This window comes from Anolis carolinensis, chromosome 4 (assembly GCF_035594765.1).
Source record: "Anolis carolinensis isolate JA03-04 chromosome 4, rAnoCar3.1.pri, whole genome shotgun sequence".
NCBI lineage: Eukaryota > Metazoa > Chordata > Lepidosauria > Squamata > Dactyloidae > Anolis > Anolis carolinensis.
In genome coordinates, this window is record NC_085844.1 from 100,914,173 (window position 1) to 101,058,351 (window position 144,179).

General features: G+C 43.6%; 3 protein-coding genes and 1 long non-coding RNA gene across 4 annotated transcripts in view; 2 read left to right on the forward strand and 2 right to left on the reverse strand.

Annotated features, from left to right (window-relative positions):
- Positions 1 to 26,107: 26,107 nt before the first annotated feature.
- Positions 26,108 to 114,020, reverse strand: LOC134298625 (uncharacterized). The gene is made up of 2 exons (XM_062979397.1): positions 113,280 to 114,020; positions 26,108 to 30,004 (listed from the first exon to the last, which is right to left on the reverse strand). Exon 2 carries the CDS (start codon positions 29,770 to 29,772, stop codon positions 28,756 to 28,758), a length of 1,017 nt encoding a protein of 338 aa, XP_062835467.1. The 5' UTR covers positions 29,773 to 30,004; positions 113,280 to 114,020; the 3' UTR covers positions 26,108 to 28,755.
- Positions 58,837 to 74,192, reverse strand: LOC134298624 (uncharacterized). Its single transcript, XM_062979396.1, has 2 exons — positions 72,215 to 74,192; positions 58,837 to 65,689 (listed from the first exon to the last, which is right to left on the reverse strand). The coding sequence occupies exon 2, from the start codon at positions 60,706 to 60,708 to the stop codon at positions 59,338 to 59,340; it is 1,371 nt and encodes a 456-aa protein (XP_062835466.1). The 5' UTR covers positions 60,709 to 65,689; positions 72,215 to 74,192; the 3' UTR covers positions 58,837 to 59,337.
- An 18,468-nt stretch (positions 114,021 to 132,488) lies between the features above and the next one.
- Positions 132,489 to 133,682, forward strand: LOC134298190 (uncharacterized). Its single transcript, XR_010005135.1, has 2 exons — positions 132,489 to 132,911; positions 133,072 to 133,682. It is a non-coding gene; the product is annotated as an uncharacterized LOC134298190 (long non-coding RNA).
- Positions 133,683 to 139,351: 5,669 nt separating this feature from the next.
- Positions 139,352 to 144,179, forward strand: part of LOC134298700 (uncharacterized) — a 13,544-nt gene continuing 8,716 nt past the window's right edge. Inside the window, exon 1 of the mRNA XM_062979759.1 lies at positions 139,352 to 139,897. Coding sequence (XP_062835829.1) covers positions 139,562 to 139,897 — 336 coding nt within the window. The 5' untranslated portion in view covers positions 139,352 to 139,561. The remainder of the gene's footprint in view (positions 139,898 to 144,179) is intronic.

Genomic DNA, 144,179 nt, shown 5'->3' on the forward strand with positions numbered 1-144,179 from the left:
CCAGGCCCCATTGCTTATCAAGAAAAATACTCCCTTCAGATTCCTGAATTCCTCCCCCGTGCTGAGGCATCCGAGAGAGAGCGTCAGCGAGTATATTATGTTTCCCCTGGAAGAATCTGAGTCTGAAATCAAAACGGCTGAAATATTGGGCCCATCTAATTTGCTTCGCTGATAGTTTACGAGGGGATCTTAGATACTGTAAATTTCTATGGTCAGTCCACACCTCAAACGGTGTTCCACTTCCTTCCAGAAAGTGTCTCCAGCACTCTAGTGCTTTTAGAATCGCTAAGGCTTCTCTCTCCCAAATCGGCCAGTTTTTTTCTGTATCGCTAAACTTTTTTGACAGATAGCCACATGGCTTCAGGTTCCCCCCCTCGTCTTTCTGTAGCAGAACTGCCCCATATGCCCGGTCTGACGCATCGCAATGTAATACAAAGGCTTTAGACATATCAGGGTGCTGTAGGACAGGCTCCTCAGTAAAACGCTTTTTAAGAGCTTCGAAAGCTTCCTGGCATTCTATTGTCCAGGTCAGTTTGGCCCCTGGGGCCTTCACTTTGGCTGTTTCTCCCCTACCTTTAGTCTTTAACAAATCCGTTAATGGCAAAGTGAGGCGCGCAAAGTCCTTGATAAATGTTCTATAGAAGTTTGCGAACCCTAGGAAGGATTGCAGCTGCTTCCGTGTTTTGGGGGCTTCCCACCCCCTCACGTCTTCTACCTTCGCAGGGTCCATCGCCACTCCCTGGGAGGAAATCCTATACCCCAGAAAGTCTATCTGGTCTTTATTGAACTCGCACTTGGCAAGCTTCGCATACAGTTTTGCTTCTCTCAACTTTTGCAGGACTTCCCTGACTAGTTCTATGTGTTGCTCCTTAGTCCGAGATACTAACAATATGTCATCTAAAAAAACAAAGACTCCCTTGTACAACAATGGATGCAACACTTCGTTGATTAATTGCATGAACGCGGCGCCTCCGCCGCACAAACCGAAAGGGAGCACACGATAATTGAATAATCCGAATGCACAGGAGAAGGCCGTCTTCCACCTGTCCTCTGGTTTAATCTGCAATTTATGGTACGCTTCAATTAAGTCCAATTTAGTGAATATCTGTCCCTCCGATAACTGGGCGATCAAGTCCTTCACTAAAGGTAGGGGGTATTTATTTCCAGAACTGATTGCATTCAGGCCCCTGTAGTCAATGCAGAGCCTCAGCGTTTGGTCCTTTTTGCGCCTGAACAACACAGGCGCCCCTAGAGGGGAATTTGAAGGCTCTATGAAACCCCTCGCTAGGTTTTTATCAATGTATTTTCTCAGTTCCTCCTTTTCCCTAGCCGACATTGGGTATATTTTGCCTTAGGAAGCTCTGCTCCTGGGACTAGCTCTATCTTCACTTCAACTCTCCGCTTCGGTGGGAAACTGTCTGCTTCCTTCTCATCAAATACGTCCACAAAATCCCGATACTCTGGGGGTAATTTATCTGCCAGTTCTGCTATCCTGATAGAGTCTTCCTCCCCCCTTTTCCCCGGCTCCCTTTCCACTTCCTGGCTCCCTCCTTCCAACTTCATCCTGAAGATCATGCTCTTATCCTCCCAGTTGATTTGCGGGTTGGCCTGCCCCAGCCATGGCATGCCTAGTATAACATTATAGCTGGCTATTTGTGATATCACAAATGACACCTTTCCTTCCCAACTCCCTATCTTACACTTTACATCTTCGGCACTGTACTTAGCTAATGATCCCGATGCTGTGGATCCGTCCAACTGCGAAAAAGCTATTGGGGATTCTAGGTTCGTTCTTTCGCATCCCAATCCCTCGGCTAATTCAGGGGAGATGATGTTCCTGGAACATCCACAATCCACAAATGCTTTGCAGGTTGCTTGTTTGCTGCCACTTTCCAGCTGAATGGGGACCACTATCATGGCTTTGTCCTGACTTACCAACCCCCCCGAGTGGTGCCTCATCGGTGGTTCTTCCTCGGCGCGTTTCCCTGCCACGGCTCTTGGTTTGGGCGGGCCTCCGCCTTCCCCTTTTCTCTGCCAGCACTCGGCAGCCCTGTGGCCCAAACGGCCGCACACGAAGCAGCCCCTCCTGCTGGTGCTCACGTTCCCTGTCGGCTCCGTTCTCCTCCCGGCTGGGGTTGATCCCTCCTTCCGGCTCCCCTCTTTCATCTGCGGCCGCTGCTGTAGCCCTCCTCGGTGCCTCCTCGCCTGGGCCAGCGATGTCTCGATGCGCCCCGCCAGCTGAATCCATCCGCGCAGTGTGTCAGGCTCATCACGATGCACCGCCCAGGAGAGGATCTCCCGCCTGAGCCCCTCTTTGAAGAGTTCTATCTTTGTCACTGCAGACCATTCCGGCACCTTTTCAGCGAGGCATTGGAACTCCTCCGCATACTCAGATACCGACCTCTGCCCCTGGGAGACGGTCTTCAACTCCTCCCTCGCCCGGATCTGCTCCAGTGGATCTCGGAAACGGGTCTCCAGGGCCCCCATAAAGCGTCGGAGTGACCCCAGACATGGGTCGCGCCGCGCGTGTAGTTGAACGTACCAGCTGGCCGCTCCCCTCTTCAACACTGCACCAATGGCCCGTACCCGGCTGGATTCCGTTCTAAAAGTGTGGGCATTGTCCTCCATATAGCCCCTCACCGTGGTCAGGAAAAAATCCAGTTCAGAGGACTCTCCCCCAAACTCGACCCTTAGTTCCTCTCGTCTCGGTAGGGGTCCCTGTGGTGGCAATCCCCAATTCTCCGCCCGTCGCAAGCCCCCTTGCGGGCCAGTGGGCCCCGCTGCTGCTTCCCTTTGTCCTGTGCCACGCCCGGCATTCGCCAGGGGCACCAGGGTCTCAGCTGGGAGCGTAGCCGGGATTCTCGGAGGCTTTTCCCCTTCGTCGTCACTCTCCTCCACCCGCGTCAGGCTCGTTTGGATCTTGGGCCGGGCACCGGGCTCCTTTCGCATTTCCCTTCCCTTCGGTGCTGGGAGGTCTGCAAATCCCTGGCTGCTTCCCATGCTCACGTCCCACATTGAGCTAGCCCGGAGTTCCCTTCCTCGCTCCGGCTCCGCCAAAACCGCCAGGCGCTCCATCGCCCTCGACATCACTGCCAGGGTGGTCTCCATCGCCGACATCCTCTCCTCCAGAAACACCATCTTTTGCGGGCCTGGGGAAGGTGAACCTTCCTCTCCTCCGGTGCTATCTCCCCGCACCACTCCGCGCCTCTGGGTTACCCCATTTGGCTGGGCATAAGCGGTGGATGACGCCAGGGCCGCCAGCTGGTGGAACTCAGCGTCCGTCTCGGGAGTGGCCCTTTCCGACCTTCCTCCTCCGGCGCCCAAGAGCTCTTCATCCTCCACTTGCATGTTACACCTCACCGCTACAGCGGGATGGTGTCCGTATTCTTGGCTTAGTGTCAGCTCACCACAGCCGCTCCTGAATGAACACACGAGACTCTCTGTGGTATCACCAGGAACTTTTACTGTAGGAAACATGAACATCAGAAAAGCCAAGAATGGGAGGCTCCGGCCAACCCTCCTTTATATACCCTCCCCCTCATTTGAACAGTCTCTTCCCGCTCAGTAAAACCCCGCGCAAATTCCCCGCCAAGTCCATCAGCCGTTTCTCCTCCGAGTCCTGGGACGCAGGTGTCTTATCAATGTCAGTGACCCTGAAACTCAGAGCCACATCCAGGCTCTAGTAGCAGGGTTCTGACAATATGTAGTATCCTTAGAGAAAAATACAGACATATCAATGCCTGGATGCTAAGCTTTGACATGTTATATTGCATTGCATGTAAGGCATCACATATTCATTACATCACATCATATGACCTTAAAAATGTCATATCTTCATAAATTTTATCTCTGTGTATTTCTTTAACAGACCTTGCAATAATTAATGCATACATGAATATTATCTTAAATAGTATAATTCGACCATATATCCATCATCATCATTGTCATTCTCATCCTTATCTTCATCATCATATTCTTTCATGCTTTCTGTAGTGTATAAGACATTGTACTGATATTTCATAAAGATTTCAACTTGTACATGAATTTAGTTCCTTGTATCATATCTATAACAAGAAATACTATCTTATTTATTGGGACATTCCACATTTAATCAGGCATCTATGAACACACGGTCATTCAGTGGTCAATTTCCTTGAGCATTGTTCAACCTTGGCAGCATTCTTATAACCATAAGTGTCTATTACAAGCGCGCACACACACATCTTTCAACATGTTTGGACAGGTCAGCATTCTATCAGGACCGGCATAACATGAAAGCTACAACATGGTTTGATGTTTTGAGTCTGTTTCTGATTCCACCCCTGAAAAGAGGAGCAGCCCCCAGGAATGTAGCTGGCAAACATGCAAATGAGTCCCTGATCAGTTTAACAATTTAAGTTGCGTGTAAGGAAAACATTTTGAGAAATTGTGAGAGACAAACAGTGCAAAAAATAAAATTATGTGTTGACCTTTATCGGTAGATCTTAATAGGAAATTGGAAAGTCCCAGGCAACAATAAGAAACTCAACGAGAAAGGGTGTTTTGTTAATGGACTTAGTATGATTTTAACTATGATGTCTAGAGTACTCTCCCCCCCACTTCTACCTCTGGTCTCACTGTGATTAGTGTGCCTGTCATTTACCCTTTAGCTGTCTCTGCTTAGGGCAATGTGTTTAGTTAAGAAGATTGTGAAAATTTACTTTGTGCATGGCTGGTCTGCATTCTAAGATGAGTCAAATAAACAGAGGCAGGGTGAGGCTGAGTAAGCAGTCTCCTTGTCCTGTTTTATCTTTCAAGAACAGCCTTAAGACACTGTGGTGAGTAAATGAAAACTGCAGCAAAACATAAAGTACAGTACACTCAGTGAAATAATGCAAAAGAAAGCCAGGAAGTCTTACTTCAGACAAAGAAACAGGCATAAATCCAGATGCAGATTTGGAGCAGGTACACTCCATTTGGAGCAGTGAAGGCATTAGAATCAGTTTGTTACCAGCAAGAGCTGGCTGCGCCTGCTTTGGCTTTTATAGCCCTGGGTCCCCACACATCTGCTAGGGCAGTTCCTAATTACTCAACTGCATTTCTGGCAGCTAATCTAGCTGAACAACGTCTCTGCTCTGTTTCCTTTCACCTCTCCTGGAATGAGGGTACTAGAAAAGTCTCCTCCTCAGACTCCAACTCGCCCTCAGATTCATGAACACTTTCCTGCTCCCCTTCCTCTTCTGAAGAAGAGCAATTCCTGACATAACTCCCTCTCCTAGAACACCCCTCCTGACCCGGAAGAGGACCAGGTTTCCCCGGGTAGTGCTGGTGAAACTGGAACGCTAACTCTGGGGCATGAACATTGGAAGCATCCTCCCAAGAACGCCCCTTTGGCCCATACCCTTCCGAGTCCACTAAGTATTGCAGGCGATGCCGATGAATGCGCGAGTCCAAAATCTGAGCCACAACAAATTCCTCCTCACCATCCACGATGACCGATGGAGGTGGACGTACCACCCCTGTGTCTGGCCGGACATGATGAGCTGGTACCAGGAGGGACCAATGAAACACTGGGTGCACTGGCAGGCTACTGGGTAAGTCCAACCGGTATGCCACAGGGTTGATACATGCCAAAATAGTGTAGGGGGCCAATGAATCTAGGTGCCAGCTTCCGGCAGAGTTGTATTTGAGCTAAGTGTCATGTGGAAATCCACACCCAATCTCCCACCTTCAAATCTGGCCCTCGTTGTCTCTTGGCATCCACTGCAGTCTTATAATCCTGCTTTGCCTTATCCAACTGCTGTCGAAGGAGATCCTGCACAGCTTTCAACTCCTGTGCCCACTGGTCCACAGCAGGCACTGCTGAGGAAGATCCCACCGCTGAGAACGCCCGGGGATGGTAACCCAGGGTGGTGAAGAAGGGCGTCTGCTGAATGGAGGCGTGGAGCGAGTTATTGTAAGCAAACTCTGCCAACGAAATAAGGGCTACCAGTTATTTATTTATTTATTTATTTATTAGACTTGTATACCGCTACTCCCAGTTTGGCTCGGAGCGGTTTACAGAAATACATTAAAACAATACACTTAGCTTTAAAATAACAATAAAAACAATAAAACAACAATAAAAACAACAATAAAAACAGAAATAGCCCCGAGTTTTTCACCCATCGAAAGCTTGTCGGAAGAGAAAGGTTTTGCAGGCTTTTTGAAAGGCAAGTAGGTCTCGGATAGTTCGAGTTTCAACTGGCAAGGCATTCCATAAATGAGGGGCTACAATCGAGAAGGCTCTCTGCCTAGTAGAAGACAAATGATAAGTCCGTATGTTAGGGACTTCAAGCAAATTTTGGTCTTCGTACTGAAGTAATCTCTGGGGTTGATAGGGGGATAAGCGGGCCCTTAGATATGCCGGCCCCAAACCATGTAAGACCTTGAAGGTTAGTACCAGTATCTTGAAAGTAATCTGGTACAAAATTGGTAGCCAGTGCAGCTGTTGTAGAATTGGGGTGATACGCCACCTCGCCGGCACCCTGGCGAGAAGACGAGCCACCGCATTTTGCACCAGCTTCAGTTTCTGGATCACTGACAAACAGAGCCGGCCCTAGATAATTTTCAAGTGTAGGCGAACAGAATTTTGCCCCCCCCCCAAACCAATCACTGAAAAATAAAAGTGTTGGATAAGCGAAAATGTTGAATAATAAGGAGGGTTTAAGGAAAAGCCTATTAAACATCAAATTACATTAAGATTTTACAAATTAAACACCAAAACATCATGTTTTACAACAAATCAACAGAAAAAGAAGTTTAATACATGGTAATGTTATGTAGGAATTACTATATTTGCGAATTTAGCACCAAACATTGAACAGGGATATAGGGCAGTGAGGACTTAGATAACCCAGATAGCCCCCAGGAAAAACTCTAAAATCAGGACAATAAATAAAGAACAACACTCTGAAAACAGAAAAAATCCAGACAGTAAACAATCAGGGACAGCTAACACCTCCCAAAAAAGATTCTCCCAGGCAAGAAGAAGCCAGGCCTTGAAGCCACAGGGCCATTAAATGCTAATCAAGGTGATTAATTACAACATTCACACTTGTTTCAAAGAAGAGTTCTTTCTCCACCCTGGACCTTCTACAGATATATAAACCCCACTTACCTAGCTTCCAAGTTCCCACAGACCTCACAATCTCTGAAGGCCCCAAAGGTGGGCCCGCACTGCACGAAGGCGGGAGGCCCAGGACGGGCACCGGGAGGCCCAGCACAGCCGCCAGATGGCCCGAAGGAGAAGGAGGTTGGGGGTGACGCCATCCTCCTGGGACGAAGGTGCCCCCAGGACGATGGCGCCACAGGCAAGTGCCTAGTTTGCCTTATGGTTGGACCGCCCCTGCTGACAAAGGAAGGCCAATGTAGAGGGCGTTACAGTAGTCGAGCCGCGAGATGACCATAGCCTGGATCACCATAGCCAGGTCGTTCCTAGATAGGTAGGGAGCCAGTTGCCTAGCCTGATGTAGATGGAAAAACGCAGATCTGCTCACAGCAGAGACCTGGGCCTCCATTGTGAGCAGAGGGTCCAATAAGACACCAAGACTTTTTACAGAAGATGATGGACGTAGTGTCTCGCCATCCAGGGTAGGCAGCTGGATCTCCCTCCCACCCGGCTGGCCCAGCCAAGGATCTCCGTCTTCGCTGGATTCACCCTCAACCTACTGGCACGCAACCATCCAGTAACGGCCTCAAGGCACTGATGGAAATTATCGGGTATGGAGTCCGGCCGGCCCTCCATCCTCAGAATGAGCTGTGTGTCATCAGCGTACTGGTGGCACTCGAGCCCAAAGCTCTGCACCAGTCGGGCAAGCAGTCGCATATAGATGTTAAATAATAGAGGAGAGAGAATAGCTCCCTGAGGGACCCCACAAGTTAGCGGAGACCACTTGGAAACCATCCTTCTCCTCACCACCCGCTGTCCCCGATTCTGGAGGAAGGAGGACACCCATTTAAGGAGTATCCCCTTAACCCCCGTCATGACTAGGCGGTGGGTCAATAGATTGTGATCGACCGTATCAAATGCTGCTGTGAGATCCAATAACACGAGCAGCGCTGATCAATCTTGATTCCTTTGGCAGCAAAGCTGATCTGTGATGGCAACTAGCACAGTCTCCGTCCCGTGCCCCCTACGGAAGCCAGACTGGAAGGGATCAAGTCCGGCTGTGTCATTGAGGAACTGCTGCAACTGTTCCGCTGCTGCCCTCTCAACCACCTTGCCCAGAAACAGAAAATTTGAGACTGGGTGGTAGCTAGAGGGAACCGAACAATCTAAGTCTGGTTTCTTCAGCAGAGGAGATACCATCGCCTCTTTTAAACCCTCTGGAAAAGCTCAAGGGAGCTATTTATTATATTCAAGAGAGGTTCACGTAATCCCTCCAGGCAAGATTTTACTAGCCAGGAGAGACATGGATTGAGGGAGCAGGTGGTCGGCCTAGTTGCAGTCATGATCCTATCGACAGCCTCCGCATCCAGCGGGGTAAACCGGTCCAGGATGGGCCCAGCGAGTGGCCATGGGGTCTCAAGTTATCCTGTTGGTAGTTGCTGTAACAATGGAGGTACTGTTCAAGGGTGGCGTTGGTCCGCTCAGTCTGACCGTCAGACTGCGGATGGTATGCCGAGGACAGGCGAGGTCCAGCTGCTGCAGCAAGCTCTTCCAGGACCACGCTGTAAACTGGGAAGCCCAATCGGACACGATCCCCTCCGGCAGTCCATGGAGTCGGAAGATATGGTGGATGAACAGGTGGGCTGTCTCTTTGGCTATAGGCACTCTGGCACACGGAACAAAATGTGCCATCTTGGAGAACAAGTCCACCACCACAAAAACGGAAGTGTTTCCACCTGACAGGGGCAGGTCCATGATAAAGTCCATGGAAATCACCTTCCAAGGTCCTGAGGGCGTAGGTAAGGGTTGCAGCAAGCCCGCGGGCCTCCCAGTCTGGTTCTTTGCCCGGCAGCAAACAGGGCAGGAATTCATGTAACGGGCTACATCTGCTCCAACACAAGGCCACCAGAAATCCCGGGTCACCAGATGCAAAGTCTTATGAACACTGAAATGTCCTGCTGTCTGGCTGCCATGACATTGTCGCAGGACCTGCTCCCTACAGGACCCAACAGGAACATATAGCTGGTCTCCCCTATACACAAGACCATCCTCGACTCCATATGGCAGATTGTCAGGCGTCTGTAGCTGCTGCTGGGCAAACTGATCCCTATCCTGGGCCTCCCGGAGCTGATCCATGAACAAGGTTGGCTACTGCGTTGCCCCAAAGTGCTCAGGGCAAAGGATTGTTGACGGAACCACGGCTGCCGGATCAACAGCAAACTCCGGTTCTATGAAAGGGCATCTGCCTGCTTGTTCCGGGTTCCAGGAACATAGGACAGCTGGAAATTGAACTTGGAAAAGAAAATGCCCAACGTTGCTGCTGCTGGGTCAACTACCTTGCAGTCTGCAGATACTCCAGATTCCTGTGATCTGTGTGCAACTGCACTGGATGCACCGCCCCTTCCAGATGATGGCACCAGGTCTCGGCTTTGAAGGCCAGCAACTCCTTCTCCCAGATGGTATAATTGGCTTCCGTAGGAGTCAACTGACGGGAGTAGAATGCACTAGGGCTGCAGGTTGCAAAAGTACAGCCTCGATAGCCACACCGGAAGCGTCTGCCTCGACGATAAAAGGCATGCGTGGGTCTGGGTGCTGCAGAATGGGCTCTGAGGTGAAGCGCTCCTTGAGCGTCTGGAAAGCCTGCTGGGCCTCCACTGTCCAATGAAATGACCTGTTGTCTTGTAACAGCTGAGTAATTGGTGCTGCCAATGTGGCATAGTTGTCAATGAAGCATCGATAAAAATTGGCAAAGCCTAAAAAACGCTGTACATCTTTACGGCACCGTGGGGGCTGCCAAGACACGACAGCTTCTACTTGGCAGGGTCCATCCGAATCCCTTCTGGCAAAATACGACAGCCCAGGAAGTCCACTGAGGATAAGTCGAAGGGACACTTCTCAAGTATGGCATATAGTTGGTGTTCCCGGAGACACTGGAGCACTGCATGGACATGGGCATCATGAGCTTTCTGGTTCTGAGAGTAGATGAGAAAGTCGTCCAGATAGATGATCACAAAGCGATCCAAAAAGTCTCGGAAGACCTCATTGACGAAGCACTGAAACACCTTTGGAGCATTGCAGAGACCACTCCAAAGCCATTCCAATAACTCCGGAATGAGGAGCAAAGAGTAGCGGTTGCGAATCGTGATCTTATTCAGTGCCCTATAATCATTACAAAGTCTCAGCTCTCCAGACTTCTTCCAAACAAAAAGTACTGGAGCACCAGCAGGAGAAGTGGAGGGCTGGATGAAACCCCATCTTAAATTCTTCTCCAAGAAATCTCGGAGTTCTGCCAGCTCTGGTTCAGAGAGTGAATAGAGCCTCCCAGCTGGAATGGGGGCTCCTGGGACCATGTCAATGTGGCAATCAAACTTCCAATGTGGCAGCAACTGGTCTGCTTCCTTTTTGTCAAACACATCGGCATAATTCCTGTATTTGGTGGGAAAAGTCATTTCTGCCGGACTGGAAGCAGGCACACTCACCGCTAAGATGTGCTCTGGCCAGCAATGATCCCGGCAGTAGTCTGATGCAAAGATGACCTCATGACGTTGCCAGGAGATATGCGGGTCATGCTTCCACAGCCAAGGCATTCCCAGCACAACCGGGAAATTCAGGATGACCGCGATGTAAAACTGCAGGGTCTGAAGGTGTCCTTGGACCTCCATCTGTACTGGTGTTGTCTGATGTTTGACTGGTCCCGAATTCAGGAGCTGTCCATTGATGGTCTCCACAGGACGATGTTCAGGAAGCAACTCCAATGAGAACTGGTGATCTCGAGCAAAAGCAATGTCCATAGAGGCCCCAGAGTCCAGTGTGGCCCCTATGTATACTGGGGAAAGGGACGGCACGGTCAGAGTAACATTGACCACCAACAGGCCACCAGTAGGCTCTCTGTTTGACACTTTCCCTGCTGAAACACCTCCCCTCAGGTCATTGAGCCCCTTCAGATCTGAGGGTGGGCATTTCCCGACAGCTCAGGACCTCTCCCTTTGGTGGGGCAACTTCGAACAAAATGCCCCTGCTGACCGCAATAGAGGCAGAGGCCCGCTTGGCGACGACACTCCTTTTCCTGGCTGGAGAGCCGATGGCGTGCTTCACCCAACTGCATAGGCTCCTCAGGTACCACGGGGTCCACACTGGCAGGTGCTGTGACTGAGGGTACCCAAGACCGCAGTGCAGGTAACTGTCGGGAGCTCGGGGTGGAGTGGGACAGCCTTCTGAGACTATCCTCAGGCTGGTCTCCATCAACTTCTCCAGGGAGGCTGGGGGGTCAAACCGCATGAGCTCATCTAACACAGCATCACTGAGACCCTCCCAATACTGGTCCATGAAAGCAGCCTCATTCCATCTCAAGTCTTGGGTCAGCAGGCAAAAAGCAGAGTTGTAAGAGGCCACAGAGCCAGTTCCTTGCCTCAGTTGCTGAATCTTCCAGTTGGATGTTTCAGCCTTCAAGGGATCTCCCCAATGTTGTTTCAAGGCTTCCAAAAATGCACTCCAACTATCTAAAATGGGACTACTCTGAAGCAACAAGGGAGTAGCCCATTTAGCAGCAGGCCCACTCATTAAAGAGATAGTGAAGGAGACCTTGACTTTCTCTGAGGTAAAGGCATCAGGACGCAGCTGTGTATACAGTTCAACTTGAGTAATAAAAGTCTCAAACATTTCTTTTTTGCCTGTAAATTTCTCTGGCAAAGCTGCTGGGCATTTCTGCTTTGGAGCAGCACCTCTCTGCAATTCCTCCACAGTTAACTTCAAAACAGCCACTTGTTGCTTTAAATCTTCAACCTCCTCCATGACCAGACAGATTTATGGCTGGCTGAAAAGTTAAGGCTGTAAAAACTTTTGGGCTGGTAACAATCAGTCCTGTTTTGTCTTTTAAGAACAGCCTTAAGACACTGTGGTGAGTAAATGAAAACGGCTTTACTTCAGCAAAACATAAAGTACAGTACACTCAGTGAAATAATGCAAAAGAAAGCCAGGAAGTCTTACTTCAAAGAAACAGGCATAAACCCAGATGCAAACTTGGAGCAGGCACATAGAGAGTGAAGGCATTAGAATCAGTTTGTTACCAACAAAAGCTGACTTCACCTGCTTCGGCTTTTACAGCCCTGGGTCCCCACACATCTGCTAGGACAGTTCCTAATTACTCAGCTGCATTTCTGGCAGCTAATCTAGCTGAACGACATCTCTGCTCTGTTTCCTTTCGCCTCTCCTGGAATGAGGGTACTAGAAAAGTCTCCTCCTCAAACTCCAACTCGCCCTCAGATTCATGAACACTTTCCTGCTCCCCTTCCAATTCTGAAGAAGAGGAATCCCTGACACTCCTGGCCATTTGTAAGACTGAAGCTCTGCCTGTTCATGATAGTTCCATATAACATTATATAATTCATTTTTAATTCATCTCTATCTGTTCATGTTTAATTATGAGAGGGGTCAATTTTTCTCAATGGGAATTTGTATGTGTGTGTGTGTGTGTGTGTGTGTGTGTGTGTGTGTGTTCCCTCACTTATCGTGGGGGTTACATTCCAGGACCTCCAACAATAAGTGAAAATCTGTGAAATAGGTACACTATATTTATTTTAGTAAATATAGGTCCCTCCCTCCCTCTCTCCATCTTTAAATGTACTGTACTGAATTCCTTCTTGTGAGCTGAGGCAATGAGGTGTAGGCAGGGCCTACTGGCGCTGCCTGAGGATGGCTGAGGAGGAGGCCCTTTTGTGCCTGCAAGGGAGGGCAGGCCGTATAAAAAAAATCACAAAACAGTGAATCTGCAATAAGCGAACTGCGAAATAGCAAAGGAACACTGTATATATCCCTGAGATGCTGTAGAATGGAGATTGATAACAATCAGTTAAACCCTTCAAGTGTTACAAAACACAAAAATAGAATGAAGAAGAAAAATCCAGCCCGTGCTCCCTTGCCTCCCCCTGTCACTTTGAAATATAGTTTAAAAGACTATTCATCAGTGACTCTCATTATGTGCAATAAGTATGGGAAATCAAGAGCTAAGGATTTTTTTTAAAAAAGATTCTGAACAAACATGAAATATGTAAGTCAAAAATTTCAGTGCTGCTGCTGTTTCCTTATCAATTTTATATAGTCAAATGGCCAAGGTATTCAAACAGTTCTGCTGGGTGGATGTCTTGCTTGCCTGATGTTATGCTGAAAATCAGTTTCTTTATCTGTATACCACTCTGCTATCTTGTAAAGGGCACCATGGTGTTGGAAGAAAAGGTTGGTTGCAATACCCCTCCCTGCCTCCTGTTTGTTGTTTGATTTCTTTTACAATTCTCCAGTAATGTCATGTGACTCAAAAGAAAGGAAGAAAAGTAACAAGGGAAAGACATCTGTAAATCACATGTATTCAATGACTGCTCTTGATAAACTGAACTTTGCCCTAGCTGGCAGAAAATCTCCTTTTAAAAACTCAGCTTTAGTTAGTGAAACCATTTTTTTAATTTTTGCCTTGCAGAACAGAAAATGGTTGTATTCATAATATTGTTTGTGTCTTTAAGAAGGAGGCACTCCCTTAGGTAGTTTCTTTTCATTCACATGGTGGAAACAATGCTCGGATCATCCAAGATAATTCTGGGAACATTAAACAGAATGTCACCCAAGATAGTCTTGGAACATTAAAAAAGTATTTAACATCATATAAATTATGCAATAGATGGGAAGCTAGGCAAGCTTCTCCATGTGATCACATCATCTCCTCAACACTGTAAACAAATCTAAATTTTATATTGCCCGGGATCTATTTTCACAAAATCTACAGTAGAGTAGGAGTTGGAATTGCAAACACTGGTTTTATAAAATGCCATCAGGCTGAATGCCTTAATATTCTTCCTAGTTTTTTTTCTACCTTATAAATAATACATTTGGGCTTGGCAGCATCCAACCAATATATGTTTTGGATACATTAAAATTTAGTTGTTATATGATATTGTAAAGGCTGTTTTAGTGCTTGTTAGACCTTAGTACTCTCTTATTTGGTTTTGATTTCACTTTGATTTTATAACCTGCACAGTTTTTTTTCTTTTTGTTGATGATTTTATTTTATTTTTATTGCATGTGCTGTCTCTAAATCATCATTTTTATTTTAATGTATTTTTCACCACTCAGAGAACTCTGATTACTACCTTACCCAAATGGTAATCAGCCATAAGTATCTTTGCAAAGAAATAAAATATAACCATAGTCTTGTGCAGCCATATGCATTATTGTGTTTCTCCACTCTCTAACCTTCACTTCCATTGAACTATTTCAGTTTGGCTCTATTCTTACTAGTCAACCAAAGAGAAATATTCAGTCATATTTAGTATATAAATGTGGTTCACATAAATTTATCCCCACAGATTAGAATTAAACCTGCTGAGAGTGGTTTTCTCTGTGTCTCAAAATAGACTTCAGTGTTTACGCTACCTTGACCTTTTGCCAGTTTTCTTTAATAATACCTTTCTAAATTTTATATTATATCCGATTTACACAAAAGCATTTTTGCTGTTACACAAGCACCTACAGCATGGTTGAAACTGACATTCACTCACAGTTAGCTCCATTCTTTCAACAGAAAGTACCCCGTGCCAAAAAGTTGCCTTTGTGTAAACATATGCATATTAGTTTTAAAATTACATATATTATTTGTTCAAAATGTCTTCAAAAGTGACAAATCATTGAAAAATGTTCAAAAACTCTCAGATTCTTAAAGATGGAATAGCTATCTTCAGTCCAAATCCTTTATGGACTGTGGAAATTCTGCTGTATTTCGATATCTGTCCCCAAATCGGGCTTCGGCTTCCTCGGGTTGCACCTATTCTCTGATCCTTTTATCTACTAGGTCTATGTTTCTCTCTGCTGGGAACTAGCAGCGTAATCATGTCATTCTTCTTCAATTCCAGCTCAGCTTGCTGGTTGGAGCAGTGTACTGAGCTGGGTATGTATAGCTGGGAAAAGAGAAAGTTTGGAGGTGACATTATAACCATGTTTAACTATCTGAAAGGATGTCATATTGAAGAAGGTGCTATCTTCTTTCTTTTCTTTTTCACTGCTCTAGAAATGTGTACATGAAGCAATGGATACAAACTGCAAGAAAAGAGATTCCACAAGAACTTATTGACTGTAAAAGGTCTTCAACAGTGGAATACACTGCTTCTGAGGCTCCTTCTCTGGCGAGTCTTAAACAGAGGCTGGATGGCCATCTGTGAGGAGTGCTGTGATTGTATGTTCCTGCATGGCAGAGGGTTGAACTGGATGGTTTCTGTGGTCTCTTCAAACTCTTATGACTCAGAGGAATGACATCTGCTAACATATTTGAAGTATTGCTGTGGGAAACTCTTAAATCTTGAGGATGGAGCAAAGAGTGACAGCCATGGTTTGATTTATTGTCTGTCACCGGTATCATTTTAACATGTGTGTTCAGCTTGGTCCCATAGGTACACCATGCCTATTTTGTTTGCATTTCCAAAGCCTGATTACAAATGATCATACCTGCAGTAACCATCCACACACATAAAATGAATCAATCTGATTATCACTTCGCATTAAGAGGACATTTATATGCTAGGAATTATCTCGAGGAGGCTTGAAGTTAATGGGGCAAATTTCATGACATTTTAATATTCTGTTCATGCTCATTATCATGCATTAGGCTTTAATTTCAATAGAGTTGCTGCACAATGTCTTAAGGGCATGGAGGATTGACTTTATGCTCCCTGTATCTACAGATGCTAAGTAATGAATATATAGTCTGACTTCATTTGGAAAAATAGTTCTCTATTTTGGTTTTTTTTACAATCAGCCAGTAAATGATAGTAATACAAACCAAAATAGAGAACTGAGTAGAGGTTTCAAAACTTTCAATCAATTTTGTGATGTTCCCAAACAAAATGAACACCACAGGAAAAAAAATCCAGATTTTCCTACTAAAGTTTCATGGAATGCTATGTTCAACACATTAAAAAGAATGGCATGCCCAGTTGAATTGGCAAAAAGAGGCAACGAATTATCCTTTTTTTAAAACTGAGACTGTGCCCAAGATCTTCTTTCACATGAAAGTGTTAGGTTCTGCTGGGGTATTTTTGTGAATAATCAAGAACGCCATAGGCCAGGGGTCCCCAAACTAAGGCCCGGGGGCCGGATGCGGCCCTCCAAGGTCATTTACCTGGCCCCCGCCCTAATTTATAAAATAATATTTTATATCAGTTTTAATAATATAATATATTGTATATACATATGATATTGATAATATCATTTTATACAATATAATACTAATAATAATACCATATAATAATATTATTTATATGTTATATATTACATATAATATTACAGTATAGTGGTATAGTTCAATATAGTAATATATTGTCAGAACCCTGCTACTAGAGCCTGGATGTGGCTCTGAGTTTCAGGGTCACTGACATTGATAAGACACCTGCGTCCCAGGACTCGGAGGAGAAACGGCTGATGGACTTGGCGGGGAATTTGCGCGGGGTTTTACTGAGCGGGAAGAGACTGTTCAAATGAGGGGGAGGGTATATAAAGGAGGGTTGGCCGGAGCCTCCCATTCTTGGCTTTTCTGATGTTCATGTTTCCTACAGTAAAAGTTCCTGGTGATACCACAGAGAGTCTCGTGTGTTCATTCAGGAGCGGCTGTGGTGAGCTGACACTAAGCCAAGAATACGGACACCATCCCGCTGTAGCGGTGAGGTGTAACATGCAAGTGGAGGATGAAGAGCTCTTGGGCGCCGGAGGAGGAAGGTCGGAAAGGGCCACTCCCGAGACGGACGCTGAGTTCCACCAGCTGGCGGCCCTGGCGTCATCCACCGCTTATGCCCAGCCAAATGGGGTAACCCAGAGGCGCGGAGTGGTGCGGGGAGATAGCACCGGAGGAGAGGAAGGTTCACCTTCCCCAGGCCCGCAAAAGATGGTGTTTCTGGAGGAGAGGATGTCGGCGATGGAGACCACCCTGGCAGTGATGTCGAGGGCGATGGAGCGCCTGGCGGTTTTGGCGGAGCCGGAGCGAGGAAGGGAACTCCGGGCTAGCTCAATGTGGGACGTGAGCATGGGAAGCAGCCAGGGCTTTGCAGACCTCCCAGCACCGAAGGGAAGGGAAATGCGAAAGGAGCCCGGTGCCCGGCCCAAGATCCAAACGAGCCTGACGCGGGTGGAGGAGAGTGACGACGAAGGGGAAAAGCCTCCGAGAATCCCGGCTACGCTCCCAACTGAGACCCTGGTGCCCCTGGCGAATGCCGGGCGTGGCACAGGACAAAGGGAAGCAGCAGCGGGGCCCACTGGCCCGCAAGGGGGCTTGCGACGGGCGGAGAATTGGGGATTGCCACCACAGGGACCCCTACCGAGACGAGAGGAACTAAGGATCGAGTTTGGGGGAGAGTCCTCTGAACTGGATTTTTTCCTGACCACGGTGAGGGGCTATATGGAGGACAATGCCCACACTTTTAGAACGGAATCCAGCCGGGTACGGGCCATTGGTGCAGTGTTGAAGAGGGGAGCGGCCAGCTGGTACGTTCAACTACACGCGCGGCGCGACCCATGTCTGGGGTCACTCCGACGCTTTATGGGGGCCCTGGAGACCCGTTTCCGAGATCCACTGGAGCAGATCCGGGCGAGGGAGGAGTTGAAGACCGTCTCCCAGGGGCAGAGGTCGGTATCTGAGTATGCGGAGGAGTTCCAATGCCTCGCTGAAAAGGTGCCGGAATGGTCTGCAGTGACAAAGATAGAACTCTTCAAAGAGGGGCTCAGGCGGGAGATCCTCTCCTGGGCGGTGCATCGTGATGAGCCTGACACACTGCGCGGATGGATTCAGCTGGCGGGGCGCATCGAGACATCGCTGGCCCAGGCGAGGAGGCACCGAGGAGGGCTACAGCAGCGGCCGCAGATGAAAGAGGGGAGCCGGAAGGAGGGATCAACCCCAGCCGGGAGGAGAACGGAGCCGACAGGGAACGTGAGCACCAGCAGGAGGGGCTGCTTCGTGTGCGGCCGTTTGGGCCACAGGGCTGCCGAGTGCTGGCAGAGAAAAGGGGAAGGCGGAGGCCCGCCCAAACCAAGAGCCGTGGCAGGGAAACGCGCCGAGGAAGAACCACCGATGAGGCACCACTCGGGGGGGTTGGTAAGTCAGGACAAAGCCATGATAGTGGTCCCCATTCAGCTGGAAAGTGGCAGCAAACAAGCAACCTGCAAAGCATTTGTGGATTGTGGATGTTCCAGGAACATCATCTCCCCTGAATTAGCCGAGGGATTGGGATGCGAAAGAACGAACCTAGAATCCCCAATAGCTTTTTCGCAGTTGGACGGATCCACAGCATCGGGATCATTAGCTAAGTACAGTGCCGAAGATGTAAAGTGTAAGATAGGGAGTTGGGAAGGAAAGGTGTCATTTGTGATATCACAAATAGCCAGCTATAATGTTATACTAGGCATGCCATGGCTGGGGCAGGCCAACCCGCAAATCAATTGGGAGGATAAGAGCATGATCTTCAGGATGAAGTTGGAAGGAGGGAGCCAGGAAGTGGAAAGGGAGCCGGGGAAAAGGGGGGAGGAAGACTCTATCAGGATAGCAGAACTGGCAGATAAATTACCCCCAGAGTATCGGGATTTTGTGGACGTATTTGATGAGAAGGAAGCAGACAGTTTCCCACCGAAGCGGAGAGTTGAAGTGAAGATAGAGCTAGTCCCAGGAGCAGAGCTTCCTAAGGCAAAAATATACCCAATGTCGGCTAGGGAAAAGGAGGAACTGAGAAAATACATTGATAAAAACCTAGCGAGGGGTTTCATAGAGCCTTCAAATTCCCCTCTAGGGGCGCCTGTGTTGTTCAGGCGCAAAAAGGACCAAACGCTGAGGCTCTGCATCGACTACAGGGGCCTGAATGCAATCAGTTCTGGAAATAAATACCCCCTACCTTTAGTGAAGGACTTGATCGCCCAGTTATCGGAGGGACAGATATTCACTAAATTGGACTTAATTGAAGCGTACCATAAATTGCAGATTAAACCAGAGGACAGGTGGAAGACGGCCTTCTCCTGTGCATTCGGATTATTCAATTATCGTGTGCTCCCTTTCGGTTTGTGCGGCGGAGGCGCCGCGTTCATGCAATTAATCAACGAAGTGTTGCATCCACTGTTGTACAAGGGAGTCTTTGTTTTTTTAGATGACATATTGTTAGTATCTCGGACTAAGGAGCAACACATAGAACTAGTCAGGGAAGTCCTGCAAAAGTTGAGAGAAGCAAAACTGTATGCGAAGCTTGCCAAGTGCGAGTTCAATAAAGACCAGATAGACTTTCTGGGGTATAGGATTTCCTCCCAGGGAGTGGCGATGGACCCTGCGAAGGTAGAAGACGTGAGGGGGTGGGAAGCCCCCAAAACACGGAAGCAGCTGCAATCCTTCCTAGGGTTCGCAAACTTCTATAGAACATTTATCAAGGACTTTGCGCGCCTCACTTTGCCATTAACGGATTTGTTAAAGACTAAAGGTAGGGGAGAAACAGCTAAAGTGAAGGCCCCAGGGGCCAAACTGACCTGGACAATAGAATGCCAGGAAGCTTTCGAAGCCCTTAAAAAGCGTTTTACTGAGGAGCCTGTCCTACAGCACCCTGATATGTCTAAAGCCTTTGTATTACATTGCGATGCGTCAGACCGGGCATATGGGGCAGTTCTGCTACAGAAAGACGAGGGGGGGAACCTGAAGCCATGTGGCTATCTGTCAAAAAAGTTTAGCGATACAGAAAAAAACTGGCCGATTTGGGAGAGAGAAGCCTTAGCGATTCTAAAAGCACTAGAGTGCTGGAGACACTTCCTGGAAGGAAGTGGAACACCGTTTGAGGTGTGGACTGACCATAGAAATTTACAGTATCTAAGATCCCCTCGTAAACTATCAGCGAAGCAAATTAGATGGGCCCAATATTTCAGCCGTTTTGATTTCAGACTCAGATTCTTCCAGGGGAAACATAATATACTCGCTGACGCTCTCTCTCGGATGCCTCAGCACGGGGGAGGAATTCAGGAATCTGAAGGGAGTATTTTTCTTGATAAGCAATGGGGCCTGGCAGTACTAACTCGAGCACAAGCGGCCAAAGAAAACAAACGTACTGCCATTTCCACGGGGGGAGGAGAAATATGGGAGGAAGAGTTGAAGCGAGCGTATGGAATGGACAAATGGTTACAAACAAACAAAGAAAAGGGAGAATTGTGTGGGGATTTGGTGTTTGTAAATAAGAAATTGTATATTCCTGAATGTTTAAGACGAGAAATGTTAAGGAAGTACCATGATAACAAGGGTGCGGGTCATCTAGGCCCCACCAGGACTATTAAACTGTTGGCCAAACAATGCTGGTGGCCCGGAATGAGGAAAGACGCCAGGGGATACGTCACGCAGTGTGAATTATGTGCAGAGGGAAAAACACCACCGGGGAAGCCCCAGGGGCTATTGCAGAAGGTGGTGGAGCCCATGAGGCCATGGGAATGCGTAGCCATGGATTTTGTAGGCGAACTACCCCCCAGCAGAGGCCACAGATACATTTGGACAATATTGGACCTATTCTCAAAACAGGCACACTTTGTGGCTCTGCCAAAACTCCCTTCAGCTGAAAAACTTGCTGATTTGTATGTGAAGCATGTATATCGCCTACATGGGTGTCCCGACAAGATAATTAGTGACCGGGGAGTCCAATTTACTGCAAAATTTTGGGGAAAATTCTTACAGCTGTTAGGAGCAGAAAGGAACCTGAGCTCGGCCTTTCATCCCGCGACCAACGGGGGGGTCGAACGTACCCAACAGACACTGTGCCAATTCTTAAGGATGTACACCAATTATAGACAGGATGATTGGGCGGACCTTCTTCCGTTTGCTGAGATGGCTTTTAACGGGGCCGTACATTCGGCCACAGGTCGTGCCCCATTCGAAATAGTATACGGACAGGAGGTGGCACCTTTCCCCAGGCTACCCGAGTGGAAGGAAGGGGAGGGCCAGACCGACGAGGAATGGCCGGCCAAAATCAAGCAAGGGTGGCAAACCGTGGTAGAGGCATTGCGGGAAACACAAAAGAAGTACAAGCTCTTTGCGGATCGTAGGCGCCGAGAGGGGGACAAATTGGGCGAAGGAGATCTGGTTTGGCTGAGCACAAAAAACCTGAAATTGGGGTTCCCATCCAAGAAATTGGCTCCACGCTATATAGGGCCATTCAGGGTAGCAAAAAGAATAAACGAAGTGACCTATGAGCTGAGGCTACCAAAGGACCTAGGAAAGGTACACCCGGTATTCCATTGCAGCCTGTTAAAAAAGTATAAAGGAACTCTGGACAGCGGAGAACAATAGTTGTGTTTAATCTTTTCCTTCCAGGACGAAGGGGAGGAGGACGCCATGTCAGAACCCTGCTACTAGAGCCTGGATGTGGCTCTGAGTTTCAGGGTCACTGACATTGATAAGACACCTGCGTCCCAGGACTCGGAGGAGAAACGGCTGATGGACTTGGCGGGGAATTTGCGCGGGGTTTTACTGAGCGGGAAGAGACTGTTCAAATGAGGGGGAGGGTATATAAAGGAGGGTTGGCCGGAGCCTCCCATTCTTGGCTTTTCTGATGTTCATGTTTCCTACAGTAAAAGTTCCTGGTGATACCACAGAGAGTCTCGTGTGTTCATTCAGGAGCGGCTGTGGTGAGCTGACAATATATAATGCTAATATTGTGCTATGCTAATAATATAATATATTGTATGTACATACAGCTGCTCTGAGTTTCCTTCGGGGTGAGAAGGGTGGGATATAAATGTAGTAAATGAATGCAGTAAATGAATAAATAAATAATTTTAGACTTAGGCTCGCCCAAAGTCTGAATTGACTTGAAGACACAACAACAACAATCCTAATTAACCTGGCTATTTCATTGGCCAGAAGCAGGCCCACACTTCCTATTGAAATCCTGATAGGTTTATGTTGGTTAAAATTATTTTCATTTTTAAATATTGTATTGGTATTTCATTGTTATTGTTGTTGTTTTGCACTACAAATAAGACATGTGCAGTGTGCATAGGAATTTGTTCGGTTTTTTCTTCTTCAAATGATAATCTGAAGGATTGTGGACCGACCCTCTGCTTTAAAAGTTTGAGGACCCCTGCCATAGGCACTATAGTAGCAACATTCTTGGCCACCATTTCAAGCCATTCTCTTTGGTGTTCTGGGTCATTGGACAAGGCCTAGAATTCTGCCTGCAGGCCAACAAGCTGATCCACTACACCACAAGAAAAAGAGAGCTGGTGCCTAAGTGGGTATTAGATAAGCATATAAGTATTTCAACTAGTGTAACTCCGAGTAATTGTTGCTTCAAGTTGTCAAATCAATTCTGATTTATGGCCTATCATGGGGTTTTCTTGGCAAGATTTTATGGGAGAGGTGCAACATTGCTCTTCTATTTAGCTAAGAGAGTGCATTTTACTGAAGCTCACCCAGAGGGTTTTCATGGACAAGTAAACATTTGAACCTTGGACTTCTAATGTTTTAATTTAACTCTCAAAGAACTATATCACACTAGTCATCTAACCTATAAATACATTGGTACAATGACCTGTGTATTCCAGTCTATGTCTCTAACATTGTCTTCATTCATAGAACTGAAACTGAGTGGAGCAAACTCCTTGGACAATAAGCATACTAAAGAAATCACCAATAGATCTCACTCTTGAATTCATAGATCAGTGGTTCCCAACCTGTGGGCTGCAGCCCAGCAATGGGCCAGAAGAACAAAAATCCAATCTGCAAACCTTCTCCTTCTTTATTTTTTTATTTTATTTTATTTTATTTCTTCTCCTTACTGAATCAGCACCCCAAATAGCCAAACCAAATCTAAAGTTAACCAAAAAGTGATTTGTAACCCCTTTGATACTAATGTTAGAGAGTGGTCCCTGGTCAAAGTGGTCCCTGATCAAGTGGGCCCTGGCCAAAAAAAGATTGGGAACCACTGTCATAGATAATAACATAATATTTTTCTTTGTAATTTTTAGTATCATCAACTTCTGCTTTCCTCAGTGTCATAGAATTACTATAAAGAGTGGGAGTTATAGATCTCTTGAGTATATTTACATTTTCAAAAGAAGGTTTAACTTTAGAAAGACAGAGGCAGAGTTCCAAACAATGTGAAAAATGGTTGTAAAAAGTAGTAACTGTATGTTTTCTGAATGTATTTAAACTAAAAATGAAAAACCTTGGCTCAAAGTAGGCAGGTAGGCAGGCTTCTCTTCTCTTAAGTCTCTCTCATGCATCCTGCTTACTGTTGCTTCTTCTCAGGGTCAGAACATGACTTGTAAATTATCATTGGAGGAAGAGAAAGTAATGGGTTATCACATAACTGCTTTTGAGACTACTATACTTCTTCTGAATCTTTGAATTTTATCGCAGTAAGTAGGCAAATCAGCATGGCAGCCACGCCATTGGTGATGGTCGGAGAAATTGTCGGAACCATGTACAGGTGATTTTTCTAGTTCTTCTTCCCATAGAGCCTAGTTCAAAGGATCCCTCAGAGCCAGGTATTCAGAAAATAACTGTCAGAGTGTCTCAACCCCATCTGGAAAGTCTAGCAGAAATTTATTTTTATCATATCAGCTCCTTAATATATAGAACAGCTACAATATTGGACAGGCAGGATTTCCCTAGCTTAGACAATTTTGCTCCTAGTGCAGATGTGTTTTACAGCACCTTGTCAATCCACTGGCATCCGTACCATCTGGCCAGTATCAATCATTAGAATAATCATTAGAATAAGACTTGGATACTTGCCTATAGCTTATGCCAAAAAGCTAAAAAAAAAAAGGTGTGTTCCAATTAGCAGATAGGAAAATTTATTTTAATCTCTGCCAATAATCAATCCTCTTGTACCACCATTACCCCTCATCCCCAAGGTTCACAAATTATTTGAACCTAGTGTCAATACAAAGAAGAAAGGGTTTTCTGGGCACCAGCAGAGTCATATTAGGTATATGATATTATCAACAAACTACCTACCATTATGATTACAAATGGTCTATGTAGAGGGCATGTATATTCCAAGGACCCAAAAGGCAACAGTGTGTTTTACCCTCTACAATTCTGGATCAGCAAACACAAGATCATCTAGTGCAAAGTAGGGTGTCTCATCACCTTTGCAAAGATACACAAAATGTGTGAAAGGCCTTATTTTCTGAATGCATTTAGGTCACAAAAACACATGCATAGAATTAGGAAGGGAGATATCTGGCTTGGCAGTATTACATCTGAAAAGGATTGCATATGACACAATAGGGTGATGCTACAGCAATGAAAACAAACACTATAGTTGCATTATATTCTGTGTTGACCAGGCTTTACCTGAAATATTTTGCTCAGTACTGGGTTTCTCATTTTAATAAGAATAGGGACAAGTTGTAGCTGGTTCAGAGAAGGGCACAGGGATGGTAAGAGATATAGAGAACAAAAAAGAAGGTAGAACCAGAGTGATTGATATTAAGCTACAAAAAGGTAGATTTCTATTACACATTAAAAGAAACTTCTTAACTATAAAAACAGTTTGATAATGGAATCAATTGCCTAAAGAGCTGACGGGATGTTCTTCTATGGACTTCAAAAAGAGGCTGAACAGCTACCTGCTGGGGATGTTTTAGCAGGAGATCCTACACTGAGTAAGACTTTATTGATAAAGGGATCACTTCTAAGTATGTTTCTTTGAAAGACAAATCATGGGCTCTCATGTAAGATTGTTAGCTACTGAAAGATCTTATAGGGAAGTGCTGAATATAAATCAAATACAAAAATAAATAAGATAGATAAGGTTAAAGGGCAATATTTATTTATTCAACTATCTTGTTTTAGCCTTGCATTCTAGGTTAACAAAAATGGAATATAAATAAATAAAAATCCAATTATGCATTTCAAAGACTTATATTCTCTCTCTTTTTTCAAGATGTCCAGGAAAGCTTATAAAGCCAAAATATTTTTTGTCGGGCATTCTTGAAGTCATGGCATGTGGAACAAATTAGATAGCAGAGGAAAAGAGACATATTCTGAATTCTGTATAAAGAAAAAAGTGAGATCTAAATTAAATAATTTAATAACATAACATAATATAGCCTCCCCTGAATGTACAACACCCTCTTCAAAAATCAAATTATGTTAACTTTTTTCAGGGATGAACCCTTTAATCATTGGCCTTATTCTGACCAGAAGTGAATTTCATACTAGAGGTAGATAGTGGACAATCAACATCTCTCATTCTTAGATTTTTGGCTGTCTACATGGACCTGTCCTGAATTATTTGAACTGAATATCAAAAAGGGAAAAAAGAAGACAAATTGATATTAAATAGCATATAATACCATTGAAGTAGCATGCACTTTAATTATTGAGTCACTTTTTTTGATCCTAGAAAAGAGCAGAGTGAAAATTAGGATTAACTTTTAGATTGTGAGTTATCATTGCACACTCTCAATCTGACTGCCTATGTTACAGGATGACCCCAACATTGGAGTGCAATTAGGCATCCCTCACTTGAATGACACCGATGAGAACCTAGAGATGTGATGTAATGAAGAAAGCAGCATAGCCTGGATACAAAGTTCCAATTCTACAAAGAACAGACTCATCAACTAAATAAAAACAGCTTTATGTGAAGGGGTTAGGTTTAGCTTGGTTGGGGTAAAGCATATTCTTAATGTTTTAATGAATTTATCAAACTTGTATTCCTTCAGAATTATGCCCCATGTAATTTTCTGTCTAAATAGAGAATCCCCCAATGCCCAGTCTTGATTCCTAAGGAAAGTTAGGGTCCTTCCAGGCAGGCCCTATATGCCAGGATTTGATCCCAGATTTTCTGTTTTCCTGCCAGATTATCTGACAATGTAGATTCATATTATCCAGTTTAAAACCGAAAACCTGGGATCAGATCCTGGGATATAGGGCTTGTCTGGAAGGTCCCTTAGTTTATCAGTGAAACACTACACAGCCATACATAGAAATGCATCAAAATTTATTTTTTAAAAAACAAGTTTATTAATACAAACAGATGAGCAGAGAGAATTGTGACAGCCAAGACCTGCCTCAAGTTCCAGAAATATTTTCTAATTAAACTGGAATTGGAGATTAATACAGTGCCAGATAGAGTAAGCACAAGATAATTATTGCAAAACAAAATGGTTGAATCAACTCATTTCTAATCTACATTTAGTTGTTTTTCAAGTCTGACACTAAAACCTGCTGCATAAATAGAAGACAGATGAAAGGGAGAAGGGGCTGACAATGAATATAACAGTTTAAGTCAGTGAGCCAACTGGTCAATGAGTATAAAATGTTTTGCTGTAGACAGCCATTCTTCTATAGCATTCTTCTATAAAAGTGCAAATGCTTAAATGATACACAGACATGCATAGTTGTATCATAAATGAAATAAACATGGACTTTTACATTTGCGAATGTAACTTTTGCAATGTAACTATTCATAGATCTCTTTCATAGATCTCTAAGACTCTTTATATCAATGCTTCTGAAACTTTTTCACTTCCAATCCTTTTTTGCAACCAAAAATGTTTATGTGATCCCAGCAATCTATATATATATAAAGCTTCTGACCATTTCTACTTTAATTAAAACAGCAAAAACTACACAACCCAAAACCACGAAACTTGGCAACAAAAGACATGGTCCTCCCCGCTGTGTTTCGACAGCAAAATGAAAAAACAAACAAACAAACAAACTGCAAGTCCCTCAAAATCCCCAAAAACAGGAAAACTCCATGTGTGCATGATCCAAGTAGCCCCCCTCCCCCCCGAGAAACTCCAAGGCTGATGCAACACTGCCTGAACCCCAAGGGAGCCATTAAAACCATTACTGTCCTTGCCTCCATGGCTCCAGACAGGAGGAAACACAGAGAAGCAAGTCTGGCAAGGGAGGGAGGGGGAACACAAAAGCCCTACCTTCCCTTTCACTTCCTGTCCTTCCCTCCGTGGCCTTCATGGCTCCAGAGAGGAGGAAACACAGAAAAGCAAGTCCGGCGAGGGGGGGGGAAACAGACAAGAGCAGGCGGGCTCCTGGGCGGAGGGAGGGGAAACGGAAGAACCTGGAGGAAAGAACAACTGCTGGCTTTGCTTGAGTTTCACCTCACTTCCTTGCCAGGCACGCTCTGACGGGCAGCGCCTCGGACCCGCTCTTCCCATTGGCTGCGGGCCTTCTCCCTGCTGAGGGAAGGCTATGGGGCTCGCCTGCGGTGTGCCGCCTTCCCAACAGGGACCATGGGCAGAGAGATCCCTGCCCACTAGGGCTTTGGACGGCAGAAAAGCACGGGGGTCGTGGTGCAGGGCCCAGAGGCTGGCTGGAGGCGTCATGCAACGGCAGCCAAAACAGGAGGTGGAGACAGAGGAGGAGAAGAGGCCCCTGCTGCTCACCCAGGAGCCAGTAAGCAGCGTGCCCAGCACTGGGAGTTGTAGTTCGCTGCTAATTCCAAAGACTCTCAAACCAGGACATCCTGATCCTCCCATAATAATATGAATGAGATTAGGATTACTATTCATATATAGCAGGCATGGTCCTGTTGCGGAACCTTTGTGCTACGGTCCTTGCGAGCGCAGTGGGAGGGATTGGAGACGGACAACTGGAGTATTTCCAAGAAAACAGTTTATTGGCAAGTGTTCCCCCTCCCTCCCTTGCCAGACTTGCTTCTCTGTGTTTCCTCCTGTCTGGCCCTCGCACAATATAGGTGCTTTCCCAGGGAGAACCCCCAGCGGCGGGCTGAGTAAATATTTATACACATTACAGGGTTCGGGTTATGCCCGCCCACAAGCAAATTCATTGGCTTAGAGTTGTGACGCTGCTTGACTTGCATCCAATCAGCGCTGACCAGCGGCCCGGGCGCACTCTTTCTGTGCCGTGTTCACAATCATTCAGAGCGCCTGCGTGCGCACACGCAGTTTGTTTATCTTTAGCTTTCATTTCTTCAGAAACATGTGATTTCCCAGAAACCACATGTTTCTGTGAGTTTATGCACCCGGGTCGCTAGCCGTCGCCATCTCTGCCCATATATGGCATTTCCTGGGGTTCTTTAACCTCCCGCCTCACTCCCCCATTTTCTTTTTGCGAAGCGCGTGTACAAAAGCTGAAGCAAAGCATTATGGTTCCATCCAATCCCGCTTGGCTTGGAGTATGGCTATCTTTTCTCCAGGTAAAGATTGTGTGACACACCTAGTACACATTTGCATCATTATTGGAGTGCAGCACATAACTATGAGAACAATGAACAATCCTAAAATCCCTACCAACAATATGTCCTTCAACCATTCTACTGAGGGTAACCAGCTAGTCACCCAGGAGAAGGGAGACCAACCTTCTACCTCCTGGACATTATTGTAAATTAACTTTTGCAATGACTCGATGTCATCTTCAATAGTACTATTCAAGTTATGAAATTTCACCACACAACGCCCTCTAACCATGGCGCATAAACCCCCCCTGGCCGCCAGTAGGTAGTCAAGGGCCAGCTTATGCTGTAGGGCCATCTGGCTGATTTCTTCTACTTCAGACTGGATTTCCCGGAAAATTTTACCAGTGGCATTTATGGACTTTTCAAGACGGCAAGTCAGGCCTAGAACACTTCTACGATTTGCTTGAGCTACAATCCCTGGGTAGGGATTGTAGCTACACGGGAGGCTTCTGAACCTGACAGGGCCTTGTTAATTATGACCTCATCCGAACATTCTGGTCCTAGAGGGCCTGTTTGCACAATGTCCCATTTCAGGCGCTGATGCCTTTTGTGTAAGACCCGAACTGGGAATGTCAAATAACCCACACCGACACACTGGTAGTTGCCGGGGTGATAATTTGTGGCCCATTTATCAAAGAAAAACCATAGATTTGGATCCCTAATTTGCCATAACGGACAGAGGCTTTGACCTAGGCTCAGTTGGGTTAATTGTTGCAGTATGTTCATATAAGATTTTAGGCCCTCAATAGAATCATTCACACTAAATGTAGGATAATCTGGATACATGCTAGCCCACTCGGTTGCGGTTAGATTTAATAGTGAGACATAAGATGTATTAAATCGTCCATGTAGATAGAACCGGTCTCGACAATGGGAGTAATTGCCTAATCGGGAAAAGAACGCCTGCCTAGTTCCCCAGTGTCTCCACTCAGAATTCCATATTCCCGATCCTCCACAACAGAAGCACAAACCCCTGGTGGAGGTATGGTATCTAAGCCGTCGAAACCGAGTTTGATTTATTTTTTGCGGTATGCTAGAAAACACGGTAGGTGGACCCTCCTGAGCCTTGGACAATCCCTCCAACACAATCTGTGGTTCATCAATTAAATCGGGAAGAAATGAAAAATCTCCTATGGTGAGGGGGTGTTCATATATTAATGCTACCTCTTTCCCGTGCTGCTCAAACATATAATTGGCATGTTCTTTTATCCAATTCCCATGTGCTCTTTTTCCAAAAGAGAGAATAAAACTCAGCACAAATAATATACCAAACACAGTACGCTTTCCTCCCCTCCTCATAACTTGTCTCCCACTTTTTCCTCTCAAAATGTCTAGCCACCATCTCCCAGAGAGCGCCTTTGTTGGGCCATGCTGCGACATACTTGACCACCGACGCTCCGTTGCACCCGAAGGGATCAGCTTCATGGCCTTGTTGACCCCTCAGGGAGTTGCCGGATGATCCTGAGTCTCAGGTCCTCACCAGGAACTCGCTCCGTCTGCCACTCCTCAGGCGCTAGTTTTACACGGGTGTAATGTATCCACGGCTTAATCTCCTTCACCTTCACTGCAGTGGGGGTAGACAGGAGCACAACATAGGGTCCTCGCCACTTGGGTCCCAATGGCTCAATCTTCCAATCCTTGACCAAAACCTCGTCACCTGGTGAAAAACAATGTAGAGGTGTGGTAGGGAATGGTGGGTTCAATTCAGAAATGTATTTTTCTAACTGCTGCATTTGTCTGCCCAAAGCCTGAACCTGGGCCAATGTCTGTTTCTCTCCTATGAGGTGTTGCTCAGCTCCTGTCTCTAAGGCTCCCTTCAAGTTCAAAGGGGGTCGTCCATAGTCTTTCAAAAGGGGAGAGTCCTGTCCGTTTGTGTGGTGTACATCTGATTCCTAATAATGCCATGGGCAAAACCACCGTCCACGGCAATCCTGTCTCCTGGCAAAGTTTCCCAAGCTGAGCCTTTAATGTCCTATTCATTCTTTCCACTTTTCCAGAAGATTGGGGTCTATATGCACAATGTAACTTCCATTTTATGCCCAAAATTCTACATAATCCTTGCACGGCCTGTTGAATATATGCTGGGCCATTATCTGATCCAATTTCTAAGGGTATGCCAAATCTGGGAATAACATCTTTCATTAGAGCTCTTGAAACCTCCACAGCCTTCTCAGTCTTTGTAGGGTAAGCCTCCACCCATCCTGTGTATGTGTCCACGAACACCAGTAAATATTTGTATCCTTTGTATGGGGGCATTTCTGTAAAGTCAGTGACTAAAGCTTCAAAGGGTACCCCACCCACATGTTGGACTCCTGGTGGCTCGAGGGGTCCTTCTCTGGGGTTATTTTTTATACATGTCCAGCATCTTCGGGCTGCTGTTGCCGTTAGGCTATGTAATCCATCGATATACAACTGTCGTCCTAGCAGATTTGCCAATGCCATTTTCCCTAAATGTGTGTTTTGGTGCATGTGTTGGACTAAGTGCCATGCCAAGTCCTTAGGGACGTAGACACGGGCGTCTGGCATCACGATGAGTTCTCCTGACCACTGACCCTTCTCCTTTAAGGCCCATTCTTCTTCCTCTGGTGTATATGTAACGTTATGTTCAGTTAATTCTACCTGTAGGGCCATTACCTGATGTTCAATATGGGGCAGCCTAGCTGCCTCTTTGGCTGCCAGATCAGCCTGCCTATTTCCTTGCACTATGGGATCGTCTCCACGTTGGTGCCCTTTACAATGCATCACAGCCACCTGCCTTGGCTTCCAAACCGCCTCCAGGAGATCCACAATCTCTCCGGCATGTTTCACGCACTTTCCTCCAGACGTGAGGAGCCCGCGCTCCTTGTACAGTGCTCCGTGTGCGTGGAGGGTAGTGAAGGCATATTTTGAGTCTGTGTAGATGTTAACCCGCTTTCCGCTTGACAATTCCAACGCTCGGGTCAGGGCAATCAATTCGGCCTTCTCGGCAGAAGTCCCCGGGGGCAGTGACCCTGCTTCCAGCGTCTCTCCCCCCACCGGACAACCGCATAACCTGAGTGTCTTTGATTATTTTCCATAAAGGAGCTTCCATCTGTGAACAGAGTGTCGTCCACCTTAGTCAGTGGCACATCCTTCAAATCCGGTCGACTGGAGAATACCTCGTCCATCACCTGGGCACACTGATGGATCGTGGTGTCTCCTGGAGTCGGGAGCAGGGTGGCCGGATTCAGAGTGGAGCAAGTCTCCAGGGTCACCAGTGGGTTGTCACACAACAATCCCTCGTATTTCATTAACCTCTCACTTGTGAGCCAGCACGGTCCCTTAGTGTCTAACAGTGCCTTAACACTATGGGGCACCTTAACTGTCAGTGGCTGTCCTAGGGTCAATTTATTCGCTTCTTTGATTAAATCTACTGATGCTGCCACAGCCCTCAGGCAAGGTGGCAATCCACGAGCCACTGTGTCCAATTGCTTTGACAAGTAGGCAATCGGCCCTTGCCATGAACCTAGTGGTTGGGTCAATACTCCAACCGCTGTTCCTTCCCGCTCTGCAGCGAACAGAGTGAATGGTTTTTCCAAATCGGGCAGTCCTAATGCTGGAGATGACATCAATGCTTCTTTTAATGCCTTAAACGCCTGTTGACATTCTTCTGTCCACTCAAACGGATCTTCTCTTCCACCTCTCGTAGCCTGGTACAGCGGCTTAGCCAACACGGCGTAGTTGGGGATCCACTGTCTGCAATATCCTGCTGATCCCAAAAATTCCCGCACCTGTCGCCGGGTACTGGGAGTGGGAATGGCGCAAACAACTTCCTTTCTTTCAGCTCCTAACATCTTCTTTCCTTCGGTCAGATGGAACCCCAAATATTTCACCGTGGGACAGCACAACTGGGCCTTTTTCCTTGACACTTTGTAACCCTTCTCTTCCAATTCCTTGAGTAACCTCAAAGTATGCTCTCTACTGCCCCCTAGTGTCCGGCAAGCGATAAGCAGATCATCTACGTACTGAAGCCAAATTCCCTCTTCTTTAGGTATTACAAAATCCTGTAAGTCTTTGGCCAGGGCTTGACCAAAAATGGTCAGGCTGTCCTGGAACCCCTGAGGAAGGCGTGTCCAAATATACTGGGTCCTTTGCCCTGACTGCTGAGATTCCCATTGGAAAGCAAAGATCGGTTGGGATACAGGGGCCAATCGAATGCAAAAGAATGCATCCTTTAAATCCAATACAGTAAACCATTTGGCAAATGCTGGTACTAGACTCATCATGATGTATGGATTAGGCACTACTGGGGTTAGGGGAACGGTGACTTGATTCACAGCCTGCAAATCTTGAACTGGGCGATATTCTCCTTGTCCTCCAGGTTTCTTGACTGGGAGCAGGGGCGTGTTCCACGGGGAACTGCATGGTACCAATATCCCATGCTGCAGAAGTCGCTCTAGATGCTTTCTGATCCCCTACACCGCCTCTCGACTGTCGGGATACTGTGGCTTACATATGGGTAAGCCACAGTATCCTCTTTTCACTTCCACCACCACCGGTGGAACATATTTAGCTAATCCTGGAGGATTATCTTCTGCCCATACTAAAGGAGTCTCATGCCATGGCCACTGTATTTCTTCAGTAAAAATCCTAACTTGAAACAGTCTCCATTCCTCTTCCATGGGAAATGATATTTCCATTTGTCCATTCTTCATGAACTGGAGTTGTGCTTGTAATTTTGATAAAATGTCCCTTCCCAACAAAGGGACTGGGCAGTCTGGAAGATATAACATCTTATGCTTGACCTGATGTCCGGCCAGATTGCAGGTGCGTTCCTTGAAGAAGGGGCACTTCTGGGTCTTCCCAGACACCCCTATTACTTTCGTAGTTTCCCGAGTTGGTGGACTAATTTTTGTATTTACTACTGATTTTTCGGCACCTGTGTCCACTAAAAAGTCCAATTGTTGGTCCCCGATTTCAAGTGTGACCATCGGCTCCCCGGGGTCCAACAAAACAAGAGCCTGGCTTCCTCATTCCTCTCCTTCATCCATATCTTCCCATTCTTCTTCCATCACAGCTGCTGCAGCTATCACCTCTCTCGCAAGAAAAGGTACGTAGTTTCCACGTCCTCTTCCCCTTCCTGGGTTTCTTCCTCTCTCAGGCCTTCCTCTTCCTCTCGGTCCTTCCTGACTTCCTTCTTTTCCTTCTGGGCATTCACCTTTTCAGTGTCCAAACTTCTTACATTTAGCACATTGGTCTCGACCTAACCTCCGAGGGGGCCCTCTTCTTCCTCCTTGTCCCCCTCTGGCATATCCTCCTCTTCCTCTCTGTCCACTTGCACTCTGTTCCATCATGGTAACTAATGCTTGGTATTCCTGCTTCTTCTTCCTGTCCTTCTCCTCTTCTACCTGGTCCCTTGCCATATAAACCTGATCTGCGAGTGCCAACAATTCATTCATAGTCTTTCCTAGAAATCCTGGTTGCTTTTGAATCTTTCTCCGGATGTCAGGAGCCGCTTGACTGATAAAAGACTGTTGAATCGCCCTCCTACCGTTTTCATCCTCCAAATTATACGGGCTATACTTTCTATATGCTGCCTCCAGCCTTTCCAAAAAGGCTGTTGGTGACTCAGATTTTTCCTGTACCACTCCCTGAATTTTTATAATGTTGACCGGTCGCAGCGGGCCCCTCTTTACCGCTTCTACCAATATACGCTGGAATCCTTTCAGTCTCTGCAAATGTCCTTCTTGCTCAGTGTCCCATTGGGGATCTATTTCCACAGGAAACCTCTGTGCTCCCCACTCGGCTGCATCACCATCTTGTGGGGCCCCAACCTGGGCTATGGCTACCCCATTATTCAACACTGCTCTTCTCTCTTCTGATGTGAACAACATATTCAACAATTGTCTGCAATCTTGCCAGGTGGGATTATGGGTTGCCATAATCCCTTCCAATAGCCTAGCCATAGCTTGGGGGTCTTCACTATAAGGTGGAGTATTATTCTTCCAATTCAGAATATCACTACTACTGAAAGGCACTACCTGGTATGCTTGAACTATCTCATTCCTGTTGTTTATCACAGGCACCGTTCTCAGAGGCATCTGGAGGGCCGGTCCGGTCGGTGAATCACCAGGCCACACCGGAGCTCCATGTCTCCGAGTTTGTGCCGGAGAAGCATCACTGGGCATCCGTTGTGACTTCTTCTTTTCCTTTGTTTCCTCCTGATATTTTTCTAGGCTAGGATAGTGTTTCTTGGCTGCTTCGGTTGACTCTGGAGAGTAGGGTGGGGGTCTCGTTCCTAGTGTAGGTGCACCGGGAACTGTTCCCTGGGGTGGGGGCGGTGGCAAGGGTGGCGGCAATAATTCCTATTGTCTGGCCTGTACACTCAACTGTAAATCTGGGTAGTCCTCCTCGTTGGATTGGAAAACTTCCTTCTTTTTCCCTTCCTTCTTCACCACCATACATTTGCCATTCTTGCACTGTCGAACCCAACCTGGATCTTCTCTAACTACCCATTCCCAGGTAGCAATATAGACCCACTGGTTCGGATGATTCACAGCACAATATTCTTCCACTGTTCGGATCAGTTTCAGATCCCACGTCCCTTCTACTTGCCAACCTAACCCAAACTCTGGCCATTCTCCCTGACACAAATTCCTCAGTCTATAATCTCTCAGGTCCCTTGGATTGCCTGCTACGGCTCGGGTGGCAAAAGAGCCAAAATTATCTAAGATGCATTGTAAGGGAGTGGAGCTCTTTGAATTTTTCCCTCCCATCCTGCCTAATAGAGGGGACTGCCTTGGCCTGGGCACCCGGACACTCAACGGCATGCGTCAGGAAACACAAGACAGAGTCCCTTTCTACCTCCCTGGGAACCTTTTTGTGTCCCTCCCGGCGCCGGTGTTCCCTTAGTGTCTCATTTAACCACTATCCTTGCCAGATTTCTGTAGACGTCGGACCAACCTTCGCCCCTGGGCTTTTCCCTGGATCCTTTTCCCTCCTGGCTGGTTTCTATGGAACCTCGCTGGTGTTACAGCTCCCACCGTCAGTCGGCGTTGGCAGGAGAGGCAAGCACCGCAGCCGGTCTTGCAATATTCAGGGGCCCCTTCTCGTCTCACGGTAGTTGCCTCCGGCCCCCACCGCTGAGTTGGGACCGTCCCGCCAACGGGATCCGTCTCCGACCTCCTGGCCCGTCTTATAGGAAATCACGTCGGGGTCACCAGAAAATGTTGCGGAACCTTTGTGCTACGGTCCTTGCGAGCGCAGTGGGAGGGATTGGAGACGGACAACTGGAGTATTTCCAAGAAAACAGTTTATTGGCAAGTGGCCACTAGGGTTCCCCCTCGCACAATATAGGTGCTTTCCCAGGGAGAACCCCCAGCGGCGGGCTGAGTAAATATTTATACACATTACAGGGTTCGGGTTATGCCCGCCCACAAGCAAATTCATTGGCTTAGAGTTGTGACGCTGCTTGACTTGCATCCAATCAGCGCTGACCAGCGGCCCGGGCGCACTCTTTCTGTGCCGTGTTCACAATCATTCAGAGCGCCTGCGTGCGCACACGCAGTTTGTTTATCTTTAGCTTTCATTTCTTCAGAAACATGTGATTTCCCAGAAACCACATGTTTCTGTGAGTTTATGCACCCGGGTCGCTAGCCGTCGCCATCTCTGCCCATATATGGCATTTCCTGGGGTTCTTTAACCTCCCGCCTCAGTCCAACTTCGGGCCTCCTGGTGTTTTGGACTTCAACTCCCACAATCCCAAACTGGCTACTTGAGATTATGGGAGTTGAAGTCCAAAACACCTGGAGGGTCCAACAAAAAGGCTCAAACCCCTACTCTCTCACAACTAACAAGGACATTACATATTAATCAAGGTGACTACTTACAACATTCTGAAAACAGACATTCAAGACAGGAAACATTCCGGGCCAGCTAACACCTCCCAAAACAGAATTCCCCCAGACAGGAAACAGCCACACTTTGAACCTACAAGGCCTTTACATACCAATCTTGGTGACTCATTCCAACATACAATCTTCTCCCCAACAGATAAGAGTTTTTTATCCCACACTGGACAAACTGTATTCCACAGGTATACAACCCACACTTCCCTGTCTGCCCCTCCTGGCTTTGTATGGGTGGTGAGGAGATGAGAAGGCAAGAAGGGGATCCCTGAGGGTCAGCGCCCGCATCCATCATCCTCTTCTGCAAAGGGACGGGAGGTGAGGCTGACATGGAGCAGGAGATGGGCCAAGACCGAGGGAGGAGAGGGAGGGAGGGAGGGAGAGGAAGGAGGAAAGAGCTTGTGGAAGGCCCCAGCCTCCAAGGCAGGTTGGCGAGAGCGGAGCAAGGCCTTCTCCTTTCTCTCTCGCATCACTCAGAGACAGTGAGTGGTTTCCCACCGCTGACGGAAGACAATGACGGCGAGCCTCCTCTCGCTCTCCTTGTTGCTCTGGCTCTCTCTCTCTCTCTCTCTCTCTCTCTCTCTCTCTCTCCCTGAGGGACTTGGCTGGACAAGATTCCTAAGGAGTATCTGCAGCTCTTTCCCCCCTCCCACCACCTCTCCAAAGACAGGAGGGGAGAGGAGGAGCATCTATCCTTGAGTGCGGGAAATCTAAGGTACAGAAGTGAGGTATAGCAGTTAGGCTGAAATCAGAATGTGTTGGGGAGGCTTTAAAAGTTATTATTATTACTACATGGAGGCTTTTGTTTTGACAGGGAGACCTACCTTTTATTTTTCAGTGATTTTTTTTTGGGGGGGGGAGGGTGCCAAAAATACTGCTTACTTACACTAGAAAATTATCTAGGGCCTGCCCTGCGTAAGGCCCACAACTACATAAAATACACTGTTATGTGTATTTTTTCATCCAACATTTGTCAATATGAAATAAACCTACTTAAAAGTTCTTTAAGAATATACTAGTCTTGTTGTAAATGTATCATTAATGTCAAGTTCACAATAAAAACGTGGTTCCCTCATTAGTTGTTCATAAGAGTGGCTTGATCCATTTTGAAGGGCATAACTCTTTCTCTCCAAATGCCAACAGTGATTAAAATGACAAGCCACACGCATTTGCCAATGAGGAATAATAACAGCAAATGTTATTTGCTATCGGTTTCAAAGAAAAACAGCTTGCACACTCAAAATCTTATTATCCAAAGGAATCTCTCTGTCCCTGATGGTTCTTTTCTCGTTCTGCAATACAGTGAGTATTGTCTACAGAAAAGAAATATTGCAGATGTACACTTGTCACATTGAGAAACATTGTCTGACTTTTTTAAAATTGGAAGGTGTGCTGTTTCATTAAATTTCACACTAACTAGATATGAAATGATAATCAGGTATCACAGTTCACACTGTCATTTACTTTGGTAACATTGTTAACGCATTTCCCTAATGAGATTTTCCCCCCCAAATTAAATTGATCTACATAGAGCATTGCACAGCAAACATAAAAGATACACCTCTGCTTTTTCAATTAGATGGAGCTTTTTCCTGAAGACTTTTTTTTATAATTCACAATTCTACATAGCATATTATTTTAAATTAATAACTTATTTTTCATGTAGACAATGGGAATACATATTTAAAACTGTTTTAGATGGACTTAAACTAATGGCTTCTAACCAATGAACCATCAGAACCTGTCAGGACAATATTGATTTCTGAAAGTCATTTCCTATAATTATACTTCTGCAAACAACTGGTTTGCTTTAGCTATTCCTTTTAAAAAATATATAGATATTATTTTTTATTTGATAAAGAAACGTAATACATCGAAAGTGGTGGAACAATATATTGAAAGGAAAGTGAGTAGGAAGATTGGGGGGTGAAAGAGTTCTGAAGATCTGTGAAGAAAGAAAACAAAAGTAAAGAAGAAGAAAAAATGGTTGGCTTCCCATCTTGACCTCGGAGTTTTCTGATTCGTTGATTACATATTTGTATTTTCCCTTAGTCTCTTTTCGTTTAAACCATTTTATATTATAGATAAATCTATCGTGAAATCCATTCTTTTTATCAAGAATTTTGTGAAGTTTGTCCCATCTATTTTATTTTTGCCCTCTCTTATTTTTTGTGTTAGCTTATCCATTTGTATCATGTACAAAATTCTAATTAACCATTCCTCGGGAGTAGGAAGTTTTTTCCCTTTTCAGACTTTCGCTATTGTTAGTCTGGCCGCTGTGCTTATGTAGAAAAATATTCTGTCTTCATTTTTTTTAAAAAAAAAATTGAGTTCATAAAGCTTAGTAAATACATTTCAGGTTCTAATTTAAATTTGATTCCTATGATTCCCTGTGTTATTTGATGTATTGTCTTCCAAAATTCTTTTAATTTTTCACAGGTTCACCATTGATGAAAGAATGTCCCAATTTTTTCCCCACATTTCCAACACATATTAGATTTCTTTTTATTAAATTTTGATAATTTTTCTGGCATGTAATACCATCTGTATAGCATCTTGTACCAATTTTCTTTAATATAGGTTGCAGCTGTGTATTTTAGTTTCTCTTTCCAAGTTTTTTTCCCATTGTTCCAAATTCAAACTATGGCCTATGTCTTTTGCCCATTTTATTATACATTCTTTTATGTATTCCTCTTCTGTTGCCCACTTTAGTAGTTGCTTTAGCTATTCCTGATTATTATAAAAGGGAAATGATTTGTCATACTATACCAAGGTAAATCTGCCCTATCACACCACACCACAATTTTTAATAAGCTTCATTATTACATTTGCTAGTTCAAATTACATTTTCTTAAATTTCTGGACAGTTTATCAGAATTACAAACAGATCTGCAGCCCCTAAAATTGTACTTCCAAAAACAGAGGGGAAGTTTTCCCATTATAACAGGTCATATTATAACAGGTCATGACACCCCATCCCCAAATGCCACAATTGTATAGTAAGCGAGGGAATCAGAATTTCTCACAATAGTCTCCAAAAGATCTCAATTCAAAAACAAGCATAGATAGAATGAAAATTCCTTCAAATGTTGAGGTCTCAAATTATTTAGGACTAAATATTGTTGCCAGCATCTGAAATTCTGAACAAAAAGTATTGACAGCCAGAGCAATTTCTTCAGAACAAGTAGTATGCAATACTTGAATTGTATTCCCAATGAGCTGTTATATTTTGCTGCAGTTTCCAAGTTGTCTTGAATGGCAACCCTACATAGAGTCTTGTCATAAAGCTATGAGCTTATGAATTAATGCGTCTAATTTATCCCTCCCCGGATAAGACCATAGCTGGGCAGATGAGTTAAAGCTGGCCCCAAGTACTCTGTGCCATCAAGTCTATCTTGACCTCTGGTGACAAGGATGAATCTAGGAATATTTCAAGACTGTGTACTTGCTCCTTAAGAGGTAGTGCAACCCATGCAGGGCAGGTAACCTTCCAATTTCCCAAACTCAAAACCCACAAAACCACAGAGCCGCCATCTTGTTAGAATTTAGTTTCTGTTCATTCACCCTCTTCCAGCCCATTACAATGTTCAGAAAATACTGCAGCATCTCCACCTCCAACATGAATGACAAGGATAAGTAGAGCTGAGTGTTGTTAGAATAGGGATGACACTCAACCCCAAAACTCCTAATGACCTCCCCAGGAGCCTCATATAGATGCTAAACAGCATGGGGGACAATGGTCATGGGGTCTGAGCAGGAATCCCCCAATGCTACTTTCTAGAATTAATCTTGCAAATAGGAATGGAACCACCAATGTTTCTATTCTCATCTGCCGGAGCTGCTTCAATAAAATACCACAATTGATTGTATCAAGAGCTGCCAAGAGATCAAAGAGGATCAATAGGGGATTAGACAGAGGAATCAAGACTATCTTAGTACCATACCCTGTCCTGAAAGCAGACTGAAAGGGGTTTGGATACTTTGTTTCCTCCAGGGGCAACTAAAGCTGCCCAGCCACTCCAAATTCAAATTAGTGAAGTTTAATGCTGCACCAACATTATATAGCTGCCAGCTTGGATCGTTACCAACTACACCTATTGATAACTGGCAAATAGAGGGAGAAAACGTGGAGGCAGTGACAGACTTTATATTTCTAGGTGCGAAAATCACTGCAGATGCAGACTGCAGCCAGGAAATCAGAAGACGTTTACATCTTGGGAAGAGAGCAATGGCCAACCTTGACAAAATAGTGAAGAGCAGAGACATCACACTGGCAACGAAGGTCCGCATAGTGAAAGCAATGGTATTCCCCATAGTAACCTATGGATGTGAGAGCTGGACCATAAGGAAGGCTGAGCGAAGGAAGATAGACGCTTTTGAACTCTGGTGCTGGAGAAAAATCCTGAGAGTGCCTTGGACCGCAAGAAGATCTACCCAGTCCATCCTCCAGGAAAAAATGCCCGGCTGCTCACTGGAGGGAAGGATATTAGAGGCAAAGATGAAGTATTTTGGCCACATCATGAGAAGACAGGAAAGCTTGGAAAAGATCATGATGCTGGGGAAAATGGAAGGAAAAAGGAAGAGAGGCCGACCAAGGGCAAGATGGATGGACAGTATCCTTGAAGTTACTGGCTTGACCTTGAAGGAACTGGGGGCGGTGACGGCCGACAGGGAGCTCTGGTGTGGACTGGTCCATGCGGTCACGAAGAGTCGGAGATGACTAAACGACTGAGCAGCAGCAGCAGCAGTCTTTGTATGAGGGTTGAATGAAAAGTAGTGCCTCAACCTTCATTACTTGTGTTTGGATGAAAATATTTTTAAAAATCAAACACAGAAATAATCCTTAGAATGTGCTCTTTAACTACCATTATTTACTTTTCCGCATAATCACCAGACAATTGAATACATTTCTGCCAATTATGAACAAGTTTTCTGAAGCCATCATGGAAGAAGTCGACACTCAGTTTTCGCAACCAGTTTTCTCAAAGTCTTCATCAGAAGCATAATGATGTCCCTGCAGATCTTCTTTCATTATCGGGAACAGATGGCAGTCAAACGGTGCTAAATCTGGATTGTATGGAGGATGCCTGAATCATCGTCCTGAATCAATCTGTCAGCCTTTTGCTTGTGAAACTCAGTGGTTGCTGTCACAGGACGTCTAACTCTTTGTCAAGCAAGTCAGATGTTCCCACCTCAACATCTTTAAACTTACACATAGTACTCACATCAACACAATCACCATAAACAGCTTGTATTTTCTGATGAATCTCCTTTGGGGTGACACCTTCTGCTGTCAAGAATTCAATGACTGCATGTTGCTCAAGTTGTATTGAGAGACTGTCTGCGCAGGGTTCCATACTTCTCACTTTAACAATCATTCAATGCTAAGGCTTCCCACCAAAAGGAACTGAACAAACCAGTACCTGCTGCATACCCGTACTGCCATCTGTTGAGGAATTACGAAGGTGGAGGCATTACTTTTCATTCAACCCTCATATATGCAGCTGTCAAATGATGCTCTCAATGACAATGTCATTTCAGTCTGGTTTTGATAACAATTTATCAGCATTGCTATGTTTTTTCATGCTGGGTCGGAAAACAGCTTGAGATTTTATGAAACAGAAAATGAAAGATTCATCCCTCAAAGCTTAGCTCTTACAAATCTGACTATGAATTTGTGTATATTCAAGCACGCTAATGCTGGATTAAGGCCTCCACTGTGTTTTTTTTCCTGAAAAACTTCTCATTATTAATTACAGGTATACACTAGGCATGAGCAATCAATGCAAAAAAATGGTTCTAAACTCGCTTCCAAAGTAGGGGGTGCCGGCGCTTCATTTTTAAAACTTTCCAATTTTCCCCCCATTTTTTTTTTATATTTCTGAAAATTCGTAATGCTCTAAATTGTTTCGTTAATGGCGGACGCGCATGCGCAATTGCCAAAAAACAGCACTGGGGGGGCTTTAGAGGGCTCTCCCACCGTCATTTTTTGAGCTATCCTGAACACATTTGTTGCAGTGGGAGAACACATTCAACCCTGCCAGCTCACCAAATTGCAGAACGTTTCCTTTATCCTCTCATTTTTTGCCAATGTTCAAAGAAATGCTTTGGTTCCTGCATTGAAAGACTTACTTCCTTTTCTATTTGGTTTTCTTCAATGTGAAAGTCCTTCTTTTACTTAGGTAAGAAACTAACTTTGCATCTTGGAAATAATAAAAACTATTCAAAACATTCAGCTGAGCTTATGTCTTCAGAACTGGGGATAACAAAAGAAAAGGCCAGTCTGTTATGGACAGAAATCAAGCCAGCAGCAACCCTACCACCATCATTATATCAAGCCAACCCTCTCCAAAACATGTTGGAGGAAAACTGGACAGACAGCCACCATCATCTGAAAAGGCCCCCCCCCACCAGACACAATGGCCTGCCCCCCCCCCCCGGCCCTTTCTCCAAAGCAGCAGGGAGGCGACTTCACTGCTGCAAGAAAAATGGGGGGCTCGTGTCCCACTCCTCTGGGGAGCCGACCACCGTTGGCCGGAGCCCAACCCCCACCCCTTTATGCCAAGAAGCAGGAAATCGCATTAAAAGCACCCCCAACAGATGGCCATTCAGCCTCTGCTTTAAAGCCTCCAAAGATGGAGCCTCTGTACAGTGGATGCTTAAAAATTGGAGAAAATCCCCAGGGAGTGTCCCATTCCACTGTGTCTCTTGCAGCCAGAAAGACCCACTCCCTGCTGGGCAACGATGGCTGAACTCGGCCACTGCCCCCGAGGCCGATGAAAAGCAAGCTGCCAGCCCACAGGGTGGTTGGGCGGGCTCCCTTCCATCAGATGCCTAAAAACTGGCGAAAATCCACCATGTCTCTTGCAGCCATAAAGGCCCACCCCCAACCACGACTTGTTCCGGGCGAATAAGTTTTACATAGGTCGGCCCAATGCTAACAACAGACCAGCAAGAAACACTTCCAGAAGCTGATGATGAAAAACTGGAATATACTTGAAGGGTTCCCATTCCACCATCTTTCTTGCTGCCACAAAAGCCCCACCCCCAGACGCGACCTTTAAAAGGCAAATAACCCACCGTTGCATTGGCCCCTGGAACACCGCCCCTGTAAATGCTTTGTGGGGCAGGTTGTCCGACTTCTGGCCAGACGGTGGAACTGAGAACTGCCAGCCCACAGGGTGGTCGGGTGGTCACTCTTACATCAACTTCTTAATAAGTGGAGAAGATCCCCAGGGAGTATCCCATTCCACCATGTCTCTTGCAGCCGTAAAGGCCCACTCCCTGGTGGGCAACGATGGGCGGCCTCGGCCACAGCCCCTGCGGCCCAGCAGAAGCCATTTGCCAGCCCGCTGGGTGGTTGGGCGGGCTCCTTTCCATCAAATGCCTAAAAACTGGAGGAAACCCCCCCAGGAGTGTTCCTATTCCACCGTGTCTCTTGCAGCCAGAAAAGCCCACTCCCTGCCGGGCAAAGATGGCCAGCTTCGGCCACTGCCCCCAAGGCCGATGAAAAGCAAGCTGCCAGCCCACAGGGTGGTTGGGCGGGCTCTGTTACATCAAATGCCTAAAAACTGGACTTCCGGGTGGACGGCATGGAGGCAGGACGGGCGCCCTGGTGCTCTCAGGACGCCACCACACAAACGGTCGGGTAGAGCCAGAAGGCTCCCTCTATCAGACAGAATCTTTTAGTCTGATAGACAGCAAACCCCAAGGGACCTGCCGATGGTCCAAGAGACCCTTGCCCCTCAAGGGTAGGGATCCACGGACCCGGCAAAGCAGAGGTACCCACGGGTTAGCGGACCGCTTGGAGTGCGATTCGGATTTAATCCGTCTTACTGCCTACTCTTCCACTTTCCACTTTTAAGAAGAAGAAGAAGAAGACACTTTGCACGAGTGAGTACTTCAAACAACTGAATCTCCTTTACTGGTTTAATACCCCTCTGCGATTCGGAAAATTTAATGTGCTAAAGCTTATACAAGATTGGAAGGAGGAAAAAAATAGACAAAAAAGCGGACGGGGTTCGAGGTCTTTAAAATAATACCTATAAAAAAGACCAGTGCTTTTCAAATGTTATATGATTACATAATTAAAAGAGAATGAACGGTGCCCTGTGAAGGGGAGGGTGAAGGTGAAGAGGAAGGAAAAGGAGAAGAAGGGTCAGTGCCGACATTTTGAAATTCCATGGGACAGCTATTTAAAACTCTTACTGACCTTGGCCCTGGTTTTGTTGTGTCTACCTTCCCCTCTCTTTAAACAAAGCAGAAAGGCAAACTGCGCAGGTCCGGAGGGGCCAAATAACACGGGCAAAGGGACAGGAAACAGGAAGAGGAAAGACCTAAAGAGCCATAGAGACAGGAAGACAAGAGATAGAGGGACAACGACAACGACAGAAGCCCATAGACTATTGTTCTATAGTCTGCATGAGAAAAGAGAAGAGAGCCCACAGAACTCATAGAACAATTTGTACCAGTGACGCGAAACAGCAGTGTAACAACAAGACTGTTAAATTAAATTGAGAAGGAGCCACGGCGGCGCGGAGAGAAGGCGACGGACGGCACAGTACACCAGTCCTAGTATTGAAGAACCTAACGAAACGGACGGGGCGGCAAGGATCGGCGAGCAGGGACAACGGAGAGACAACGGAGAGGGAGAGGAAGAGACCACGTGGATCGACAGTAAACAAGAGTGGGGGACTGAGGGAACAAAGGAGGGAGAATAGAGATTAAGAGGCGGATGATTAATAGTGCCCATTGATAGATAACAGTAGTCAGTCGACTGTGATTAAGGGATAGACAGATTATAGCTACCAGGACACCCCAAAAGGGAGAGGCAGCCAAAAAATAAATAAATAAATAAACGAACAAATAAATAAATGAATAAAATACATACAAAATAAAATAAACTAAATAACGATATAAAATTAAATTAAATAAAACAGAGAATATCTGAAATTATATATGTTACACTAAAAATTTATATTTGGTGATCAGAAATAATCTTTCAACCTATCAAAGAGAATAAATTTATCTAGGCCATTAATTCACAACTAATCAATTGTGTTTAATTAAGTAAAGATTCTATCCATATTAAATAAATTAAGTGGGTAAATAAATTTTACATAAACGAAGCACTAATGGACTACTAACACATCATATATCAGATACTGTACATCCCAGAAACCCCTGATAATTGAATATTTATAATCAACTTTCAATTAATTATCAAATTTCCAAAAAAGTACTTAAGGGGAACAAATATCAGTTCCACCGGAGGGCAAATTAAATTTAATTTTATTTTGAGAATTTTATTTGTTTATATATTTTATTATTAAGAATTAAATCAAAGCTAATTTCATTTTGAGAACTCTATCTGTTTATATAGTTTATTATTGAGAATGGCTACCCCCAAGGTAAAAGAAGACCCTAAGATTCTACAACGAAGACAATCTCTGCCAGAAAATCTGGGCTTAAAAGATATTATGAGGGAATTAATGAAATTGTCAGAAAGCCAAAATACGTTTCAGGAACAAATGCTGAACATGAGAAAGGAAATCACGGATGAATTTAGTAATATTAAAAAAAACTTTGATCAAGTACAACAAGAGATAAAAGAGATGAAACAAGATAACAAAAAAATTGAGCAAACTCAAGAAGAAATGCAAAAGAAGATGAATAAATTAGAAACATTAAATACAAAACTGGAAGCAAGACAGGAAAGAATAGAACAAAGAGAAGCAGAGTTCCAGCTGAGATTTAGAAACATTCAAGAAGAAGCTAAGGAGAACTTAAAAGAGATTATAATTAAAATTACGGCTGAGATGACGCAGCGTACTGAAGAAGAGATGGCAGACAACATTGAGAAGGTATACAGAATTACGACAAACTACTCTAGAAAACACAAGGTGGCAAGGGACATTGTTGTCCATTTTGCAAGAAGAAATTTAAGAGAAGAAATACTGAGGAGCAATAGTGCCAATCCGCAGCATTATAAAGGCTGCAAAATATCTATTCTCAAGGAACACCCAGCTTCCACCTTGATGAAAAGAAGAAAATACAACTTTTTGGCTGACGAGCTGAGAAAAAGAGATATCCGATTCCGGTGGGAGAAGACTGAAGGCCTGATGGTTTCATATAGGGAACAGAAGATATGGATTACATCAGAGGAAAAGGCCAAATACTTTTATGATAGGCTGATGAAAGATCAAGATGTCGGGTTGTCACCGGAAGAGGAAGAAGAGAGAAAAAAGAAGCGAGCTAGATTTCTTTCACCAACGACCACAAATAAAAATGCACCTCAACTGGACTTGGGAACAAACCATAGTAAATAAAATATATAATAAAAATTTGTTATGCAAATTAAGTGTTGGAGTAACAATGTTAATGGATTGAACTCTCCAAATAAGAGGAGAAAATTATTTAATCAAATTAAAAGAGGGAAATATGATATTGTAGCACTCCAGGAAACGCATATTTGTCAAAAACACGTCTCAAACTTAACTCAAAAAAATATTGGGAAAGAATTCTATTCCGCAGCTAATGAAAAAAAGAGAGGAGTGGTAATCTATACTAATCCGAGATTGGATTCCAAATTGGCCTTTAAGGATCAAGAGGGTCGAATGATAGCGATCTGTATAAACCAGAATAACCAGATTACGCTCTTTTGTAACATTTACGCTCCGAATGGCGCCAAAACATCTTTTGTGAGGGAGTTAAGAGAGAAAATACTGAGCCAACAGTTTGATAATTTGATAATTGTTGGAGACTTCAATGGGGTCTTGGACCCACAGCTGGACAAATCTGGTACTCAGAAAAATAGATTAGGAAATAAAATGAGTCAACTCCCGAAACAATTTGTGAATTTAATGGAAGAATATGATCTAACAGATATTTGGAGAATAACACATAAAAAAGAAAAAGACTTTACCTTTTTTTCAGATAGACATCAATCGTGGTCAAGGATTGATATGGTCTGGACTTCGAATTCTTTATCAACAAGAGTCTCTAAAATTAAAATATTGCCCAGAACCATTTCTGACCACTGCCCGATAGAATTCAGACTAGACGAGAGGATAAATAACTTTAAATGGAAATTTAACGAGAATATGTTGAAATCTGAAGATGATATTAAAAAAAATAGGGAAATCTTGAAGGAATATTTTCAGCTGAATACGTCCCAGGAGACTTCGATTCAAGTAATATGGGACGCGAGTAAAGCCGTTATGCGAGGACATTTGATACAGCAGAATGCCAGAAAAAATAAACTGAAAAGAGAAAAATACGATAAAGTCACCGAACAATTAATTAAATTAGAAGCAGGTTTAAAAGCGAACCCCTCTGATGAGAAACTTAAACAAGACTTGAACTTCTGGGTAACACAGATGGATTACTTAGAAACAGAAAAGATAGCTAAACAAATGAAATTTGTTAAACAATATAACTTTCAGAATGCAAACAAACCAGGACGATGGCTTTCCAGGAAAATTAGGAAAAAAAAACAAGCGCAGTTTATTACAGAAATTGTATCCGAGGGGAAAACCTATACAAAGGATCAGGATATATTGAAACAATTCTTTAAATTTTACAAGAAATTATATACCAAGGATACAATAAATAAAGAGAGTATTATGTCATTCTTAAATAGACAGAATCTTGAAAAAATAATAGAGCAACAGCGTGAGAGACTAAACAAGGAGATCTCGGTAGAGGAAATAAAAAAGGCTATTAGAGCGATGGATTCAAGCAAAGCTCCTGGCCCGGACGGTTTTTCGGCCAGCTATTACAAGATTATGATTGAGGAAGTAACGCCACACCTCCATAAAATTATGAATGAGATACTTCAAGGTCAAAAGCCTCCGGATTCATGGCAAAAGACGTCTATAACAATGATAAAGAAAGAAGGGCAAGACCCAAAAGACGTGAGAAACTATAGACCAATTTCGCTTCTTAATGTGGACTATAAAATTTTTGCAAACATACTAGCCGGACGACTTAAAAATTTTCTTAGTGATTGGATAAAGGAAGAGCAGGTAGGTTTCCTCCCCACACGCCAAGTAAGAGATAACGTTAGAACGATTTTAAATGTAATCGAGTATTACGAGAAAAATAACCAAAAAGAATTAGCATTGCTAAGTTTGGATGCGGAAAAAGCGTTCGATAATCTAAATTGGGACTTCCTAAAATTATTATTGAAAGAACTGGACTTTGGATATCAATTTATGAATGCTATAGAGGCCATATACGACCAACAGGAGGCAAAAATAACAATAAATTTGCAAGATTCGGAAACATTTAAAATAGACAAAGGGACCAGACAGGGGTGCCCCTTGTCACCACTGCTTTTTATCATGTCTTTGGAAATTCTGCTGAATGAGATTAGACAAGATTCTAGATTGAGAGGTCTAAAAATAAAGAACGAAGAATATAAAATCAGAGCATATGCTGACGACGTGATTTGTATTATTAGCAACCCATTGGAAAATATAATAAATTGGATTGGAAAAATAGAAGAATATGGCAAATTAGCAGGGCTCAAATTAAATAAAAGAAAATCAATGGTTTTAACTAAAAATATGTCAAAAGAGAAAAAAGAAGAATTATCTAAACTTGCCGAGCTTCAGGTGGTTGATAGAATCCAATACTTAGGTCTAATAATAATAGGTAAAAATTCCCAGTTAATGAAAAATAATTACGAACAAAAATGGAAGGAAGTCAAAAAGGATTTGGAAAATTGGAAACATCTAAAGCTATCTCTACTTGGAAGAATTTCAGTCATCAAAATGAACGTTTTACCTAAACTGATATATCTTTTTCAGGCCCTTCCGATTATAAGGAATTTAAGCATCTTTAATACTTGGCACAAAGACATATCAAAATTTATATGGCAAAATAAAAAACCCAGGATCAAAAGGATAAATTTAATAGACGAAAAAAAAAGGGGCGGTTTTGGCCTACCAGACTTACGACTTTATTATGAAGCTGCGGGTCTATGTTGGATTAAAGAATGGACAACTTTAAAAAAACGCAGAATCCTAACCCTGGAGGGATTTGATCTTCGGAAGGGGTGGCACGCTTATACATGGTACGATAAGTCAAAGGTTGAAAGTAATTTCTCTAATCACTTTATCAGAGCCGGCCTGATAAAAATTTGGAATAGATATAAATTGAAATTTTATACGAAAACCCCTCTATGGGTTTCACCATTGGAAGCCTTCCAAAGGAGAGAATTAGGTTGGCGAATGTGGCCTACTTACGAGGACTTACTAATTAAACAAAAAGGGAAATTTGATTTAAAAGAGGAAAAAGATATTAAACTTTTATTTCCGAAATGTTCTTGGTTCCATTATAGACAGGCACATGATCTCTTTAGGCTAGACAAGGAAACGGGCTTCGCAGAAAGAAATGGCTTTTGGGACAATATAATGAAGATTGAGCATAAATTAATTACGAAGCTATATAAAAAACTATTAGAGTGGGGTACGGAAACGGAGCAGATAAAGGAGTGCATGGTAAAATGGGCCCAAAATGTGGGCCATCCAATTCAATTAAAAAGTTGGGAGAAGGTATGGAATCAGGGCCTCAGGTATACTTACGCGTATGATATGCGCGAGAACTGGTTAAAGATGCAATACAGATGGTATATAACCCCCTATAAAATATCAAAATGTTATAAAAATTCCTCAGATAAATGTTGGAAGTGTGAGCATCAAACAGGCACGTTTTTTCACTTATGGTGGACATGTCCGAGAGCCCAACAATTTTGGAAAGAGGTAAATGAAGTAATACAATCAATTTTGAAGATAAAGATTAGAAGAGAACCTGAATATTTTCTACTCGGAATGCTAGATATAGAATATGACAAAGATAAAGAGATCTGGTTATTGCGGCGAGAATAACTTATGCTAGGAGGTGGAGACAAAAAGAGACTCCAAACAAGGAGGAATGGCTGATTAAAGTCTTGGACGTGATGAACATGGATAGGCTTACCTACTGGTTATCTTCAAGTCAAGGCTTGCCTAAGAAAGAAACCAACTGGGACCTGGTAAAGGACTATTTAAAACAAATAAAATTTAACCCCATCTGCTGAATAAATTCAATCTTAGAATCGGATAAGGACAAAGGGGATATGGCTTTGATTGACTATTAGAATCTTTTTTTTGTAGAACCAGTTAAAGGAAGATGGAAGTCAACTTTTTTCATTTTTTTTATTTATTTCTTCTCTACTCTCTTTTCCTACTTTCTAACAAAAATAAATGTTCTCCCACTTTCGATGGAAAAACACTATTTTCTTATCAAGATATATAAAACTATGAATAAAGATCATATACAAAAAAAAAATGCCTAAAAACTGGAAAAGATCCCCTGGGAGTGTCCCATTCCAACGTGTCTCTTGCAGCCAGAAAGGCCCACTCCCTGCCGGGCAACGATGGCCGGCCTTGGCCACTGCCCCCGAGGCCGATGAAACGCAAGCTGCCAGCCCACAGGGTGGTCAGGCAGGCTCCCTTCCATCAAATGCCTAAAAACTGGAGGAAATTCCCCAGGAGTGTTCCCATTCCACTGTGTCTCTTGCAGCCAGAAAGGCACACTCCCGGATGGGCAATGATGGCTGGCCTCGGCCACTGCCCCTGAGACCGAGCAGAACCTACCAGCCAGCCCGCAGGGTGGCTGGTTGGGCTCCCTTCCATCAGATGTCCAAAAATGGCAGAAATCTCCCGGGAGTATCCCATTCCACCGTGTCTCTTGCAGCCATAAAGGCCCACCCCCAGCTGCGACTTGTACCGGGCGAATAAGTTTTACATAGGTTGGCCGAATTCTATCTACAACCAGCAAGAAGCACTTCCGGAAGCTGATGATGAAGAACTGGAATATACTTGGAGAGTTCCCATTCTACCATCTTTCTTGCAGCCACGAAGGCCCCACCCCCAGATGCGACCTTTACCTGGCAAATAACCCACCATTGCATTGGCCCCTGGAGCACCGCCCCTGTAAATGCTTTGCAGGGCGGGTTGTCTGACTTCTGGACAGACGGTGGAATTGAGAACTACCAGCATCTCCTTGAGATATCAGTTGTGCACGTGCCTAGGCATCTGCTATAATGTGCTCGACTATTTAATTCTGTGATGTCAGGATGGCGTCTTACCCCAGACCACCCTAGCAGGCAATATGTGGAAGTTCCCAAAGTATAACGCATTTCCAAAGTAAATACGAAAGGCACTCTATTGGTATGCCATTTCTGCAACATGATAGGCGGCCAGAATGAAGTACTCTGATCTCTATACAAAGCATCATTCCATACACAGGGACAACGTGAACAGAAAAGATTGCAGAAAACCAAGTAAAAAGCTGAAGAACAACACTCCGACAGTAACACAAGTATCGGACTTGCTAAAGTGCGTAATTTTTGCGCCCCGGTTGAGGGAAGAAGAGGTAATTTTGTGTACTTTACTGGATGACAGCGGAGTTATAACACAAGGACACAGTTGAACTGGCTACCTGTCCCTTGTGTTGAGATAAGCCCGTTATCTGCCAATTACAGCCAAATCCAGTTAAATGAAGACTGACCATTTGAGAAGCTTCGAAGTAGAACCTCTCTGGTTCCTTTCCCTGCAACTCTTTGGACTCAACTCAGGTCATGATAAGCCTCCTTTCCCCTCATTGGTTTGAAGAAGAGCATTGTGCAACATATTTGGATGGGGATAGGGGGCCGTGGTATTACTCTGACTGTATTCGTGTGCTCAGAACGGCTGATGGTCCATTACCTCAAAAAGCAGAATGCAATCATTTATCACTGGGCATTTTAGAAATCTATTTGCTTCTCAACAGTACTCAGGATAGCTATCGTTCCACTGTTAACACAGGAGCAAAAGATGTGACCCTCATACCGACATCCCAGACAAGGCATCAACACCAGGCTGACAAAAGTGGCAGAATTTTGAAGTTCAAACTTCTTTAATTAGGGAAACATAACATCTTGTTAAAGTACTGAAAAAGCATTACTTGTTGTCTTCCAAAACATTTCGTTTCTAAATGTATTGTAACAGTCTTGTGCTCTAATAATTAAGTGTTCATTTTTCAACAAGTTATGTTGTTTTTCACCAAAAAGGGTGACATAGGAGAAAGCGGATCCCCCTAGAAGGATGCAATGAGAGAGGAGATTATTGTGCCCATCAGTGATAAATAGAGAAAACAACATCCCGGAAAAGATCACCCGGAAATGCTGAAAAGGAAGACATGGTGTTGCAAGATAAACCCTATGGACTTAGGAAAGGGTGCCGCACTTCACTTCAAAGGAATTTCCGGAAATTTCAGAACAGGGAGGTTGGCCTTGAGGAAGACCAATTTTTTTACAGAAAGGGGATCCAGCAAGCTGCAGTGAGGGGTCACAACATCTCCGGCAATGCTGAAGACTCTCTCGCTCTTCACTCTGAGGAGGGCAGCTGAAGAATTTGAGAGCGACGTTGGCAAGATCTGGCCACACGTGTTCCCGGGAAGACCAGTAGGCCAACAGATCACAGGATATATTCTCCGGCAGTTCCTCGATGTAACGGTTGACCGAACACTCGGCAGAATCCAGCTTCCGTACTTTTGCCAACTGAGCTGTCCCCAATTGGGCCAGTATGACTACCATTTGGCCAAATAAATCTTCCCCTCATCACTGCTGCTGCTGCGCATGCTGCTGTCTTGACGTCGGCAACCTATCGCGCAGCACTTCCGGGCTGTCGGACTCGGCACTGGTGCTACTGCTTGGGGTGGGGGGCATCTGTGGCTCGGGGCCCACATGTGCTGTCCGTCCCCTCTGGTGTCACTCTCCTCTTCGCTCACATGGTTTACGAGTCGTGCCTTCCATTCCTGATAGTCTTTGGAGCAGACAGTGTCCTTTACCCTCAGATCACACATTATGTGGACATGGCTGTTCAGTAGCGACTCCAGGCGTTTACGGACTGCTAGCATCAACTTTCTCACAACGTCCAGGACCTGTGGTGTTAGATTACCGGCCAGGGAGTTGAGCGTCCGTCCACCTCCGAGCATATCTAGGTGCCTCTTAAGGGCCAAGACCAGAGGCACTGCCTGGCTGAGAAGGGCGCCCTGAGCTGAAAGGGTCTCTGTTGCTTCTTTAAAAGGTTTCAGAACGTCAACCAGCTGGGAGATGGTGTCCCACTCTTTTGCTCGGCACCAGCTTGCTAATTGGTGCAACCAAGGTGAGGGAGATGCCGTGGACCACCTTCTGCTGCTCCACCATTCCTGCCAGCATCTTGTAGGTGGAGTTTCACCTTGTGGATACATCCTGTAGCAGCTTGTGCTGTGGTAGCCCTTCCAAGTTCTGCCTGTCCCGCAGCTCCGAAGGAAAAACCCGGCAATCTTCCGGCAGCATTCGATAAGCTGACCGATGTGTGCGCCTGCGTTGGAGGTGTGTTGTTCCTCATTGGTCTTGAAAGCATCTTTGACGGTGTTGTGGAGCAAGTTGATGAATCCAGCACTTTCCACCGCCCTAATTATATTTTTGCCAGCATCTGTTACCATGAACCCCGTCCTCATGGCCTCTGGATGGCAATGCGTCCACTCCGCCATCATGCTTTCAAGCCCCTGGCAGATCGTTTCCGCCTTGTGGTCCTTATCTACGACCTCCATGGCCAGTAGCGCCCAGCAATGGCCTGTCTCCAGGCTTTTGTCTTTCTCCCATCAATGCGCAGTGAGAGAGATAGGTAGGAATGGCCTCCACCAATGCTGGTCCAAATGTCAAAAGTGTAGTGGATGTGCCCTCTGTGGGCGGCCCGCAACATCATTTCAATGTGTACCTTGCAGGCTTCATACAGCCCGGGTATCACGCTTCTGGAAAAGGTGTGCCACGAGGGGAGTTTGTATTGGGGACACAGCAGTTTCATCAAGCGAACAAAGACTTCTTGCTCCACCATTTTGAAGGGATGGTGGTCGAGAGCCAGCATCTCTCCCACTCGCTGAGTGATCTGCTCAAAGGTGGGTGCTGTTTCCCCTGTTCTCTTCCTGCCAGCAGAATGGCCCCAATCATATAAGGTTGCTTGAGTCTGCCTCCCACCCAGCCCTAACTGAAATGTTGGAGAGCTCAGGCTACTGCTTGTGAGGCTAAGGGATTCTCCCCCTCCCCCCCCCCCCAAGGGAATAGATGGATGATGCCTCTTCATGTGGACCCTTAAGCCAGTGGTGGACAAATGCCTCAGGTCTTTACCTCTGCTAATGTTTGTCCCGCAGTACCTGCACACAGCCAAAGTCGCACATTGGGAATGGACCGTGAAATGGTCCCAGAGGAAAGACTTTGGCCTTCCCAATGATGGTGCCCCCTGTGGCCTCTGTGGGGTGCACACGGGGCAGGGGGAGGAAGGAGTTGTTTGCAACAGAACATTCTCTGGGCAAAGAGCACTACTGGCATGGTCATCTTCCTTCACCTCATCTGACAATGAAAGAGTTAGTGGTAGCCTATCAATTTCTTTCTTTACCACTATGTCTGGCGCAAGGACAATGACACGACCAAGTTCTGAGACACCAGTGGCATCCTCTGCCACAATTGACTGGGTTCGATTTTGGAGGGGACACATTTCCGCTGGCGATCCACCTGGACCCCGACCTTGCACATTTTCACTTTGCACAGGGCTGCCCTCGGGAGCCCCCCTTTGTTTCTTGTCAGTGCTACCCATCGTTCCTTGGCCTGCGGCAATGGCTCGGCCCGAATTCTTACGGGACTACCCACATCCCCACGAACGCTTCATCGCAATTGGCTCGCAGATGTGCTAACTGGATTAGAAATGGAGCAGTGTTTGAAGAAGGCAAGGCTATACTAGTGTGTAGTGCACATGTAACTTGGAGAACTATATATTCCTTTTTTAATATGTTATAAAAAAACAACTCAAAATGTGTAGTCGAGCTCGCTATGCGCTCTCAGATTTGCCAACCCTAATCCCTTGGATTGGAAATGGATCACTGTTTGAAGAAGGCAAAGCTATGTAACTTGGTAAACTATATATTCCTTTTTGGATATTTTTGCCTAAAGAACCCTGGAAATCTATAGTGCTTCTCGCAAAGCACTCCCAGAGTTGTTAAGTCCCTTGGATTAGAAATGGATCACTGTTTGAAGAAGGCTAAGCTATGTAACTTGGAAAACTATATGTTCCTTTTTGGATATTTTTGCCTAAAGTACACTGGAAATCTATAGTGGTTCTCGCAAAGCACTCCCAGAGTGTCCGTTCCTGGAAGGTGTAAGAGCCAAGAAATAGGCTCACACCGCTGGTCGCAATGGAAAACTTTATTGAATCCGCCTTGCCAAGATGACTGCAAAAGCTTTTACTGACCCTCTTCCGCTTTTCCCCTCAGTATATGGGGTTGTTGCCTCCCCCCTCCTCCTTCTCCATCCACACCTCCCTTTCCTTTTGTCCTTTCCCACGTTTGAAGACCAGACCCTGTCATAAATCAGCCTATCCCGCCAAATGGTCTCCTTCCTCTGTCCTCTTGTAGTCAGGTTGCGAGAAGACCAGCTTTGATGATGCTGTTCTTTGTTGCACCCTGACATGACTCCCCCCTTCGGACGACGACCCTGCGGGGAGAGACAAAGTTCCGACAAGCTAAGGACAACAGCAGCAGAAAAAGCCAGGAGAAGGAAAGAAGAAGGAGAGAGAGAGTCCAACCCCCCCCCCCCCTTTTCGGGATCATGGTCCAGGTTTATGGGGAAACTTTGTGTGAAACTGTTTTCTCAACTTTGGGGCTTTAACATGCTCTGCTGCTACCCATTCCGGGTGTAAGGTCTGTGAAGACCATTGGACCAAGTAGTACAGTTTCCACCGAGACTTCTTGGAGTCCAGGATATCCTTGATTTCAAAATGGGTGTGTGCCCCCACCATAATGGGGACCGGATCTGCCCCCGGTTTACTCCATCTGTGAGTGTTTGGCGCTGGTTTCAGCAGGCTAACATGAAACACTGGGTGCACCTTGCGCCATCTATGAGGCAATTGTAACCGTACTGTCACTGGGTTCACAACGGCCGAAATGGGAAAGGGACCAACATATCGTGGGCTCAGCTTCCGGGATGGTTGTGTGGATTTCAGGTGCTTTGTCGACAAGTACACCAACTCCCCCACTTTGTAGTCCGGTGGTGCTGTTCTCTTTCTATCTGCATATTTCTTGTAATCCACTTTGGCGGTGCGCAAGGCCTCCTGAACTGAAGGCCAAGCGGCAGCGATCTTCTCGCCCCAATTCCCTGGCTTCTCGTCAGAAGGCAACTCCTTTTGCAGTGCGGGGAATGGCGGAAAATCTCTGCCGTTCACAACTTTAAACGGCGAGACCCCAGTGGACGCGTGATCCGAATTATTAATGCAATATTCGGCAAGTGGTAGCATCGAGGACCATTGATCTTGCTGGTACGTGCTGTAGCAACGGAGGAACTGCTGAAGGGTCTTCTGAACCCGTTCGGTGGCTCCGTCTGTTTCTGGATGGAAGGCCGTGCTCAGGGCCCTTTCAGTTCCTAAAATACCCAGGAAAGACTTCCAAAACCTCGATGTGAACTGAGAGCCCCTGTCACTTATGATCCGCTTGGGACACCCGTGCAGGCGGAACACGTGTTGCAGAAACAATTTGGCCAACTCGGGTGCCGTTGGAAGTCTCTTAAGGGCCACGAAGTGAGCTTGTTTGGAGAACAGGTCAATTATAGTCCAGATTGTGTTGAAACCATTGCTGTTGGGCAGGTCTACCACAAAGTCCATAGCTATATCCGTCCACGGTCTCGAGGGGTCTGCTACTGATTGCAACAATCCTTCCGGTCTGCCCACCTTTTGTTTTGCCATAGCGCACACTGGGCATTCCTGCAAATAACCCTTTACATCCTTGCGTATGGTTGGCCACCAGAATTGTCTATTCAACAGTTTCAGAGTTTTTGTAAACCCAAAATGACCAGCGAGCTTGGAGTCGTGTGCTTGGGCCAGCACCCTCCCCCGAAGTTCCTCCGGTACATAGTATTTGGAACCGTGAGTCCACAATCCCCCTGTTTGAGACAGTTCATCCCTATGAGACTGGAGCCAGGGGTCTGCATCTGCAGCTAGCCTCAATTCCTGGGACAGTTCGTGTGGTTGGCCACTAGGTGGGGGCTTTTCCTTCGCTGTGGCTCTTGTCTGCACCATCAAACCCAGTTGTTCTTTCGTGAACACAGTTCCGACTTCCCCCAGGGCCGAATAGTTTGCATCGGGCATTCGAGATAGGGCATCTGCCATCCTGTTCTGGGTCCCCGGAAAGAACTTCAGCTTAAAATTGAAACGGTTAAAGAACTGTGCCCATCGCAGTTGTTTTGCATTCAGCCTTTGAGGGGTACGTAAAGCTTGCAGATTCTTGTGATCAGTCCATACCTCAAATTGGGCCTCGGTTCCCTCCAAGAAATGCCTCCAATGGGATAGGGCAGCCTTCACTGCGAAGGCCTCCTTCTCCCACACCCGCCAATTCCGTTCCGTTTCCGTGAACTTTCTTGATAAATAAGCACACGGTCTTAGAGCACCCTCATCATCGGCCTGCAACAGTATTGCTCCATAGGCCGCCTCTGATGCATCACAATGAACCACGAAAGGTTTGTCCCGTTGGGCATGAACTAATATGGGTTGACTTGTGAACCTCCTTTTTAATTCCTCAAACGCCTCTTGGCACTCAGGCGTCCAGTTCAGTTTCGCACCCGGAGTCTTAGTCTTACGAGTCTCCCCCACTCCCTTAGTCTTTAGTAATTCTGTCAAAGGCAAAGACAGCTTGGCAAAGTCTTTGATGAACTGTCTATAGAAATTTGCAAAGCCTAGGAATCCCTGCAGCTGTCTTCGAGTCCTTGGAGGCTCCCACGCCAATACATCCTGCACCTTGGCGGGGTCCATAGCTATGCCTTTTGTGGAAATGCGGAACCCCAAGTAGTCTAACTCCGTTTTGTGGAATTCACACTTGGAGAGTTTGGCATAAAGCTGATTCTCCTTTAATCTCCGCAAGACTTCTCGAGTCAGCCTAATGTGTTCAGCCAGTGATTTACTGTACAAAAGGATGTCATCGAGATATATAATAACCCCCTTATATAGCATGTCACGAAAGGTCTCATTTATGAACTGCATGAACACCTTTGGACCTCCGCACAAGCCAAAAGGTAAAACTTTAAAATGGTACTGCCCAAGGTGACAATTAAAAGCCGTCTTCCAACAGTCTTCATCTTTGATTCGAATCCTATAAAAAGCCTCCCGCAAGTCCAGTTTGGTAAAGATGCGTGCCTCGCCCAATTGCGCCAACATCTCTGACATTAGGGGAAGCGGGTATTGGTTTGTGGTGGATATTGCGTTAAGACCTCTATAATCCACGACCAATCTTAGGCCGTCTGCTTTTGGCCTGAAAAATACTGGCGCTGCCATGGGGGACTGAGATGGCTCGATGAAGCCTCTCTCTATATTTTTGTCAATAAATTCTCTGAGTGCCCTTTTCTCTGGTTCCGACATTGCATAGAGTTTTGGCTTAGGTAGTTTGGCATTGGGGTCTATTTCAATTGCACAGTCCGTCTTCCTATGAGGGGGCAACTGGTCACACTCCTTCTCACTGAACACCTCTGCAAATTCATGGTAGACTCTGGGAACGCTTTCCAATGGTACGCCCTGTGACATGGCTGCTATCGCCCCCTCTGGCTCCAGTACCTCTATGTCTTTCGGGGTACTCTCAAAATTGCAATTCCCATCCCAGAAAGTAAATGTCTCCCTTTTCCAGTCAATCTGAGGGTTTTGCCATCTCAGCCAAGGAACGCCCAAAATGACTGGCTGATGTGCCATTGTTGAAATCACAAATTGCAATGTCTCAGCATGAGAACCCATAGTCATTCTTAAAAACCCTGTTTTTTCTGTTACTGGGACTCCGTATGCTGGGCTTCCATCCAATTGTGCGAAGACTACTGGTGTCTTCAGTGGGTTTGGCTCCACCCCCAACCTGTTTGCTAGTTCGGGAGTAATTAGGCATCTCGTGCACCCACAGTCCAACATAGCATCTGCCTCTACCTGAATCCCTGTCTCTGGGTTCAACAGCCTCACTCTGACTCTCACAATGTCACAATTTACTCTTCTCAACTCACCCCCTTCGCCCTCTGGTGGTTCGATCTGTTTCCGGGCGTTCAAAACAGATCCCGGTCGTTTCCCGGTAACTCCAGGTCCTCCGCTTCCTCCATCTCTTCTGCCTGAAGCTGCCCTGGGGCTAAAGCCGTTTCCGTTGCCATGGCAGCTTTCCCTTTTGCTAGTTTGGAGTTCTGGTGGGGCGGCTTCTGGCTGTGAAGCCTCTCTCCTTTTGTCTCCACGCCTGTCCCTTTCGGACACTCTGCCGCTCGATGTCCCTCGCGGCCGCAAGCGAAGCAGGCCCCCCTCCCTGCTCTCCTCTCCCTGCTGGTCGACCTTCCGCGACGAGGGGAGAAGCGCCGTGTTGCTGCTGTCGGGGGTTTGATTCTGTTGCTCTCCCTTGGACGACGAGAGATTTGCTGTTGGTCCATCTCCACGCGCCCCGCTAACAAAATCCAGTCCTCCAAGTCTCTTGGATTTCCTCTGTGTAAAGCCCACTCGAGCACCTCAGAGCGTAAACCAGCCCTGAAATATTCCAGTTTGGTGGTGTCGGACCAGTCCCTAATCTTCCCCGCTGTGGCTTTAAATTCCAGGGCGTATTCTGACACCGTCTTTCCTCCCTGGTATATCCTTTTGAGTTGGGCCTTCGCCCTCTCCTCTGCCAAAGGGTCTTCGAATCTCTCACGGAGGGCTCTTAGGAAATCCTCCAGGCAGGCCAGCTCCCGGGCACCAGTATCATACATCTGCATTAGCCAGTCTGCAGCTGCTTCTTTCAAGTTTGCCCCCACCGTGTGGATTTTTGCGCTTTCTGAAGGGAAGTGGTCCCCAAAATCCTCCATGAAGTGTCTTACGTTTGTAATGAAATAAGACAGCTGTTTGGGGTCCCCGTTGAACTTCACCCGAAATTCTCCCTTCCCAGGCATTTGGCTCCTTCCTGACAGGCCCGTGGGGAAAACTGATGTCCCCTGCTGAGGCATCTCATCCTCATAGTCCTGTGGACCCTCCCCGGCAAAGGGACGGGGTCCAGTGCCTCTCCCGGGCAGCCCTCTCCTCTGCTCCCGTTGCTCGACTGTCGCCCTCCAGGACTCGTTTACCTGCCGCTGCATCAGATCCATCTGTCGAGAGAAAGTTTCAAACATTTTCTCCATCGCATCTAATCTCCTCTCCATCCTTCTCATCTCCGGGGCTCCCTCTCCGTCTCGCTGCCAATCTCCTCCCATCTGGATCTTCCGTCTCACCGTCACTCCCCTTCCTGCGGGTAACTGGGTGGAGGTCAGCGGCTTCCACGACAGGTCCGAGGGGTCTGTCCCCCCTTCGCTCAACGCTGGCGATGGGTTCCTTTCCTCTCTCAACTCCTCGGCACCTCGAGGGTTCGCCTGTTCTTCTTCCAGGAAGAGGAATTCCTTCATGGTTTCTCCTCCATCAGGGTTCATGCTCTCACCGGAGAGACCTTTCCTCACGGGATGAGCCGAAAAAAAAAAAAGGGAGTAAAAGCTTAATGTCCGTTCCTGGAAGGTGTAGGACCCAAGAAATAGGCTCACACCGCTGGTCGCAATGGAAAACTTTATTGAATCCGCCTTGCCAAGATGACTGCAAAAGCTTTTACTGACCCTCTTCCGCTTTTCCCCTCAGTATATGGGGTTGTTGCCTCCCCCCTCCTCCTTCTCCATCAACACCTCCCTTTCCTTTTGTCCTTTCCCACGTTTGAAGACCAGACCCTGTCATAAATCAGCCTATCCCGCCAAATGGTCTCCTTCCTCTGTCCTCTTGTAGTCAGGTTGCGAGAAGACCAGCTTTGATGATGCTGTTCTTTGTTGCACCCTGACACAGAGTTGCTAAGACCCTTGGATTGGAAATGGATCACTGTTTGAATTAGGCAAAGCTAGGTAACTTTGAAAACTATATGTTCCTTTTGGGATATTTTTGCCTAACGAACACTGGCAATCTATAGTGGTTCTCGCAAAGTGCTCCCAGAGTTGCTAAGTCCCTTGGCTTGGAAATGGATCACTGTTTGAATTAGGCTAAGCTATGTAACTTGGAAAATTATATGTTCCTTTTTGGATATTTTTGCATAAAGGACACTGGAAATTAATAGTGGTTCTTGCAAAGTGCCACCAGATTTGATAACCCAAATCCCTTGTCTTGGAAGTGGATCACAGTTTGAAGAAGGCAAAGCTATGTAACTTGGAGAGCCATATGTTCCTTTTAAAAAAATGCAAATAGAACACAGATGGACCAGCAGCTCCACAGCGAGCTAGACCCTGGCACAGCCGACCGTGACAATAACCTCCCTCTCCCTTCTCCAGCAGTGCAGCACTCAAGACTGGTTTAGGCGTCACCCAATGCTCTGCTCTCCCTTCTATTAGCTTGGCTTGCCCAGAGTTTTCCCTTGTCCGCTTCCCAGCCCAAGAAGCCACACTTCTTGCTCTGCTCTCCCTTCTATTAGCTTGCTTGGCTTGCAGCTTCGCTTCGCTTCCCCTTGCTCTCGCCTTCTGCAACCGACCGCTTCCCAGCCCAAGCCACCCTTAGTCACCCTTCTCGTGCGCTCGCCAACCCCCGAATGGCTCCGACCAGCACCAATATGGGATTTTATAGAGGAGTGCTGCGTGGATACACAGAGGACGTTTGCCCCTACTTTTGAGTCCACGTGCACTCCTCTGATTGGTTGGAGAGCAGCAGCCATGTTAGGCTGGTCTGCTCTCCCATTCAAGATAGGTTGCAGTAGCAAAAAAAATATTTAAAATATTTTTAAATATATATTTTAAAAAATTGTTTTGGAAAAATAACCCTGATACATATTAAAAGCCATTCCGAGGGAGGGCCAATGTTGCTTCATATTACAATGCTTGATGCACCGTGATACCACGTGTCGGATAGTGGATCAAAAAGCGAGAACAAAACAATTTTAATCCAAAATTAGAGACAAATCGAGAATTTGCTCATACTTAGTATACACAATCATGTCTACTCCATGTTAGGAATGGTCATGCTTACTGAATGTAAATAATACAGATGGGGAATAACTTTTTTCAGAGAAAATTTGAATGTATAATTTTTCATATTCTGAATGGGAGGATTTTGGAATTCCAAAAAACTGCAATGTGTGAATAAATATATGTGCCAGATATATTCAAAAATCTGTATACCTCACACTTGCCTTAACTCTTTTCTCAGAGTGGTGAACCAAAGCACTACACAAATCAACATCTTCCAGAAAGTATGTTTAGAATTTTAATTCAGTGAATCTCAGCAATGCATATAAATATGGTTTAATAACTACCAATGATGTTTCTCATAGTTAAAATTAAACTTGAATATTAGTTTAATTAATATTTAATATTTAACAACATTGAATAAATGACTCTTCTCTGCAGTGCTCAGATATACCCCAGTACATCCCCCCCTCCTTCTCTCCTCCTACATATGATCTCATGCTTCATACAATGGCCAGTGCGTATAGAGGTCTTGACCACACATCAGATCTTTAGACTTCTACTTTTTTTTTTTACAATAAATTGAACTTTTTGCCATTCATTGTCACAGTGAACATTAATCATGTCACATCATATCATCCAGCAAGAACAGATATTTTTATTTATTTATGGCATTATCTCATTGAAGACTATTTCTCCTAACCTTCTATCCCAGGTAGACACACACCCTTCCATCAAGCCATTCTCAAAAATAAAGATTTACAAATATTTAAGGCCAAGAGGGAGCCCATAAAGCCTAGGTGGGAGGCAGGCATCGAGCTTGGGGGGGGGGGGGGGGCAGGGGGCTTGAGGGACGTCAGCCCCCCTCCTAAAATTCTCAGGGTGGTCCACGAGAAGGCCTTACTGTTATGTGGCACAGCGGCGTACTCTCTTGTCCGTGCCTGAGCCCTCGGCATACTCTCTTTCCTTTTCGATGCCTCTGGTTTCAGTCTTCAGTGCTGGGAGAGGAAGGGGAGTGTGCCAACAGCCCAGGCACCAAAGAGGATGCCACTGCACCACAGACCATTTGGAGGCCACAATAGGCCTTCACACCCGTGCACTCGGCAGGCCTTCACGTCTGTTCATTGAAGTCTCACCACACTCGTGGCTGGGAGTGGAGTGCGTTGAACCAATTGGCTGCCTTCTGGGACTCTCTGTATCCAGGTAAACAACAGCTCCCATTTGGAAAAGGGCAATCATTGTGCCAAGTTTAGTCCAGATCCAGCGTTGGCTTGGTTCAATGCCCTCTGGATAAGGGCGCACTGCAACTCCCAGAACCAAGGTCCATAACCCCCAATCCCCGCCTGTCCTGTATGCACAGTTGGACATGTTTGGTCCAGATATGATGTTGGCTGCCTTTAGTGCTTTCTGGATCCAGGTAAACAACAAATACCACTGAAAAGGGCAATCATTCCCCAATCCCTGCCTATATACACTGTTGGGCACATTGGCTTTATGTGCCAAGTTTGGTCCAGATCCAGCATTGGCTTGGTTCAATGCCTTATTATTTATTTATTTATTTATTTACATCATTTATATTCCGCCCTTCTCACCCCGAAGGGGACTCAGGGCGGATCACATTACACATATTAGGCAAACATTCAATGCCTTTTTAACACAGGACAAAGACAAACAAACATAGCTCTGAGCGGTCCTCGAACTTATGACCTACTGGTCAGTGACTCATTGCTCTCCTGTCTGCGCCATTATTATTATTATTATTATTATTATTATTATTATTATTATTATTATTATTATGACAGTTATTCTATGTTAAAATGAAGTTAGTTATTGTAAAGAAGTGTGTGATTTTATTTTGTTTATAGATGACATGTTTATTTGATTTTGTTTAAACAGTCATGTTTAGTTAAGTTTAAAATGGTAAGTATTAGAGCTGATAATGCCAGAGGGTGACCAGCTCAGCATGGTGAGACAGGTTGCCATGACAACGGGGGCGGAGCCAACCGCCGTTTGGAAAGGAAACCAGGGAAGTTTAAATCTCAGTCTGTGATTTCTAGTCACAGGGAACGGACTGGTTCCAAGTTTAAGGAAACCAGGGAAGTTTGGATCTTAGTCTGTGATTTCTAGTCACAGGGAACGGACTGGTTCCAAGTTTAAGGAAACCAGGGAAGTTTGGATCTTAGTCTGTGATTTTTAGTCACAGGGGACAGACTGGTTTCAGATAAGGAAACCAGGGAGGCAGACCTCTAATAGGCCAGACTAAGCAAGTTAGGTGACTTGTTTAGGGTTATTTATAGAGGCTGTGGATTAGGGGAAGTTAATCCCAGTGGATCCAAGAGGATCAGTTTTTAGTTAGTCTTGAGAGAAAGGAAATATTTTGGAAGTTAGAACACCTCATATCTATTTGTAACTGTTATTTTAAGTGCCTTTAAAAAGTTATAGAAACCACTAAGCTTTGTACATGCAATAAACTTGTTTTGATTTTTAAATCCATCTAAGTCTCTGTCACAATCATATCCTAAGCTAAGCAACATCACCATCAAAAGTAAAATAAATAAGAAAGCTTAAAAGCAATAAGTGTCCTCTGCCTGACATCTTCTCCATTTTGTGGCAGCAAAGATAATTAAATATATAAATAATTAATTAAAATCATCATCAAGACATCATTACAATTGGTGGTAACTGTGTGTGGTGGGATCAAAAGGATTCCATCCCTGTCACAAACATCTCCACAATTGGTGGCAGCGGTGGGATTCAAAAAAGATTCTTCCCTCACACACACCTTTACAGTTATGCTACTAATATGCTGCCTCCAAAGGCAGAATATGTAATTTAGAGCCTGTATCTTTAAGAGTAGGGGAGGGGTAAGGAGCCCTAGCTTTAGAACTCTGGAAATGACAATTAGAATGACAGTTGGTTGGGGATTTCTGTTCAGTTTAAGTTTAAGATTAGGCTTGAAAGGAAGCAGAGTGTTATTGGTAGAGCATAAAAATCCACATCAAGTTGGAGTATTAGAAATATATAGAAGCAAGTCATGTCAGAGTCATAGATATTTGTGTGAAATTCCTTTCAGCCTCGCTATAGCACATGAAGACAGAACAACTAACATGAAACGAAGCCAAAGGAGCATAACACCATTCTTTAAAAAGCCCAGAGACGAAGACATTTTATTGTGCAAGTCATCAACTGAACCTTGCATTGAGTGATACATTTTCAAACTCTTCTGTTAGGAATTGTCTTGGAACAATAAAAGAAATAATAAATTTCTTCAGAAACAGTTCAAATGCTAACAATATTTTACAGATTAATATCAGTGTTTATGTGCCAGAAACAAAGAAAAAAAGACTGACACGTTTATGTGAGACTCGTTTCATTGACAGTGTATTGACATTCATTGAACTATTTAAGCCGATTGTAGTTGCCTTAGAAGAAATCTCAGAGAAACCATGGAAAATCTCTTCTTCAGATTCAAATCTTTTGACTGCAATTGAAAAAAGTGATTTCATTGTTAGCCTGTTTGCTTGTGATCAACTCTTCAGCTTTACTTTGCCCCTATCAATTTTTCTTCAGGAGAAAAGTCTTGATATGGCATCTGCCATAAACCACGCTAAGTCACTGTTAAAGTCTTTAGAAATTTTGAGAGCAGATGCAAAAAATCATTTTGTAAAACTCTTAGCAAGAGTTTGACTTAGCAAGAACAACATCTGAAAAAATATTTCAAAGCAACTTGATTATTCCAAGGCAAAGATCAAGACAAGTGCATTGGGCAAATCCAAGGACTAATTCTGTAGAAGATTATTTCAGAGTTGCAGTGTTCATACCATTTGTCGATTCATTCATACAGAACATTACTGAAAGGTTCGTGTCAAATGAAGAAATTTTAACCAGTTTTAACCAGGTTCTCCTCCCTCGGTTTTCAGGTCTAGACAAAGTTCACCATATGGAACAACTGTCAGAATACTTTAAAAATTATGCAGCAAGGCTGAGTACATAATGTGGTGTAATATTACACCATCAATTAAGAAAGATACTGAGGTACTTAAAGTGTTGGAACTGTGTGACAAAACCTACCATCGGTAAAAAAAACTTCCCTTTGACTGTGTTAGCTACTCTACCAGTAATGACATGTAGTGTGGAAATATCGTTTTCAACCATGAAGAGAGTGAAAAGTGTATCTAGAAGTTTAATGACAAACCAGAGATTAGTGGGCAAGCAATGATTTCCATCCATCAGGACATCACTATAAAACTAGAAAAAGTAATTGACAAAATGGCCAGGGAGAAGAAAATAAAACTGTTGCTGTAAAGTAAAAAATAAGTCAAAAAGTATTCTAAACATTTTGTTAATCAAAGTAAATAAATAACATTTATTATTTAAATTATTATGTTTATTCATATCATGATCTGATCATTATGGTCAATATATCCCATATGCAAGGGGGTATTGGGATAACAATACAAAAGGTTTGCTAGGGTAGATCCTCTCTCACTCAGACACAGCCCCCTCCCCCCCCCAAAGAAAAATCAAAATCCTGGCTACGGGCCTGGTGGGAGGGCTTCCGATTTGCACAGTTGTTGGCTTATGTCGAGGTTAATTGAGGAGATCTTGATCAGAGTGCTAGTTTTTCTGGTGATTTTGTTAGTTGGATCTTATTTTAGCTTTTTGTATATTGCGGTCTCCAGGAGTTGTCTGATGTCTTCTTTGTATTGTTCTGTTTCCATTATTACTGTGGCATTTCCCTTGTCTGCTGGGAGAATGATTTCTGGATTTGAGTTGATGCCTTGTCTTTCCTTGTTATGTTGCCGGGGGGGGGGGGAGTTTGGCCTTTTTTAGGATCCTTGCTGTTTCCCCTTGTACTTCCTCTGCTTCTTCCTAGGAGAGGCAGTAAATCATTGATTTGACATTGGCAATGATGTTTTCTATTGGTAGTAACAGCAAAATTGCCTCCTTTGGCTAGTATGGATAATTGGTCTTCAGAGAGTTTTCTGTCTGCCAGGTGGGAAACTCTCCCACCTAGGTATTATGGATTCCCAAAAATCCATAAGGACTCCACCATGCTCAGACCCATTGTGAGTGCCATTGGATACCCCACATATGATTCGGCAAAAAATTTGGCTGCTCAGCTGAAAACCCATATTGGGCTTAGTACGCACTACATCAAGGACTCAGCTCATTTCATAGAAAAATCAGCAACCTCAAACTCAATACCAATGACAAGCTGATCAGCTTTGATGTGGTGTCTCTATTTACCAAGGTCCCAGTAGCAGACACCATCATGCTAATCATCCAGAATTTTCCAAAAGACATCACAGCCCTGTTTCACCATTGCCTGACCACAAGCTACTTCCAGTGGGACAATAAATTCTATGAACAGAAAAATGGATTCACCAAAGGGAGCCCTCTCAGACAGGTCATAGCAAATTTCTACATGGAACACTTTGGAAAAAAATCCCTGGAAACAGCAACAAAAAGCCCACTACATGGTTCAGATATGTGGATGACACTTTGACCATTTGGAGCCATGGAGAAGAAGAACTAAACAAGTTCCTTGACCACCTCAATAGCATCCACCCAAACATTCAATTTACCATGGAAAAAGAAAATGAAGGAAAACTGACATTTCTAAATGTCTTAGTCATCTGCAAACCTAATCAACAATTGGGCCACACAGTTTACAGAATAGATACCTACATAAAAACTCCAACCATCACCCAAGTAAAAAAAAGAAGCACAATTAAAGAATCTGCAAACCCCACCTCCTCCAAGGTGAACTGAACAACATAAACCGGGCTCCATAGGCCAATAGATATTCCACCACAGACATCAGAACAACTGCAAGGCCAAAAACAAAAACAAAAAAACCACGAGAGTAAAGACCAAGATGCACCCAGAGGAAAAATGCTTTTACCATACATCAAGGGAACCACTGACTGCATAGGGAAACTGATGAGGAAACACAAGCTATGAACTATCTACAGACCCACTAAGAAAATCCAACAAATACTACATTCAGCAAAGGACAAGAAGGATCCTCTCACTTCCGCAGGAGTCTATCGTATTCGATGCAGCTGTGGACAAGTCTACATAGGGACCACCAAATGTAGCATTGCCTAAACATGAATCAAAGAACATGAAAGGCACTGCAGACTAATTCAACCAGAGAAGTCAGCCATAGCAGAGCACTTGCTGAACCAACCTGGAAACACCATATTATTTGAGAACACAGAAATGCTGGAGCACTCTGACAACCATCATGCCAGACTAACACAGAGAAGCCACTGAAATCCACAAGCATGTGGACAATTTAAGCAGAAAGGAGAAAACCATTAAAATAAATAAAATCTGGCTACCAGTAATAAAAAAAACTCTAAAATCAGGACAGTAAAGAAAAAACAATACATGGGAAATCCAAACATGAAACAATCAGGGCCAGCTAACATCTCCCAACAAAGGATTCCCTCAGGCAGGAAGCAGCCAGACTTTGAAACTGCAAGGCCATTTCTTGCTAATCAAGGTGGCCAGTTACACCATTCACATTTTCCTCAAACAGACAAGAGCTTTTTCTTCCACCATGGACCTTCCACATATATATAAACCCCACTTGCCTAGTTTCCAAAAGACCTCCTAATCTCTGAGGATGCCTGCCACGGATGCTGGTGAAACGTCAGAGGAGAATTCTTCTGGAACATGGCCATACAGCCTGGAAAAGTCACAGCAACCTGGTTGCAGAACAGCTTATCAGTTCTTGGGATAACAAAACTATGGGATCTGTGGGTGGAGGCAAATGCATAGCCTAACTGTTTCTAATGACTCTGAGCCTTTGTAGCAGAGACCAATGCTGAAAATTAAACTTAGTTTAAGATGTATCCTACTGGTATACAAATATAGCTAATCCCTTGTTTGCCCAAGAAGCTGGTTCAAAAGGAAAAAGGGAGCATGATGTGGCCCAGATTTGTTGGCCATTTAACATCCACATTGATATAGCAATTGGAAGTACCAATATACTAATTTATAAGTCTAGAAACTGTGGTAAAAAAAAAAATCAGCCCTAAAAATTTGGGTCAACTTATGTACGGATCAATGTGATTGTTCCATCTTAAAGTTTATCAAAAAAAAGTAACCTCATCTTCTCTGCATTTGAGTGTTGAAATATAAGGGTTTAGTACCGGGAGATACTAAGAAAAAACACAACCCCCCCCCCCCCCCATGCTTTCTCTGTTATAATGCTGCTTCTGGTTGTTTTGAATTGCTTTGTGAGGAAATGGTAGTAGCCAGGGGTTCCTGGCTGATTGATGTGGCATTGGTGCTTTCTCCTCTCCATGGAATGACACTCAACTTATCTGCAGATTATAACAAAATCCATAATTTGAACCCCAAAACCTGCCCTCAGCTGATATACGTAGTTGACTTATACATGAATATACATGGTATTATACAATTGCTACTAACTATAACACAGTGCAAGTATTTATAACTTGGTACAATTGGAGAGCAAATGTAATTACATTAAAGAGCAAAGGCTTATGCTCTAGGTGGGCTATAGTGAGAAAGGAAAGCAAATAATCCTGCACCATCAAGAGAGATGGCAATATCACATTTGGAAGGAAACTGGTGTTATCAACTTGATGTGATGACAGTTCCCAGATCTGTCAAACCTCTAATGCCCTATAATGGAATTTTAATGAACAGTGCACTGAAGCAGAAAATTATTGACAGAAACGGCATAGTGACAAAAGTCATCATGAGGTATAATTAGCTTCATATATGTGAAGTTCAAATAGCATTTTTTCTACTTGAAGAGGGCTTTGTTTTTGCAAAGGTGACAAAGTAAGCTACAATGGCATGGAAAACTGAAGAAGAAAAATATTACAAGTTCATTTGAAAGATGCTTGAGCACCGGAGGAAAAGAGCATTCAAGATGGCACTCTTGGGTGAAAGACCTGTGAAAATCACAGAGCTGCACCACGCTGCTGTAGCTGAGATAGTAACTGCTTCACATCACTACCAAACACCAATGCAGTCACTGGGACATTCAATTGTGACAAAGAAGTAACAAACCTGCCAGGATTCAGAAGAATAACTTCAGTACTTGTACAGAAAGAGTATTCTAATATACAGTACAGTCTCATTTATCCAACATAAACTGGCCAGCAGAATGTTGGATAATAATGAGGGATTAAGGAAAAGCCTATTAAATGTTTTTCTGGACAGCAATGCACTGTTTGTTTTTCTAGGCAGCAATGAACAGTGGGCCTCTCTGCACACTGGGCGCCCACTGGGAGGGGTGAGATGTGGCCGGTGCAAGCTGGACGCTGTGCCTGACGGGAAAAGTCTGTGCCGGCTGCACCCCGAAGTTTCCGGTCCTCGCTGCCCTCCTCTTCCATCCTCTCCAAGCCTTTTCGGGTTTTGGGGCGGGCTCCAGCCTCTCGGTATAATTCCTCATCTCTGGGTGCCGGTAGGTCAGCAAGCTCCCAGCTGCTTTTAGTGCTCCACACCAACCCTGCTCAATGCTCTTCTCCTTCCCTTGCTTCTGCTAAGATGGCAAGGCGTTCCATCGCCTGCGACATCATCGCTAGGGTTGTCTCCATTGCCCTCATCCTTCCCTCCAGCATGGCCATCTTCAGAAGGGATGGGAGGTCCGACTCATTCTCCTCCTCCGAGCTGCCCCCTTGCATCCTTCCACGTCTCCGAGTTACCCCATTCGGCTGGGCATACGCCGTGGATGATGCTAAGGCCGCCAGCTGCTCGAACTCTGCTTGGGTTTCGTCGAAAGGGGATCTTGCTGGACCCCCTCCTGCTCCAAGTAGATCCTCCTCCTCCTTCTGCTGCATATCGCACCTCACCGCAGCTGCGGGACGATGCCTGGTATTCTTGGCTTTGCTGTCGGCTCACTACAGCCGCTCCTAAATGACGACATGGGACTCGCTGTGTTGTCACCAGAAACTTTACTCTAGGACACATCCACATGAAAAAGCCAAGAATGGGAGGCTTCGGTCAACATTCCTTTATATACCCCTTCCCCCTCATTTGAAGATACATTTCCCGCCCAACCAGAGGCGGTTCAACCACCAGGCCAACTAGGCATTTGCCTGTGGCGCCATCTTGTTGGGGGCGCCATCAAGGCAATTCCTGTCTCCTGCACTCTGCCTCCGCAAGGTATTGAACTGCTTTTTCTGTGGATTTGTTGTAAGACATGATGTTTTAGTGCTTAATTTGTAAAATCTTAATGTAATTTGATGTTTAATAGGCGTTTCCTTAATCCCTCCTTATTATCAAACATTTCGCTTATCCAACACTTATTTTTCAGTGATTTTTTTTTGGGGGGGGGCGCCAATATTCTGTTCGCCTACACTTGAAAAATACCTAGGGCCGGCTCTGCGCCCAACAAAACTCTGCGAAGTTTCCCCACCAAGTTCAGCAGCCGTTTCTTCTCAGGATCCCGGGATGCAGGTGTCTTATCTGTTCAAAATGTCAGTGACCCTGAAACTCAGCGCCATATCCAGGCTCTAGTAGCAGGATTCTGACACAAAAGACTATATCCTCTTCATAAGAGGATTTTGATTTGCTGCACTTCCAACAATGATAACTGGGGTGTACACAAGGACAAAAACATTTAAATGCCTTTTCATCCTCCCACATACTGTTGGGATACCAGACCTGTTTGCCCTTGGCCAATATTGATGTTCCATATGCTGCTCCATGCTATTGTTATCTCCACTATAACTCCCTGCAAATTCTATAGAATGAATTAAAAGTTCTGCTTTGTCTGAGACACCTTACTATTGGCTACTACTGTTCTGGTTACCTGCAGACTGCCAGTTTGTTTCTCAGTCTATGTACAGATGCGGTAATCTATCATTGTTTTATAGCTGGGGTAATTTCAAAATCCCTAGGCTTGCTTCCATTTAGTGTCTCCTTTGTCACCGTTCCATCTGGCTTACTGAGTGGAAACTGAAGCATGGTAAAAATTAGACTTGCTGCCTGCCAACTCATCTCTGCACTTTACCTGCATTCTCTCTGTTCCCAGCTTCTGCCTTTTATGGTACAAATTGTGTCCACATCCTCCTGTATATATGCTCATCCTAGTGGAAAAGTGATTGTACCTCGACATTATTCATAGTCAGCTACAGTCAGAGAGGGGGAGAAAGAAAGATTCACCTTCCATTGTTACCACCTGCTCCAAAGAGAGGAGTGACTGAAAGATCAGAAGGGTACTGGAAACCTCACTCTGATGCATCCAATCTGATGAATATTTTAACAAGATGCTGCCCATGGCAATTCAGCCTCCCTGGAGAGACTAGTCATTGTGACATCCTGCTGATGCTGCCTGCCTATGGTGGAGAAACCCATTATGACCTATTGCAGTGATGCTATCTCCCCATGAAAAGGAGACTGGTTGTTGTGTTATGTTGATGCTGCTGACTTCACTAAGAGAGTGGTCAGTACCAACTTTTGAAGATGTGATCTCCCTATAGAGAACAATCTGTCTATTGTGGCATCCTGCTAATGCTTTCTATCTGTAAAGAAATGACTGATCAGTTTCATGCCATGCTTCCTTCTTCCACAAGACTAGCCTGGCCAGCTTCCTACTGGTGCCACCTGCTTTGGAAGAGAGATTGGCCATTGTGACCCGATGCAAAATCTGTTCACTTCAATATAAATTGAGCAATGTGACATCTTGCTCATCACACTAATGGCTACTGTGCCCAATTGAAAGTGCCTATTATCACTTTTAATTTTCTAAATAATGAATGCCTCCTTCCATATCATCTTATGCAAGCCTTAAGATTTTCACAGGTTTTCTCTGAGTGCCTTCAGTGGGGAAAAAAAAAAGAATTTACAAAAGCAACTTTCTATGCTTTAGTGGCATTCCAGGGTTGATAAGGCTGGTATAAAAAAATCCAGGTATCAAATTAAAACATGCTTTATTATCAATGCATTTCCAGTTTTGCATTTCCAGTTTTTAAATTAGAAATAATAATAAACACATTGTGTCCAGAGAGGAAAGGCTGACAAGTTGGTGCTGACTGCCAGTTTAAGAAAGATTGGCCATTGTGACATCATACTAATGCCTATGGGAGGAAGTGTTATTGTGATATCATATACATGTTGCTGCCTTTATACTGAGAGAGTAAGAAATATGACTTCTTGCTGTTCATTGGCTGCATGTTGAAAAGAAACCCACTGTGGTTTCATTCTAGTGCTGCCTGCCTATGGAGAACAGACTGGCCACTGTGACATCATGCTGATGACATCTACCTGGGGAGAAACAATAGGCTATTGTGACCTTGAGCTGATGCTGCCTGCCTGTTTCAATGAAAGGCTGGCCTTTGAGATCTTTTGCTTGGATGCGGAGAATACCCAAAGCAATATTATATTGCCTGGCTGTGAAAGAGAGGCAGCCTGCTGTGATTCAATAGAAGATGAGACAATATGACCTCTTCCTGAAACAACCTGCCTGATGACCAATACATTTATGTAACCCCCTGCTATTATTTCTGCCGCAGTGTACTAGTAGAATGAAAAACAGGTGATAATGCCTTCCCACAGACCTCAAGGCTACACATTGCTAGTCCCTTTCATGAGAAAGGTTCCTTTTCACATCCCAATCTTGGTAGAGATCTTAACTATTTCTTACTCCATTTTCCAAATGAAACTTTTGCCTTTTCTAACGCTGACGCCACTATCAAGCAATGAGCTTTATGTATGTTATGGCTGTCCTATAATTCCTGATAACAATTTATTAGTGATCTTAGTGGCCTGCCTGTAACATGTCAGCCGTTTCTTCAGTGTTTGGCAACTGTTGGGACAGTCAGACAGCACTAGAGGATGAAGACGTGTCAAAGAATCAATGTGAGAAAGAGATGCAATTATTCCACCCAAAATAGTAGAAACAAAAATGAATGTAAAATTTAGAGAAATAAAAATAAAATATAAATTCAAAACAAACTAAACTATTACCTTGTACAAGCCACATAGACGATATATATATATATATATATATATATATATATATATATATAGAGAGAGAGAGAGAGAGAGAGAGAGAGAGAGAGAGAGGTCATTAAATTCTATTTATTATAAATATCTAAATATAGGACAACACCGATAGCCACCAGACTGGTATCCCTGGTTTCATTTATCTACTATGCATCAGTTCTGTAGTGTGCCTGTATGGAATTTTTAGGCCAGAAGTCCTTCATTTCAATAAGGTTTGCTATTATCCACAATTTCACATATCCACACAGAGTCTGAGAAAAAACCCTTGTAGAAAAGTAGGTCCTGATGTATGTTATACAAAAAACTGAAGAATAATCAATATATCTTTAATGAGGTATACATTAGGCCCTGTACTTTCCAGAGGTCTAAGGATGCAGGACTCTCACAAAAGCAGTAAAGCTGCACATTCCAAAATACCTTTTTAACCTACTAGAACATCTCTCTAGGAATCTCTGGGTCAGCCAGGGCAACTCTAGGTCAATTTCCATTCTGAAGGACATAATTAATCCTAGAGAGAGCATATTAATCAAATCCATAAGTCATCAAATCCACAAATGTTAAACCCACAAACGCGGAGGGCACACTGTACTGTCTTCTGGATGTTCACTGAGAAGTTAGTCTTACTACATTCTGTAAAAGCTATCCCTCATTAGAATGTCTCATCCAGCTCACCTTGACGAAGAACCTCTTCATACATTTTAGCCCCATTTTGCCACTTTGTTTTGGGGCTTGGATGGGGCCTGCCATTCCTCATCACTTGATGTATGGCATGCCCCACACACATTCCACCCAAAGTGGAGGGGAAGCTACAAAAGGCACTTCCTTCACCATTACAGGGAGGAAAGTATATTTTGGGTAGCTCCAATGGACCTACCTGCACTTTAAATTGCACTTCAAATGGAATTCACTCTAGTCCAACAAAGACACAATAACTTTGCACAGCTGTAAAAGGAAAAACAGAAAACTTTTCTGTTTACAGCAAAGTCCAAACATAAACTTGCCGTTTTGCATCAAAAACAAATCTTATGGTGTAACAAACTTACATAGTCCTTGTAAGCTCTATTTCTAGAGCAATCACAACCAGCAAAGACAGGGTTTTTTTGAGTAATTGCTGTTATAATCTAAACTAAAAAGTGGGAAAATGGTTGTTGATTATATATGAAAAAGAAGGTGAGGTGCTCTGGAATTAACAAAAGTGATGTAGATGGGATTAAAGAACAGGGATTAGTGATAGGGAGGGAGAAGAATGAGAAAGAAAGAAAAGAGAGAAAGGAAAAAAGAAAGGGGAAAAAGAAAAAAGAGGGAAAGGAAAAAAGGTGATTCATGCGAAAACTTTATCTGACGGAAAGGAGGGGCAGATGCAGGGGCCTCTGTCCTTCGTTATTGTCTGGATGGGTGCTAGGATTCTTTTCCTAGCAACCTCCTCGAGGAGGAGGGGGTCATGGGTTCCAGAGGAGGGGTTGTTTTGGGGTAGGGATCTGGGTCTTGCAGGGGTATGGGTTAATATAATGGTTAATATAATGGGAGAGCCTGTAAAAGAAAGTTGGGAAGGTGAACAACGGATCTATGATGGATGAAATTAAATTAATGTCACTCAACATAAATGGCCTATCTTCTTCAGTTAAAAAATACAAATTGTCTACATTGTTATCTGAACAGCATGTTGATATATGCTTAATCCAGGAGATCCACAAGAAAAAAGATAAGGAAAAATTGTTAAATTTAAGGAAGGTAGATTTATAATGATAAGGGGAAAACTAAACAATAGTGACATCTCCATTGCAAGTGTATATGCTCCAAACAAAAAGCAAATAAGTTTCATAAATAAAACATTTGCCAAGATTGAAAAACATGCAAAGGGCGATGGAGTCATCAGGGGAGATTTAAACATGGAGATATACATGAATAGAAGAAGACTAGAGGAGAGTCCCACAAGGTTAGAAAGTAAAGTCAATTTTAAAAAATGGAATTTAATCGAGGTCCATAACAGAATAGGTGAAGAGGACATGGCACCAACTTTCTACTCACACAGGCACTCCAAATTCACAACTATAGATTACTTCATAGTTGGAATTAATATCTCTAGAGAAATTAATGAGATAAAAGTTGGGAAACAATGGCCAGGAGATCATGCTCTGATTTTGCTTAAATCGGGTGAATCTGTGAGGAGATTTACAAAGAAATGGAGATTTAACCCAAAGGTAACTTTCAAGGACAAAGACAAACAAGACATTAAAAAACAGATAAAATATTTTTTTATAATAAACAGACAACCAGAAATAAAAGAAGAGTTATTATGGGATGCTTTTAAAGCAACTGTTAGGGGTATATGCATCACTAAAGTAATTGGGATTAACAAGAAAGAAAAATCTATTCTTGAAAAAACTAGAGGAGAAGTGGAGAACTTCCTTCAACAATTCCAAAACTATCCAACAGCAGAAAATAAGAAAAAATGGATAGAAAAAAAACAAAGTCTGGAGAACTTAGAAAAAATTGAAGCCACAAAAAAAACCTATGGATCAAAAATGATTACCAAATCAACTCCATCAATAACTTAAAAAGTTTGTCCAGATTCCTTAAAAAAAAAACAGGCCAGAAACAAAATACTAAAATTAAAAGATTACAGGGGTCAATTAAAAACAGCAGATAATGAAGTTAGAGAAATTATGGCAAGTTTTTATGAGAAACTCTACGAGGGTAAAGACACACTAGAACAAAAAGTTTATTTACAGAAAAACATAGATGATCAGTCACAAATAGAGTTAAACAACAAAATATCAAATTTAGAAGTTGAAAAGGTAATAGACAGTCTAAAAGTGAATTCAGCCCCCGGACCAGACAGCCTAACTACAAATTTCTACAAAATTTTTAAAGGGGAAATTACTCTGAATTTGGTCACACTTTTTAACGTAATCATGGAAGGAGGTAAAGTTCCAGACTCCTGAAAATATTCTGAGATAATTACAATTTCAAAACCAAATAAAGATGAGACAGATCCTAATAATTATAGACCTATGTCCCTCAGCAATGTGGATTATAAGATCTTTACAAAAAAAATTAGCAAATAGAATAAAGGAAAAAATCCCTAAAATAATCAATGAAGATCAATATGGATTTATTAAAAATAGGAAAATAGCAGACCCTATCAGGAACATCTTAAACACTCTAAATCACGCCACAGCTAATAGATCTAAACTTCTTATACTTAAACTTGACTTTCATAAAGCATTTGACTCAATAAACCATAAATATTTGAGTAAAATATGTGAGGCTAGTGGAATGGGGGAAAATATGTAATGTAATAAAAGAGATATACAGCAGAAATAAGGCAGTCATAAATGTAAATGGGGTTAATTCGAGACAAATTAATATTAAGAGGGGAACTAAACAAGGATGCCCACTTTCCCCATCATTATTGCATTGGCCATTGAACCTTTGGCAAATTTAATTAGACAGGACCAAACCATCAAAGGATACAAGGCGGGCGAGGAAGAAGAATAAATCTTTATGATAATTTTAAGTGAGGTGAAAGAGTCATTAAGTTCCTTGGTCAAATTAATAAAGGAATTTGGGGAAATCTCAGGGCTTGAAATTAACTTAGATAAAACAGAATTTCTCCATAAGAATCTAACATTGAAAGAACTAGGAATTGCTCAAAATATTATAGGAGTGAAACTGGGAAAGAAGTCACTAAAATACTTAGGAGTAGAAATTCCAAAAAAATTAAATAACATCAGCCAATCAAACTTCAACCATTTATGGAAAACTACAAATAAATTAGTTAAAATCTGTGGGAAGAATTTTCAGGACATCACCTCTAGACTTAAAATTTATAAAATGAAGATTCTACCCAAATTCCTATATTTATTTCAAAATCTGCCAGTAAACATTTCTGCAAAACTTTTCAAGAAGTGGGACAGTTCCATAAAAAAATGGGTAGCAGGAGGGAATAAAAATAGAATTTCTAATTTTATATTCTATGGCACCCAAGAAATGGGGGGATGGGGAGCCCCATCTCTGGAGTTGTATTATGAGTCATGTCATATTGCTAAATTAATAGAACTGGAACTGGAAGGGGGGAAAATGGGTGAAATTAGAGAAAGAATTAAATGATTGGAAAAAGGGCTCATTTATGTGAGAGAAAAAAATTGATAAAAAAGAGCTTAAAAAGTTAAGAGATGGCCCCCTTCTCTCAACACTGCAGGTTTGGAAAAGATGGAAAAATAAATTACAAATAAATAAAATAGATCCCTTTCCGCTAGAAACCCTGGAAAACAAAGATAAAACATTTAAGAACTTAATCAGGTCCCTGAAAGAGAATGGAGTAAATAAGGTAGGAGACCTCTTGGAAACCTAATGGAGATATTAAAAAATGGGATAAGATAAAGGACAAATGCGGTTTAAAGTATTGGTTAGCTTGGGTAGGCCTGTCACAAAGAGCACTTGAAATAAAAAAGAAAGAAACATTAGATGCCCCATTGGATAGAATAATTGGCTGGAAAATAGAAAAAGAGAAAGGCATTATAGGGGAAATATATAAGGAATTAATAGCTTTATCCTATAATACAAAACATACTTTAGTAAAGGCCTGGAAACAGGATATAAACTTCAATGAACACTTAGTAAACTCCTGGATCGATAAAACCCAAAAAATTAAACATCTAAAAATAAAAGAAAATAATCTCAAAATGGTACAGGACCACTTATCAATTGGCTCACATTATGAAAAACATTTCTAACAAATGCTGGCATAAATGCGGGGAAATTGGTACCTTTTGGGACTGCTCTGAAATCCAAAAATACTATAATGCTGTTAGAGCAGTAATAGAGGAAATAATAGAGCAAATGTTATATTGGGATAAAGCTCGATTTTTGTCCCTTAACATAGAGGTAAAAGAGGGGAACAACCAATGGTCAGATATATTAAAATTTATGATAACCGCTATTCATGCCACAATTGCCAGAGGGTGGAAAGATAAAACAAGGTGAGTCCTGAAAACCTGGTGGTCGTATATCTCTGAATATTTAATTAATGATTTCATCCATGAAAAGAAAAATAAATATTTGAATACTCAGTCAAGACAAGATTGGCATAGGAAATTGTCTTGTTTAATCGACAAAACGGAAGGAAAAGATAGGTACAAAACTTTAAATCAGGCCTTCCAGACAATTAAATCAATGTATTGATTCAAATAACCCAGATGGGGGTGGGAGGGGGGTTGGAAGAGGGTGGTAAGGGTGGGTGGGATGTGGGGTTTAAAGACGTAATTAATTAAGATATATCGTAAAGGGAATCACAATTGGAACCTGTATCCCAGCCATAAAGTTTGTAATCAGTTTTTGTGTTATCTTTTAGATGGCAAAGGTTTGCAGTGTATCATTTTGTTATCTGTATGAAGAAATAATAATATTTTTTTAAAAAAAAACATAGTCCTTGTAAGCATTGCAAGACCCAAAAGCATGGCATCTTCTTCTTCCAAAGTACAGAGAGCAAGACCAAAAGCAAAAGCAGGAGCAGGAGCCAAAGTGTATCCTAATACACACACACAGCCACATCCCACCGAGTTTGGTCCAAATTTAATTGCTTAACTGCTGACCTAAATTAGCAGTATGAGTTTTTCTTTAACACATACATCCTTGGTGTTGGTCTTCATTATAGCTTAACACTTTCCTCTACTTTCCCCGTATGATGGAGGAAAGGGTGGTGGGGCAATGCACGTTGCTGCATGTTGCCGCTTTTACTCTCATTTGATGGGGATAGGGACAGGGTGCCAATGCACGCTATCTTGTCCCCACCGTATGATGGCGGAAGGAGGGAGGGCACGTGCTGCACCACAAGCTGCCCCATGCTCCTTCCCTTTTGCCAGCTGTGTGAAGAGGTCCACGATAAAACAAATGTTGTGGTGGCATCCATGGGGAATATTGACACATATATATGGGTTAGTCATAAACATAATGCTGCACCCTTCTAGGGCCATGAGATCATTTTTAGTATCAGGAATAGTAATGAAATACCAGACATGAATTTTCATATGATGGGCATGCCCCTGATACATAATAGAGGCTAATATCTTCCTCTGAGAAATGAGGATAGTCATAAATATTGGAGTTAGTCAGAAACATAGATTTACTACATGTAGAAATACTACGTTAAATTGAGCCATATAGAATTACAGCTATTCAGCATCTGCTTTTTTATCTTATTATGCATCTACATATTGATTGGTTAGCAACTGAATAATTCTGGTGGCAGCCACTGGAAAGAAAAACTCTTTCGCAGAGATACTTTACATTGTCATAATTTGCGCAGGAACACATAACACATACTAGGTAAAGGTAATGGTTTCCCCTGAGTTAAGTCCAGTTGTGTCCGACTCTTGGGGGTTGGTGCTCATCTCCATTTCTAAGCCAAAGAGCCGACATTGTCCGTAGACACCTCCAAGGTCATGTGGCCGACATGACTGCATGGAGCGCCGTTACCTTCCCACCGGAGCAGTATCTATTGATCTACTCACATTTGCATGTTTTCGAACTGCTAGGTTGGCAGAAGCTGGAGATAACAGCCGGTGTTGACTCCACTCCCCGGATTCGAACCTGTGACCTTTCAGTGTGCAAGTTCAGCAGCTCAGCACTTTAACACACTGCACCACCGGGGGCTCCTCCATATTGCATTAGAATTATATACTGGAAGCTTTGAGAAAGCAGTAACACAAATGATCTACTATGAAATTAAGAAAAACATTCATCTTTGCAAGGAAAGTGAGAAAGTTAGCCTTGTCATCTTCTGTTGTCATATTCTACCTGTGGAGAACAATAGTCCTATGTGGTGTAGAGGTTGGAGCATTGGACAATGACTCTGGAGTCCATGCTTGGCCATGGAAACTCATTGGGTGACCTTGAACACCTCATATTCTCTCATCCTCAGCATTGACAAACCAATTATAAAAAAATCTTGCCAAGAAAACACCATGGTAGAGTCACTAGTGTCAAAAGTCAAAATAGACTCAAGGACACAATGACAACATTGCATGAACATTTCCTTGCCATTAGCAACCCCAATTTTTCAGGGAGCTAGCATTCTTCCCCTGCTCAGACATTTGTGTGTGTGTGTGTGTGTGTGTGTGTGTATACCTCAAAAGGGCTATAGTTAGCTTCAAAGGCATACTGAGGTTAGTCTTAGATGTAAATGCTTGATATAATTTTAATACAAGTTGGTTTTCTTGCTAGAAACACCAAACATTTATTTTAGAATGTCTGCTTAAAAACATTGCGACAATGCCATTAATGCTATATATACATGTCAGGATACAGAAGATGGTGTGTTTTGTCTATGCAAGCATGTCTGTCCATTAGTCATATGCAATCCATAAAAATTGTTCAAAAATACTCACAAAATTCCAATTCATCCGATTTTTTGCACACCTGTACTGTCCATGTTTTGTTTATATACAGATACACAAACACACACACACAGATATTATGATATTGAAAGTTTGTGGAATCCTAGAATGCCTTATTGCATTTAAACAAAATGAGCATGGTAAGAAATCACAAGGGAAATGATTGAAAGATATGAAGAAGTCATTGCTATACAGGTGTGGCTTTGTGACCTATGCTCTTGTTTATAATAAACACAATGAGGTCTCAAATGATTTATTCATACAATATAAAATCTCCAGTTTTAGATAAGCCTTCAAGAAATCCAAAGATTTGCTAGAACATAATTTGACAACCAAAAGGCTAGGTTATTTTGCTCAGTATGAAATGGGGAGAGGATTATCTACATAAAACATTGTTGCCTACCTTGTGATTACCTAAATATATCTGCCTTGACTGTGTTATTTAACTTCCTTTCAATGGGTTTAAAAAGTTACCAATTTCATATGGAAGTAAACTACAAGGTAGTCCCTTCATTTGGTTATTGCCTTGGAATTTGTGCAGGGATTATTTATTTATTTTTACCAAGGGGGTAAAAATTTGTAGTAAATAATAAGATCTTTTTGATGAGTTATACCTACAAGTTGTAGGGTGCTCTTTGATGCAATGGAGTTAGTCGTTTATGAGCCTACCTTAGTTCTTGCAAATCATTCAGACATTTCTGCTAAACTGCAAGGCAACCTTTACCTTTTGGAGTTGTAGTGCACAAAATCAAAGACAAAAATAATATGATGAAACATATTTTTTCTTATAGTTTGGAAACAGAGATACAGAACTACTTCTAAAAAAGATAGGTTGCTGCTCTTTCCTGGCTATCTAGCCCATGTATGTGTAGCATGTTTGGCATAGAATTGCAAGAAAAGTGGGCTTGATCCAAAGTGCCAAATGCCCAGTTGAGCCCACCTCCTGGCCCAAATACTGCTTGGATGGCAGTAGGGGATCCCCCACTGCCTGGCCACACTGAACATAATTTGATGTCTCTGGGCAGGGGCCATAAGGTACCCCCCTCCCCATGTTGTTGCTGAAACTAGTCATGACAAGCATACCTACCTTGCAGGCCTCTCTATAGAGGCAAATCTATGAAATTCTTGAAAGTTCACTAATGGGAGTAGAATGATTAACACTAAATATATTATATATTATTGTGTAATCAGAATACCATGTTGGTTTGGCTGCTGCCTGATGATGGTGGTTGTAGACAAGAGCACAAAAATCTAGTGCAGAGCCTTCCAAATTGTGTGCCAGGACAAATTAGTGTTGGCTGCAATGTGTAGGTGTGTCATTTGAATGCAATGAGAAAGGATAAAAATCTTGGAAATATGTATTATTATCTTCAAAAGCATATCTTTTTAAAAGTATAAAGGAAAGATTTTCTTTAGATATGCTGTCTCCCCATAAATTTCATTATTGCATTTTATGTATATGAACTTTATTGCGATCACAGATTAATTCCAAAACAGATCAACCAGGATATATCAGAAAGTCAAGATAAAAGAAAGCTCACAATTATAAACATTTCTGGATACGGACACAAACATACATGTAGATACTCCCAATAGTTCAATGGCCAATTTCTACATCAATATCAAATAGCATTCGCCAACATTTCATGTGTTTGTAGCTCATCACTTGCCTATGCTTCATTTACACCCGCCTGCCCTATGCATATGCAGGAAAAATAGTCAGTGCCATAGAGAGAGCATTATCCTCCTCCTTCTCCTTTTTCTCCTCCTCTGAAACTATCATTATTTCACTCTTACTATAACACCCTACTGAGAGGGGGGGGGGAGAGGGAGGGAGAGGGAGAGGGAGAGAGAGAGTCACATATGAAATCAAAGTTGCAGATGATGGCATGGAGGTATTGGAATCTCTCAAACTGATAATCTTCACCACCCACCTTATTACTACTTCCTTGAATCTACAATCTTTGTAGAATATTCTTTTCTGTTGTCAGAATAAATTTAGGAGTCTGTTTTATAAGGGAATTCTGCTCTCATTTCCACCAACATAAACCTGCAATAACTATATCTATATGATTTATACAGGTACAATTATGGAAAGTATAAGTTTCATGGCTCCTTCAAGCTCAGTGTAGTGATTTTGAGAGATACAAGTTAACAATATGTCCCAGAAATGACATAGCATATCCATTCAGATATTCTTTGACATATAACCTACAACTGCTTTGCTCACAACTTGGAAATGTACTGCACCTGGACATGGAAAGCGCCTTAAATGTACATTTAAATGTATAATTATGTATATTCTTAATTTTATTGTAATTTTTAATCTTGATGGATTTTTAAATTTGATGAAAATTGTTTTTTGATTGATGTGTATGTTTATATTGTAAGCCGCCCTGAGTCCCCTGATGGGTGAGAAGGGCGGGGTAGAAGTAATGTAATAAATAAATAAAATCCAAATACATTGTATAAATCTTAAATAAGCCTAGAGTTTGGAATTCTGGTATATTTGTTCAATACTACATAGACTTGGAAACTTATTTTAAAACTAATTCATAGTAGACTAAGTTCTACTTCTGAACACCTCCCAAATATGTAGATCTGGTGAGTTTTGCTAAATTTTGCTAGATTTCAGTATATACTGCTAATGTTCTTCAGTGTGAAAATGTGATCTTATGATACATGTGCATATATTTCATAAACGGGGGAAAGTAGCTGAAAATATTTCGCCGGCAGAAACACAGAGATGTTTGCCATTTTTGTCTTCGAAAGCCACCGTAAGTCCCTTTGAATAAAATTGTTATTATTATTATTATTATTATTATTGACTCAAAGACATAGTATGATGCAGCAAACAAGATATATATGCCAGAAAACCACACAATTATTATTATTATTATTATTATTATTATTATTATTATTATTATTATTATTATTATTATTATTGTTATTGAAATTCAAAGCTTATTTTGCATGAAAAAATACCTTCTAGCATAACACAATATTTTGTGCACAGAAATGTACACAAAAAGTAAATTGTCTTCGTAGAATTTATTTATTTATTTATCTGATTTATACTCCACCTTTCTCTACCCCAAAGCAGACTCAAAGCAGCTTACAGAAAGTGTGCAGAAAACAGAATATGCTGTTTCCATGCAGAAAATCCAAATTCGTATTTTTCACAGAATACAAATGCTATTGCATGAGGGTTGTAAGATGCATTAGAGCCTCTCTACCCACAAATGAAAAATCTTACCAGTGCATGACATCATTGTAAACACACTGCAAACCAATCTTCAAATTACGTTTATGAAAAAGGGCAAATCTCATTTTAGTACTGCTCAATCAGCCAGTCCTCCAAAGTGTTTCCAGTGGCAATGTGAAACTAATTTATACTACAAATGAGCTCTCTAAAAAATTTAATCTATCCTATCGATAAACTGCACATTTGTTGATCAGATGCATCATAGGAACTGTCGCTTGCATATGAAGTATAAATTTGAATACTACTGATTGGCCAAATTAGCATCTTCCTTCATGTACATTATATTCCTATTATGTGAGACCTGAATAAATGACTGTTCTGTGTTCTGTGAATCACTATGAGCCAGGGTCTGCTGAAGACAATTTTCTGCCTAAAGCAATTCTGCCTGAGGTGCCCACAACAGCATAGTTATGTTGATGGGAGGAGTGAAAGCTTCCACATATACAAGTCAAGGAATACAGCACCCAAGGCTGATAGAGTTATTTTACTACCTAAGGTAGAAACAATTTCCATACCTGGCAGGAAAACAAAATAAAACAACAGTTTTAGCTTCCCTTATCCATAATGTTTGGGACTTGAAGTGTTTTGAATATTGGATTTTTTGCAGACATGTATTTACATATATGTACATAAGAAGATATCTTGGAGATGGGACCCAGGTCTGAACAAAAAAAATGATTAATGTTTCACACACCTTATACACATAACGTAAAGATAATTTCATACAATATTTTTTAATAATGTTGTGCATGAAACAAAGTAAGTTTTCACTGGACCATCAGAACGCAAAGGTGTCATTATCTTACCCACATAGACAATTTCAGATTGTGGAGTATTTTGAATTTCCAGATTAGGGATGCTCAACCTGTAACACATTAAATAACCAAAAGATTGCTGTCATTACACGACCCTTCAGTTCAAATGCCAGAGGCAGCTTCCTCAGTTTGTCTCTTGTGTTTTGGAATAAACTAAAGTGGAAGACATATTGAGCAGAATCTCAGGATATCTAGATTAAAGTTTATTGTTACAGTACTGGGATATGTTAGGCTCTGAAGCCTACTGTGCAATTCACTGTTTGAGTCCTTGTGTAATTTAATGAGAGCTATAATTATTACCTTGCTGCATTGGGGACCGGTCAGTTTAGCAGGATAAATATATTGTATAGGCATACAGATTGAACAAATCTTATGGTTTATGATCAGCTGAAGTATATTATGTAACTTACTCAGAGCCTTTAGTGGTGTTTTAAAATGTGTTTTTTTCCCATTTATTTGGAAAAAAAATCTGAATAAAATAACCCCCCCCCCCCCCACCACCACACACACACACAGCAGAAGAGGGAAGTGGCTTTGCTCCCTCCCACTGAAAGGGAGAGCTGGTTGGGGGCAGGGCTTCTAGGAAGCTATCTGCCCCCAAGATTACTCACTTTTCCATCATCGAGCAGGAAGGTTTGAAAAGTGAGGTCTCCAGGCCAAGTGAGACCAAGGTCTTCGTTCTTGGAAGAGTTTTCAAAGGATCTCATCCACTTGCTCTTATTGTCAGAGAGATCTGTAGGTGGGTTGGCGAGGCAAAGGCCATGGGATGACAGGGGTTGTTCCGTATTCCCTGCTTCCTTTGGTGTTTGCCCTTGAAGTCTATGCAACCTTCCTCTCGCTTGTTGCGGCTTGTGGCAGGTGCCGTGCCATGTGGCCGTGCCTCCCCTCCATTCCTATCAGCCTCCTTTCCTTGTTGCCTTCCTCTTGGTTAGGTGTGGCGGGGTGTGTGTGTGTGTGCGCGCCATGGCAGCGCACCTCCCTTTGTTCCTCCCAGCTCCTGTTCCTAAGGCCGTTTGTCCTCTTAAGTTCCCCCTTTTAATTTTCTTTTGCCACCGCATAGGCCTCAGCCTTTGGGTTGGTTGGTTGCTGGAGGGTGCCTTTCTGCTGTGTTCCTTTTGGGCGCCGGGGGGGGGGGGCATCGTCTCGCTGGGGTATCGAGCTGGGGCACTGAGAACAACCTCCTCTGCAGCCCTGGCTGGGATGTGAGGGCCTTTAATGCTTTTGCAACATGCTTATGGGGTAGCAATGTAAGTTTTAGTGGGGGATCAATCTAAAGGGATGTGTAGGGCATTTGGCTGCCCTGGCTTCTTTTTGTCCAAGCTGGTTCGGCTGTTTGTTCCTTGTGGCCTCGGCTGATTTTTAACGGTTGCAGCATGGCAGCCATATTGGTGCCCCCTTTGATGCCCATTTCCCCTTTTAGTTTGTCGGTCGCTGGGGCAGATAATTTGGTGGCCATGCAGGTAGGCCTGACCGCCATTTTTAAATTTCACGCCAGTGAGTCTTTTTTTATCTTAAGTTATTGTGGCCATTTTTAACTTTGGGGCCAATCATGGGATGGGTGGCCATTTTCATAGGCCATCGGCCTTTTTGTTTTTTATTTGTTGCCCATTTTATTCAGGCTTGTGGGGCATGTGGTTGCGGCCTGGTGGAAATCTTGGGGAGGAACGACAGCCATTTTGTCAGGCCTGGCAGCCATATTGTGGAGGCTTGGCAAACATTGGTGCAGGCCCAGTGGCCATTTTTGTGCAGGCCCCACTGCCATGTGCAGGCCTGGCAGCCATTTTGTGCAGGCCCGGCGGCCATTTTGTGCAGGCCCTGCAGCCATTTGCCAACTCGTCAGCAATTTGATGCAGGTCTGGCTGGCATTTGGTGAACAAGAGGCCTGATTCTTCGAGTTTTTCCTCGTTTTAATTCAGCATCCATGAGTTTTCTTTGGGCTAGTTATGATTTGAGAAGGGCTCTCCTTCTGGTGACGATGGGGATGCAATAATAATAATAATAATAATAATAATAATAATAATAATAATAATAATAATAATAGCAACAACAATAATAGTAAAAGGGCATTAAGTAGCCAACGTTTAGTACAGGAATATGGCACGTTGGCTTTGGGTCATTTTGTTATTACGTCCAGGGTGGCCTGCTGCTTCATTAATGTAATTGTTTGTTAATGGTTTTCTTTTTAACTGTTCTTATAGTATGGCACTGTAAAGATGCTGAGGTGACAGGGAATGGAATCCCTTTTGAATCCCACCGCTGCCACCAAAATTGTACAGAACTGAGGGTGACAGGGAATGGAATCCTTTTGATCCCCTCCGCTTGCCCCCAATATGTAAAGAGGTGAGGTGTCTGACAGGAATGTGTGACAGAGATGGAATCCCTCTGATCCTACACACACACACAGATAACACCAATTAATAAAGATGTTTTATGAGAGATGATGTTAATTAATTATTTGTTTGACTATCTTCTTCGCTGCCACCAATGGAGGAGATGGTCAGGCAGATGGCACTGGTTCTTTTAAGCTTTCTCTATTTGCTCCACTTCAGATGTTGATGTTGCTTAACTTAATATAAGAGTATGACAGAGGCTTAGTTAGAATAAAATCAAAACAAGTTTATTGCAGGTACAGAGCTTGATGGTTTCATATAACTTGTTAAAGGCACTTCGCTTAATGGTTACAAACGGTTATGAGGTGGTCAAACTTTCAAAATATTTCTTTCTCTAGATTACACTAAACCCTGATCCTCCTGGATCCCCTGGGATTAATTTTCCCTAATCCACAGGCTCTATAAATGACCCTAGACAAGTCACCTAACTTGCCTAGTCTGGTCCAACCTAAATCTGACTCAAATCCTTCTATTTGAGCCAACCTGATTCTCCTCACAAGAATCAGATCTTCCACTGTGACTAGAAAATCACAGACTGCCTAAAATAAATCCTTTTATTTTAGACCTGACTCAAATTCTTTTGAGTCACCCTGATCCTCTACACAAGAATCAGTTCCTTCACTGTGAATGGAAATCACAGACTGCCTGGGTTTTTAAATATTCCCCCTTTTCCTTTCCAGGCGGCGGTTGGCTCCGCCCCTGTTGCTATGGTAACCTGCCTTAAGATGGCTACCTTCCCCCATACATCATCAACTCAAATACTCACCATTTTAAACTTTAGCCAAACCTGACTGTTTAAACAAAATCCAATAAACATGTCATCTATAAACAAAATATAATTATACACTTCTTCACAGGCACCTAAGAAGAATGTTGGGGGGACAAAAGGCAAGGGCCTGGCTAAGAATAGACCTGCTAAGTGCCCTCCCCCGCCGAATGTTTCTTTGGATGAAGAGGAGGATTTGGCCCAGTTTCTAAAAGTTCTCATTGCGCATATTGATATGCTTGAGAGACAGAAGGCGGCGGTTGCCGTTAGAGAAGCACAGCGGCCTAGGGCTGGCAGTAATGTTCCTTTAATAAAATCTTTATGTTCCCGTATTTCCGCTTTAGAGGAGGAGAGGCGGACACGGGTTGCCGGCCACAGATGATCGGATGGCCACTTCAACGGTGGCAGCTGTTTGGCTTGGTGCAGTGGAATCGGAGGCAACATTGATTCATCAGGTAATGGGGATGCACACATTTTCCCCTGGGGAGTAGCTGACTCGCAAGACCTAAGTTCAACTCAAACACCTCATGAGCCATTTCCTTCTAGCAGCAGCACTCAATTGGCTATTTTAGCCCCGGTTGAGGGAATATCAAGCCTTGTGGGAACATCGGAGACAGCATGTCCCACTGTAGAAACCTCTCATTTTGGGGTATGGCTGTTTGGCCATTGCCAACCCCCTATAGTCTTAGTGCAACATCATTAGGGTCCCATTTGGCACAAAAGACCATCAATAAAATTCTCAGAAATGAGTATGTAGATATTTTTATCCTATATTTTAGGGAGTTAGAGAAAAAGGAAAAGGATAAATTGGATGATGAGAGAAAGGAAATCATTAAAAAGTGCACTTGTTCACTTGTTTCTTGATTTATGGTGGGGTTCTAGTTAAGGCCTACCCTTCCAGATCCCACTCTCTTTTTCAATATCTAAACATTATTAATTCGGCCTACATCAACTTTACTGGGGGTGCATGGCTCCTTTATGATAAGCGCTTTCGGCTATGTGTGGCCCAATCTCCAACCTTATGCTGGGACCCGATAGACCATCAGCTTTGGGTGGAGGTTCTGACACCTGCCCGCCCAGTTATTGGCAAGAAGGCTGATAGCAGCCATACAATTCAGAATTTTAGGGCTGGTCAGTCCTTTCATCAGCCACAGCATCAGCAACACCATCAGATGCAGCGGCGATTATTGTGCTGGGAATACTCGGCCCAAGGAATCTGCTCCCGGAAGTGATGCAAATTCTTGCATGTCTGCGCCATCTGTTCTGGGTTAAAAACTGTACTAAAGTGAAGCCCAGTAAGGTAGGTAGCAGAGATAACCAAAATTCAAAGAGGGGTTCCGGCTAATTAAGCTAATTCAATTAGAGTTGTGGGTGTCCTGTTACCCCGATTTGGAAGCAGCCAGTTACCTGCGTAGCGGCTTTTGTGATGGTTTTAGGATTCCTGCACAAGGTCCCAGAGCCCCATTTGGAGCCCCGAATTTGAAATCCATTATTGGCATGGAGGACATTGCCTTTGCAAAAATTAATAAAGAAGTTGTTGAGGAAAGGGTACTCGGCCCATTTGCTTCACCACCTACACCTCATTTAAGAGATTCCCCATTAGGTATTGTCCTGAAGAAGGCCCCCAGGGAGTATCGCCTCATTCACCATCTTTCCTATCCCAAGGGAAGATTGGTGAATGATGCCTTTCCTGAAGAATTTTGTACGGTCCATTATTCTTCCTTTGATACTGCGGCAAAGAAGATCGGCAGCCAAGTTGTTGAAATGTGACATCAAGTCTGCTTTCCGCCTTCTTCCAGGGCACCCGCTGGACTTTGAACTGTTAGGTTTTCAGTTCAACGGGTTGTACTATATGGATTGGACTCCTCCGATGGGCTGCTCGGTTTCATGTGCAGCTTTTGAATCATTTCGCACTTTTTTAGAATGGGCCCTTAAGAGAAAATCTGGACTATCAGGTGTCGTACATTATTTGGACAATTTTCTATTCATGGGAAAACAAGGGTCAGGGGAATGCGGATTTTTGCTTTGGTCTTTTCAGGATTTGACTGAGCAGTTGGGTGTTCCTTTAGCCCCTGAAAAAGCCGAGGGCCCCACCACTAAATTAGCCTTTTTGGGGATTGAGCTCAACACTATTCAGCAATCCTTTACCTCTGGAGAAGGTTTCAAATTTGATAAACAGGATCCAACTCTTTGTCACTCGTAATAAGCCCACTTTACACGAGTTTCAAGAAATTATTGGACACTTAAATTTTGCATGCAGAGTATTGGCTCCTGGGTGCGCCTTTTTGCGCAGGCTCTGCGATGCCATCTCAGGGGTCAGGTTACCGTATTATCATTTACGGATTACCTGTGAGATTAAGGCAGATTTGGCTATATGGTTGCAATTTTTAACACAGTTTAATGGGATTTCTTTTTGGAGACAGGACCTATTATTGAAGGATGCCCTTCAAAGAGCGTCTGATGCTTCTGGAGCGATTGGATTCAGGGCCTTCTTTAATGGGCATTGGTGTGCTGAGCTATGGCCCGAGAGTTGGCACACTAGAGGGATCACCTCTGACTTAACATTCCTGGATTTTTTTCCTATATTGATAGCTGTGATGCTATGGGTGGATCAATTTTCAAATTCCACCATTCATTTTTGGTGCGATAACCAGGCCACCATGCAGGTTATCAATTCTTTAACATCTAGGTTAACCAGACTGATGGAGGCTTTAAGGATTTTTACCCTCCACCGTCTAAAGTATAATATACTGTTTAAAGATTTTCATATTGTGGGGAACAGATAATTCTCTTGCTGATTCTCTGTCCCATATGCAGATGGAACGCTTCAGGCAGCTTGCCCCCAGTGCACATTTCCACCCTCACAGCATGCCGGTCCATCTTTGGAAAACTGGGAACAGTCCATAGTCTGGGGCATGAAGATAGTCTACGACTTCCAGAAAATCTTATATCAGAGCAGTGCAGGAGTTCTCTGAGTTCAAGAAGTTGTATGCAATAAGTTCTGTTGCACCACTTCCATATGAGCATGTCACACAGTTTGGCGTTTTCTTGGAGAGGAAGGGGTTGGCTCCTTAAACCATTTGAGCAAAGTTATCTGCCCTTGCTTATTGGCTTAAGGCACAGGGCTTTCCAGATGTCACTGCAGATTTTCAGCTTCAAAAATGACTGGAAGGTTTATCTAGGGAGCAAGCTAGGCCCTGAGATAATTGCCAGCCATTGACCCCAGAAATCCTTAAAGGTTTAAAACAAGTTTGGCCCCAAATTTGCGAATCCCAATATGAATCGCTATTATTCCAGGCGGTAGCTCTCACTGCCTTTTTTGGAGCCCTTCGGATTAGCAAATTGGTTGCAGCTTCAAAAGCGGATCAATCTCAAAGTGTACTTCAATTTTCAGACTTGTGTCTCCAGCATGATGAGTTGAAATTGGTTATTCAAACTTCTAAAACAGATCAAAAGGGTAAGGGTTCCATCCTTAAATTGGGACAATGCAGTGACTCTGAATTATGTCCAGTTACAGCATTGGCATCCTATGCAGAGGAGCAGCTCCTGGTTTTCTTTTTTGTCACTGGGATGGAACGCCACTGACAAAATACTAATTTTGGGCCTTGACTTCCAAGGCATTAAAAATTTTAGGGATCGAAGACCAGAAATTTGATACGCATTCCTTTAGAAGCAGAGCTGCCTCCACTGCTACATGATGGGTTATTCAGTGGATAAAATTAAAGCCTTACGGTGGTGGAAATCGGGGGCTTATTGTATGTACGTGAGTCATATGCGTGTTAGTTACAATTATTTGTCTTTTCAGAACCCATCCTGTTGGCGAGTAGATGTCGTGTCCTGATTTTCAGGCACAGCTATGTGAACTGGGCTGAGTGACAGGTGCATAGAGGTCCCTATGGTCAACATCTCGGCCTTGCTTCCATGGCCTTTGTGGAGTGGAGGGGAAGAAGAGGTCTTCAGTGGGACAGATTGCTCCTGTTGCTGTTCAAGTCAGGGAAATGTTTTCCTCCTGATGTTTTTGTTGTTCATTTGGGTGGCAATGATTTGGGACTGCTTAAAGGCAGGGCCCTGTTCCTTCAAGTTTTGAATGACATGCACAAGCTCCAAAAGATGTGGTCCCAAACCTGCTTGGCATGGTCTGCAATTATTCCTAAGCCGAGTTGGCCACATGGTGACAGTAAAAAATTGGATAGGGCTTGAAATCGGGTCAATCGGGCTATAAGAAATGTTTTTGCTGATGGCATGGGTTATTATATTCCACACGACGCCATAAAGTACAACAATCTGGATCTCTATCGGAATGATGGTATTCATCTTTCCGAACTGGGCAACCAAATATTTTTGGCCAATCTCCAAAGAGAAATCAGGGGAATTCTAGATGATTTGGTGGGGGTCAGGAGCTAAATTGATATTTGCTGCTGATCTGTGGTGGAATACATAGGGAAATCACATATTTTTGTGTGCACCACAAGGCACCTCAGTTTTGGTGTAGGCGTGAACTCTCGCCTAGGGTTCATACAGCCCCATCGAGGGTAAACGATTATGGTCTAGGAATGGGAGACTATGACCTCATGCATTCTTGAGGCAAAACTCTCCACCACATTCCCTTTTAGGTCATCCAGGTTTAGTTATGCTGGGGACCTGGTGTTTCGCCCTAAAATCAGTTAAAGGGATGGTCAGGAAGGACCACCAATATGGGCTTTATGCCTCACCAAATTCATAGATGACAATTGAGAATTTGGCCTCAGTTACAAATTAAAAGTCATTAGGTAATATTTAATAAAGTTGCCCAGTTTTAAATTCAAGTTGATTGTGTTGACTCGTTATTTCAGGGGGTTGGAAGGCAATGCCATCATGTCTATGAAATATACACAGCGATTCTGTCAAGTTATAAAACATCCAAATTAAACTTCAGAAGAAACACTCGCTAATTACTTTAAATACATTTATATTTCATATTTAAACTTTTGTTAGAAGTTAGAGAAGGAGATAACAGATGGTAAAAATGGTTGTGTTATAGAACTAGGATACTGCAAAAAGATGCAAGGGGAATTAAGACCACTGTTTTTCTTAGGGACAAGTCATAAGACAGCCACAAACACTTCTGACTTTGGATTTTGAGTTGGTTATTTTTTCTGCCTTAATTCTGGACTACACAGTGAGATGGAAGCATGCTGATGTTAATAGGTTTTTATTTTCAGCACAGTATTCCATCAGTATTCCATTTCTTCCTGGTGGACATAGTAATTCGATATCTCTCTTCTACACACTCTCAGAGGTTATTGAGATCAGTTTTTCCCCCAAGACTGCTTCTAAACAGCCAATTAATTCTGGTCAAGATGTGGATTTAAGAGAAGCAGTTCACTTCGGAGTGCCTACATAGGCACCCCATGAACCAGCTGGAAGCTGCAATGGTGGCCATCATGATCTGCTAAGCACAAATCAAGCCAACCCAAGGATTTTTTTCTACCGCCTGTTGCACTTCAGTGGGGTTTCACCTTGCTCACAGCACCCACAAAGAAACCAAACATGAAAGTCAAAACAGTTTATTAAGAAAACACATACAATAAGGACAAAACACCAAGAAGGAAGTAAAGGGTAAAAACCAAGACTTAATATAGAAAGCTAAAGTCACAGGCCACAAAGCCAGGTCAAACTGTTCATAGAAAACAATCCAAAGGCAGGCAAAATCCAGAAAACAAAGCTTAAAACATGAACATGAATCCCAAGGCAAATCCAGAAAACAAGAAGCAAAACATGAACATGAATCCCAAAATATTCCATGAAACAAGGAGCCAAAACATGAGCTTGAATCTTGGGTCTCGAGCTAAGGTTTGAACAAGGAATGAGACTGGAGTACTTCACATGGATAGTGATGTTGCTAGATCTAAAATCCCTGCATAGCTCTCTCTCCTTTAAGGACAGCAAAACATGAACACATTCGTCTGACCTTGAGGGGCCCGCTTCTGTCTATCTCTCTCACAAATTCTTTCTGATCTTTTGCACCAGAATCTCTCCCCTCTCAGAAGCAGTCTCGAATCTGTATCTAAATCAACTGTTCACCAGATGAGCTAATGTTATCAGAACTGCTTGTAGATGAAAGATCACCTCCCTGGCTGCTGGATTTCAAAACATCTCTACTTTTACACGGCATCTCAGAAACAGCATTTTGCTCCAAAACCCCATCCTTTTATCCTTCTCAGCTGCATCTGGTTCCAGCATTCTCTCAGACCCTGAAACTGCATCTGGTCCCAGCATTTTCTCAGGCCCTGAAACTTCAAGCTCCTCATCTTCATCAGGTTGAACCGCAACACCTCCTTTGGAGAGATAATGTGGTAAAAAAAACAATTTCTCAGCGCTTGACTGCAGCAAGGCACAGCAAGAGACAATGATTGATCATTCCCATGGGAACACAGTAATTTTGTCTCTCCAGCTACTTCAGCATTAGCCCTGTCTCTCATGTATCTTTTGATTGACAGCTCTGCAGTGTTTATACACAGATCAGCTTCCGCAGATTTTATAGTTTGATCCAGAATTTCCAGTGAGTTTTTATTAATCATGCTGTTTCTGGATGGAGATTACATGGGGTGGAGGTATTTTCTAGACATGCTGACCTCAAGCCAGCTTCAAGTTGAATTTTAATGCCTATGTAAAAGGGTTCTCCAAGTTTCAAAGCATGCAACTGGAAGGAAAGCAGCTGTTCCTCAAGATGGTGCTTGTGATAGCAAAGATAGGATTAGGAGCTAATTAATTGCAATCAAATGAAGTATCTATTAAATTAACCAAAGGCAACAATTTAAATTTAATTTTGACTAAAGCTTTAGGCCGACATTAGAATTTCTTATGAAGTTTTTACATGAGAGATAATGGAAAATAGTTAATAAATGTTACATTGGTCAGGTGCTATTATACCAAATTTTCTTTCTCTTAGATTTTTTCAAAATTGTTATTGCTTTTTCATAGTCAAAATTGGGGATATATAATATCTAGAGCAGGGGTCCCCAAACTTTTTAAACAGGGGGCCAGTTCACGATCCTTCGGACCGTTGGAGGGCCGGACTATAGTTGGCCACTGAGCAATAAATAATAGTAATAATAATAATAATAATAATAATAATAATAATAACAACAACAATAATAATAAAAAAGAGGGTTGGAAGAGACCCTTTGGGCCATTGAGTCGAATTCCCTTCTGCCTTTGTGCACCGAAAGCACAAGCAAAGCACCCCTGATGGATGACCACCCAACCTCAATGTTAATAGTAATAATAATAATAATAATAATAATAATAATAATAATAATAATAATAAAATAAGATTGAACTTCAAAGACTCTGGCAGAAACCAGTGCAGGTGGCCCCGGTGGTGATCGGCACATTGGGTGCCGTGCCAAAAGATCTCAGCCGGCATTTGGAAACAATAGACATTGACAAAATCACGATCTGCCAACTGCAAAAGGCCACCCGACTGGGATCTGCACGCATCATCCAAAAATACATCACACAGTCCTAGACACTTGGGAAGTGTTCGACTTGTGATTTTGTGATACAAAATCCAGCATATCGATCTTGTTTGCTGTTTCATAATAAAATAATAATAAAGAGGGTTGGAAGAGACCCCTTGGGACATTTAGTCCAACTCCCATCTGCCTCTGTGCACCAAAAGCACAAGCAAAGCATCCCTGACATATGGCCATCCAGCCTCAATGTTAATAATAATAATAATAATAATAATAATAATAATAATAATAATAATAATAATAATAATAATAATAAGGGTTGGAAGAGAAGAAGAGACCCCTTGTGTCATTTAGCCCAACCCCCTTCTGCCCTTGTGCCGTGGGGGCCGGATAAATGGCTTCAATGGGCCGCATCCGGCCCCCGGGCCTTAGTTTGGGGACCCCTGATCTAGAGCATAATATTTAATTATTTAATGCTTATTTAATTAAATATTTATATCCTTCACAATATCATGGGAACAGTTTAAACATTTTTAGTAATACAAATGTTCAATTTATTTATTTATTTATTTATTTATTTATTTACCCAATTCATATTCCAACATTCTTTTACTGAGAAACTTGAGGCATCCAACTTACAATACTTTTAGAAATATAATTCAACTAAGGTTCTAATGAGACATTAACAACTTGTGTTCCATGTGAGAAATCAATTTTTCTCCCACAACAGAATGCCCTCAGAGATATGCTTACTTACTTACAGTAGAGTCTCACTTATCAAGCCTCGCTTATCCAAGCTTCTGGATAATCCAAGCCATTTTTGTAGTCAATGTTTTCAATATATCATGATATTTTGGTGCTAAATTCGTAAATGCAGTAATTACAACATAACATTACTGCGTATTGAATTACTTTTTCTGTCAAATTTGTTGTATAACATGATGTTTTGGCACTTAATTTGTAAAATCATAACCTAATTTGATGTTTAATAAGCTTTTCCTTAATCCCTCCTTATTATCCAAGACATTTGCTTATCCAAGCTTCTGCCGGCCCGTTTAGCTTGGATAAGTGAGACTCTACTGTACTTACTTAGACAATCTATCACTGTCCGAATATAATGGCGGTGGGTATGTAGGTGACTGTAGAGCCCTATTCTTGGCCTGCATGTTCTTCCACAGGGAGGACATCTGTTTCCAGAGGGAAGGGGGTCCCGGTCAGGGTTGGCTTGACACACCTTCCTCTTGGCACGTTTCTCCATTTCTCCCTCCATTTGTGCCTCTTCAAATTCCACAGCACTGCTGGTCACAGCTGACCTCCAGCTAGAGTGCCCAAGTGCCAGGGCGTTCCAGTTCTCTGTGTCTATGCCACAGTTTTTAGGGTTAGTTTTAGACTCATCTTTAAATCTCTTTTCCTATTCACCAACATTCTGTTTTCTATTCTTGAGCTGGAAGTATAATAACTGCTTTGGGAGACAGTGATAAATGATATATGCTTTGTAAATTAAGCTTATGTTTATCTTTAATATCCAATCACAAATAAAGCATGCTAAATACAAAATACCTAAGAAATGATAATAACTAGATGGTGATATTTTTCACCATCTAAATGCATTCTAAATTTCAGTCAGAAGCTGGATTATAGATTTTTAAGAATCCAACATGGCCTACAGAACTGTTTCCCAAACTCTGGTCATTCGGGTGTTTTGGATTTCAGCTCCAAGAATCCTTGATCATCGGTTAAGGCAGCTGAGGCTTCTGGGAATTGAAGTCCAATACACCTGGGAACTGAAGTTTGGAAACCATTGGTTACAGATAAAGTGAGATTTTGGTTGTGATCATGTGTATAATGTACAATTTAATAATAATAATAATAATAATAATAATAATAATAATAATAATAATAATAATAATATAATGTATCACAATGCTGCAGTCAATTGCACAATAATACATTATTAATAATTAATAATAATAATAATAATAATAATAATAATAATAATAATAATAATAATACATCACACAGTCCTAAACACTTGGAAAGTGTTTGACTTGTGATTTTGTGATACGAAATCCAGCATACATATCTCGTTTGCTGTGTCAAACTATGTCTTTGTGTCAATAATAATAATATTAATAATAATAATGACATTTTACTTCAGAATGAGATGAATAGGCTTTTGTTTTGGTTCTTGGCTCAATAATGCCATGATTCTAGAACCAGAAGGTGGTGCCAGTCATAATAGAGGAACAGTTTGCATCACAGCTGAGAAGGAGAAAGAAAGAAGGTCTCATCAGAATCATTGGCATAGTGTCCCATGTCAAGAAGACAGTGAAAGGTAATATCAGAAGTAGTTCATAAGGCAGTCATAGATAAATGATGAGACAACTATTATTAAAGAGGATAGCATATGAGTGAAGCTACATGTCATTTATGGATAAAGCATCTAAAATAGAGTATTTAAAATAGGGATAGATGAACTCGTGGACTCTTGGGGACCATTTTTCAGGTCTGAAGATCCTTCAGTTGCCTTACCATTCTTTTCAGAATTTTTAGGACAAGATATCTAGGAGTCTTTGTGCAACATAATAGAACTGTAATGCCTCATGGGCCTTGTAGTCCTGCTCCCAGTGCCACCGTGGCTGATGAAGATGAAAACATGGGGTTTTCGCCGGCTCAGCAAGAGCCGGAATTTTTCCAAATGCCTGATGTTGATGTTTTTGCCCAAGAACCCATCAAAACAGACCTTGAGCAGCTCTCACCCCCTTTTGCTAGGAGACAGTCCTATGCTGCGGGCAGGGGAGAGAAGGAGCAGGTTCGCAGGAGTTTGAGACTTGCAGGTAAACAAGACACTGATTAGCCATGTTCCCCTGGGAAAATCTAGGGAGTCTCACATCTGGAGAGAGCTGTGTTTCGTTTCCTGTTCTCTAGGGAAAGAGAACGCTGGACACCTGCTTTGCAGGAAAACGAGACCTAGTTAAATGTGCCTGGCATGATAGGTTCCGTGCGGAGTCAACAGAGCAGCTCCAGGAGTGATTTCGTGTTTCCAGCCTAGTGTGGACTTCGCAAAGTCCGCAAACCCAGTCTCCTTGCTTTGCCTAACCAAGTATTCAAGAATCACCTTGCCTTGTTCCTAGCCACGGACCTTGTTCATAGAATCAAGTTTTGTTTCCAGCCTTGTTGTGGAATTACCTTGGACCTTGAAAGACTCTGGACATTTCCCCGCACTATTGCTTGGCAATAGTGTGTGTTTCGGTTTGTTGGATTCTGCTTTGAACTCTAATATCATTTATTGGACAAAACATTTCTGGATTATATTTGACCTCATCTGATAGGTCTGCTTCTGGACTATATTTTCTACTTGTTTTTATTATTCTTATATATTTCCTTAATAAAGATATTAGATAGTTATTGGCCTCTGTGTTCGGTTCTTAGTGCTCCGTTGCCTTGGGCGTGACAAGAACAGACAAATGTATTCACCCCCTAACTCTCATCTTAGATTCTGGACCCAGGTATTTTGGAGAACCTAAATTAAATCCCCACACATTATATAAGATTAATCACTATTGCTTGCCATGGAATTTAGAATAAATATGTCAGGACCCTGGCTGCAGAGCACCAATAACCTTACACAGAGGCCAGTCTCTATCTAATATCTTTATTAAAGAAATATATAAAATCAATAAAAGCAAGTGAAGAATATAGTTCAGAAGCAGACGTTTCAGATGAGGTCAAATATAGTCCAGAAATGTATTGTCCAATAAATGATATTAGAGTTCAAAGTTTTAATCCACTTGACCGAAACACACACTTTGCCAAGCAATAGTGTGGGGAAATAGCAGAGTCTTTAAAGTCCAATGAAGCTTGACAACAAGGCTGGAAATAAACTTGATTCTTGGCTAGATCCGTGACTAGAGGCAAGACGAACATGAAGCATGAACCAGAGTCCGTGGTAAAACCGTGAGACAAGGCAAGGCTTGAAGCTTGATCCGGGAAGCAAGGAACTGGGAATACGAAGTCCACACACGATCTCTCTCCTCAAGCTGATCAATTGACTCTGCAAGGAAATCCTCGTGCCAAACACCTATATTGGGTCTCGTTTTCCCTAGAGAACGAGAAGCGAAACCCAACTCTGTCCAGATGCATGACTCCTTAGAATTTCCCAAGGGAAGCAGACCTAATCAGCCATTTGTTTGGCAGCGATTCTCAGGCTTCTGCGATTAGCCTCCCTGACTCCCCTATCTTTAGAATAATTTTCCCTCCTGGAAAACGGGGGGGAGTTCTGCCCAAGGCCTGTTTGGCTGAATTCTTGAGGGCAAACATCAACATCCTGCAGGTGAAGAGACTCCGGCTTTTGCTGAACCGGCGAAAATCCCATGTTTTCCTCTTCGTCTGCCACAATAGTACTAGGAACAGGACTACAAGGCCCATGAGTCATCACACTATCCCCGCTCTCAAGGCCCCCCTCAAACAGGGCCCCTCTCCTCGAGTCGCGGGGCCGCGGCTTGGTAGGGTAGGCCTGATGGAAGCGGCGGACTAAGTCGGGGGTATGGACTGTGGGAGCATCTTCCCAGGAGCGTTCTTCGGGGCCAAAACCCACCCAGTCAATGATATACTGAAGGCGGCGGCAATGGAAGCGAGAATCCAAAATGTCCTGAACCTCGAACTCCTCCTCTCCGTCCACTAGAACAGGGGCGGGGGCCGGCCGGCTCGCGTCGGGGTGGACACCATCCGCCGGAAGGAGCAGGGAACGGTGGAACACCGGATGAATGCGCATGGAGCGCGGAAGTTGGAGTTTGAAAGTCACGGGGTTAAGTTGCGCCACCACTGGATAGGGACCAATGAAACGGGCATCAAACTTCCGGCAGGGACGGTGGGAGGGCAAAAAGCGAGTGGACAACAGAACCCGATCTCCTACCTTGATCTCGGGGCCCGGCTGGCGATGGCTGTCAGCGTGGCGTTTGTAGTCCTCTTTGACTTGATGCAGTTGCTGGTGTAAGAGTTCTTGTACTGCTGTGAGTTCCTGCAGCCAGTCCTCCGCTGCAGGGACTTCTGAGGTTTCAATGACAGAAGGAAAGAAACGTGGATGGAAACCGTAGTTTGCAAAGAACGGGGTTTCTTTAGTTGAAGCCTGGACACCATTGTTGTATGCAAACTCTGACAGAGGTAATAGGGAAGTCCAATTGTCCTGTTGGTAGTTTACATAACAGCGAAGGTATTGTTCCAAAGTGGCATTGGTGCGCTCAGTTTGCCCATCCATTTGGGGATGGTGAGCTGAAGATAAACGAGAGTCTATGCCCAATAGTTTTTGTAGTGCTTTCCAGAAACGAGAGGTGAATTGAGATCCACGATCAGTGACTAAACTCTTGGGCAATCCATGTAGTCGGAAGATATGTTGAAGGAATAAATCTGCAGTCTCTTTGGCCGTGGGAAGGCCATCGCAGGGGATGAAATGGGCCAACTTGGTAAAAAGGTCCACCACTACTAGAATCGTGGTGAATCCAAGGGAGGGTGGTAAGTCAGTGATAAAATCCGCGGAAATTATCTCCCATGGGCAAGAAGGAGTGGGAAGGGGATGTAGTAGCCCTGACGGCTTCTCCCTTCGTGTCTTGGAATGCTGACATACAGGACAGGTATTGACATATTTCTCCACATCCTTGCGGATCTTGGGCCACCAGAAATTTCGTAGGATCAAGTGCATGGTTTTAAATAATCCAAAATGTCCTGCTGGCTTGCTGTGACACAGATGAAGTGCTTTTTCTCTGCCGGGACCTGGAGGAATGTAAACATGATTCCTGTAGCATAGTAGTCCATCTTTAAGTGAGAATGGGAAACGTAGTCCTTGGCGAATCTGTTCTTGAGCCCAGGCATCTGTCTGTTGACTGGCTCTAATTTCTTGAGTGCAAAGGGATTCTGGGTTAGAGGGAGTTGGTTCAATTGGAGTGGATTTGGTGTTTCCCACTGTGAGCGTGGCAAAGTTTTCGGGTTGCAGCAATCGAGATTCTGAGGTCTCTCTGCGTCCTGCAGCATACTCTGGTTTCCGTGATAGAGCATCTGCTTGCTTGGTCTGAGCCGGGGTCACATAATGGATCTGGAAGTCAAAACGTACAAAGAACAAAGCCCAGCGCTGCTGCCTTTGATTTAACTTTCGTGCGGTCCTTAGGTGCTCTAAATTTCGATGATCAGTATGAACTTCAATGGGAAATTTGGCCCCTTCGAACCAATGTCTCCAATTTTCAAAAGCTGCCTTTATGGCCAAAAGTTCTTTCTCCCAAATAGTGTAATTTCTCTCTGGGGCTGTTAGTTGACGGGAGTAATAGGCACAAGGATGAAGATGTTCTCCCACTGGTTGCATGAGTACAGCCCCAATTGCCACATCAGAGGCGTCAGCCTGCACAACAAAAGGGGTTTTAGGATCTGGGTGCTGTAGAATTGGCTGGGTCGTGAATAACTGCTTTAGCTGGTGGAACTCTTTCTCTGCTTGCTCTGTCCAGCGGAAAGGCTGTTTCCCACGGATGCAGCTGGTGATTGGGTCAGACCAGCGAGCGAAGTCTGGGATGAATTTCCGGTAGTAGTTTGCAAACCCCAAGAAGCGCTGTACTTCCTTCTTGTTGGTTGGCGCCCGCCATTCCAATACTGCTGAAACCTTTGCTGGGTCCATGGAGAGCCCTAGTGGCGAGACGCGGTATCCCAGGAAGTCTACCTCTTGCAGATCAAAGGCGTATTTCTCTAACTTGGCATATAGTCCATGATCCCGCAATCGTTGTAGCACCATTCTGACGTGTTGCTCGTGTTCCGATTGTGATCTAGAATACACCAAAAAATCATCCAAATATATGATCAAGAACCGATCTAGATAATCCTGGAAGATATCGTTGACAAAATGCTGGAATGTTGCGGGAGCTCCGGATAATCCGTAATTCATGACTAGGGACTCAAATAATCCGAATTTGGTCTGGAAGGCGGTTTTCCATCCGTCCCCTTCTCTTATGCGAACTAGATTGTAAGCCCCCCGGAGATCCAGCTTGGTGTAAACCTTGGCCCCTCGGAGCCGGTCTAATAGGTCCGAGATCAAAGGCAGGGGGTAGCGATTCCGCTTCGTGATATTGTTCAATGCTCTATAGTCCACAACCAAGCGTAGGTCCCCTGACTTCTTCTTCACAAACATCACTGGGGAAGCTGCTGGGGATTGAGAGGGTCTGATGAACCCCTTGCGGAGGTTTGACTCTATGAACTCCCTGAGAGCTTCTTGCTCTGGTTCAGTCAGGGAGTAGAGGTGTCCTCGCGGAATTGGGGCCCCCTCCACCAAGTCAATGGCACAGTCGTAGGGTCTATGTGGGGGTAGTTTCTCGGCTTCCTTTTCATTGAAAACATCCCAAAAGTCCGAATATTTCTTGGGCAAGGTGATGATGGGCTCAGCGTCTGTGGCATGGCAGACCTTGGCTACTAGACAATGGTTCTGGCAATATCTTGAGGCGAACTGCAGTTCTCTGTTGGACCAGGAGATGTTTGGGTCGTGGAGTGTCAGCCATGGAATTCCCAAAATCACAGGGAAGTGGGGAACCTCGGTAACGAAGAAAGAAATTTCTTCCATGTGTTCCCTTATCCACATTCTGGTGGGTTCAGTTCATTGGCTTACTGGACCTGTCTTTAGGGGACAGCCATCTATGGCCTGCACCACCCGGGTATTCTTGAAATCACGATATTGTAATCCCAGAGAGTCGGCATACTCTCTATCGATGAAATTGTTTGTTGCCCCTGAGTCTATCATGGCATGGATCATGACAGGTCCTTTTTTCACTGACCACAGCGTGACCACCAGGAGAAATAGGACCCTGGTTTGCGGCTCTTGAGTGGGGTTTTTGACCGGGTTGGCGAGCCTCTCTACGCCCGGTCGCTGGCTTCCCCCGCCGGCTTTGCTCCAGCTGCCTCGGCCGCCTCCACCTCCGCGGAGGACGCCGCCGCCAGGCGGGCGGCGGGCTTCTTTTTGGCTGTACATTCTCTGGCGAAGTGGCCCCCATTCCCGTAGTACCAACACAGATTCAAACGTTGGCGGCGGGCCTTTTCGGCAACATCTAGTCTGGGGCGCACATTGCCCAACTGCATCGGCTCCTCCTCGCTTCCCATGGGGTTTGGGGCTGGCAGTGGGGATCTCCATACTGGACGTGGCTGAACACTGGCAGAAGCGGGAGGTTTCACTCCGGCTCTTCCACTCTGGCCTCGGAGCCACTGTTTTTTGTTGGCAAGCAGGGCTTCGGCTCGTAAACACTGGTTGATGAGTCTCTCAAGAGTCCCTGGGGGATCCACCTTAGAGATTTCTTCCTGCATCTCGATGTTGAGGCCCTCGCGAAACTGTCCTCTGAGGGCTATATCGTTCCAGCCGGTGCTCTGAGCCAGCACCCGGAACTCGGCTATGTACCGGGACAACGGCCTGTCCCCTTGGAAGAGACGCCGGAGTTTATGGCCGGCCGCCTCCTCGTCGTCCTCGATCCCCCAGGTCTTTCTAAGGTGGTTCAAGAAATTTTGCACGGTGCTTAGATGCGTGGAACCCGCATCATATAGCGCCGTCGCCCAAGTGGCCGCAGGTCCATCTAGGAGACTGTAGATCCACGCCACTTTGACATCTTCTTGGGGAAACTCGGCTTGGCGGGCTTCTAATTACGCCTGGCACTGGCGACAGAAAACATGAACCTTGGAGGCTTCTCCAGAAAACTTGGTTGGTAGCGCTAGGGCAGGGAGACGGGCTCCGCGTTCCTTCAAGCCCCGTATTTCTCCCTCCTGCGTACGGAGTGTGTCTCGGATCCTATTGAATTCTTCCTGGGAAATGGTGTAACTGGGTGGTTGAGCTTCCGCTCCGGTTCCTGTAGACATTCTGGCCTTAGGTTAATTGGTGCTTAGGGTGGCGGAGTCAAACTGTCAGGACCCTGGCTGCAGAGCACCAATAACCTTACACAGAGGCCAGTCTCTATCTAATATCTTTATTAAAGAAATATATAAAATCAATAAAAACAAGTGAAGAATATAGTTCAGAAGCAGACCTTTCAGATGAGGTCAAATATAGTCCAGAAATGTATTGTCCAATAAATGATATTAGAGTTCAAAGTTTTAATCCACTTGACCGAAACACACACTTTGCCAAGCAATAGTGTGGGGAAATAGCAGGGTCTTTAAAGTCCAATGAAGCTTGACAACAAGGCTGGAAATAAACTTGATTCTTGGCTAGATCCGTGACTGGAGGCAAGACGAACATGAAGCATGAACCAGAGTCCGTGGTAAAACCGTGAGACAAGGCAAGGCTTGAAGCTTGATCCGGGAAGCAAGGAACTGGGAATACGAAGTCCACACACGATCTCTCTCCTCAAGCTGATCAATTGACTCTGCAAGGAAATCCTCGCGCCAAACACCTATATTGGGTCTCGTTTTCCCTAGAGAACGAGAAGCGAAACCCAACTCTGTCCAGATGCATGACTCCTTAGAATTTCCCAAGGGAAGCAGACCTAATCAGCCATTTGTTTGGCAGTGATTCTCAGGCTTCTGCGATTAGCCTCCCTGACTCCCCTATCTTTAGAATAATTTTCCCTCCTGGAAAACGGGGGGGAGTTCTGCCCAAGGCCTGTTTGGCTGAATTCTTGAGGGCAAACATCAACATCCTGCAGGTGAAGAGACTCCGGCTCTTGCTGAACCGGCGAAAATCCCATGTTTTCCTCTTCGTCTGCCACAATAGTACTAGGAACAGGACTACAAGGCCCATGAGTCATCACAAAATATGGCTGAATTTGTATTGTCTAGCCATATATTTATTCATATTTCATGGTGATAAGTTTTTTAAAAACCCTCTGCTTGTTATCTGATATTGTTCTATTGTTCAATTTATAACCACCTTTCTGAAAAAAATTGGTTGGAAAGAGAAATGCTTCTTCTGGGATTCCAGAAACAACAGCAGACATGTCAAATTTTGAATTAAAGATCTTGTGGGAAGGGCTGAAGATAAGACAACTTTGATAGTAGGCGTCTAGAGTTATCTCCCATAAAAGTTATTGGCATTAAGCTCCACAGAAACAAAAGAAGGTAATTCTTCACACATCACTTAATGTTCAGTGTCTCAAGATGTAGAAAGAAAGTATGGAACCAAATTAAAAAGGGCAATTATGATGTGATATCATTGCAAGAGACGCACATAATGCATAAACATGTGGCCCACCTAGTTCAAAACAGTCTGGGGGAAACATACTATGCATCCTGCACAGAAAAAAAAGGGGGGGGGTAGTGACATACGTTAATGAAAAGATTCCATCCAGGGCAGTATTTAAGGACCAAAAGGGAAGAATGCTAGGAATAATGCTGGAAATTGAGGATAGGAAAAATTTAATATGTAACTTGTACGCTCCAAATGGAAGCAAGATTAAATTTGTGGAAACATTATACAATAAAATATTAGAACAGGAATACGATGATCTCATACTGATGGGTGACTTTAATGGGGTACTAAACGCAACATTAGACAAATCCAAAACTCAAGGGGTATCTAAATGTACAGGGGCAGGTGAGTTGCTAAAAAGTTTTTTACAACTTAAGGAAGACCTAGGACTGCTGGACATATGGAGACACCAGCATGGAGATGAAAGAGATTACACATTTCTCTCTCAAAGACACCTTTCTTGGTCTCGAATAGACATGATTTGGGGATCCAAGTTGATAGCAAATAAGGTGAGAAAATCTAAAATTTTACCCAGAGTCAACTCAGACCATGCGCCATTAGAAATGATAATAGAAAAAAAGGGAGGGGAAGAGAGAGGATACAGATGGAGACTTAACGACCAATTATTAAAAGACCCTAAGGACCAGGATAGATACAGAGAGATGTTGAAGGAATATTTCAAATTTAATAAAGAAGAAGAGACAACAATTGATATAATATGGGATGCTAGCAAGGCATATATAAGAGAACAACTAATACAACAAAATGCCATGAAAAATAGAATAAGTAAATTAGAGCAGACAAGGATAGAAAAAGAAATTGCAAGGTTAGAAACAATACTTAAAGAAACCCCTGAAGATAAGAAAACACAATTTAGTCTAGACATCATGAAGAAACAATTAGAAACTTTACAGATGGAAGAGCTGGGGAGAAAGATTAAATTTGCAAGACAGAACTATTTCGAAAATGCAAATATGGTTGGGAGGTGGCTGGCGAGGAAGATAACAAAAAGAAAACAGGCACAACATATTAGTAAAATTCAAGAGGGGGACAAAACCTACTATAGCAACAAGGGGATAGGAAACCTATTTACTACATATTACAAGAAATTATACATGGACGACAGAATACCTAAAGAAAAAGTAACACAATATTTGGGCAATCAGGGTATCAAAAAGATTACGGAGGAACAGAGAGAGACCCTGAATAGAAAGATTTCACTAGAAGAAATAAGCAGTGCTATTAAGAGATTACCATTAAACAAAGCACCTGGCCCAGATGGGATCACAATGATATATTACAAAACATTCCAAGATATATTGTTAACACCATTACAGAAAGTAATGAATAGAATCCTAGAAGAAAAGAAACTACCAGAATCATGGAAAAATGCACACATAGTAATGTTACTTAAGGAACACACAGATAGCACCCAGGTTAAAAACTATAGGTCAATTTTGCTATTAAACTCTGACTATAAAATATTCTCTGGTATTGTAGCAGCAAGATTAAAAGATGTATTAGCAGATAGAATAGAAGAAGCTCAGACTGGCTTTTTGCCTGGGGGACATATGAAATAAAATATCAGAAATATCCTAAATGCAATCAAATATTATGACAAGAACAATCAAAAGGAAATAGAATTTCTATTCTTAGACACTGAGAAAGCGTTTGACAACATCAACTGGTTTTGTATAATAGAAATCTTGAGGGAAATGGATGCAGGATTCTATTTCATAAATGCCATAAAAGCGATTTATTCACAACAATCAGCCAAAATCATAACAAACGGCCAAACTTCTACCAGCATAAAAATAAAAAAGGGACAAGGCAGGGATGTCCCCTTTCCCCCTTATTATTTATCATGACACTGAAAGTCTTATTAGAAACTATCAGGAAAAATACAGATTTAAAGGACGCAGAACCAAAAACCACAGCTATAAGACTCGTGCATTCACGAATGATATAGTATGCCTAATAGAAGATCCACAAAACCAAATTGACAAATGGTGGAGAACAATTGAGAAATTCAGAGAAGTAGCGGGACTGAAGATAGAGAAAAAACAAAAATCTTAACTAAAAATATGTTAAACAAGGAAAAAGAGGAACTACAGAAGAAAACTGGAATAGAAGTAGTGAAAAAAATTAGATATTTGGGGATAGAGATAATGATGTGCAATGTCCAACTCCAAAGAAATAACTATGACAAAAAATGGAAGGAAATAAAAGAAAGAATGAAAAGATGGGGGTCACTCCAACTTTCATTATTGGGGAAAATTGCTGTGGTAAAAATGAAGATCCTGCCAGAAGCTCTATTCCTATTTCAAAATTTGCCAATATTGAGAACTAAAATAACAATAGCAGGCTGGCATAAACAATAAGGAAGTTCATCTGGGCAAATAAGAAGGCAAGAATAGGTTTTAAATGTCTTAAGGACGACACCAGAAGAGGAGGGTTAGGCCTGCCAGACCTGCAACTATACTACGATGCAGCGGCCTTAAGTTGGGTGAAGGACAGGGCCACACTAAAAAAGAGGAAAATGCTGGCTTTGGAGGGATGCGATCTTAGAAACGGTTGGCACAGCTACCTCTGGAAAGGGAAAAGCAGTAAGGAGAGGAATTTTAAAAACCATTACATAGGAACGTGGGAAAAATATAAGAATAAATTTTATACAAAGGTACCGCTATGGCTCTCACCAATGGAGGCAGAGCACATGAGAGAAATTCCAAGAGAAAGATGGGTAACCTATAGACAAATATTGAAAATGGACAATCAAGAAATAAGCCTAAAAACGTACAAAGAAATTCAACGAATAGAACCGTTTATGACATGGTTGAATTACTGGCAACTGAAAAAAAGTTTCATAGAAGATATAAAGATAGGATTCGAATTTAAGGACACATGCTGGGACAAAATATTAAAAACAGAAACTAAACTAATAAAAATATTATACCAGCAATTGCTAGCATGGGAGACAGATGAAGTACATGTTAAGGAGGTAATGATAAAATGGGCTCGGGATGTAGGACATACGATAAATATGACAGAATGGGAAGAGAATTGGAGGAAAAAACAAAAATATACATATGTTGCCGAGATGAAGGAAAACTGGTATAAGATGTTCTTTTGGTGGTGTCTTACTCCAGAGAGATTGAGTAGATTTAGCAAAGGAAAAGGTAACGGCAAATGCTGGAAATGTGAGAAACACAAAGGAGATTTCATACATATGTGGTGGGGATGTAAAAAAGTAAAAAAGTACTGGCGGGAAATCCATAAAGAGATGGAGAAAATACTGCAAAAAAGTTCGAGCTAAAACCAGAGTATTTCCTCTTAGGAATTACAGATTTCCAAATGGACATCAATACGAACAAGCTGTTCGTATACTTGGTAACTGCCGCCAGGATTTGCCTAGCACAACTATGGAAAACTCGTGAAACTCCTGCCTTGGAAAAATGGTACTTGAGAGCTTTAGATAAAAAAAATATGGACATTTTGACACAAATAGTATCACAGAACAACACAAAAAGGCAAAGGACAGATTGGAGAAAAATGGAACGATATCTAGAAAAAATAAAGAATTTTTAAAAAATAAATAAACAAAATTATTATTAGAACATTATAGAACAGGAGAAAACAACAACCCAAGGCCAGCAGAAGTATAATCACCAATGCTGGAAAAGGAACAGATACGAAGAAAATTGGACCTGCTAAGCAGAAGAGCTGGAAGATGCTACAAAAGTCGTTTTGTTGGGGGATGTTGTGGGTTCTTTCCCTTTTTAATTTTTTTTCTCCTGGAATATTTCTCTGACTTTCTTCTTTCATACTTTGTCTATCTTGCACAAATTGTTCCCCTACTTTTAATGTATTAATAAAAGCATAAATAATGTTAAAAAAAAAGATGTAGGGCAACCACTGGTTTTAAATGAGTGTAGTTTGTTATTAAAACTAATAATCATAGAATCATAGAATCGTAGAGTTGGAAGAGACCTCACGGGCCATCCAGTCCAACCCCCTGCTAAGAAGCAGGAAAATCTCATTTAAAGCACACCCAACAGATGGCCATCCAGCCTCTGCTTAAAAGCCTCCAAAGAAGGAGCCTCCACCACAGAGAGTTCCACTGCCGAACAGCTCTCACAGTGAGAAAGTTCTTCCTCATGTTCAGGTGGAATCTCCTTTCCTGTAGTTTGAAGTCATTGTTCTGCGTCCTAGACTGCAGGGCAGCAGAAAACAAGCTTGCTCCCTCCTCCCTATGACTTCCCCTCACATATTTGTATATGGCTATCATGTCTCTCAGCCTTCTCTTCTGCAGGCTAAACATGCCCAGTTCTTTAAGCCGCTCCTCATAGGGTTTGTTCTCCAGACCCTTGATCATTTTAGTTGCCCTCCTCTGGATGCTTCCAGCTTGTCAACATCGCCCTTCAACTGTGGTGACCAGAACTGGACACAGTATTCCAGGTGTGGCCTGACGAATAATAATAATAATAATAAAACTTTATTTATACCCCGCCACCATCTCCCCAACGGGGACTCGGGGCGGCTTACATGGGGCCATGCCCAAGACAATACAATAAACCATAACATAATACAATTAAATAATACATTACATAAAATAAACAGTACAACATAAGATCAAAACAGCAATATAACACGAGCGGGCCGCATGAATACTACATTTAAAAACTAGATTAAAAATTAAAACTCTGGGTGAGAAAGGGATCAGAATAAAACCTCGAGGGACGGGACATCAGATAGTGAACCAGTCTAGAGGATAAATATCGGGGGGGAGTAGCATAGAACATTTACTCTCCGAAAGCACACCGGAAGAGCCATGTTTTTAAATCTTTCCTGAAGGCTAAAAGGGTGGGGGCTTGCCTGATTTCAATGGGCAGCGAGTTCCACAAGCGAGGGGCCACCGCAGAGAAGGCCCTCTCCCTTGTTCCTACAAGGCGAGCCTGAGATATAGGTAGTGGCGACAGGAGGGCCTCCCCCGATGATCGGAGAGGTCGGGCAGGTTTATGATAGGAGATACGGTCACGAAGGTAGGCGGGTCCCAAACCGTTTAGGGCTTTATAAATGATGGTCTGCACCTTGAATTGGGACCGGAAGATGAACGGCAGCCAGTGGAGCTCCTTAAACAGGGGAGTAGATCTCTCCCTGTAACTCGCCCCCGTTATTAGTCTGGCTGCCGAACGTTGGACCAGCTGTAACTTCCGGGCCGTCTTCAAGGGAAGCCCCACGTAGAGCGCATTACAGTAGTCCAGTCTAGAGGTAACTAATGCATGCACCACCGTGGTCAAGTCAGACTTCACGAGGTATGGTCGCAGTTGGCGCACAAGTTTGAGTTGTGCAAAAGCCCTCCCGGCCACCGCCGACACCTCCGCTTCAAGCGTCAGCGCTGAATCCAGGAGGACCCCCAAACTGCGGACCTGTGATTTCAGGGGGAGTGCAACCCCGTCCAGCACAGGTTGCCACCCAATACCCCGATCCGACGAGCGACTGACCAGGAGGGCCTCTGTCTTGTCAGGATTGATCCTCAGCTTGTTCCTCCTCATCCAGTCCGCCACAGCGGCCAGGCACTGGTTCAGCACCCGAGGGGCTTCCTTGGAGTCAGGTGGGAACGAGTAGTGGATTTGTGTGTCATCTGCGTAGAGATGGCAACACCCTCCAAAACTCCGGATGACCTCTCCCAGCGGTTTCATGTAGATGTTAAAAAGCATGGGGGATAAAATAGACCCTTGCGGGACCCCACAGGTCAAAGGCCAGGGGTCCGAGCAGGTGTCCCCCAGCTTCACCATCTGGGAACGGCCCTCCAGGAAGGACTGGAGCCACTGCAAAACAGTGCCACCGAGTCCCATCCCGGAGAGCCTCCCCAGAAGGATACCATGGTCGATGGTATCGAAAGCCGCAGAGATGTCCAGGAGAACCAGCAGGGTCACACTCCCCCTGTCCAGTTCCCTGCGGAGGTCATCCACCAAGGCGACCAAAGCCGTCTCAGTGCTGTGCCCAGGCCTGAAGCCAGACTGCGAGCGGTCCAGAAAATCAGTGTCATCGAGGAACTCCTGGAGCTGCGTGGCCACCACCCGCTCCAGAACCTTGCCCAAAAACGGGAGGTTGGAAATTGGTCTGTAGTTGTTACATACAGATGGGTCTAGCGAGGTCTTTTTTAGTAACGGTTTTACCACCGCTTGCTTAAAACAAGATGGAAATGACCCCTGACCCAGGGAGGCATTTATTATAGCCACAAACCAATCCAACAACCCCTCTTTGGCCTGCTTAACCAGCCAAGAGGGACAAGGATCCAGAGCACAAGTGGTCGCCCTCACAGACCCAAGAATCCCCTCCACGTCATCCGGAAGAACAAGCCGGAAAGAATCCCACAAAATCGGACAGACAGGTGCCTCGGTTACCTCCGCTGGAACTACAATTAAGCTGGAGTCCAACTCATGGCGTATCTGAGCAACTTTGCAATTTGCAACATGCAATTTGTCAACCAAAATATAGTCATATTTTTATACAAACATACAAATCCCTGATAGCAAATGCGTTTGTGTCTGTGATTATATGTGTGAAAGGTATTACTAACAAAGTATATTTTATCCATAGAACGCATCCCTGAGCTAAAGCTTTATTGTCAGAATTATTGTGATTATGATTATCCAATTTTTGCCAGAATTAGAGCAGTTCAAAAAGACAAATATTAAAATATTAAAATTAAAAGATCTCAAGAATCAAAACATTGAGCCTTTCCTTTCCTGTCAGCTCAAAGAAAAGGTGTGAGTTTACCTCTCCTTCCAATGAGAAGCAGCCAGAGTCAGCCAGGGCTTCGGGGCTGCTTTTCAACGGAGGCTACGCCGCTCTCCTCCACACACGGGCTTACCTCTCCTTCCAATGAGAAGCAGCCAGAGTCAGCCAGGGCTTTGGGTCTGCTTTTCAACAGAGGCTACGCCGCTCTCCTCCCGGCTGCTTTCCAGAGCTTGCGAAAGAAGAGAGAGCGGGTGTTTTGCTTGCTCCTCCCTCCTGCAGTCATTCTTCAGCTGGCTGACTTTCATTACATGGCGGGAAAATGCAGAGGGTAGGAAGTTTGTAAACTCATTAATAATTCTGAAAAGGGCCTAATTTTGAATGAGGACTGTGTTTAAAGGTACTATTGCAGTATGGCTTTTAACTGCATATAATAAATATTTTATCCTATACTTAGTTAATTTTTAATTCCAAAACGTAACAGATTTTCTGGATAGCCCTCGTATATGATACAAGTAGTGAAAAAGTCCAGAACTCTACATGTTCTTGGACTACAATTCCCAGCAGCCCTAGCTAGGACAACCAGTGTTAATGAACACTAGGAGTTGTCATTCATCAGCATTTTAAGTCTACATTTCACCCACTCTGGCACGCCAGAAGAGGCCACCTCTCTCTCCCCCCCTCCTCCCCCAGTACTTTATCTACATGTTTTATAACATGTTCTTCCTCTGATTGTTCCTTCTGCCTGTAGGCCTTTGGGATTATAACAAAAGTAAACTTTATATTCATTTAGTTTCTTTTAGTTTTCACCTTCCTTGTGGATATAAAATCCAACCTTAAAATACCTGGAGGGGTGGAAGATTTCAAACTGTGTTGATTTGTTACCATCTAACATTGACTCTCCTTTTGAATAAAGAATGATCAATGTTGCCTATTTTGTGACATTTGATACATTTTTCAGATCTGTTCATGCTGCAGTCCTGTTCCCAATTTCATGAGAATAAGTCCCTTTGAGCTCAATGCGGTTTACATCCAAGCAAGCATTGATGGGCACACTGTCAGAAATGTGGGACTCTCTTGTTCACCTTTGCAACAAAACACCAAGTATCTTTCCATCCCTCAAAGGGACCGCTGAGCCAATTTTGTACATATCTAGTAGATGTGCACTGTTAGAAATATGGAACTTTTTTGTTTACCTTTGAACAAACTCCAAGTTTCTTCCTGTCATTGAAGTGAATGCTAAGACAATTCTGTACAGATATTGGGAACATGACTTCAAATCATATTTTTCTATTTAAAAAACCCTCTTAAAAACCTGAAAACATCTTTGCCAATTTAAAATGGTTCATTATTTATTCCCAGCCAACTTAATTATGCTAGTAATTGAAAGAAAAAGCACAGATGGTTGCAAGTTGATATTAAATAAGAAAAGTGCCCCAAAGATTATTTTATGAGTACGATATGTGCTTAGCAATATGAAGGTGAACATTGTTGTTTTGTTGTTTTTGTTCAAGTCATTTTGGAGTTGCCATGGCCCTGAGCTAAATTTATCATAAGATTTTCTTAGCAAGGTTTGTTCAGAGTGGGCCTGACTTTTTTTTTAGGTTGAAGGAGACTGACTTGCCCAAGATCACCCAGTTGGTTTACATAGTTGAGCAAGGATTCAAGTCCTGCTCTCCCAGAGTTGCAGTTCAACACTCAAAGCACTACACTACACAAGCTCCTACAGGTGAATGGTAATCACAGAGTTATAAAATCATAGAGTTGGAAGAGACCACAAAGTTCAAGCAGTCCAACCTCATTCTACCATGCAGAAGTGCACAATCAAAGCACTGCTGACAGATGGCCATCCAGCCTCTGTTTAAAAATCTCCAGAGGAGGTGTGTGGGAATATAATCCTATGTCTCTTCAATAACTGGGGCAAAATGTGAAAGGGGCTTGAGGAGGATCATCTTTATTGAGGTTTCTGGGTACTTGAAAAAACCCTTCACAAATATTTTTCCCAAGGGATTGCCTACACCACCAAACAAATTCAGTGGCAAATCAGAGTATTTTGTCCTAGAGCTTCCCCAGATTCACTTCATTAGCCCCATATCTACACATTATACCACTCTGAAATTGTATTGATAGTCAAACACTTCCCCTACCCAAAGTCAAATCAGCACTTTACCCTTTCTCTTCCAGGCAACACAACACATCACAGCCAAGCCTAGCCCAGCCATGGGCTCAATGGCAGTGGGATCCATTGGGCTATCACCTCACTATTGATCACATGATTGGGCACCTAGAACTTTGCCAGTAGGGAGGTTCTGGGGATGTACTTGGCTAAGAAGGCAGTGTTGGTGGTCCCTAAGAGAAAGAAAATTTCAGTTTTTAAAAACTGGTGGTAGCCTTATGACTTCATTACATGGATGACTGGAAGCGTTGTAGGGCCAGTGTGGGAGGAAGCCACATGCTTCCCCATATGTGATGAGGAAGTGTTTCTGTGGGAGAGGCAGAGTGTCAAGATTGCCCTACTGTCCTGTGGATTCACCATGGAAGCAGGCGAATCACCTGCTGCCCCTCATCAATGTGATGAGGTTCATTTCCTACTCTCCTCAACACTGATCTCATGGCTAGGCTCAGTTGAGGAGCAGATGGTGTCCTCAGTATTCACTAATAATAAAATTTAAAAAATGTTAAACTTCTCCAAGTAGCACAGAACATTTAAAAATGGTGATGCTTGACAGATGAGGCTTGTCAACCACAAATCTACTTGTGCTCCCCACCCCTCAGGTGGACATTCATTTATCCTAAGGACCTGCAGAGAAAGAAGTAAGGTTTAAAAAATGTCATTAAAACCTTAAAAAGTTATTTCAGTGTTAAATCAGTTGTACACTGTAAGTTCCTACAGCACCAAAATAGAAGTGAGTACTGATTATTTTGCTAGTGTGGATGACGCCCATGTTTTTCAATATTCTTTCCTTCTCTATCAGAGCCAGTCCAATAATGAGGCAAATTATGTGGTTGCTTCGGGCACAAAACATACGGGGGCGCAGTTGGGACTGCTTTTTCTGTTGATTTGTTGTAAAACATGATGTTTTGGTGCTTAATTTGTAAAATCTTAATATAATTTGATGTTTAATAGGCTTTTCCTTAATCCCTCCTTATTATCCAACACTTTTATTTTCAGTGATTGGTTTGGGGGGGGGGGGAATTCTGTTTGCCTACACTTGAAAAATACCTAGGGCCGGCTCTGCTCTCTATTCAGCACCAGCAAGACAGAACACACAGAAATTCAAAGGTAGACTCTCAAATATTTAATACTTAAAGCCCCCAGCTTAAATAAATGGATGTACTTGTCACTTTCTATCTCTAAAATTTCATCCAAAAATACACAGCCTTTTGCAATTTAAATTCTTATTAAAAATAAATATTTTTTTGTAGCCATAATGCCTTCCAAGTTTCCAGCCCCTAAGAAGCTCTTCTCTCACCTCCCTTCTGGGAAATGTTCAGCCTCACATCTCCAACCAATGCTTCTCTTTTCAGTCCAATGCTAGTGCCTCACATTATAAGATAGAATGACCCCTCCACCGTGTGGCATAAAACTATAGGCGGTCAACAGTATGATCCATCTCTCAATGGTCAAATAGCTTTGAAATTTACTGAGTAGTTCTGAAGGTCAAAGAGTTTTGAAGTTCATAGAGTAGAGTAGATCTAAACTGCAGTTATAGCATAGCAGAATGAAAATTGGGCCTTGCAGTCCTGCACCATGATTAAAGATTGTCAAGCGGTGATATCTACTTTATTACTGCTGTTTCTGTTCCATGTATATGTATTTTCACCAATACCAAAGCTAGAGATGCAGAGACTAATACTAAACGTTGATGAACACAAGATGGGTTACCTTAGCAACAGAAAGTTTTTAGAATATCTCATTCCTTCGGGCTGTAATTGAGTTTATGAGCCTTCACATCTGCTTGTAAAGTGAATGAGGCACCTGGAAATACATTTCCAGAGCGAGGAACAAGAAATTAGAAAATGGCAGACATTACATTGTTAATTTCCTTGCATGCTGTGATGACAATGAATACTCAGATGTTTATAGTGATTTGCTATGCACATACATACATACAAACAAATAAACACAATCTCACATGTTATTACTTGAAATGCAACTGAATCACTTATATTCAGACTGTACTAAAATAGTAGCCTTTGTCAAATCAATAACATTTTTGTTGTTAGCTATCTCATTTCTACTGAAAATGATGTATGTGCCAGGTTTTCTTATTTAACAGGAATAGCCCCTGTATTCTAGTGCACTCCTCCTATTAGATTCCCATTATATAGGGGTATAGTTTTTATTTTAAAAGGTTAAACATAGTAGCTGTTGGAAACAGCAACCTTCTTCAAGCCTCCATTAGTTATTTATCTATATCTATATCCATAATAAAAGTGAAAACCTGTATATGTATATGTGGCACAGGTGTCTGTTCACACAGACAGCCTCTGGCCTCCACAAACAGGCTATAGTGCTCACTGCTAAGGAGCCACCAAGTCACTCTTTTCCACTGGCATTACGGTTACAGCGAGCACCATGAACATGTAGCCCAAACCCTGTCAATGTCCTTCCCAAACACTACGGGCCACCACCCAAGGAATGCTTTCATTTGGGGATCAATTCATCCTAGATTTTGCATTGTCCTCCACCACAGGCAGGCATCCCAGGGTTCTCCATTGGTATGAAATTTGCATGACCCCACCTACTGCCCTTCCCTTTCAAATCTGTCTGCAGAACAAACACAGCACAACTACACTTCCTGGAGGAGTTTGGAGGATTGGGTCAACATGGTGGAAGTTGTAGTTCATCCTGCATCATCAGAGCACTGTGACTCCTACTGGGGAATGTAGAAGAGTTGTAGTTCACCTACATCCAGAATGCTATGATGGCTCTGGGCCAGACTTGCCATGCATACATGATATGCCCAGATTTGAATACTGGTGGGTTTTGAGGGGAATTGGCCTGGACATTTGGGAGTAGTAGGTACTGGGATTTATAGTTCACCTGCAATGAATGAGCACTCCAAACCCCTCCGATGATTGACCAGGACCAAACTTGGCACACAGAGCCCCCATAACCAAAAGAGCACATTGGACAAGTTTGGAGGAAAGGGAGTTATAGTTCACCTGCATCCAGAGAAACAGTGACCCCCACCGACAATGGATCGGGACTAAACTTTGCACAGAGAAGCCTCATGACCAACTGAACATAATGCAGGGGTTTGTGGGAATGGGCCTTGATTTTGGGAGTTTTAGTTTACCTGCATCCAAAGAGCACTGAACCCAGCCAACAACGGATCTGGATCACACTTGGCACACAGACTCAACATTGCCTGTTGTGGATACTGACAGATGTTTTGGGACAATTGCCCCGGGACTCTGGGAGTTGTAGCAGTTCACCCCCATCCGGAGAGCACTGCAGCCAGGCGATGACCAGCCAATGACAGATCTGGACCACACTTGGTACACAGACCCAAAATGTTGTTCACCCATTCCAAACTGAGAATAACTAACAATCAGAGACAAATAACGCCTTTATCAAATAACCCGGGCATTGCTGGGTTCCCAAGCTAGTTATTTATATAATTCAGATTGCTTACTGTATTGTATATTGCTGTGCAATTTTCCTTAACTCTTTGTTGTGGAAGGGGCTGCAAACCATGTGATCAGATCTGGGCTTGTTCAGGACTCAGACTCCATTTTAGAAACAGTATGCTTAGAGACTTCAAAGCAGAAGTATGCTTTGGACTTCAGTAGGAACAGAATGCTGTACAGAAGCCATCAGACCTTCAATGGAGATAGAGACTATTAGATTCTCAAAACAGAGAGATTCTTTGGACTTTGGACTGTTAAGATCCAAGAAAAGATGCCCTGTGTTACCTTCACAGAGAAAATACTTCAAATCCTATTTGTAACTGGATTGATATGTAAAGTACCTGTCTGCTGAATACATGAAGTTTGTGAGTAAACCAACTATGTTACTTTTAAAGAAGTCTACTTATTTTTCTCTTTTGAGAGCATGATTTAAACCAAGAGGTTTTAAGGGAGAGTAGATACTTTTGGGGCAACTAAAAGAACACTTCTGAAACTCTGCTATATATGTGTGTGTTTTTTGCACCGTCATATATTTGTCCCTAATATTCAAAGAGACATCAGTCTAACAGCTGAGAAACCTAATTGCCTTTTATGAATGCCATTTTCCCAAAAGGTTATGGCATCATTTTTAAAAAGTTTATGACTTCTAACAAGGCCATGCCTTTCCAAAGATCATAACATCTCCAAAAGGTTATGGAGATTTCCATTTTCCAAAAGTAGCAGCAGTAAAGCCATTTATTGTTTTTAGCCAGTTAAATTGTGGAGTACAGTGGGGTAGACACATTACAATTCCAGATCACATGTAAATATTAGGCATGTGTGATCCATGAAAAAATTGTTCAATACTCGCTTCTAAAGTAGGGGGTGCTGGTGTTTCATTTCTGAAACTACTTCTGAAATTTGGCCCAAAAAGTTTTGAAACTTAACGAATATTCAGAATATTCAAAATTAATTTGTTAATGGCGGACACGCATGCGCAGTGGCCAAAAACAGCACTGGGGGGAACTTTACAGGACTCTCCCGCCCTCATTTTTTGAGCTATCCTCTTCAAACTTGGTACAGTGGTAGAACACATGCAAGTCTCCTGCTGATCCATGGATTTCATAAGGTTTTCTTATGCAAGGAATATTCAAAGGGGATTTTGCAGTTGCTTCCTCTGATAGAAAGCCTCCAGTGCCTGTTATTCATGGTAATCTTCCATAAGAAATAAAATTATTATTATTATTATTATTATTATTATTATTATTATTATTATTATTATTATTATTATTATTATTATTATTGTCTTGTCTCTTTGCATCAGCTGGAGGCCCCTCCCAGCAATAACATGCTATGCTAGTTCATACACACACACAAACACACAATATAATTTACAATAATATATAATAATTATAACATATTGTATATACATATAATATTCATAATATTATATTGTAATATGATATAATACAAATAATCTATATATATAAAAGAGTGATGGCATCAGGGCAGCGGAGAAAACAACAAAACTACAGGCCCTCCAACCTCGAAATTTGACAACACAACCCACCATTCACGGCTCTAGGTTGACACAACAAAAAGAAAAGAAAAATAAAGTCCTAATTACAGGGAGAGGGATAACAGTTTTTATCCAATTGCTGCCAGTTTGAAGGATAAGCTCCGCCCACTTGGTCTCCTAGAAACCTACTCAGGCCAGGGGACAGGCACAGTTAGGCCTCACTTAGGCCTCTTCCACAGATTATCAGATTTTAACTGGATTATATGGCAGTGTAGACTCAAGGCCCTTCCACACAGCTATATAACCCATTTAGAATCTTGTATTATCTGCTTTGAACTGGATTATCTTGACTCCACACTGCCATATAATCCACTTCAGTGTGCATACTAAACATAAAGACAACCATACAACAGACATTCAATACCACCACTACCTCAACAATTTCTCACCAACACCACCAGACAACGCCACAGCAACGCGTGGCCGGGCACAGCTAGTACAATATAATAATATTAATTATATATTATATTTTACATGTAATACTACAAATAATATTACTATATATTGATACAGTACAATATAGTAATATTACCAGTATTGTACTATGCTAATAATATAATATTGTATGTAAATTTAATTTATAAGCTGCTCTAAGTCCCCTTCAGGGTGAGAAGGGTGGCATATAAATGTAGCAAATAAATAAATAAATGTTATTATTATTGACACAATGTCATAGTATGACACAGCAAACAAGATCGATATGCTAGATTTTGTGTCACAAAATCACAAATTGAGCACTTCCTAAGTGTTTAGGACTGTGCAATTGTGATGAACCATGGGCCTTGTAGTCCTGTTCAGGACATTGTAATTCCTGATGAAGATGAAAACTTGGGTTTTTTACCTTCCCAGTCTGAACTGGATTCCTCTCAGCCAGATCTTTCCCAGGCAGATCTGGAAACCTTGCACCTGCAAGAAAGTTGTGCCCCAGAAGTATGTCAAACAACCCCAGAGCCTACTTCTCCCGTGTTCTTGCGCCGGGAGTTTTGTAAACAACAGAGAAGTTTGGATTCAGCTTCGCGCAGGAGTGCGAGGATAGCAGCTAAGAATGTTGCCAATTAACATTGGTTCTCGTGAGAATCTTTAAGGAGGTTAACATCTGGTCTCAGAGTTTAGCTTTCGTTTCTGATTCCCAGAGAATCGCTTTGGTGAGAAAGTTGGACTCTATATAGGTGTTTTGCCCGCGTAGCAACTTCGCGGAGTCAATTCGTCAGCCTACGGAGCGAGTTGTGTCTGGACAGCGCGCTCCGATTCAAGCCTCGCTTCAGCTCAAGCCTTGCCTTGCTATCCAGCCTTCGCCTTGCTTCCCAGCCTTGTTTACCTACGGACTTTGCCTTGTTTCCCAGGACTAATCCTTGCCTTGTTTCACGGATTTTACCAAGTTATTCCACGGACCTTGTTCTTGTTCTTAGTTACCTTGTTCCACGTTCCAGCCTTGTTTCAAGTATCAAGTTATTTCCTAGCCACGCTCAAGTTTTATGGACTAAAGGACCTTGTCATCTCCCCTCATTTTGCTTGGCAAAGTGAGTGTTTCGGTTATTGGATTACAACTTTGGACCTTAATATTTCTTATTGGACATTGCTTTTTTGGACTAATTCTGACCTTTCCTGAAGGGTCTAATTCTGGACTATTTTCTACACTTGTTTTTATTAACTTTATATATTCCTTCAATAAAGATATTAGTTAGATTCTGGCCTCTGTGTATGGTTATTGGTGCCTCTGCTGCCTGGGTCGTGACAGTTTGACTCCGCCACCCATAAGCACCAACTAACCGAGGCCAGGATGTCTACCGGAGCCGCGCCGGCTGGACAGCCGCTCAGCTACACCATCAGCAAGGACGAAGTGGACCGCATCCGTGACAGACTCAACGCGCAGGATGGAGAAATAAAAGGGTTGAGGGAGCGCGGAGTTCGCCTCCCGGCCATGGCGTTGCCTACCAAGTTTTCTGGAGAAGCTGCTAAGGTTCATGTTTTCCGCCGCCAATGTCAAGCTTATCTAGAGGCCCGTGATGCCGAGTTTCCCCAAGAAGACATCAAGGTGGCGTGGGTCTACAGTCTTCTAGACGGACCAGCGGCTAGCTGGGCGACGGCCCTGTTTGATCAAGCCTCCCCCCACCTAAGTTCAGCACAACGCTTCTTGGATCACCTTAAGGAGACCTGGGGAATCGAGGACAATTTGGAGGCAGCCGGTCACAAACTCCGGCGCCTCCTTCAAGGAGACAGACCCATGTCTCAGTACATAGCCGAGTTCCGCGTGCTGGCCCACAACACCGGCTGGAACGATGTAGCCCTCAGAGGACAATTTCGGGAGGGTCTCAACATTGAAATGCTGGAAGAAATCTCCAAGGTGGATCCTCCCCAGACCCTCGAGGCACTCATTGATCAATGTTTACGGGCTGAAGTCATGATTGCCAACAGGAAACAATGGGTTCGAGGCCAGGGCGGTAGAGCCGGGGCAAAACCCCCCGCTCCCGCCAGTGTTCAGCCACGTCCGGTGTGGAGACCCCCACCGCCAACCCCATACCCTAGAGGAGGCGAGGAGGTGCCGATGCAGTTGGGCAATGTGCGTCCCAGACTAGATGCCGCCGAGAAGGCCCGTCGTCAACGCTTGAACCTCTGCTGGTACTGCGGGAACGGGGGCCACTTCGCCAGAGAGTGCCCAGCCAAAGGGAAGCCTGCCGCCCGTCTTGCGGCGGCGTCCTCCACGGAGTCGAAGGCGTCTGAGCCGACTGGCACACAGCCGGCGGGGGAAGCCAACGACCGGGTGTAGAGAGGCTCGCCAACCCGGTCAAAAAATCCATCCAAGAGCCGCCAACCGGGGTCCTGTTCCTTCTCGTGGTCACATTATGGTCAGCAAAAAGGGGACCCGTCATGATCCACGCCATGATAGACTCTGGAGCTACCAACAATTTCATCGATAGAGAGTATGCCGACTCTCTGGGATTACAATATCATGATTTCAAGAATGCCCGTGTGGTGCAAGCCATAGACGGCCGTCCCCTCAAGACGGGCCCCGTAAGCCAGTGGTCGGAGCCCACCAGGATGTGGATAAGGGAACATATGGAAGAGATTTCCTTCTTTGTTACCGAGGTTCCCCATTTCCCTGTGATTTTGGGAATTCCATGGCTGACACTTCACGACCCTAACATCTCCTGGTCCAACAGAGAACTGCAGTTTGCTTCACCGTACTGCCAAAACCATTGCCTCGTAGCCAAGGTATGCCATGCCACAGACTCCGAGCCCATCATCACCTTGCCAAAGAAGTACTCCGAGTATTGGGATGTATTCAATGAGAAAGAAGCCGAAAAATTACCCCCTCATAGACCTTATGACTGTGCCATTGACCTGGTGGAGGGGGCCCCGATCCCGCGAGGGCATCTCTACTCCCTGACTGAACCAGAGCAAGAAGCTCTCAGGGAATTCTTAGAGACAAACCTTCGCAAGGGGTTCATCAGACCCTCTCAATCCCCAGCCGCCTCCCCAGTGATGTTTGTGAAGAAGAAGTCAGGGGAATTACGCTTGGTGGTGGACTACAGAGCATTGAACAATATCACCAAGCGGAACAGCTATCCCCTGCCCTTAATCTCGGATCTACTGGACCGACTTCGAGGAGCCAAGGTCTACACCAAGCTGGATCTTCGGGGGGCTTATAATCTAGTTCGCATCAGAGAAGGGGACGAGTGGAAGACCGCCTTCCAGACTAAATTCGGATTATTCGAGTCCCGAGTTATGAATTTCGGTTTATGCGGAGCTCCCGCAACGTTCCAGCATTTTGTCAACGATATTTTTCAGGACTATCTAGACAGATTCTTGATAATCTACTTGGACGATTTTTTGGTGTTTTCCAGTTCACAATCAGAACATGAGAACCACGTCAAAATGGTGTTGCAACGACTGCGGGATCATGGACTTTATGCCAAGCTAGAAAAATGCGCTTTTGATCTACAAGAGGTAGATTTCCTTGGCTACCGCATCTCGCCTCTAGGGCTTTCCATGGATCCAGCCAAAGTTTCAGCAGTATTGGAATGGCGGGCGCCAACTAACAAGAAGGAGGTGCAGCGTTTCTTGGGGTTCGCGAACTACTACCGCAAGTTCATTCCAGATTTTGCCCGCTGGTCCGACCCCATCACTAGCTGCATCCGTGGAAAGCAGCCTTTCCGCTGGACTGATCAAGCAGAGAAAGGGTTCCAGCAACTGAAGAAACTATTCACCTCCCAGCCAATTCTACAGCACCCAAATCCTGGAACCCCTTTTGTGGTGCAAGCGGACGCCTCTGATGTGGCAATTGGGGCTGTACTCTTACAACCGGTGGGAGATCACCTCCACCCCTGTGCCTTTTATTCTCGTCAACTAACCACACCAGAGAGGAATTACACCATTTGGGAAAAAGAACTACTGGCAATAAAGGCAGCCTTTGAAACTTGGAGACATTGGCTAGAAGGGGCCAAATTCCCCATTGAAGTCCACACTGATCATCGTAATCTAGAACATCTAAGAACTGCCCGCAAACTAAATCAGAGGCAGCAACGTTGGGCTTTATTCTTTGAACGTTTCAACTTCCAGATTCATTATGTGACCCCAGCTCAAACCAAGCAAGCAGACGCCCTGTCACGTAAACCGGAATACGCTGCAGGACGCAAGGAGACCTTTGAATCCCAACTGCTACAACCTGAGAACTTTGCCACGCTCACAGTGGGGAACACCAAATCCAGTCCCATTGGTTCAACTTCCCCTACTCCAGGACCCATCTGTGCTCAAGAAATCAGGGCTAGTCAGCAGGCAGATGCCTGGGCGCAGGACCAACTTCGCCAAGGTCTGCATTTTCCCTTTTCGCTTAAAGATGGGCTGCTCTGCTATAGAAATCATGTTTATATCCCACCCGGACCGGGCAGGGAAAAAGCGCTTCGTCTGTGTCATGACTGCAAACCAGCAGGACACTTCGGACTATTTAAAACCATGCATTTGATCCTAAGAGATTTTTGGTGGCCCAAGATCCGCAAGGATGTGGAAAAATATGTCAACACCTGCCCAGTATGCCAGCGCTCCAAGATACGAAGGGAGAAGCCCTCAGGGCTTTTGCACCCCCTTCCTACCCCATCTCGCCCATGGGAAATAATTTCCGCGGATTTCATCACTGACCTACCACCTTCCTGTGGATTCACCACGATCTTAGTGGTGGTGGACCTATTTACCAAGTTAGCCCATTTCATTCCCTGCGAAGGCCTCCCCACGGCCAAAGAAACTGCGGATCTATTTCTTCAGCATGTTTTCAGACTACATGGATTGCCCAAGAGTTTAGTCACAGACCGTGGATCTCAATTCACCTCTCGTTTTTGGAAGGCACTACAAAAACTATTGGGCATAGACTCTCGCTTATCTTCAGCTCATCATCCCCAAACAGATGGGCAAACGGAACGCACCAATGCCACTTTGGAGCAGTATCTTCGCTGTTATGTAAACTACCAACAGGACAATTGGGCTTCTCTGTTACCACTGTCTGAGTTTGCCTACAATAATGGAGTTCAAGCTTCTACAAAAGAAACGCCGTTCTTTGCAAACTACGGTTTCCATCCACGTTTCTTTCCCCCTGTCATTGAAACTTCAGAAGTTCCCGCAGCAGAGGATTGGCTGCAGGAACTCACAGCGGTGCAACAACTTTTACTCCAGCAACTGGACCAAGCCAAGGAGGACTATAAACGCCACGCTGACAAACACCGCCAGCCGGGCCCCGAAATCAAGGTAGGAGATCGGGTTTTCCTGTCCACTCGCTTTCTGCCCTCCCACCGCCCATGCCGGAAGTTAGATGCCCGCTTCATTGGCCCCTATCCAGTGGTGGCGCAATTAAACCCCGTGACTTTCAAACTCCAACTTCCGCGTTCAATGCGCATTCACCCAGTGTTTCACCGTTCCCTGCTCCTTCCGGCGGATGGTGTGCGTCCTGATACAGACCAACCGGCCCCCCCTCCTGTTTTAATGAATGGGGAGGAGGAGTTCGAGGTTGAGGACATTTTGGATTCTCGCTTTCACCGCCGCCGCCTACAATATCTCATTGACTGGGTGGGTTTTGGCCCTGAGGAACGCTCTTGGGAAGACGCCTCCACAGTCCATGCTCCTGATCTAACCCGTCGCTTCCATCTGACCTATCCCACCAAACCGCGACCTCGCGCCTCGGGGAGAGGACCCCAGTTTGGGAGGGGCCCTGAGGAGGGGGATAGTGTGATGAACCATGGGCCTTGTAGTCCTGTTCAGGACATTGTAATTCCTGATGAAGATGAAAACTTGGGTTTTTTACCTTCCCAGTCTGAACTGGATTCCTCTCAGCCAGATCTTTCCCAGGCAGATCTGGAAACCTTGCACCTGCAAGAAAGTTGTGCCCCAGAAGTATGTCAAACAACCCCAGAGCCTACTTCTCCCGTGTTCTTGCGCCGGGAGTTTTGTAAACAACAGAGAAGTTTGGATTCAGCTTCGCGCAGGAGTGCGAGGATAGCAGCTAAGAATGTTGCCAATTAACATTGGTTCTCGTGAGAATCTTTAAGGAGGTTAACATCTGGTCTCAGAGTTTAGCTTTCGTTTCTGATTCCCAGAGAATCGCTTTGGTGAGAAAGTTGGACTCTATATAGGTGTTTTGCCCGCGTAGCAACTTCGCGGAGTCAATTCGTCAGCCTACGGAGCGAGTTGTGTCTGGACAGCGCGCTCCGATTCAAGCCTCGCTTCAGCTCAAGCCTTGCCTTGCTATCCAGCCTTCGCCTTGCTTCCCAGCCTTGTTTACCTACGGACTTTGCCTTGTTTCCCAGGACTAATCCTTGCCTTGTTTCACGGATTTTACCAAGTTATTCCACGGACCTTGTTCTTGTTCTTAGTTACCTTGTTCCACGTTCCAGCCTTGTTTCAAGTATCAAGTTATTTCCTAGCCACGCTCAAGTTTTATGGACTAAAGGACCTTGTCATCTCCCCTCATTTTGCTTGGCAAAGTGAGTGTTTCGGTTATTGGATTACAACTTTGGACCTTAATATTTCTTATTGGACATTGCTTTTTTGGACTAATTCTGACCTTTCCTGAAGGGTCTAATTCTGGACTATTTTCTACACTTGTTTTTATTAACTTTATATATTCCTTCAATAAAGATATTAGTTAGATTCTGGCCTCTGTGTATGGTTATTGGTGCCTCTGCTGCCTGGGTCGTGACAGCAATGTATTTTCGGATGATGCGCTCAGATCCCAGTAGGGTGGCCTTTTGCAGTTGGCAGATTGTAATTTTGTCAATGCCTATTGTTTCCAAATGCCGGCTGAGATCTTTTGGCATGGCACCCGATGTGCCAATCACCACCGGGACCACCTGTACTGGTTTCTGCCAGAGTCTTTGAAGTTCAATCTTGAGGTCCTGTTGTTTTTCATCAATGCGACTGTCACCTGGGATGGCAACATCAATGATCCAAACCTTTTTCTTTTCCACAACTGTGATGTCTGGTGTGTTGTGTTCCAGAACTTTGTCAGTCTGGATTCGAAAGTCCCACAGTATCTTTGCATGTTCATTTTCCACTACCTTTGCAGGTTTGTGATCCCACCAGTTCTTTACTTCTGGGAGGTGGTACTTGAGGCATAAGTTCCAATGAATCATTTGGGCCACATAGCTGTAATCTGTCTGTGCGATTTTCTTACAGCAGCTGAGGATATGATCCATGGTTTCGTCAGCTTCCTTGCACAGTCTGCATTTTGGGTCATCAGCTGATTTTTCGATCTTGGCCTTAATTGCATTTGTTCTGATGCTCCTGGGCTGCAAGGATCAGGCCTTCTGTCTCTTTCTTCAGTGTCCCATTCATGAGCCATAGTCAGGTCTTCTCTTTATCATATTTTCCTTCAATTTTGTAAAGGAACTTTCCATGCAATGTTTTGTTGTGCCAGCTGTCAGTTCTAGTTTGTAGTGTGGTTTTCTTGTACTGATTTTTTGTCTGCTGTGCTTTGAGGAATTTCTGATTTTTGACTTCAATCAAAGCAGGTTCTTCACTTTGCTTTACATATTCTGCTAGGGCATGTTCTTCTTTGACTGCTTATTTTACTTGTAAGAGTCCTCTGCCACCACGTCTTCTAGGCAGATATAGCCGGTCAACATCACTGCAAGGGTGCAGTGAATGATGAATGGTCATGAGTTTTCTTGTTTTTCTGTCCAAATTGTCCAGTTCCACCTGTGTCCAGTTTATGATGCCAGCAGTATATCTTATGACAGGTATGTCCCAGGTGTTTATGATGGTGTTGCCTCCATTGAGCTTGCTTTTGAGAATTTTTCAGTATGCACAGTTGGCCATGTTGGGTGTATTTGGTCCAGATCTGCTGTCAGTGGGTTCATGGGTCCTAGGGGTTATGTGTGTCAAGTTTGGTCCAGGTCCGGCCTTCCTGGTGGTCCCAGTGGTATTTTTGGTTACAAAAGTGTAGGCTGAAGGCTGTTAAGTGTACCAAAGCTAGCGTCGTTCTGAGGAGAGAGAGTAGGTCGAAGCCTGCTATTAGTAGTTTTTGCCACCAGCATAGCTCTCAGCATCATTGGAACAGTTAAGCCCCCCCCCCCCCCCCCGTGCGACAAGGTGGCACCTTACATGGAAAGTTCCTTGACAAAATTGAAGGAAAAGCTGATAAGGAGAAGAGCTGGCTATGGCTCACGAATGGGACACTGAAGAAAGAAGGCCTGATCCTTGCAGCCCAGGAGCAAGCCATCAGAACAAATGCAATTAAGGTCAAGATCGAAAAATCAGCTGATGACCCAAAATGCAGACTGTGCAAGGAAACTGATGAAACCATTGATCATATCCTCAGCTGCTGTAAGAAAATCGCACAGACAGATTACAAACAGAGGCAGAACTATGTGGCCCAAATGATTCATTGGAACTTATGCCTCCTCCCAGCAATAAAGAACTGGTGGGATCAGAAACCTGCAAAAGTCTTGGAAAATGAGCACGCAAAGATACTGTGGGACTTTCGAATCCAGACTGGTTTTTCGTCAATGCGACTGTCACCTGAGATGGCAACATCAATGATCCAAACCTTTTTCTTTTCCACAACTGTGATGTCTGGTGTGTTGTGTTCCAGAACCTTGTCCAGATGTGGTTTGCCATTGCCTTTATTGAAAATATATCCTACACTATCTGATATTCCTTGTCCCCTACCCCCTATCTAAGTGCTTACATGGTCTGATAAGATAAGATAAGATAAGATATGTTGCCTATGGGATATATAGGCAGAGCCGGCCCTAGGTATTTTTCAAGTGTAGGCGAACAGAATTTTGGCACCCCCCCCCAACCCAATCACTGAAAAATAAAAGCGTTGGATAAGCAAAAATGTTCGATAATAAGGAGGGATTAAGGAAAAGCCTATTAAACATCAAATTACATTACGATTTTACAAATTAAGCACCAAAACATCATGCTTTATAACAAATCAACAGAAAAAGCAGTCTCGACTGCGTCCCCGTATGTTTTGCGCCCGAAGTGACAGCTTAATTCGCCTCATTGTTGGACCGGCTCTGTATATAGGTCTCTTGTATTTGAATGCCTGTCATCAAATGGATGAAATGGTCCAGATGATATTACATGACTCCAGAACAAAGTGAGCAAGGATGGTAATGTTTCAGGTTAAACTTTAAGATTATATCTTTTAAATTAACATAATTAAATGTGCATTAAGGCTAGGCACTACACAGACTTATCAGTTGCTGTTCCTTGGACAGGTTTCTGACACTTAAACTTTCCTCTCCATTTTTTAAGCTAATGAGTTTGGCAGTTTCAGTGCTGCAAGAATAAAAAAAAAAAAACAGGAAAAGAAAAATCTTCAAAGACAGTTATCTGCTCAGCACTTATATTCAGCCCAGCATGATTTTGGCTGCTTGAGCCATGGCTAAAATGAAGGCAGCAGGCCCTCAAGTGGAGGAAATTAATTCCACCCCCCCCCCCCCCCCACACACACACTGGTTTTGAAAATCATTTGTATGAATAGGTAATTGTGCTATTTTGTGGTCTCATTACAATCAGTTCAAGAATGATCTCATTGGATGCTATTCACTATTCTCATCAGAGTCATGGTTACAAGTGTTAAGAGTTCATCATGGCAATTTGATGTCTTTCTTCATCTTATTCTCCCATGATTACAGTGAGAAGCAAGACTTTCTTACTTTACCTACCCTGCTATCACTAAGAGCTGGACCAAAAGTATTGGGTGTTTTTTCACTTGGTTTTTTTAAAAAAATGTTCTGAACATGTCTGATATACTATGGGGGTTTGTCAGGTGAAAGAAGCGACAGGAATCTTATCACCTTAATAACTGTGTAGAAGAGAAAATTGTATCAGGTGTTGCTTGTCATGCAACAAGATAACAAGTAATATCTCTTGACATTCCCACTCCTGCACAACCATTAAAGGACATGAGCTCTATCTATTCTTTCCTCTGGCAACCCTACATTACAACTCCTTTTTAGTTATTTTTAATATTGCATGCAAAAATATTTTATTATTCACTTAATCACTTTTGAAAAAACCCATTTGCCTTCATCAATATCATTATACAATCTAAATCCAATGATGAATGTATCCAATTGTGTGATTCCTGATTGTGTTTCCATGTAACTCTTCCAGGAAGATGCCAATACCTCGGAGATTAAGATTGTCAGGGGAGGTCCTGGTCTCGGTTCCACCCCCCGCCCCGCAAGTGCAACTGGTGGGGACAAGAGACAGGGCTTTCTCATTAGTGGCCCCTTGTCGGCAGAACTTCCTCCTCAATGAAATCAGGTCAGCCCCCCCCCCCCGACCTTCAGAAAAAAACTTACAATGTGGCTGTGGGACCAAGCATTCGACCAGTAATTGAAACAGTGCAATAATGATAACAAATTAATGTGATTGACAAATGGACAGGCCTTGGATTATGATTTGAATGTTGTGATTTTAATTGATGTTTTAATAATTGATGTTTTAAATTGTTTGTATTTTAATTGTATTTATTTTTGGACTTATATGTTGTTGGCATCGAATTGTTGCCTGTTGTAAGGCTGTCCTGAGTCCCCTTTGGGGTGAGAAGGGCAAGGTACAAATGTGGGAACTAAATAAATAAATACCAGGGAAATTAGATCCCTGTTTCCTCTCTAATATGAACATTTACATAGTGTTTTCCAGTATTTTCAAAATAATGTCTGCAAGTCCTCCACTTGTCATATAACGTATCTTCACAAAGCCTATAAAGTCATTTCTTATTCCTGCAGTTTCAAATTCAATGTATCTTACTGAGAGTTCATCCAAATCTGCCAAAATGGAGAAACATTATGATACATTGCATCTTTTAACAATTTTTTTACTATCTTGTCACCACAAATACCTATTACTTCATTCTGTATTTGAGGACTAGTTTACTGGGCATTCATAGTTGCAATTTCAAGATGGCTTTTCAGGTCAGTGTCTCCTGATCTGGCGTAAGATCTCAACAAGGCCCTGAAATTACCATCATTGTGCAAAGGTTCTTCACGGGTAATAGGTCCTGAATCATTGCTCCCTCTTAAAGCCAGTTCTTGTCAGCCATGAAGGACAATCATTTTCACAATTGTCAAAAGTCTCTCTGTTTTTATGCTTTCTTCTTATTTCCTTTATCATGACGATGGATTACATCAAGATGTTTTTTAATGTGAATTAGCATGTCAATTTATGGTGACCTCATTGATTTCTGATGGTGTTGACTGAAGACTTGTATTGCATCTTTCCATCACACAGACGGTTTAGCAACCAATGCATCAAGCTTCCAATGACCACCTTTACCTGCAACTTCTCCTCCAAACACCACACAGTGCTTAAAGAGTGCAACTTGCACATGAAATGAGTAGGTTAACCAGGGAAATCTGTTGAACTATTTGGGTTGAAAACTTAGGTACCTCTTCTTATCCACAAGTAACATATATCCTGGCAATGGATTCTGTGGATTCTGTACTAATTGAGCTTTCATGTGGTCATCAGAAACAGTCTTCTTCATTTAAAGTGCAAGATCTAATAATGATACAGCTTCTTGTCTTTGCTTCTGTTCCATGTTTCTTTGGCAGAGTTTGGATTAGATAAACCAGTGGTAGACACTTGTTTCCTCAGTTTTCAGCTGCAATCTAGGTGTGCATGTTCTAGGGTCTGCTGCAATGGTTCTCATTGCTTTGATAGACATTTAGGCATCTTCTGGAGTCAGTTACAGCAATGAACAGGGGTATAAGTCTCAGGACAGCAACCCAAGTTAGCAGATAATTGCACAGTAAGACAGCTGTGTTCAAAATTACCCATAGCTGCTTTCATGCCTTCCTTTTATACGCCAGTAGGAGGAGCAAGAAGGCGGATGTAAGAGGGAGCTCTGAAAGGGGAGAGAGCAAGAGAGAAGAAATGTGACTACTTGCAGATGTTTTAAAATAATATTTCAAAAAAACAGAGAAGACTGGGCATCTCCCTTGAGTTGTCCTTCTACAGATATCTGCTGACAGGTAAAGATTTTTCCCTTCTTTACCAGATGGTTCTATCTCTTTCCCTACAAGAAATGTGGAGGCAAAGAGTTTTTATTCTTTTATATTTTATTCTTTTTCTGGTCGTAGCTTTTAATCACTGGCAAGACATATTGACTGTTTCTCTTTTAACTTGCAATAGGAAAAAGGAAGAGAGAACGACCTCCCCCAGGCAAACAGAATGGTAAAGCAAGTAAACTGCTAAAGAAAGGAGAGGTTTCTCCAAAGGACGATTCTATATCTGGCCTTCCAAAAAGACGGTTTCATAAAAGACTCATAGTAGCCTTTTCCAGTCCTCTAATCCGACAGTTGCTGCTTTCTATGCATTCATATTTACATCATAAACATGGAATTTTCATTAACAGAGTGTTAGTTGAGACTGGAATAAGGCCTCTTATTGGAAATCACGTGTCAAAAAGTGGGACAGTTTCCACCATCACAAATTGCCTCTCTAAGCCTCAGATAAACTTTTTGGGGAAAACTTATCAGTCACACCCTCCCGAACAATATAACTGGCAGGGCTGTGGCGCAGGCTGGTTAGCAGCCAACTGCAACAAATCACTCTGACCAAGAGGTCATGAGTTCGAGGCCAGCCCGTGCCTGCATCTGTCTCTGTCTCTGTTCTATGTTATGGCATTGAATGTTTGCTTTATATGTGCAATGTGATCTGCCCTGCCCTTCGGGGTGAGAAGGGTGGAATATAAATACTGTAAATAAATAAATAAATAAACTGGTACGTTTTGAGAAGGGTAATTTCGTCTTCATTCCATATCATTTTTACTCTGGTAGCAGGTGGTAAAGCTCTCTCAGAATTTGTTTCAAGTATTCCAGTTTTACAGTTTCCACATGGAGGACTGTGTAAATCACTAATTGTAAATCCAACCTATATGTCCAAATTAAGAAATCCTTTTTTAATCTAATGTTTTAAATAAATCCAAGGTTTGTCACCATCCACGACCGGTTTCGACTATGTAGTCTTCCTTGGATTTATGTGGAACATGAACTCTGGTTGTCATTGGATTCACAAACCTTTAATATAAGAGTTCTGCTTTCTATGAATGTATGTGTGTTTGTAACACATTGATTATATTTTGGTTTAGAGATGTGTATTTTGAAGCATTTAGTATATTTTGAATCTCTATAATCCTTGTCTGTATATTGAATGTTCTATGACTATAGCATATATAGGAAATACTGTCTTACAGTTTAGATTACATTCCTGGTTATAGTGGCCTCTTGCCTTTGCATTTTGGGGAATCCCTTCTCTGTACAATTCAATTACTGGTCAAAAATAAATTGGATGAATTCCAGCAGACTTCCTTGCCTATGTCTAGAGGAGCAAGTCCAGTGTGACCACAAGTCATCATGGGTAGTGGCTCTAAATAAAGGAGATGGCTAAAACTGGCATTCCTTCACAATTTTTGAATGATCTAGGGCCTAGGGCAAAACAAGTGCTCATGTAACGCACCCTATGCTCAATTGGACCTAGCAAGTATAGATAGGCCTTCTGCCACAAAATGAATATTCATTTAGAACACTATCTGTCTATTCCAGTTCCGTTACCCTTAATGTGATGCCTCATGGGTTTTGTAGTCCTGTGCCTAGTGTCACCGTGACAGATGAGGATGAAAACATGGGGTTTTTACAGCCAGAGCCAGAGTTTTTCCAGATGCCTGAGGTTCTTGTCCAAGAACCAATTAAAACTGACCTTGATCAACGCTCACCTCCCTTCGCTAGAAAGCAATCCTTCTCGGCAGATAGGGGAGTGAGAGAGAGAATTCGGAGGAGTGCCCGAATTGCTGCTAAGCAAGAGACTGATTAGCTATGTTTCCCCTGGGAAAATCCAGTGAGTCTCACACCTGCAAGTTGGGTTTCGTTCCCTGTTCTCTAGGGAAAGTGAACGCTGGACGCCCGTTTGGCGGGAAATGAGACCCAGATAAAAGTATCGGGCTCTGTTGATTCTTTGCGGAGATAACAGCTCAGCTTCGGGAGTGAATTCCATGTTTCCAGCCTAGTGTGGACTTCGCTAAGCCCACAATCCAGTTTCCTTGCCTCGCCTGCTCAAGTCTCCAAGAATTGTCTCGCTTTGTCCTTAGCCACGGATTTTGTTCTTAGAATCAAGTTTTAGACTACCTTGCCTCGTTTTGAACCACGGACCTTGTTTCCTAGATTCAAGCCTTGTTCCCAGCTTCCTTGTGGATTTAACCTTGTGCCTTGGAAGACTTTGGACAATTCCCCTCACTATTGCTTGGCAATAGTGAGTGTTTCGGTAATGGATTTTATCTTTGAACTCTAATATCATTTATTGGACAAACTATTCCTGGACTATTTTAGACCTCATTTGAAAGGTCTGTTTCTGGACTATATTCTCTACTTGCTTTTATCCTTCTTATATATTTCCTTAATAAAGATATTAGATAGTTTTATTGGCCTCCGTGTCTGGTTCTTGGTGCTCCGCTGCCTTGGTGTGTGACAGTTTGTCTCCGCCACCCCAAAGCACCAAGCAACCTAGGCCAATATGTCGGTGACACCAGGAGCCGGAGCGGCCGCGCCGCCAGGCAACTACACCATTTCCCAGGATGAGTTTAACCGGATCCGAGACAAAATCCGGGAGCAAGAAGGAGAGATTCGGGGCTTGAAGGAGCGAGGAGCCCGTCTCCCTGCTTTGGCTTTGCCAAACAAGTTCTCCGGGGAAGCCTCCAAAGTTCACGTATTCCTCCGCCAGTGTATGGCGTACCTAGAAGCACGCCACACGGAGTTCTCTCGAGAAGATCTCAAAGTGGCGTGGATTTACAGTCTCCTAGATGGACCTGCGGCCACATGGGCAACAGCCCTCTACGATGCGGGCTCCGCGTACCTGGCTACCGCGCAGCAATTCTTGGCTCACCTACGAAATACCTGGGGAATTGAGGATGATCAAGAGGCGGCTGGCCACAAACGGCCTTTTTCAAGGGGACAGACCGCTATCACGGTACATAGCCGAATTCCAGGTGTTAGCTCAAAACACCGGCTGGAATGACATAGCCCTCAGAGGACAGTTTCGTGAGGGTCTCAACCATGAGATGCAGGAAGAAATCTCCAAGGTGGAACCCCCAGACTCCCTTGAGAGACTCATTGCCCATTGCTTATGGGCGGAAGTTCTCCTCGCCAATAAGAGGCAGTGGCTCCGGGGCCAGGGTGGAAGAGCCGGATCAAAACCCCCTTCCACCGCCAGCATCCAGCCTCGCCCCGTTTGGAGACCACCGCCACCAGGCCCCAATCCCTTGGGAAGCGAAGACGAGCTGATGCAGCTGGGCAACGTGCGCCCTAGGTTGGATGTGGCAGAAAAGGCCCGCCGACAGCGTTTGAACCTATGTTGGTACTGCGGGAATGGGGGCCACTTCGCCAGAGAGTGCCCAGCGAAGAAGAAGCCCCCTACCCGTTTGGCGGCGGCGTCATCCGCGAGCGCGGAGACTACTCAGGCGGCTGAAATGAAGCCGGCGGGGGAAGACAGCGACCGGGTGTAGATGGGCTCGCCAACCCGGTCAAAGATTCCACTCAAGAGCCGCAAACGGGAGTCCTTTTCCTTCTAATGGTCACACTGTGGTCAGTCAAAAAGGGGCCCGTCATGGTCCATGCCATGATAGACTCTGGGGCAACCAACAACTTCATTGATAGAGACTATGCTAACTCACTGGGATTACAATACCATGATTTCAAGAATGCCCGGGTGGTGCAAGCCATCGATGGCCGCCCCCTGAAGACGGGACCAGTAAGCCAATGGACCGAGCCCACTCGGATGTGGATAAGGGAACATATGGAAGAAATCTCTTTCTTTGTCACCAAAGTCCCCCACTTCCCCGTGATTTTGGGAATCCCCTGGCTGACTCTCCATGACCCAAACATCTCCTGGTCTAGCAAAGAACTCCAGTTTGCTTCAAAATACTGCCAGAACCATTGCCTAGTAGCCAAGATCTGCCAAGCCACGGACACAGAGCCCATCATTACCCTGCCCAAGAAGTACTCAGACTTCTGGGACGTTTTCAATGAGAAAGAAGCCGAGAAATTACCCCCACATAGACCTTATGACTGCACCATTGATCTCATTGAGGGGGCCCCAATTCCGCGAGGACACCTCTACTCCCTGACTGAACCAGAGCAAGAAGCTCTCAGGGAATTATTGGAGACAAACCTCCGCAAGGGGTTCATCAGACCCTCTCAGTCCCCGGCTGCATCTCCAGTGTTGTTTGTGAAAAAGAAGTCAGGGGAACTACGTCTTTGTGTGGACTATAGGGCTCTGAACAATATCACGAAGCGGAACCGCTACCCATTGCCGCTAATCTCGGACTTGTTGGACCAACTTCGAGGAGCCAAAGTTTACACCAAGCTGGATCTTCGCGGGGCTTATAATCTGATTCGCGTGAGAGAAGGAGATGAATGGAAAACGGCTTTCCAGACCAAATTCGGATTATACGAATTGCTAGTTATGAATTTCGGTTTATCAAACGCACCCGCAACATTCCAACATTTTGTCAACGATATCTTCCAGGACTATTTGGACCGCTTTCTAGTCATATACTTGGATGATTTTTTGGTGTATTCAAGGTCACAAACAGAGCATGATCAACACGTCAGGATGGTGCTGCAACGCTTGCGAGACCACGGATTATATGCCAAGTTGGAAAAATGTGCCTTTGATTTGAAAGAAGTAGACTTCCTGGGATACCGCGTCTCGCCACTAGGGATGTCCATGGATCCGGCGAAAGTTTCAGCCGTGTTAGAATGGTGGGCGCCAACTAACAAAAAGGAAGTACAGCGCTTCTTAGGATTCGCTAACTATTACCGTAAATTCATTCCAGACTTTGCCTGCTGGACAGATCCAATCACCAGTTGCATCCGAGGGAAACGGCCGTTCCGCTGGACAGAGCAAGCTGAAAAGGGGTTCCAGCAGTTAAAGCGATTATTCACAACCCAGCCAATTCTTCAACACCCTGACCCAAACACCCCTTTTGTTGTCCAAGCAGATGCCTCTGATGTGGCAGTGGGGGCCGTGTTAATGCAGCCAGTGGGAGAACATCTCCACCCTTGTGCCTATTACTCCCATCAGCTAACTGCCCCAGAGAGGAACTACACCATCTGGGAAAAAGAGCTCCTAGCTATCAAGGTAGCCTTCGAGAATTGGAGGCACTGGCTCGAAGGAGCCAAGTTTCCAATTGAAGTCCATACTGACCACCGGAATTTGGAGCACTTAAGGACTGCCCGGAAGCTAAACCAAAGGCAGCAATGCTGGGCTTTGTTCTTTGAACGTTTTGACTTCCGGATCCATTATGTGACTCCTGCCCAGACCAAGCAAACCGATGCCCTATCACGGAAGCCGGAATATGCAGCAGGGCGCAAAGACATTCCAGAGACCCAATTGTTGCAACCCGAGAACTTTGTCATACTCACGGTGGGAAATACCAAATCCACTTCAGCTGAACCAGCCTCAACTAGTACAAAATCCACATCCACGGACTCTCTTTCTACCCAGGGAGATCAGGGCCAGTCAACAGACAGACGCCTGGGCCCAAGAACAGATCCAACGAGGACTACAGTTCCCATTTTCACTTAAAAATGGATTATTATGCTACAGGAATCATGTTTATATTCCTCCAGGGGCCGGAAGGGAAAAGGCTCTCAGCCTATGCCATGACAGCAAACCTGCTGGACACTTTGGACTGTTCAAAACCATGCATTTGATCTTGCGGGATTTCTGGTGGCCCAGGATTCGCAAGGACGTAGAACACTATGTTAATTCTTGCCCTACATGCCAGCGTTCCAAGACACGAAGGGAAAAACCTTCAGGACTTCTGTATCCCCTTCCCACCCCCTCTCGGCCTTGGGAGATAATTTCAGCGGATTTCATCACGGACCTACCACCGTCCTTTGGATTCACCACAATCCTAGTGGTGGTGGACCTTTTTACCAAGATGGCCCATTTCATTCCCTGTGAGGGGCTCCCCACAGACAAAGAGACTGCAGACCTATTCCTTCAGCATGTATTCCGCCTACATGGCCTGCCCAAGAGTCTAGTCACAGATCGAGGATCTCAGTTTACCTCTAGTTTCTGGAGGGCCCTTCAGAAACTATTGGGCATTGACTCTCGTCTTTCCTCAGCTCACCATCCTCAGACGGATGGGCAGACTGAGCGCACTAATGCCACTCTGGAACAATATCTTCGTTGTTATGTCAACTACCAACAGGACAATTGGGCATCCTTATTACCGCTTTCAGAATTTGCATTTAATAATGGTGTCCAGAATTCAACCAAAGAAGCCCCGTTTTTTGCAAATTACGGCTTTCATCCCCGTTTTTTCCCTCCCGTTGTGGAAACCTCAGAAGTCCCAGCAGCGGAGAATTGGCTATAGGAACTCACAGCAGTGCAAGAACTCCTGCATCAGCAACTTGACCAAGCCAAGGAAGACTATAAACGTCATGCCGACAGCCATCACCAGCCCGGGCCCGAGATCAAGGTAGGAGACCGGGTTTGGTTGTCCACTCGCTTTCTGCCCTCCCACCGCCCCTGTCGGAAATTAGATGCCCGCTTCATTGGCCCATACACTGTGGTGGCGCAACTTAACCCCGTGACTTTCAAACTTCAACTTCCGCGCTCCATGCGCATTCATCCGGTGTTCCACCGTTCCCTCCTCCTTCCGGCGGATGGGGTCTGCCCCGATGTAAACCGGCCACCCCCCGGCCCCACTTTGGTGGACGGGGAAGAGGAATTTGAGGTCCAGGACATTTTGGATTCTCGTATTCATCGCCGTCGCCTTCAGTATCTGATTGATTGGGTGGGCTATGGACCGGAAGAACGCTCTTGGGAAGACGCTTTCACTGTCCACGCTCCTGACTTAGTCCAACGCTTCCACCGGACCTACCCTTCCAAGCCGCGGCCCCGCGGATCTCGGGGAGCGGGCCCCGTTGGGGAGGGGCTTGAGGGGGGGGATAGTGTGATGCCTCATGGGTTTTGTAGTCCTGTGCCTAGTGTCACCGTGACAGATGAGGATGAAAACATGGGGTTTTCACAGCCAAAGCCAGAGTTTTTCCAGATGCCTGAGGTTCTTGTCCAAGAACCAATTAAAACTGACCTTGATCAACGCTCACCTCCCTTCGCTAGAAAGCAATCCTTCTCGGCAGATAGGGGAGTGAGAGAGAGAATTCGGAGGAGTGCCCGAATTGCTGCCAAGCAAGAGACTGATTAGCCATGTTTCCCCTGGGAAAATCCAGTGAGTGTCACACCTGCAAGTTGGGTTTCGTTCCCTGTTCTCTAGGGAAAGAGAACGCTGGACGCCCGTTTGGCGGGAAATGAGACCCAGATAAAAGTATCGGGCTCTGTTGATTCTTTGCGGAGACAACAGCTCAGCTTCGGGAGTGAATTCCATGTTTCCAGCCTAGTGTGGACTTCGCTAAGTCCACAATCCAGTTTCCTTGCCTCGCCTGCTCAAGTCTCCAAGAATTGCCTCGCTTTGTCCTTAGCCACGGATTTTGTTCTTAGAATCAAGTTTTAGACTACCTTGCCTCGTTTTGAACCACGGACCTTGTTTCCTAGATTCAAGCCTTGTTCCCAGCTTCCTTGTGGATTTAACCTTGTGCCTTGGAAGACTTTGGACAATTCCCCTCACTATTGCCTGGCAATAGTGAGTGTTTCGGTAATGGATTTTATCTTTGAACTCTAATATCATTTATTGGACAAACTATTCCTGGACTATTTTAGACCTCATTTGAAAGGTCTGTTTCTGGACTATATTCTCTACTTGCTTTTATCCTTCTTATATATTTCCTTAATAAAGATATTAAATAGTTTTATTGGCCTCCGTGTCTGGTTCTTGGTGCTCCGCTGCCTTGGTGTGTGACACTTAAGAATAATATATACCAGAGCGAGGTTTGAACAACTCAGTATTATTGTGCAAACTGGTTGCTACTGTAACATCCCAAGAAATGAGAGATTTTGTGTTTGGGGAGAACCAATAGTGGAAGATATTGAACATTTTTTGATTGATTGCCCAGCATATACTGAACTTCGATACAGATATTTACATCATTACTATCTAATTTTAGGTCCCCCAACAGAAATGATCTTATCACATTCCTTTTCCAAGGATGAGAAAGATCCACCATAATCAGAGTAAGCCTTTTTATCCTGAAAGCTATCAAGAAAAGAGCACATTTCCTGAAAGAAGAATCAAGAAAATAAGATTTTGACACCAAACAGAAGGTCAGCTGCTGTCCTCCCATCCTTTCTGCCTTGTTTTTATTTGTGTTGTACTTTGAAATGGTCATATGACTGGTCGAATAACTAAATAAATAAATAAATAATTTCAAAAACCAATTAAAGATAATTACATTGATAAAAAACAAATGAAACTATATAATAAAATCTATGTGTTCTATTTGTACCCAAAAAGTTTATTGGAATCAGAGATACAGCATTTTGAAAGATCTCATACATATATTTTCACTTTAAATTGGAATATCTAAACATCAGGATCTATGTCTGTAAAGGACTAAGAACGACTAAGGTTCTTTCAGGCAGGGGGAATCTTTTTATCCCACTGCTGCCACCAATACAACCACCAAAGACTCAGAGAGGAGATCTTTTACTTTTTTTTTCTTCTGCTATCTTTTTCTGTCTTTTGGTGGCCATTTTCCACTACCTCACGATTTTCTCTGTGAGCGATCTTAGGCACTAAATTAGGGATGTTACACAAATCCCCCCGCTTGCCACCACTTGGTAAAGGACTAAGAACGACTAAGATTCTTTCAGGCAGGGGGAATCTTTATATCCCACCGCTGCCACCACTTTGTAAGGAGCTAATCACTGTTGCCACCAATTGTAAAGATACAACCACCAAAGACTCAGAGAAGAGACCTTTTACTTTTTTTCTTTCTTCTTCTTATTCACTTTAGATGGTAGGGTATGGTTTATAATATATGCGACAGAGGCTTAGATGTTGGAAGAACAATAACAAGTTTATTCAGGCACAGAGCTTAGCGGTTACAATGTTGTTCTCACTTGGTTTTTTTTTATTAACAGTTACAATACTAGCATGAGATGAGTCAAACTCCCTAAAGAGTCACTTCGTTTACTTAAAGTAGTTAGAACTTCTTTCTCTGCTACTTTTAAACCGCAGTCACCCCTGTGATATACGATCACAGATTCTCTGTTCCTTACCAGGACACAGACTACATTAAATAAGTCACTAAACTCTTATTTTAAACTGACTCAAAATGAACAATTGAGTCTCCTTGATCCCCTCAACCTAGGATCAATCTTCCCTGTGCCTCATCAGAGCACAGACTGAATCCCTTTTTTAAATGCTGCACTTCTTCAACAAAATGGCAGTTGGCTCCGCCTACTTCTCCGTGGCAACCAGCCTCTGAGTACTGAGATGCAATAACTGTAATACTTTCCCTTTTAAAACACAAACCCACAATTAAACAAAACATCTGTAAACCAAAAATTGGTACTTCATTACAATGTCCCACACATATTATTACATTTTTAGAAACTACATAAAATACATTTAATCTGGTACCTAGTTGTTCAAAAATATTTGATAGTGTAGGAGAAATTAAAGTATAAACTTTTAAAGCAAGCACACATTATCATAATTGTTTTATACTTAGAAACATTGGACATTGTTTATCTTATGGAGTTTAACCTGGGAAGTCCAATTCTGATGTCAGTTTCAGTGTTTTCACATCAAAAATGTTGATTAAACATTTGTGATGTCAAAACTTGATCACTTCTGCTATGTAGGCTATTGCTGTTATTGCAATGTTAATTGGTGGTTATTGCAGATATTGCAATGTAAATTGGAGAAAAGGTGGTTATTGATTAAAGGTAAAGGTTTCCCCTGACGTTATGTCCAGTCATGTCTGACTCTGGGAGTTGGTGCTCATCTCCATTGCTAAGCTGAAGAGCTGGAGTTGTCCGTAGACACCTCCAAGGTCATGTGGCCAGCATGACTGCATGGAGGGCCGTTACCTTCCCGCCGGAGCGGTACCTATTGATCTACTCACATTGGCATGTTTTCGAACTGCTTGGTTGGCAGTTTGCTTTTAATTACTCTGATTTTATCTGCTTGGATTTTAATGTATTGTCCATTATTTTATTTTGTGTATCGTTGGAATGTTTTAAGTTTTTGTCAAATATGTTGTGTTGTTGTTCGGGCTTGTCCCTGTTGTGAGCTGCCCCGAGTTCCTTCGGGGAGATGGGGCGGAATATAAAAATAAAGTTTATTATTATTATTATTATTATTATTATTATTATTATTATTATTATTATTATTGGCAGAAGCTGGAGCTAACAGCGGGCGCTCACTCAGCTCCTGGGATTTGAACCTGCGACCTTTTGGTCTGCAAGTTCAGCAGCTCAGTGCTTTAACACACTTCACCATCAGGGCTCCTGTAGGTATTGATAGCGTGAATAAATGATCAAAATTTGGTTGAGATAGTGCTTGCAATTCTGAAAGAATTCTAATTTTGCTTCTCATAGGACTTAGAACGGGGATATATGTGGTTGACTAGTTAAAATTAATGAGTAAACTGAGTTTTTTTTTAAAAAAAATGAATTTTTTTCCGAGAGGGGGGGTGAACCCATAAATGTCCTCCTTGACTATGGGCTTGGTGATAAGTGCTCTTGTGAGGCATTTGTTACCTATCAAAATTCCTAGTTCTATTCCCAAACTAAAAAATGGAGATTATTTTAGGCTATGTACTTTATCATTGTCTCTTTTTTATTCCAATCTGTGCTGACTGAATCTGGTTTGGGCTTTAATCTTAACATTAAAGGATTCATCTAATATTATCAACCCATTCAATAGAATAGGTTCAACATTTGGGTTAACTCCTTTAAAGTCCAGACCAGTGGTTTTCAACCTGTGGGTTCCCAGGTGTTTTGGTCTACAATTCCCAGAAATCCCAGCCAGTTTACCAGCTGTTAGGATTTATGGGGGTTGAAAGTAAAAACATCTGGGGATCCACAGGTTGAGAACCACTGGTCCAAACTAAAACCCGGAGTAGATTCACTGCCCCACCATCATGAAGCTAACTACTACTGATTCCCATGCCAAGTCTAATCTAATTATGTAGATTACATTTTAACTGCTATGGTGCTGTACATGGAATCTGTTGCCTATGAGTCAGTTTCTTCCTGGTGTTTAATGGAAGAAGCAGAAAAACTGCCATTTTTTTCTGCAGTTTTATGGGATAATATCTAGACTCATTTCT

Bases quoted from the DNA above. Each gene is read 5' to 3' on its own strand.
- LOC134298625 (XM_062979397.1), bottom strand. From the start codon at position 29,772: ATGAAGCTGATCCCTTCGGGTGCAACGGAGCGTCGGTGGTCAAGTATG.
- LOC134298624 (XM_062979396.1), bottom strand. From the start codon at position 60,708: ATGAACCCTGATGGAGGAGAAACCATGAAGGAATTCCTCTTCCTGGAA.